General features: G+C 45.3%; 1 protein-coding gene across 3 annotated transcripts; it reads right to left on the bottom strand.

Moving 5' to 3' along the window:
- Positions 1-15,151: 15,151 nt before the first annotated feature.
- Positions 15,152-106,444, bottom strand: CNTFR (ciliary neurotrophic factor receptor). 3 transcript variants are annotated; one of them, XM_031945431.1, is made up of 10 exons: positions 106,246-106,444; positions 91,629-91,752; positions 63,573-63,654; positions 49,082-49,312; positions 30,559-30,676; positions 30,119-30,285; positions 27,641-27,804; positions 16,803-16,983; positions 15,839-16,007; positions 15,152-15,285 (listed from the first exon to the last, which is right to left on the bottom strand). In XM_031945431.1, coding segments are annotated over exons 3-10 (1,113 nt in total). In that variant the 5' UTR covers positions 91,629-91,752; positions 106,246-106,444; the 3' UTR covers positions 15,152-15,284. The 3 variants fall into 3 exon arrangements, with proteins under 3 accessions (XP_031801291.1, XP_031801292.1, XP_031801293.1); XM_031945432.1 differs by lacking the exon at positions 91,629-91,752; XM_031945433.1 differs by lacking the exons at positions 91,629-91,752; positions 106,246-106,444 and adding an exon at positions 86,132-86,242.
- Positions 106,445-133,267: the final 26,823 nt, after the last annotated feature.

Raw genomic sequence — 133,267 nt, 5'->3', positions numbered from 1 at the left:
GGTATATAGGGAGGAGTGCATTATTTTAGCAATAGACCTTTGGGTCTACCTTTTCTCTATCTTTCTCCCTCCCTTCTTCTCTTTCCTTCCTCTTTCCAACTATTCACTCACACATCTCCTCCTGGCTCCAGGTTAATGGATTTTAATTCTCACATAACCTCACTGTGCCTCAGTTTCCTCATCTATAAAATGCAGGAATTGAACTTAGTGGTCTCTAAGGTCTCTTCTAGCTCTAAATCTGAGATTCTGGGCCCCACTGTCCCTCGATATTTCAGGAGACCTTGGAGGCAATTGCTCAGTTTCCCTATTGTGACCCCCCTTCTCTGACATAGCTGGCTGGCTCATTATGGTTCATGTTTCATTAGAGTGGCATTGCATTGTATCTTGCATTAGATGATATCATATGAAGTAGGCAGTTCATGGCTTATTTAGTATGTATAATTATCACACACCCACACCACATGCGCGCGGGCACACGCACACACATACACACACACACACACACACACACACAGAATCCTCTCTGAAGAAGCTAGATAGAACTGTGGCTAGCATTGAGTCAGGAAGACCTGAGTTCAAATCCAGTTTCAACTACTTATATCATTCAGTCACAAACATTTATTAATCATCTACTATGTATCAGAATTATGCTGAGCACTGGGGAATACAAAGTATGAACCTGGGCAAGTCATTTGACTTGTCTGCCTCAGTTTCCTCATCTATGAAAGGGGAATAATAATAATAAGCAGCTACCTCACAGGATTGTTGTGAAAATCAAATGAAATAATATTTGTAAAAAGCTTAACTTGGATCCTGGCATAACGTGGGCACTTAATAAATGCTCGTTTCCTTGCTTTCTTCTTGGCGTTGACCTCACAAGCTTTCCTTCGTATCATTGATTTTTGATTACTCATCTATGCTTTCTGTTAGATGAAAATCTCCTTGAGAGCAGAATCCACATCATCCTCCCTTTGCAGTCACTCCCACAATCTAACACAGTGCTTAGCCCATGACTTATGGATGATTCCACTGGTATAAGAAACTGTCTGGAGTAAGCTCCTTCCAGATTGATATCAGTAACTGTTTTGCAACTTCTGGTCTTAGCGAGCTGCCTTGGGGGCACCGAGCAGTTGAGTATTGATCACACAGTCAATAGTTGTCAGAAGCAGGATTTGAGTCCAGCTCTCCCTGACTTGTAACCGGCAATCAGTCTGCTGTGCCAAGCTGCCTTGCACAGAATATTCAGTGGTTTTGAGATTGGGCTCCAAGGTCCTTTTTGTCTTTAATGTTCTCTCTGCGGGGACAGCTAGGTGGTGCAGTGGATAAAGCAGAAGCCCTGCAGTCCAAAGTTCAAATCCAGCTATTGGACACTTAACTAGTTGTGTGAACTTAGTCAAGTCTCTTAACCCTGATTGCTACACACACAAACACACATGTTCTGTCTGCCGTGACTGTCCAGGACGATCATCAGGACGTGAGAAACATGTATAGGGTTAGGGGTCTCATTTGGGGTTCAGGGTACATGTCCTGGATCCAATTCTATCCACTCCTCCCTCCAGGAGGCAGTGTGGGGTAGCAGATAAGGCACCGGACTTAGAATCCTGGAGACACGGTTCAAATCCTACATACCTGCTAGCTGTGTGATCCTAAACAACTCACATAACCTCACTGTGCTTCAGTTTCCTCCTCTATAAAATGCAGGGGTCGAACTTCTAGCTCTAAATCTGATGATCTGGGCTCCACCCCCCCGTCCCTTGTTTTAGGAAATCTTGGGGGCAGTTGCCCAGTTTCCCTATTGTGACCCCCTTCTCTGGGATAGCTGGCTGGCTCATCATGGCTCAGTGAATATGCTTCATTAGAGATTGGCGTTGCTCCCCATTCCCTACTTAAAGCCTCTGATACCCTAATTGCTTTCCCATGTCACACTAATTGAGGCCAGATTACTATTACCACTGAACTATGGGTGGGCTGGGGGACTGACCAGGAACTTCAGAACACCAAGGGGACAGACTCATATTCAGGGGAGATCCAGAGACTGTTCACCCAATGCAATCTTCCCTCCCTTCATCTTCCAGAAGATCAGAAAAGATAGAAAAGGAAAAAATTAAACTGATGGAAACAATAAGCTATGGACTCCATTAATACAAGTGCAGGGGCCAGAGTGAGGGAGATGATAATAAGGCTGGCCTCTCTCCTGCTCTGACTACATCTGGAGTATTGGGCTGAGAGTTCAGGGTGCTGTCTTTGAGGGCACCAACAAAGCACAAGGGAGCTAAGGGAAGGCAAAGGGATTGGTGAATCTATCTTGTAAGATGAGTAGCTGAGGGAACTGTGGATCTTCAAACTTCGAGAAGAGATTTCAGATTATTTTTTTATCCAGCCCAGCCACTCCATTTTTACAAAGGAAACTAAGGAGAAATGACTATCCTGGAAAGTATCGAAGTAAGGGACGCCAATTCAAGCCCTCTCACTTCATATTCAATGGATTTTCTACCGCATCCCAGCATCCCAGAGGATCACTAAGCAAAAGTGGTCTCCCCCATATACGGGAGGGTTTTTACCTTGATTTGTGTAACTCTGGTGCACTGAACCAGGACCAGAGGATGGAGGTCTTATGGATTTTAGCTCGATGTAAGAAAATACTTGCTAGCCATCCAAGGGACTGGGCTACTTTATGAGCAGCCACTAAGTTTCTTGTTATTAATAAGTGTATTTAAGCACAGGTTGGATGACTGCCTTTCAGGGATGATTCCTAGAGCATTCCTGCAAAGGGCAGGTGGGGTCACTAGAATTAAGCAACTATGGAGATGCCTTTTAACTCTAGGCTTCTCTGGTTTTAAAATGACCAAAAAGATGCCAACATTTTGAGAGATGTTAATTATCTGTTTGTTCCTTTTCACTTGTACACTGATGGGGGAGTAGGAGAATCAACATTTATTAAGCACTTGTTCCATGCCAGGCTTTATTAAACATCTACTATGTGCCAGGCACTGGACTATGTGCTTTATAAAGATTATCTTATTTGATTCTCATAACAACTCTGGAAAGTATGGGATTAAAACTATTTTTTACAATTATAATACACAATGTGTACATACTATATTAAATATAATATAGTTATATGCACATTATATAATTATATAATATGTGTTACATATAACATATATAATATAATTACAATAATACCAAGACATTTAAATTTCAAATATGGTAAACATCAATAGATATAACCCACATAAAGGTTCTTTGGTGAGTCCTTAATAGCTTAAGAGTATAATAAGCAGACTAAAATGTTTGAGATCATTGTTTTAAAACAAGGATTCCTAACCTAGAGTTCCATGAATTTAGAAGGGAAAAAATTTCAATCTTTATTTTTACTTACTTTCTGGCTTCTTTTCTAATCCTATGTATTTTATTTTATGCACTTAAATTATCGTGAGAAGGGGTCCAAATGCTTTGCCAGACTGCCTAAGGGGTCCATAACACAGAAAAGGTTAAGTGTGTCTGGCTTAGCAGTTCCCTGGAAATACTCTATTCCCACCCCCCACTCTCCTGGTCCCTGGGCCCATAAATCAGTTTTCCTGTTAGGGACTTTGAATCCCTAATTAGTGCATAATTAATTGCCAGATGTTCTCTATGGTAAAGGAACATTAATAAATGTCAGGGGCCTGCTGTCTGTGAGCAGGACACTTAGCCAGGGAAGGAGAGAGGTAGCAGGAAGTAGGTTTGAGGCACTTATTCATGAATAGATAGTGTTGGGTTCAGTCTTAGCCTGGCCCCCAAATTGGGCCTAAACAGTAACCCTAAACTTAAATCTACCCTTAAATGGAACCAGAGCCGGGTCCTGGCTTGTGTATCATGAGCAAAGTTGGAAAAATCAGGGCCCACCCAAGGTTCTGAGATTTCACTGGAAAACACATGACTTGACTTATCATAAAATAAATACCTATGTGGCTTTGAGAAGGGTATTTTCTAAAATTAAGGATATGCCTTGTAACTAGTGCCCATCTGTGCCCTCCTTATCTGTTCTTAATTATTATTTTACCTCAGGGCCTGGGGTGATGATAATTTGAGGACAGAGAGCAAAGGGACTGGCAGAGAGTTCTGACAGTGATTGTCATGTTCCCTCCCCAGCCCCAACCACACACACACTGGGAGCCAGGGAGCATATGCTTGCTCTGGGGCAGGAAACCTTTTTCTAAGAGGAGAGAGATGAGTTCTAAATGGGAGCATCCAATTCCTTTGCCCTTGGGAGAGATGGTGCCATTCGCCATTTTGCCCTTGGGATTGAGAACTTCCAGAAGAGCTCATCAGTGACAGAAATTACCCAGAGGCCTGTGCTGCCGTGGGGTACCAAACCAATCTCAAAACCAGAAACACAAGCAGCTGATGAGACAAGATCAGGGGGAGACTGGCTGCTGCTGTGATTCCTTCTGGTCAGGCAAGAACAGATCAATTCTTTGATCTGTCTCTATTTCTCCTTACTTACAGAGTTGACTTCGAGTGTGTCTCCTACATAAATACTCCTCCCCTTAATTTTCTGCATGACCAGGTAAGATGCAAATGCTTCGTAACCATGCCTCCAGCATTTCAAGTGTGGAGTCTGATAGGAGGAAACCTGAGAGACTGGGTGAATCACACTATGAGGTTCTTAAGGTGCAATTTTGCTAAACCTTTACTTTGAGTCTATCAATCTGGCAGCATGTAGACAATGGATTAGAGAAAGGAGAGAATTGAAGCAGGAAGACCCATCAGTTCAGGTGAGAGGGAATGAGACCATTTATATCCCTGACAGGTTATCATCTGACCTATGGTGACTTGGAACTCTTGAGGGTTTTCTTCACAATCCTGTTAAAGTTATACTTTAAGTCAATTTAACAGGATGGGGAGGACAGATTAGGGAGAGGAGAGAATTGAGGGAGGAAGACCAATCAGTCTAGATAAGAGGGAATGAGACCCTGAACCAGGGAGAGAAGGGAACCAATGTAAGATTAATCATAATCACCTCTAGAATCCATTTAACAAACCGTGTAGCTACAGAAAGTTGACTGCCTAAATATATAGGGTTGGATTGAGATTTCTCATTTGTAAGAATGTGAGATTCCTGGAACTCTAAGTTGCCTTTTCTTAAAATCTATAGAAACAATTTTGTATCATCTCTGAACTGGAATTCAGCACCTAGTCAATGAGAATTTCTTCCTTGACCATGTCATTTTGAAATTGTATGGTTAACTAGACTGATAATTTGCAGAGACATGTTGAGAGTACATGTGTCAGAGAGATAGTAGTAGGACCACTGGCCTGGTGTCAAACATAGCACCATCTGATCGGCAAATGGTCATATTAAACTCCCTTAATAATCATTGTAGAGGCTAATGATCTTGATGTGAGTTTAAGGGACCTAAGAGCTAAGTAGGTGTTGGGTACTACTGCTACATTAACTCCTAAGGGGTCATTTGAATACCCTCCATGTACACAACCAGATGCTTACATTAGAGTATACTAATTAAATTCATGGTAAGTGTTTATCACAGTTCCTGGAACGTTATGGGGACTTAATAAATGTTTATAGCTTGATTGATATGTTGCCCTTTTAGGTCTACCATCCCTATCCCTTAATCCAAGGTCAAACCCAAACTCTATCTCCAATTTCCGCCCATTCTCAAACCTTAACGGTCCAGAAATAGATTTAGAATTGGAAGAAGCCATCCAGTCCAACCTCATCCCCTCATTTTGCAGTGGAGAAAGCCGAGGTCCAGAAAAATTGTCAGGTGAAGATGACAGTGAGATTTGACTTATTATTCTCTGACTTCAGATTTTATATCCTTTCCTTTGTACCCAGTGTCTACACTTTCGTAAACTAATGCTGGTTGCTCACCTCCCCTCACCAGCTACCTTTATTCCTACTTGAAGATGAATGCCTTACTCTATTCTGATCCCCACTGGGCTTGCTTGTGGTAAAAAGAACACCACACTAAGAGTTAAAAGCCCAGACTTCTACTTTCAGTAGAAAGTTTTGCCACTTTCTGTTTTCTACTTTCAGTTTTGCCACTTACTGGCCGTACGTATGGTCTTAGACAAGTCACATAGAATTGGAATCAGAGTCACATGATTGGAATCATCTCCTTGATGATCTAGTCCAAATGGTAGCTGAACAAAAATCTCTTTTATATCCCTGATAGGTTATCATCTGACCTATAATGGCTTGTTATTCACTACTTCCAGTTCAGTCTATTTTCAACCTAATTAGTTTTAATTAGGATTAGACCCAAAGGATCATAGATTTAGAGCTGAAAGGACCCAACACTCTCATTTTAACAAAGAATAAACAGAGTTTCAGGGAAAAAAACCCAACTTCTCTTTCCTCCCCCTCCCAATCACACAGATAGTAAATGGCAGAGCTGGGACTAGAATTGACTTTTTTGTGTTGTTGTTATGTTTTTTACTTTAAATCCAATATTGTCTCTACTATATCATGTTTCCTCCCTAGAGGGGCATCTGGAGGCAAGGCTCAATCAGTCAGTCAGTAAACATTTGTTAAGTACCCACTATGTTCCAAGCACTAAGCTAAGCACTGAGTCGCTACATTTGTGTATTAGGGCTAGAATCTGTAGCTTTGTGGACTTCTGTATGTCGGCTCATTGGTGTAGTGAAGAGAGCACTGGGCCAGGAAGACTTGAGTTCAAATCCAGTCTTAGACATTAAGCTATGTCGTCCTCAGCAAGTCACTTAACCCTATTTGCCTCAGTTTCCTTATTTGTAAAATGAACTAGAGAAGGAAACAGATCAAACCACTCCAGTATCTTTGCCAAGAAAACTCTAAATAGGGTCATGATGAGTCAGACATCACTGAAAAAAATACTGAATGACAACGAAGTCTTGTATTCAGATGCATTTGTGTGGGTTTATGTCTTAGTCTGTGATTGCATGTTGATGTCAGCATGTACTTTCATGCTTATATTTCTTTTCACTCATTAAACAAATTTATGAAGCAGCACTGTCCTAAGGATAGACTGGGGATAGACCAAAATGAAAATGAAATAGCCCTTGTCTTTAAAGAGCTTGTGTTCTACTGGGGAAATAACAAATAGGTAGAAAAGAAGGAAAGTTAAATTTGATTATAGGTGAGGTGGTTGGGGGTAAGTCATGGAGAAGGAAGACATGAACAGTTAGGAGCATCAGGATAGACCTCCTGAAAGAAAAGTCCCTCTAACTGAACCTGGAAGGAGCTAAGACTTCTATAAGCAGAAGTGAAAAAGTGCATTCTAGACATGGGAGATAGCTTGTGTAAAAACAGTTAGAAATGGGATGCTATCTTTGGTTATATGTGGTTGATTATTTCTGCCCACTGTTGGTTATTTCCTATTTATTCTGTTGCTATTGTTTGATTTTCAGTCATGTCTCACTCTGTGTCCCCATTTGAGGTTTTCTTGGCAGAGATACTGGAACAGTTTGCCATTTTCTTCTCCAGCTCATTTTACAGATGAGGAAATTAAGGCAAGGTTGAGTGATTTTCCCAGTAAGTGTCCAGCCACATTTGACGTCAGGAAAATGAGTCTTCCTGATTCCAGGTCTGACACTTCATCCACTGTACCACCTACTTGACCTATTTATCCTATACATTTCTTTTTTGTATATGGTTTACTGTTACCTCCTTCATTGGATTGTGAGCTCCTAGAAGGCAGGAACTTGGGACTTGTCTTTTCTGCTTCTTTATATTCTCAGAGTTTAGCATAGTGCCAGGAACATAATAGGAGCTTAATATTTATTCATTTATTTATCATGAATAAATTTATTAATTATTAATAAGTATCTGTTTATTGACTGGTGGTCTAAATAAACAGAGACTATGAAGTAGGTAAGTTTAGCTAGAACATAAATAATAATGATCAATCAACAAATATTTGTTAAATGTCTATTAAATGCGCACTTAGGGTTACTAAGTACTGAGTACTGTACTAAGTGCTGAGGATTCAAAGGCAAAACAAAGACCTAGTTCCTGTTCCAAGGACTCACAATTTAATTGTGAAGGACAATAATGGGCAATGATCCTGGGAAGCTAGAAACCAGACTGAAAAGAGTTATCGGTGCCAAACAGAGAAATTGGCATTTTATCCTAAGAGCAAATGGGAGTCGCAGGAGCTTCCTGAACAAGGGAATGACATGGTCGGACCTGTGCTTTAGGGCTATAAATTTGGCAATTTGTGTTGAAGAATGGATTAGAGAGGAAGAAAATTGAGGCAGAGAGACCAATTAGCCCAAGTGAAAAGTGATAAGAAGCTGAACGAGGAGGGAGGAGGAAGTTGGCTATGTGAATAGAGAGGACACAGAGGTGAGATGTGGTGGAAATGGGGTTGGCAAGACTTGGAAACTGACCAGATGTATGTCAGGGGAGGGAGAGGGAAGAAGCAAAGATGACTTTATTTTGCAAGTCAGGGTGAGTGGGAAGAAAAAAGGGACAGAGGGAATTCTGTCCCTATTCCCTCGACAGAAATAAGGGAGATGGGAACAGAAGTAGAATGGCAGAGTTCTGTTTTTGAAATATCCAGATGAAGAAGCTCAGGAGACAGACTAGACAGGATACATGGATGAGGGAATCTTCAGCATGAACATCATAGCAGAACCCCATGAGAGCCCATGAAATCATTTGGGAAGAGAAGAGAGCCTGGGACATAATCCTGGGGGCTGACCTCGTTGATAATCCAATCAAGACATCTCGAGAGTGTCCGACAGGTAGGAGGAGAACAAGAAGAGATTAGTGTTATGAAAACCCAGGGAAGACGGGACATTTAGAAGAGGATGGATGGGGATGTCAAAAGGTGCAGAGAGAATAGGGATGAAGGAAAGGCTATTGGGTTTGGCAATTAGGCAGTCACCGGGTGACCTTGAGAGAGCATTTTCAGTTGAGTGATGAGATAGAGAGCCAAATTGCAAACCAGAAGTCAGTAAGTGGAGACAGTGAGTATAGGCAGCTTTTTGTGGAATGACAATTAAAGAAGATTGATAGGGTCAAGTGAAGCTTTTTAAAGATAGAGGACATTTGGGTATGTTTGTGGGTAAAAGAGGAGAAGTGGGTGGAAAATAAAAAGGTGGAAAATTTAGGAAGGATGGGATGAAGTAAGGGTCAAACTATTAGAGGAGATAGGAGGGTCAAGAGCTCAAGAAGAGCAGTTGGTATTGTCAAAAAAGACTATCTTATCCTCTGAAACTGGAGCAAAAGGGAAGATCTGAGAGTGATATAGAGAGTTCAAATTTGTTTTTTTTTTCAATGAAGTATAAAATGAAATCTTACTGAAGGGGATTGGGGAGGAATTGGTGAAAGTAACTAATTTTTTTTTTATTTATATCAATAGCGTTTAATACAGTACCTGGCATATAATAGGCATATAATAAATGCTTATTGACTGTCTAAAAGAAGAGAAAGTTGAATTTTTGAAAAGTCTGGGCAGTGGGATAGAAAATTTTTGGGGTACAGATATGAGGGTTCAGTTGAGATCACATGACTTAAATTTGTAGTAGACCCAACCAGCTCCATTTTGTAACTGTGTCCATTGCTGCTCAGCAGAGCACAAGTTTATGTGCCTATATGTGAGTGCAGGTGTCTGCCCTCGGGCCACCAGGCTGTTCTGATTGATGACTGCCTTTCCCAGACCATGTTTCCCAGAAAACTACCTTCATTACTTTTCATTTCACCCACCACTTTACAATCATTTTCTTTATAGCCTTGCCAACAGCCTTGGTATAGCATACACACCCTTTCCTTAAAGACCCCCAGTTCTGGAACCATTAATCTCTGAACAAATCTCTCTTGCCATTGTTCCTAGAGGAGGTATGTCAATCTAAATCCCTGATGGCCCCACTCACCATTCCTGTAGCTTTCTGCACCAATATGTCCTCCTTGACCATCTTTTCATGTTGTGTTACTTCTCCCACCAGAATGAAAGCTCCTTGAAAGAAGGGTGTGTTTGGCTTTGTATTTTTGTATCCCCCCACTTAGCATAATAATTAGTATCTGGTAGGCACTTAATAATTTCTAATCCATTCATTCATTCTGTGTCCATAGGCCCATCTGTGTCTGTGTCTCTTCCAAATTTAAAAAGCATCTAGGTAAATTAAGTAAAACTAAGTAAAAAGCCTCCAATGGCACAAAACAATTGGAAGCACATAGGTTTATGGACTGACTTGAAAACCCAAAAGTAGTTTGGAAATAATCTGCTAAATTGAATTTTCTGTATTCCCTCCACCCTATTTAACTACCTTGGGCTCATCAGATCTATTTTCCCCAGTGTTCCCCACTCACCTTGCTGTTGGGCAGTGCTTTTTGCTGCCAGTTTTCTCAAAGCTCCTTACCTTTCTTTTAAGTCAACAGTGAGAGATGAGCTGTGAAACACTGATCAATTATGGGGTTCCCAGGCCTGATGTTAAGCTGTCCAAACCTTTCTGAATTCCCCCACTCACCCCTGCACCCTAAACTATCATCTGGTCTGACCTTGCCTATAATCAGGCAGATTCTCCTTAGGCAATAGCAAAAACTCAATAGAAACAGAGACATAGCACATCTGAAATAAAGTTCTCACCTGAGTCTCCCAAATTGTACACAACTTCCTCTTCCAGCTGAGTTCCCTATTCCTACTGTCAACACCTTGGAATCATATTTAATTCTTCCCTCATCCTTGACTTTTCCCTTTCCTTTACCCCTCGATTTTATCAGGTACTAAGTCTTCTCTCAAGATCTACCTCTATTGTTCTCTATTCTCACTACTCTCACTCCAGTGTGGGCTCTCATTTCTTCCTGCCAGGACTATTGAACAGCTTCCTAACCAGTCTCCTTAACATATGACTACCAATTCAGTAAATGGCTGCTGATCTTCATAAAGCACACTTCTTCTTCTACTCAAAAGTCTTCCATGGCTCCCACTAACTATAGACTAAAGTCCAATTCCTTAGATTGACAAGACTTTCAACAATCTGGTTCCACCTTTCACTACTTATCTGCTCAGACCCTCAGACTAGACTCCTTACTGTCTTCCAAACAAAACCTAAACTTTACATTCCCACTGGAACATTTTGCCTCAGTTCTGTGACTTAGCACTCTGACCCATTCCCCAAATCCCGACCTATCCAAATCTCAAGTCCCAAAATGGAAACTTCCCCTGACTTTTCCTATCCACTGGTCTCTTTCAATCCTTAAAATACTAGCCTTGCACTTTTGTCCTAGGACTTCCTTCGTGTGTGTGTGTGATGAGAACTAGGCTATAAATTCTCCAAGAGCAAGGCTGCTCGGTGCCTTTTCCTTCTCTTCCTGCCATCCCATAAAGTTCAGCCGGCCATGGGACTGGACACAAGCCCAAAGGAATCTCTGGAAATAACCTAGGTGATTGGTACTGCTCCGTGTAGGGTATTGACTGAAAATACCCAGGATCAACTATATTTAGCTATGCTCTGTGACCTTAGAAAAATAACTTTCTCTCTAGAGTTTTGGCTTCCTTATCTGTTAAGTGGATCACAGGAACATAAAATGAGAGCTAAAAGGGGACTTCATGTATCCAATTCTCTCATTTTACTAAGGTTTTAGAGCCTTTTCCAAAGCCATATGGGTAGTATCAACAGTCAAATTTGAACCCATAACCTCTGAGATCTTAATGCTTTTACTATCTCCTTCTTGAGGTTGTTTTGAAATTCAAATGAAATATTTATGAAGGGTTTTGTAAATCTTAGAGTACTATATAAATGTAAGTCATTTTTATAGATTCATGGCAATATCCAGGATTTTTATTAGCATTCTGGCCACAGCAACTCATGGAGCCCATTTCTCCAGAGAACAGTCTATGTATGCTGCCCCTCCCCAACCCATCCCACTCCCACAACCCATCCAAGGCCTTGTCCTGGATTACAGAGCCTCTCAGAGTTGGAAGGGACCTCATGGACATCTAGGCCAATAATGTTAAATTCAAAATAGAAACAGGCTACTTATCCGTACAGATGGATCCCTACAGGCTACATATTGACTAAGCTTTAAAATGTAATGCTATCTATGTTTTATTGTATTTTTTATTTATTTTGTTAAATATTCCCCAATCACATTTTAATCTGGCTTAGGCCATAACTCAGGAGTGTTATGACTGGTCAGACACCTCTGATCTCATCCATCTTGTACCTGGGCAATAATTTTCTCCCTCAATTGTTTGATCATCCATGACCAGTTTTGGTCCTCCCATCCCAGGGAATTGGAATCCATTCCTCAATACCATCTGTCTATTTCACTTGGGGACAGCTAATTATCAGGAAGCCCTTCCTTATATTGAGCCTCAGTCTTGGAACATAACTGAATGCCTATCCTTCTATAAGAGAAATTTGTATTCATTTTTATCCACACTTGAGAGCATTGATTTTTGCCTTACTTTGTATCCCCATCACTTAGCACAGTGCCTGGCACATAGTAAGCACTTAATAAATCCTTATTGACGGACAAAATCTGCCATTTGTCTCCTTGTGTTAGCAGCAGCTCTTCCTGCAGTTTACACTGTCCCCTGGGTATTTCTCTCCCTGAAAAAGCTTCATGCCATATACCGACATGGAGAGGTCTGTCCCTACTTTCCTTCCTTCAGTCTTCCCTCTGAAGGGAAACAATTCAACAAGGCACTTTCCCCCCACCCCCAACCTTGAATCCCTCACTTACCCCTTTAACCATATGTATCTCCCAAGACTCTATCCTAAGTCCTCTTCTTTCTCCCTTGGTGATCTCATCAGCTTCAATGAGTTCAATTCACTCTCCACAGGGGACTCCAACATATATATATGTATATATGAAACTATAGATATATAGATATATATAAAACCCTTATATCTTGACACAAATCTAGTCCTCCACCACCAATAACTACCTGCTGGCTATCTCCCCCTTGACATCCCAAAGATTGGGCCATTGCCAGTCATTCTGGCCTATGTCGTGCCACTGTACTTCCAATGACTCTGGAGAAGAGGAAGGCTTTGCACAGCTCTGGCTCACTTAAACCTAATTCACTTCCAAATGAAGATCTCACTATCCTCTTTGAGAATGGAGGAATGATAACAATCCAAAAGGCACTTTAACACATCCAAAATCATTCATCATCTTCCCTAGATTTATCCTTTGACCAAACTTCCTTATTTTGTTGAGGACCTCACTATCTTGTCATTCAGCTTAGAAAATTTGGAATTATCTGACTCCTCTCTTCCTCACCTCCTCCATCCATTCAGTTGCCAAGGTCTGTCCACATTTCTTCCATCAGATTTTATCCCTCCACTCATACTGCCCTCATTCTCATTCAAGCCTCTACGACCTCGGGTCTTGATGGTAAAAATAATTGGTCTCCAATTTCACCTCTAATCCATTCTTCACAAACATCATTTTAAAATAATTTTCTAAAAATACCAGTCTTGTCAAGTCACTCCTTTGCTCAAAAAGCTTCCCTGGCTCTTTATTGACCCTGAGACAAAAAAGGCCCTTTACAGTCTAGTTCCCACCTTCCATTCCAGACTTATTTCACATGTCACAAGGGGAGCCTTACTCCAGTTCACTCTCAATTTCAGCCAAACTCCCTCTAAAAACTGTCTCTTTCCTCAGTGTAGTCATATTGGCTATGCCTAGAAAGGTGTTCCCCTCTCATTTCTGCCATTAAGAATTTTAATGTTTCATGGTTCAGCTCAGGGATCAGCTCCTCTATGAAGCCTACATACATCTCCTGAGCTTCAAAGATTTTCTCCAACAAATATTCCTACAGCACTTGTAGGATTTCTCCATTGCCTCCATCACTGATTGCCTTGAAATATATTCCTCTGTGTATATATATATATATATATATATATATATATATATATATATAATATCACTCCAGTGGAATGTTATAAGCTTTATGAGGGCAGAGACTACATCATTTTTGTCATTGTATTCCCAGGACCGAGTAGAGTGCTTCACACAGAGTAGAGACTTAATCCATATTGAATTTGTATCTGTAGCCACTCTTCCTTCAGGTTGCTGATAAGTTAAATATGGCCAATCTCATCACAGTCCCTGAGAGGAAACATTGTTTACAGTTGCCTCTCCAGAGAAATGGTACTGAGAAATTAATTATCCCTATGCTTATTTTTTTCCCATATGCCCATTTCCCTGTGACAAAAAAAAAAATTTCTAGCTGCACTCTCTGATTAAAACCCCCTACCCTCCCCCACTCCCCAATAACTGGTCTGCTCTCAGTAACTCATGAAATGGTGACGTTTAATGAGAACCCTTCTTCCCTTCCCCACCCCCCTCCCCTGTATATATACATCTATAAAAAATTCAAATACAGCAAGTTACCACTGGGTTTGACTAGGATGAATGGGGCATTAAATACTTTGGGAAGGGGCAAGGTGAGGGAGGGCCATACAAAACAGGAGTTGGGAAGCCCTGGGCCTGGGGAGACTGAAAAAGCATGTGGTGTGGGAATTTGTAACTGGAGGGAGAATGGACGAGTTCTTAGGAACTTCTAACCCAACCAGGGCAAATGCCCTGAAGGAGACAGTAGAAGAAACCCGAGCAAGAGGGGGCACTTGGGCCAGAGGTATGGGGAAAGTTGCTGGCATTAGGGGGTACTGAGGCCCCCTTACCCCCTACCCAAGTCCTCTGGGGCCCCCGGTGAGGAGGGGGCTGGAGGAGGTGGCCCAGATGAGGGAGAAGGGCTATGTCTTTGGTGGGTGGGTTAGCTGTATGGTTCTCTCTCTTGCCTACAGGGGAGGGAGGGGAGGTCTCCTCTTAAGTAGTTTATCCCCTCTCAGAGATGTGAAGGCCTCCCACAGAGGAAGGGGGAAGGCTGGGGAGAAAGGTTGGGAGGCCAGGGAGTGACCAGGAACTCAGGGACACAACCTGAGGGCTGGAGAGGAGGCAGAAAACCAGAGCTAGAGGGCTGCAGGGCCACAGGAGGGGAGAAAGGTATCAGGTAGCTGGGAGTAAGGACTGGGGACAGGAGGCTGGAGGAGGGGAGTCAGGGGCCAGGGTTGTCTCTACAAAGTGAAGCTGGAGACAATGTGAAACGTCCTCCTGACCGTGTGCAAAATAGAAAAACAAGAATCCCAACGGTATCTTTTTTTTGTTTGTTTTGGTTTTTTTTTTTTCCTGTTTTTTGTTTTTTGATTTTTGTTTTGGGGTGTGTGTGTGTGTGTGTGTGTGTGTGTGTGTGTGTGTGTGAGATTTTTTTTTGTGAGCCTTTTGTTGTTGTTGTTCATTTCCGTTTTCAACATTTTCTTCCACAGGAATGCAGAGGGACTCTGGGGAAAAAAAAAAAGAAGGGAGGTGGTTAGCATGGCTTAGTCCAGCTTTGCAGATCCCAACTTTCTCCCTGCTCTGCCTTGCCCTAGCCCCAAGGGCCTGTAGTCCTTCCTCAGGGAACTGAACTTCAGGATCTATGCCCAGCTCTTCAGGCTGCTCAGATCCTCAGCCCACGAGGTGGGTACATCTCTCTTTTCTACAGCCTCCTCCCCCTCCCCAGGACTGTTCCTTTGGGTGCTCAGCACAAGGCCCTAACTGTTAATTAAAAAGAGTAAAGTTTATTTGCATATGATCTTCGTGTAATATATTTTATTTTGAAAAGCATAGAAATAAGCTAAACAGCCTCTAATTCCCTGTGACCTGATCTGGCCCCTAGCTTCTCTCACTTCAGGATCCCAACTTCCCTCTCCACTAATATTTTCCTCGAGGAGAACTCTTACTGTATCCACCTGCGCCCCCACCCCGGGCCTGGTTTTACACAACTTGCTTCCCCTCTATTACCATGGTGCATTTCCCTCCAGTCCCCTGTGTGCTTCACCAATCCAGACTCACTAAATAAAGAGGCCAGTGGCTGCTATGGTGGTCAATGTCACAGTCACGGTCACGGTCACAGTCAGCAGGAGACCGGTTGAGGATCCCACACCATCCCCAACCTCTCCAGGATCACAGATCTTCGTGGTGGGAGGGGGGACGAAGGATGTGGTGGTGGTGGTGGTGGTCTCTGGGGGGAAGGGAAAAAACTCAGAGGGTCTGGGGGCTATATGAGGCTGGGGAGAGATCCCCATAAAATCTTCAGAATAGCCAGAGTAAGAAAAGAAGTGCAAAAGTCTATCTGTTTTTATAGTAAAGGCCGTTTTCCCTCATTCTCCCCACACCCTGATCTAGAAACCCTGGAGATCAGATCTCTCTCAGATACAGACAAGGCAGGATGGGGAGTAAGGCAGTTTACTGACAAAGGGTGTTGAATGAGATAAGCCCTATCAGGAGAAAATTGAGTTTTCACGCCAGTGATGTGTAGAGAAGGAACACAGGGACAGAGAGAACAGAAAGTGATGATAGCTTGTGTTTATATGATGCTTCAAATTTTACAAAAATAAAAGCACAGGAAGGTAAATGGTATATAATCCTCCCCATTTCACAGGTGAGATAATTGGGATTTAGACCAGAATGGTCCAGATGGTAACTAGTGGAATCAAACCTCAAATCCAAGAATTCTGATTCCAAGAGCAGTATATAGATTCTGAAGACAGGTAGAAGGCTGGATAGACAGAGACAAAGAAATCATAGATACTAAGAGCACCTAAGGGGACAATGAAAGAATGAGGTGTTTAGTGAGATAGATGGAGATGAGGGTATTTGGAGGAGAAGAGAAGGGAGGAGATTTTGCTGTTAAGTAGGAAAGAGGAAGGCAGACCAAAATGGATAGGACAGAGTTGGAGATGGGAGAGAGCCTCAGCCTGAGTACAGTGGGGACTGAGGATGGCACAGGGGTGGAGAACAACTCCAGGATTCTAACCTGGAGCCTGAGCCTCCGTAGTGAGGTATCTGGGCTCCTCAGTCCAAGGTGTGGCGTGGGCGGCCACACTCCAGTCACTCCACGTCCCAATCTCATTGTCCTTAGCAGCTACCTGAATGATGTACTCCTTCCCAGCATATGCATCAGTGATGGTGTGCGTGGTACCATCCGACAGCTCAACCTGAGGAAAGCAAGGGGAAGTATTCGTGACATCCCTGCTGGGTTCCAGGTTCTATTCTGCGCCATGAGACCACAGACTCATGAATAAAACAATCCCTGCTCTCAAGAAGAAGAAGAAAAAACAAATACCTATATGGAAAGGGAAGGGGTAAGGAGAAGGGAGGTCTAAGCTCAGGTAAACTGAGGGGTATTTTGAGTATTCTGAGGGTAGGGGCGTTCTCTAGTCACAGTCATCCACCAAATCCAACCACTTCATTTTGCAGATGTAGATTTTGGATTCAGAGTTAGTATATGTCTGTGGTGGGACTCTAACCCAAGTCTTCCTGAGCCCAGATCCCGCACACCAGGTGACATTTCATTTGTCCTTGTATCTGACTTTTCTAGATTAAATATATATATAAACTCCTGCCCCTGCCACAGATCCTTTTCCATTTCCCAACACTTTCCAATTCTTTATACTTTAGTCTTTCCAGAGCCACCCCACCCACCCAATCTCCTTTTATACCAGAGGACCCAGCTGATCCCCTCTCCATTTCGCCATAACAAACCCTCAATCCCAACCTATGACTTTCCCCCAATCTTTTTATCCTGGCTTTATGGAAAGGAAATGGAACCCTCCCCCTATGCCTCCATCTAATCCCAATAATAATGTGACTCCCAATCCCCCACTGTAAACCCCACTTGAGTCTCCCAAATGCTTTGAATCATAAAGGAGAATGAATGAGAGTCCCCACTACTGAAGGTACACAACTCAGAATCCTTGTTCTGGTTGGCCTCCAAGACCACCCTCTAAGGATCTGAACCAGGCACTCACTGGCTCCTCTGGGTCACCTTCTTATGGGACCTCCCAGGTGTTCCCCTCCATCGTCTCTCCATCCACTCCCCTCCCTGTCACCAGCTGCCTCCCTCTGTCTCCATGCCCTTTCCCTTTTTACAGCCTGTTAATTTTATGGCCTACTGTGCCCGGCCGGACGCCGGCCCTTACCAGAGTTTCCTCTCTGGCCACCCAAAGCCCCCATTGTCTCTCATTACAGACCTTTACAGCCATTAGCGCCACTGAGGGGGGCTGTTTACAAGGGAGCCTTTGGCGGGAGCAGAATCTGGCTGCTTTGTGGGGGAAGGGTTGGGCTACCACCACCCACTAACCATCCCCCCCCGCCCAGCCCCCACCCATCCCAGGTCCCTTTCTGCTTCATCTCAGCGCCACTTATTTCCTCATTAACCTGCCGAAGGGATGGCTATAAAGAGGCTCATAAACAAGAAGGGACAGAGGAAACTGGGTCCAAGTCCCTGCACTTGGCCAGCCACTGCCTTCCCTCCCCTTTCCCTGGCTGTAGCCCTGCTCCAGGAGTTTGGCTACACCAGCCAAGAAATCTTCAGAATAAGTTTACAGCAGTGCTTAGGAGGGCAGGCAAGGGAAGGAGGAAGATAAGGAGATTCCTTCCTCTGCCCTACCTCAGCTCACACACTTGACCCAATGTTTAGATTTCTGTACATGCTAGAATTCCACCAAAAAGGGAAAGGCTATGAACCTTCCTTCACACCTCCATCGCTTAACACAGTAAATAATGTTTCTTAACTGACTTTCTGATCAAACATCATTTGGGGCAGATCCCAAGAGAAATCAGCCTGTCTTGGTAGGACAGGTTGATGCTCAGCACTCAGGAGTGACTTCCTATCATTCCTGGTCCCTTTCTCTGGCTTTCATCAGAATCATCACCATCAACAAGCATTTCTTAAGTATTTACTGTATGTACCGGGTACTGGGCTAAACATTGGGAACACAAAGAACAGTCCCTCCCTGGCCTCAAAAAAGCTCACTCACTATCTATCTAATGGGGAATTCAACACAGAAACAACTATGCACATAGACGATACATACAGAATAAACAGAAGGCAATCTCAGAAGCAATGGTGGGAGGCGGGAAATGCCTTTACAAGGTGGGATTCGAGCTGAATTTTGCAGGCAATCAGGAGAATCAAGAGGTGACAAGAGAAAGCATGCTAGGCATGGGGGACAGCCAGGGAAAACAGCTGGAGTCAAAAGATAGTCTGTTGTGGAAGAGAAGGAGAAGAAAAAAGAGGAGCAGGAGGAAAAGGAGGAGTAGGAGATGACAAGGGCCAGTGTCACTGGATCATACATTACAAGGAGGGGTATAAAATGTAAGAAAGCCATAAAGATAGGAAAGTACCAGATTGTAAAGGGTGTTAAAGTGCAAATAGAGGTTTATATATTTGATCCTCAAGGCAATTGGGGGCAAACTGAGAGGGGCAGTGTGAGTGATGTGACACCAGATCTTTGTTTTAGAGAAATCTCTCTGGCAGCTGGGTAGAGCATGGACTGTAGTGGGGGAAGACTTAGAAATCAGGAAAAATACCTAAACTGAGCCTTGAAGGAAAACTAGAGGTTCTGAGGGATAGTGGTGGGCAATGAGATCATTCCATCCCCTGGGACAGACTATGAAAAAGCATAGGGTGGGTGTAGAGCCTTGGGCCCTACCTCTGACCCAGTCTTTTATCACACGGTCTGAGGAATGGTAAGGATCTACAGAGAATACCAAAGGCTCTGAGTTAGAAGGAACCTTGGTAGCCATCTAATTCAACTTATGCTCCCTCTTCTGGAGGAAAGTCCTTCAGTATACATTCCTCCCACCCTATGCTTTTTCATAGTCTGTCCCTGGGGATGGAATGATCTCATTGCCCACCTTTATCTCTCGGAACTCTAGTTTTCCTTCAAGGTTCAGCTTAGGTCTTTTTCCTGATTTCCTCACTTGTCAGTACTGTACTCTGTCTCACCTCAACTTAAAATTACTTTGTTATTCATTTATTTTGGTTTTGGCTGGCCTAAGCACATTTTATCACTTCCTCACCACGCCACAGGGAAAAGTGAGAATAAGCATATTTATAAGGCATCTATTCTGTGCCAGGCATTTTACAAATATTCACTTGATCTTCACAACAATTCTGGCAGATAGGAACTAATTCTTTTCCCTCTTTACAGTTGAGGAAATGGAGGCAAACAGAGATTAAGTGACTTGCCTGGGATCATACAGTTTGTGTCTGAGGCTAGAATTGAATTCAGGTCTTACTGACTCCAACCCTGGTACCACCTAACTGCCTAAGGAGAACAAAAACTCCTTGAGTGCAGGGGCTGTTTCATTTTAATCTTTGTCTGGCTAGCACCCAGTGCTTATACAATTGAAATGAGTTGCTTTAGTCACTGCAGGGCAGGGAGATTACTCTTTCACACAGACATTATTTTTTAAAAACCACTCTGATTGTTATATTGAGCTGAAACTTGCCTCTGTAATGTTCATTCATAGTTGATAATTTTGTCCTCTAGGGCCAAGCAAAAAAAAAAGAAAGAAAGGAAGGAAGGAAGGAAGAAAGAAAAAAGAAAAGAGAATTTGTATTTTTGTATGGTCAGCCCTTCAAATACTTGAACATAATTATTATTCCCCTCCCCAAATTGTCTTTCTTCTAGGGTAAAGATGCCAAATTTCCTCAACTGTTTCTCATACAATATGATTTTGGAGTCTAAGCATAATTGGATGAATTTCATGTTAATTTGGGGGAAGTGAGGACCTGTGTGTTTGTATCTGTGTGTGGATATAAGGGTGTGCTTGTGCACTCAAGCATGCATGAGACATATATCTCATTTGTAGTAAATGTGTGAGAATTTCTAATGTGTGCCTGTGTGGGATCATTGCCTGGCCCAAGGAATTCAGATGGTATAGCAAGACATCTCTCCCCCTTTTTGTCAAGAACTTAGAAATATCTCCCACCATATTTCTCTATTCACAGAAGTAAGTCCTAACCCTGAATTCAGAAAGATCAGTCACTCTTGAGACAATGTAACACAAGGGGGGAAAAAAAGCTCTCATTTTTGAGTTGGGGATTTCCTCTGAGCTCACAGAACCCTAGACTATCAGAAACATAAGGGGACTCAGAAATGGAGGCCATCTAGGTGGAATTTATTATATACTATTCTCAAAATATTCACCCATCCAACCTCCAGGAATACATTTTGCAATATTACAAAATCCACATTACAGAAGATGACTCTCAATCTCTAGTACTAGAAATGTGCCTTATTGACTCGAGAGGTAGCTCACTTGTTTCCCTCTCCTCCTTCTATTACTCCTACTTTAGATTTCTGGCTCTGACCCTTAAGCAAGTTCAATGTGCCCCAAACTAATCACATCACCTTTCTCTCCAAATCTGTTGAGAACTGCACATCTTTTTAAGCTCTCCAACCTCACTTCTACCATGTACTGGAGAAGCTGTAGAGATTTCACTGTAGAAAGGGCTGAAATCCCTTTTATTTCTAACATACCCTGAAATGTGTAAGAACCCAGAGTGGAATCCCAGTTCTATCACTTACCCCCATGGATAACCTTCACCCTGGCTGCAGATTTACATGATCTCTGAAAAATGAGGGGATTAGATCAGTGCTATCTAATCTCTTTTAGCTCTAAGAGTCTATGATCCTGTAATAGGGTTAAGTTTTCAAAACAGGTGTTATAATCCTATGACTAAGTGGAAGACTCTGGGAGTACTTCTCCAAACTCAAAAACTGCTGCACATCCAAGGGGTCTCTAATCATATATTCCTGATCATAGGGAAGGGATCAGAGTTATTAGTGAGGTGGCCAGTTATTCAGTTCCCTTTGCAGAAGGGGAGAGAAAGGAGGATGGTAAAACCAAAGGAAGGGGCTCCAACTTCCTGTTCATGTACAGCTTCCCTCACCCAAGAACATAACTGAGGACCAAAAAGATTAGTGTGCTGGGCAAGCACACTGGAAACACACCAGAAGTCTCCACTCTCCTGTCATCTTTAAAAGGCCTCTCTCTTCTGAGAGGTGCCCTCCCTTCAAAGCTTCATCTTTCCCTGCTCTCAGGGATGAAAGTGTCCGGGTGTCAGACCTGTTAGCAACATGAGCTCACTCTCCCTTTTAGAGTAGCAGGTGGAGCAGGATTGTTCTGGAGAGCTCTGATCATAGGAATGGGGACAGGAGATGTGAAGGGAGAGCTCTGGTTCAGTGCCCATTCCCTGCCACAATCCAAGGGACTTTCCCAAGAATAGGGCTGAGTTTTACCTTCAGTTCGGAGGCTATCCCTGCTGACTTTGTGTCCCTCTGCTTCCTCTTCCCTTCCTTTTTACACCTTACTCACTTCTTGATGCTTTCCCATAGGCCAATCAGAAATGGACCAGTGATCATCCAGAGAAGCAAGGGAGCATGTGAACACTGTATCCTGCCTATAGAGGCGGCTAGGTGATACAGTGGAGTTGGGAAGTTGAGCTCAAATGCTGCTGCAGACATTCATAACTGTGATCTTAAACAAATCATCTAATCTCTATCTGCAAATGTAAAATGAGAATAATAATAGCACCTATTCAAATGAGATATATAAATATTATCTTATATATAAATAATAAATATTAATAAAAAATTAAATAAATATAAATATTTATACAGCACAGCACAGAATATGGTGCATAGTAAGCCTTTAATAAAGGCTTTCTTCCTCCCTTTTTCTCTTCTTTCTCCATCCAGGTTCTAAGCAAGAATGGAAGAAGACCTAATTCTTGGAGAAAGGAATGAAAACAATCCTGGAGAGAACCCAATATGATAGAAAACCAGAGGCTGCAGTGGAGTTTGTGGGGGTCAGGAGATATATAGATTGAAGAGAAATAAAGAAAAAGAAAGCAAAACAGCTCAAGTTTGGGAAAAGGAGTTACTGAAAGTTAGGCTCAGTGGAAATTCTATTTGGAGACGTGCCATCTTGTCTGGGGGTGGGGAGCTGGATGGGGATCATTTAGGGACCACATGTGGGACAAAACTGATCTGGCATCTTTATTCTGGACGACAATGGAACACTCATCTCTTTGGAGAGACCTTTCTGTAAAATAAATCGGGCACATGCATGTAAGCATTAATCTGACTATCCCGTGTTCTTATCCATGTACGTCCACAGCTATGCGGCATTTAATGCTGTGTGAGCTGGTTCACATTTCCCGTGCAGACTTACTACCAGGGACATGCATGTGCACACAGCCGGTGAGATGCTCTGGGTATCTCTCGGACATCACTACACACTACACAGCTCTGTGCAGCGCGGGTGCGCACATGCGAGCCAGAGCCCCTCTGCTTGTGTGTGTGCAGCGCATGTGGACACCATTGAGTGTGTGCGTGTCCATTCCGTGTGCCTGCACTCGGTGGCCGCCCGTCTGTAGCTCGTTAACGGGTGGGGAGGTGGGGGGGGATCATGAAACCAGAACCAGATTATTAGCGATGCATTAGGGGACGGCGGCCTGCCAGGCGAGGACTCCATTAGGGGAACATCTGAGTGAGTTAGCCAGACTGGCCGTAAACCTGGGGGTGGGGGGACTGAGGAGGGCCCCAGGATCGAGTTACATACTTAAAAGCCAGAGGAGCGAGGGGATAGCCGGCGGGCGGTGCTCTCTGTTGAGGAGACAGAGCACAGGCCCCAGCCAAAGAAAAAGAAAAGGAAGGGCCCAGCTGGGATAGGGGTCCAGGTCTGAACACCCACGTTCTGGGGCATCAGGGGGAGTGAAGCCTGAGAGGGTGGGCCTTTTGGGGGGGCTTCAGGGAGCCATTAAAAGAGGAAAGGTAGGGGGTGAACCCCAACAAGTCCCTACCCCGAGTTATTTTGCATTATTTGTGAGCCTGATGCTTGTAGTGAATAGAATAGAATAAAAGCCTCTTGAGGGCAAGGAATTTTGGTTTGGGGTTTTGTAGCCTCATATCTAGCATAATGTCTGGCACAAGGAGGTACTTTATATTTGTTGAATTGATTTTAATGATCCTGCCCCACCTCTTATCAGTCTGCCATGACTAAAATGCTTCCAGCACCAACCAAGCCTTGGTTTCTTAATCTATAGAATAAAGAGGTTGGACTAGATGAGACTCAGAGATAGAATGGAATAAATTAAATTACAGTAAGGTTCCAGTGGGTGGGATACAAGCATCTCTGTAACTCAAGCCTTAGCCCGGACTTTGCATGAGCATAAATGACCCATTCAAGATGACTGTCCCCTAACTCTTATCCCAGACTAGCACTTGATCCCAGGCATAGACTAATCCCTATGACCACTGACTGACTGTCCTCAAGTCATAGTTGCAGAGTGAGTCCAAAACCTGCCCACAGCGAGATCATCAATCCTAGCTAGGGACTGACAGCTCCTCCCAGCCCCTCACCCCCGCTCAAGCCTGACCATAGATTGTCCCAGTTGTCACATAAGCTTCTACCACGAGTCTCAAAGGGGATCAGAAAGAAATGTGGGTGTCTCAGATGGATACAGTTCAGAAACCAGGGCCTGCCACTGACAAGTCAGGACCATTAATTTATCTGCACTCTTTCATGCGCTCACACAACAGTTATCCTAGTTACCTAGACGACTGCCACCGCCTCCTAACTATTTTCTCTCCATCACCACACAGCTGCCAGTTGGATGTGCCTAAGCCATAGGTGTAACTTTGTCACTCTCCTGCCCAAGGAATTTCAGCAATGCCCTCTGGTCTCTAGGATACAAATACAAAGTCATCTGCCCAGCATTGGGAACCCTTCCCAACCTGCCTCTGCTTTCACACCATTGCCCCTCACCAAATCCACATTCTGGACAAGCTACTCTCACTTTCACAGTACATGACATTCAAGCTCTCCATATCTTTGTACAAGCTGTTTCCCATTCTTGGAACGTTCCCCCTCTTTAGCTCAGTCTCTTAGAAAGCTTGTCCCTTTAAAGGCTCAACTCAATTTTCCACCTCTTAGAAGAGTCCATATCTAGTTACATACACATACAAACACACACACACACACACACACACACACACACACCATACTCCCCCAAAATAATTTTTTATTTGTATTTACTTATTTGTGTACATGTTGCTTTTACCCAGTAGAATTTATGATCCTTGTGGGCTAACATTTGGTTTTTGGTTTTATATTCCCAGAGCCTAGCATAGTATGTTGACACATAGTAGTTGTTTAATAAATAAATGTTAAATTGTCTTGAATGGTCCTGTCCCCTTCACAAGAGCCTACTATGACTACGGTCCTTCCAGCAGACACCCTGTGGCATGTTCACAGCCTTTCTCCATCACAGCTTCTTTATACATAACCCTTAATATATCTTTCATATCATGAGTAAATCTCATAGATAAACCATACCTGCTGTGTATGCTCCCCACTTGGGCTATCCCCATGCTTTGATCATATCTTATGGATCCTACACACACACACACACACACCCACTATACGTACTTGTATTCTGAACATACCAATGGGGATCCCAAATCTCAGCTAGAGATTTTGGTTGCCAAAGCAAGGGAAACCTGTTTCAGCAGCCTTTTCCCGTCCCTACCCTCCCAACAACTCTATCAATCCTGTACTGTTCTCCTTAGGAATATTTTTCCTAGGTCATCTATCTATATAAAGGCTTATATGGGGAACCAAAAGTACTTATTTCTTCGTCTCCACCACCTTGAAATCCTTTCATCTCTACCTCTGGCTGTTCTCATAGGCTCATCCTGCTCTCTTCCCTATACCACCAAGCATAGTTAGAAATTTCCTTTTCACAAAAGAACTCTCCAAATTCACCTGAACCTCCTCAGGTCACCCTATTACACATAGTCTAATTAATGCAACTATAAGTAAATTTGTCCCCATTTATATTTTCTAAGGATTTCTAAGTCTTAGTTCATAGATATCTTTTTTTTCCCTGTCAAATTGGGGTCCCTTGAACAGTAAGTCCACATCTAAACCTAGGGTTTGCAAGGCAGGACAACATGAGCCAGGGTTATTTCTCCTACTTCAGGATAGGATCTTCCCAAGTTGAGAACTGATTCTTCCCCTCAAAGGAAAGATTCCCAGAAGGTTGTAATCTTATCACTTCCTCCAGATAAGGAGCATCAGTCCCAAGAATAGGCTTTAGACCAGGGGTTCTCCAGACTAAAATTTGTCTTTTCCTTGAACTAAGGATTCTTCAAATAAAAGGATGTTTCTCCCTCAAATGGAGGATTCTATAAAAGTGGGGGCTAGGAAGGGAAAGCTGAATAGCCTAGAAATGTCGAGAGTAAAATTTGCACTCAGGATCTCAGAGTGTGATGATGGATCCTGTGCTCCAAGCCACTTAAATTCCTTTCCATCTGAGTGAGTGCTTCCCAGGACAAAAATATGGAAAAACGATTCCATTTTTCCCCAGGAATAGGGGATTAGGGAAGAACGTCTTTCTTCTCTCTTGTGTCGTGTGTGTGTGTGTGTGTGTGTGTGTGTGTGTGTGTGTGTTTTCTCTGTTCTCTGTTTCCTCAGGACTGGATATGATGTCAAAAGAAATACAGATGTGCATTTGCCCCGAAATGATGTGAATTGCAGGCTATATTCCTTGGGCTGGGGAAAAGGGGAGGGTGGCGCATTCAGCCTGGACACAGCAAGGCACGGCTGAGCGCACGTCCCAGCGGCCCGGATGGTAGCCAGAAAATTCAGAGCACAGCTGTCCTGCCTCCCCTTGACCCCCCCCCCGAGCCATTTCCCACCCCCACCACACATTTGAACACCCCTTCACCCCCCAACCAGATCTATCCCCACATACACACACCACTCTTGTTTTTGCTCACTCAGCTCCCTCTACCTAGGACCCCCATCTTCCTCATCTCTCTTCCTTCGATTAGAATTCTGCCAACTTTTCAGGTCTCAGCTCCTGTCTCACCTCCTTGACCTCAAGCAATTAACCTTCCTAAAGCCAAAGCTGCAGTTTCACCCATCTAGTTATCACATACTTTCTTGAGATGCCTTCTAATTGTCTCATGTGTGTAAGTCATCTCCCCAACCAGACAATGACCTCCTAAAGGCCTCCAAAAACTCCTGTCTCCTTCACAGCCCAGCCGGGCCCAGGGCTAGGCACACAGGAAGTACTCTGCAAATATTTGTTGATTGTTTTTGAGTCACTGAATGTATGATCTGGAAGGAACCTAAGAGATCACTTAAATTCAAGCTCTTCATTTTACAGATAAAAAAACAGAGGCCCAGGAAAAGGAAAGGTATCATTGAAGATCACACAGAGTTACTGATGGGACCAGGATTAGGACCCTGGGGTCCTGCATCCCAGTTCTACGGTGGTCTCCACTAACCCTGCTGCTCTCCCTTCCATGGCAACAAAAAGAAAGAAGCAAGTTAATACCTCTTCTCTTTTTTTTAAGAGAGTGAGGTTAAGATTGAAGAGAAAGAAGGTTAATCAGTTCCTAGTTCTCATCTTTTGTCCTATAAACTACTCACTCTGGGAAGGAGCAAGAAACGAGTTAAGTAATGGGCAACAGGGATCTGAGTTCTAGCCTTACTAGGAGCTTGACCTCCCTTCCTAGCACCTCAGTTTCTCTTCCTTTCAAAGGGATGTCTCTCCCCCTCCTCACATGTCTTTCCTATAGAAGGAGAGAAAAAAAGAAACCATAATAAAATTACAATGAAGGGGTTATGGGCTTAGGAAGACCCTGACAATATGGGCTCCTGAAAAGAAGCCATAGAAGCCTCTAGACCCCGTGAAGATTTGTCTTCTGAAGGCAGACAGTTCCTTCGGAGTAGCTGCCCTTTCACAAGCTGCCACCGAGCTGCCCCCCAGGGTAGAGCTAGACTTACATGTTGCCACTGGTCAAGGATCAGCGGCCGGTATCGGAGGAAGAACTTGAGAGGGAATGATTCTGGATCGGGCCAGGAAGAGGGCGTCTGCCAGGTCACCTCTAGTCGTCGAGGGCTGCTCGGTACAGGCCGGGCCACAACGTTCTCTGGAGGATCTGGTTTCACTGATTGGGGGAAAAAACTCCTGCTGACATCATCATCGACTTGGTCTGTCATCCCCATTCTCACTGTTACCGCCAGTTCCCACTCCAGGGGAGTTACTCAGCCCCACCGATCTTGACAGGTCCTACCCATTTGCCAGGCAGGACTTCTACTCTAAGGACTAAGTCGGCATCAGCTTTGGTGAGGGGAGACAATGGGGATTTTTACCCCCATCAGACCTTTGTAAAATAAGCCAGAGAATACCCCCTGTGGTCTTTAATCTCCTCCCCAGTCCCCCGAGTGACTGTCCGTCTGGCCTTGGACCATCAAGGTGGCCAAGGACCAAAGACTATTTTGCCTTAGAATGGGTTCTGACTCTAGGCCTGATGCCAGGATATGAGAGTTCAGGGGCTAAATCAGAGGGATCTCTGGTGTGGGGGGGGGAGGTAAAAGGATGGGAAGAGGCCGAGAGCAGATTGGGAAAGATCAGAGTGAGGAAGGTTGAAAAGAGAAAGGGTCTGAAGAGGGGAGGACCGGCCAGAAGAAGACCAAGAGGTAGTAAGAGGATAGGGATGGACAAAGGGAGCCTCGCAGAGCCTGGGAGGGGAAAAACAATCTGGGAGGAGGCTGAGGGAAAAGTGAAAGCCCTAGCATCCACAAGGAAGAAAGCAGAAGGATGGCTGGGAGAGACTGGTCTGAGTGTGGAGGGAAAGGGGACTGGGACAAAGGGAAGTATAGGAAGGGAAGACCTATGGAAGGATGGGACAGTTCAGAAGGGGGTGGGGGTGCATTAGGGTCAGGATAGGAGGAGGCTAAGGAGGGGGGATCTGGGAGGGACAAGACAGGATGGGGGAGGGGAGCCCAGGGGAGACAGAGGAGGTCTGGAGTGCGGAGGCCAGGGAGGGGTAGGAGAGGCGCCTATCCCAGCCCTGTCTCTTGCTCTGACACCTCATTCATCACCCGAAACTTAAGGAAGCCATTAAGTTGGGTGGAAGGGGCTGGGGTTGGGGGTGGGGGTTGCAGCTGTTCTGCATAATAGCCCTGGTCTCTGCCTTCATCCAGCACCTCCACTCTTCCTCCCACCCCAAATGCAGTCAGGTTCAGGATTCTCAGGGCCAGCTCGCACAGAAAGGATATAGCAGCAGATCCTTGAGGTCAGCAGAGGAGAGAGCATAAGACACAAGTGGAACAACATCTGTAGGAGTGAGAGCTTGAGAACTGGTCATCTTGATGAGGGCAACACACCCAAAAACCTTAATGGATCATCTGAATGAAGGTGTGGCTTTTACCTTCAAGGATCCCCCCAATTTGAGGGGAGACATGGCTTCTACCCTTCTGCCCAGTGACCTGCCACTCACCCAGTCTAAGAGGGGACGTGACTGGCATCTGTGGCAAGGTCAGTTTTCACTGGGTTACTGAGAAATCCAGACCAGGTAAATGAAGGCACAGTCCATCACCCCACGCCCCAGTCATATCCCTCCTTTGCCAAGGAGTATGGGGGAAACCTGTGAAAGAGCCCTTCAGTGGAGATCCTCGACCCTGGGAGTGGGAAACAGTCCCCAGAAAACTCTGGTGGAACCGGCTGACAAATCAAATAGAGGGACAATGAAAGAGTGTAATCTGGGTGCTCCTTGGGATGAGGACAAGTCCAGGGTTCTGAAGTTTAGAGAATCCCAAGGGAACACTGAGAGGGATCTTGTTAGTCAGGTTGGGTTCCTCTCACTGAGGACTTCCTGAAGTGCATCCTGGGAGGTTCCCCGGTGGAAGCCCTCCTTTAATGATATACGAGACACAAACAGAAGGAGGATTACTTTATGACAGGACCCAGATAGCCTCGTTTCCAAGCTTTATTCAACTGGTGCTTTCAGAGAGGGAGCTCAATCGTGGTCCTCTCTGTTCTCAAGACAAGCCTGGTGGGTGGCTGCTCCAGAGGGCACTGGTGTTTATTGAGTGTGTTGGAGCAGGAGGCTGTTAATGATGGAAGTAATGATTTCACCAGCTAAAGGAGATAATGGGCAGTTAATTACCTGCCTTTGGGAAATTAAGGCAGCTCAAACTGGGGAAGGCTAGAGAAGTCACCAGCTTCCCCACCATGGTCTCTAAGCACAGAAGGCACGTGTGTGCTCATGGTAAGACATACGTTTGTCTCAAATCAAACCAACACATTTCTCTATCCTGTCGAGCATCTGTCGCTCTCAGAAGCCAGTTCAAGACTCCCCTGCAGCAAGGACTCGATTCTGACCTATCCCGCCGCTCCTCTGCTTAGATCGTTACTGGGAACTCTTGGGAGCAGATTAATTTCCAGAGCGAGTCTTTGTCCCTGAACTCCCCCCTTACCTATAGTGAACTCATCGAAGATGATGGCTGTGGAGTTGTGGCCCAGGGCGTTGGTGACCGTCAGCGTGACTTTATATTTGACCGTGGAGAAGAGTTGTGTGTATCGGATGTGACACCGGTTCTTGGGGGCCGGGTCCTTCTCACAGCCTAACAGTTTGGAGCCGTGTCTAGCCAAGGAGAAGGGGGAGAAGGAGAAAAAGAGGTGGAAAAGTTACTCAGGGACCCTCAGGGCTCTCCCTCCTTCTTCTCAGGCAGAAACCCTTGAGGACAAAGGTTCTCTGTTTCTCAGGGACCCCCGTGTCTCTCCCTCCTTCTTCTCAGGCAGAAACCCTCCGCTTTCTCCTTCCCGGACAAACCCCCAGCTCCCAACCCTCAGGTACCACCCTTGCCCCCCTCATCCTCACGGGCAGCTCCCAGGAATGGGAGGCGTGGTGACTTACAGAACTGTCACGTTGAAGGTGTTGGGTATAAACGTGGGTGCGGGCAAGTGCCAGCTGCAGTAGAATCCCTTGGGGTAGTTGTTGGAGCGGCAGGTGAGAACAGGCTCTCGAGGAGGCACTGAGGGGAAGAGAAGGAAAGGGGGAGGGGACGGACCTTCAGCATCCACCTGAGGTAGCCGCTCATCCACCTACCTGAGAGGATGCTGGGACTTGTGGCCACGCCCCTACTCTATGGAGGCTTACAGCTATCCCGCACCCAGCACCCATTTCTCTATAGTGACCATACTCAAGTGGCCACAAGGTGGCAGCAGTGTCCGGACCCACAATAAAGTGGGGGGAGGAGGGGAGGGAAGAAACGGCAATCCCAAAGAAGACCCCATTTCACAGGGCTCCTTGGTCGCTGCCGCCTCCATCCAAACCTTCCTCCCTTCCTCAGTGCTTGCCTGTTTCCCAGTGGCCACCCTGCTTCCCCATGCATCGTCAATGATCTTGCCTCGCCTTTGGGGGGAACAAGGGACCACAGCCTCGCATCCACACTGTACTTTTCAGACTTTTCAATGCACCATCAAACACATGTTCTCCTTTGACCCTAACAACATCCCGTAAGATAAACAAGGCAGGTGTGGTTATTCTCCCCCTTTTACAGAGGAGGAAACTGAGACCCAATGAGGTCACACAGCTATTAAGTGACAGAACCAAGCACCAGAACCCCTAACTCCTGGTCCAATGCTCGCAGTCCCAGATGTTCGGTCAGAAGAGGTCACAGAGACTGTTCTATCCAACAGGAGCTTCTCTGAGAAAATCCCAGACAAGTAGCCCTCCAACTCCCCCCTGTAAACGTGTCGTCATGACAAACGAATGAAAACGCATTTTTAAAGCTCTCTTTGGGTGCCAAGCACTGTGCTACACGTCAAATCACAGGGTTGCCCACTGGCTTCCAGACTTTGTTGAAGGGGAGCTCAGAGGACATGGATCCAGCTTCCCCGGTTTCACTGATGAGGGAACCAAATTTCAGGAAGCTTCCGCTCAGAAGACAACCAAGATCATCGTACAGGCGAGTAGGAACCCTTGTACCTACTAAGATCCTCACTTCTTCAACCTTTCATTTCAGGACCTTGATTTCCCTACTGGAACATTCCAATTTGCCAATGTCCTTCCTAAAATATGGAACCAAATGTGTCTGACCTTATCCTAAACATCATGAGGGTATTATTGCATTTTCAGAGTGAATGAGCTTTTTTTGGCCACAGAATTGTCTTTTGTATGCCATTGTCTACCTCTCGTTTCCTTAATCCTTTATTAGTATGCTTTCTATCAAAAATAGAGGGAAGGGGCAGCCAGATGGCGCAATGGATAGAGCCCCAGCCTAAAGTCAGGAGGACCTGAGTTCAAATTTGGTCTCAGATACTTAACATTTCCTGGCTGTGTGACCTTGAGCAAGTCACTTAACCCCAATTGCCTCAGCAAGAGAGAGAGAGAGAGAGAAAAAAAAAAGGCGTCAAAAAGAGAGGTTGGATGGAGAGCCCTGAGTTTGAATTGTCTAATGCTTACCACTTATAACATCCTGGGCAAGGAATTTAATTTCTCTAAGCCTCATTTTCCTCATTAGTAAAATGGGGATAATAAAACTACTATAATACCTATCTCAAAGGGCTGTTGAGAATCAAATGAGCTAATTATGCAAAGAGCACTATATAAATGTCAGTTATCCTCATTATAAAGATGAAAGTGAGGGAGGGAAACTGAGACACAGAGCAAAGGTAGAAGTGAGGTGAGTGGGGAGGGGTGGGATGCTTTCTTTCTTCCTATCTATCCCTTGAATCAACAGCCACTGGACAAATCATGAGAGACAGTCAGCTGGTTGGAGATGATGTCTGATTCAGAGTCAGAAAAGAGAGAAAAGCAAGGAACTCCAAGAGAGCTTCTCTCCTCCAGCCCCTGACGAGCCAAGAGCTATCCCCAAACCCCTAGCCAAAATGAGTCTCAAAGGCACTCCTTCAGGCAGGGCACTGGTCTTCAAATGGCCATTAAGGGAACGCTGGGAGAACCAACAAGTGAACTGCTGATTTCTAAAGGGGAGGAGAAGTCACCTCCTTCACACTGCTCAGAAGTAGTGGGATAAATAGCTCATGTGGATCTTTCCAGATCCTAGAACCTTTCCAAAACCCAACCCTGACAAGTCTTATTTCTCTGCTCATTGTCCCTGTATCAAGATACATGCCCATGGTCATACATTCCTATCCCAATACACGTCTATTTCCAACACATACTTAAAATCTAGTCATAATAATGCAATGGGGTATGGTGGCTAGAGTACTGGGTATGAAATCAGAAAGATGCGTTCAAATCCTGACTCTGAAACTTACTAACTTTGTGATCCTGAACAAATCAACCCCCCCACCCGAGCCTCAGTCTGCACATCTGTAAAATAAATCGGCTGGACAAGTTAGCTTCTAACTAGGTTAGGTTCCTCTCAACTCTAAATTTATGACCCCATAGTGCTATCTCCCTAGCTACACAGATAGAGAGATCCACGCTAATCCTGCTGCACAGTTATTTTCAGTGTTCAGCTCTCTTGATGCATAACTGCTCCATGCTGGGAAGGGGAATGGGAACTTTCCTTACAGGAGGAACCAGGTACTCGGCTCATGGGGGGGGGGGGGTGCCCACCCACCCTGAGGCCAATTGGTTGTGCCTTTCCTCTGGTTCCATACACACCCCCTCTCCCCAGAGACAGCTCCACTATGCATGGGTAAAGCCGGAAAGGGAACCGGCTGTATCGATTGGGGAGAGGGGGGAGGGAATAGGGCAGAGGCCTCCTTAATGGGGTTACTGGAGTTTAGCCAAGCCCCCAGCTGTGGGGGAGGAAACAGTGACAGAGACAGCCAGAAAGACAGACGGAGGGACAGAAACAGAGCGAAGCCAGGACAGCCAAGGAGGGATGGGGACGAGAGTGCAGTCCCTTTCCTGCCCCCACTCCTCCTCACCCTCAGTCATAAGATTATGGGATTCGGAGGCGGAAGAAACCTTTGGAAATATCCAGTACAATTTCTCCGTAGGAAACTGAGGCTCAGAGCAAGGGAAAAACTTGCCAAGGTGACAGAGGTAGTTAGCAGCCAAGCTGCGATTAGGACATAGGTCCTTTGATTCCAAACTTGGGGGTATTGGCACTGTACCACACAGCCCTCACAGGAAATGCTGAAGAAGGTGACCTCTACGGAGCCTCTGCAGATCCATCTCCATCCCCCTCCACTCACCCTGTGAAGGCCTGGAGATTATTTATATGCACATCCTGACTACTACCCAGCCCAGATCTCCTCCCCACTCAAATTAAGGGCTCCTTAAGAGAGAGGAAACCAGATCTCTCCCCTAACACCTAAGGTTCCCCCAGGGTAAGGCTCTGTAGCTCCCTCAGACAACTCCCTCATGGAGAGAACCGTGTCTGCCTCCCAACCCCAAGATCTGGGGCTCTTTAAGAGAAGGAATGGTCCTCCTCTCCACCCCAGACCACAGGCTACTTGAAGTGGGGGGCATGAGTTTCCCAACTCCCCAAAATAGGGACTCCCCAAGGGCAGGAGTTAGATATTCCCTCCTCAGACCAAGGGCTCCCCCAGGGCAGAAAGGGAGGAGAGGAAGACCCTGTCTATAGGAGGGGAGTTCAGAGGGAGGGGGAACCTGTCAGCAAAGGGTCCATGAAGCATCCCAGAGCCTGGCCAGAAACTCCAGATGTTTAATTAAAGAAAAACAACAAACCCGGCACAGGGGAAGCTCCTCTCTGTTCACCTGCTAAATGAAACAACTGCGGCAGCTGCTAAGGGGTTGGGGTGGGTCCCTGGGGGGTGGGGGTGGATACCCTGGCCCCTCTACTCTTCCTACCAGTTAATCAATCATCAGGGGCTAGAAGTGGGGCCTGAAGCCAGAGGAGAGTCTTGGAAACAACCCAGGAGGGCTTCCTGGGGGAGGCAGGTCCAGGCAAGAATGTTGATTCTAAGTCTGCCTTGGTCTCCTGAAAAGGTCTTACATTTTCTGAGCCTCAGAGACAGAGACAGACAGAGATAGACAGAGAGAGAGAGACAAGTAGAGAGACAGAGACAGACAGAGAGAAAGAGGAGAGAGACGGAGAGGAAAAGAGAGAAACAGAGAAAGACAGAGATCAAGAGCAAAAGCCAAAGCCAAGCCCTACTGCTCTGATTTTTTTCTGCTTGCTATTTTCCGTGTTCCTTGGGGTTCCAGCCTACTCTACCTCCACCCCACCCCCAATTATTAGGATGATTCCCCACTATAATGCCCCTAACTCTACCATCACTTCCTCCTGGCTGCGGGGTGATGTAGAAATTCCATCTACAGCCTAGTTTTGCATGACTAAAATTCAGCAGTTTTGAATGACTTCTGGCAAGTTTCCCCCCGCCTCATTCTGGGCCTCAGTTTCCTACTGAGGGATTTGTACTGAAACCCTTGGGTTGGGCTCTGCTCATAGGGAAAAGAAAAAGCAGCCTCCATCCCTAACCCTGGGGAGCTCACAGTCTGAAGAGAAGGAGATTCAGGTGCAGGAAGTCATTAGAGAATAAAACAGGACAGTGTGTGATCAAGGACAGAGAGTGTGTGGCTCGGATGCTAAGTAACTGAGGAGGCCAGAGAAGGGAGAGAGCCATGCAGCTCCAGCAGTCGAGGAAGGCTTCCTGAAGGAGCTGGAATCTGAGCTGGACCTCAAAGAACCGGTAAGATTCAGAAAGGGGGATGGCTGGAAGAAAGGTAGGGAGAATCGTATGATGGAAAAAGACTACAGGAATCATGTCTTCTTTTCCCTGGGCAGATTCTGCCTAGGGGAAGGAAAGCCCATGAGAAAAAACAGAGATGGAGAAATTCAGAGGTAAGCAATGAGAAAGATACCCATCCGAGACTCAGAAAATGACAGGGAACTAGGAAGAGAAATAAGCAGATACTTGGAGAGAGAAACTGGAGCTACAAATAGACCAAAAAAAAAAAAAAAAAAAAAAAAAAAAAAAAAAAAAAAAACACAAGGGACAGAAACAAGGCAGAAAGAAGCAATGAGAGAGTGATCAAGAGAGACCCAGGCCAAAGGATATAAATAGGCAGAAACAGATTTGTACACATTAAAGAACCAAGAATGTGGGTGGGGGGGAAGGAGGAGGGGTGACTCAAAGTCAGTTATAGAGGAAGAGAGAAGAGGCAGAAATGGAAAAGAGACAGGGAGAGAGTAGGGTAAAAGGAGAAGGAAAGAAAGAGGGAGGAAGAAGAAGAGGGAAGGGAGGAGAGAGAGGAAGGGAGAGAGGGAAGGAGACAGAGGAATAGAAGGTGATAGGGAGAAAAGGGGAGAGAGGGAGACAAAAAGGGGGAGGAGAGAGGAAGAAAGGGAAGGAGGAAAAGATGGAGAGGGGGAGAATGGGGGAGGAGAGAGATAAAATTCTAACACCCAGGTTCCCTGACTTTCCAGACTTAGTCCCTAATTCTCTGCCCTGAATTCCTACCTTCCCCTCATTCTATAGGGTTTTTAAACATCCTAGATTAACAACCTGAGAAGAGACTAGTGTTAATCATGATGACACCATCAGAAGTGGCAATTCCTAGGAACTATCTCATCCATTATCTCAGGAGCCACCAGAGATCAGTCCATCCACCCCATATTTACCCTCCTTAGGTTCTCTTTGGGGCAGTTAGGTGGAACAGTGAATACGGGTTCCAAGTCAGAGTCAAGAAGATCAGTCTTCCTGAGTCCAAATCTGGCCAAAGACATTTAGTAGCTACATAACCCCAGGTAAGTCACTTTACCATGATTGCCTCAGTTTCCTCATCTGCCAAATGAGCAGCAGAAAGAAATGGCAAATCAGTCCTGTATCTCTGCCTAGAAAACCCCAAATGGGTTCATAAAAAGTCAGATATGACTGAATGACAATAAAAAAAAAAAAAGAAAGAAAAGAAATCCCTTTCTTGTAACTTAACTAATTCTTTTAGGTCAGCCTCTATTACCTGCAAAGGACACTTTCACAATCTAACCACAATCCCTCCTATAGCTGATGATTAAGTGTGACTAGACCAGACCAAGGGGTCTGAATCGGAACAGCAGTAGGTCTGACCAGTTGTAAACATCTGCTAGCCTACTGCACCCAGCTCAGCCACACCCCTCTCTCCCACTCCGCCCCTTCCAAAAGATTCATACCCTTCAAGATTAATTGGATTCCAGGGGCTAATAAACTTAACTCCTGCCTCCCCTGGGAACACGGGCCCCCTTGTTACCTCATTAGCCACCTCACAGGGAACCAGTGACCCCTGGCCTTTGATTCCTGGACAGGGAACAAACATCTGGCCTGGCTATAGGACTTGTGGTCTATCCCAAATCCCCCAAAGCCCAAGGCCACCATGGTTAAGCCCTAGAGGAGAGAGAAGATAGAAAACAGGGGCAGAAGGTAGTAGATTCCAGGGAATCTAAAAGAATAGGATCTGGTTGCTGGAAGGAGAAATCACAAGCAAATCAGGGGCACTGAGATTCAAGGGAAGATGGAGATGGTCAGTGAAGATGTTGGAATATGAGCTAGAATAGAACAGGTAAGGGGACCCAGGCACATCAGCCTAAAGAGTTTTTCTCTAGGAGGGCCCTAAAAAGGAAAAAGTGGTAGAGGGTTTCTGGGGGGCGACTTGTTTCTCTCTCTCTTTAATGGGTCTCATTTCCTCTGCCACCCCCACTATCACTGCCATGATCACCACCCTTCTGCACCAAGATGGGCAATATTAGCTCCCATTCACTCTAACTACAGTATATTAGTCCCTTATTCCTTCTGGACCTACAGGGAAAGAGTCCCCTCTTAGAATCCCAGACTGTCAGAGCTGGAAGGAACCTTTGATTTTTCTCAAGTGCAGGGGTTCTTAACCTACAGCCTATAAACATGATTTTATTGTATGTGTATGTCTGTATAGACACATATATAATGTGACATGTGAAAAATGTCTTGCAAATATAATGATATGTAGATATGTCTCCAATGTGCTAAATGAAGTTTACCTGTATCATGTACACTCATTCATTCAGCAAACATGTACTACACACCTGCTGTGCACCTGGAACTATAGATTTTCAGGGAGAAAGACAGTCCCTACTATCCCAATTACACACATGCATACACATATACATATTCATTTTTTCTCTCTCACTCTTGCTTTTTCTTTTAGGTTCTTCATCCAAAAGTTGTCCCTATGGTCAACTGACAATTTTGAGGGGTTGTTAGATATAAGAGTTCCAAAGGTCTTGATGGTAGTTCTAAAAAGCTCTTTTAAAAAAATAGAGAAGAGGAGATGGGGCACCAAAAACTCTTGATAATCACTATTATCCTTCTCCCCCCTTCCTAATATCTAGCCTCAAACCTTCATGCTTATTTCTTCCTAATCTCACCACAGCAGGAAGAAATAACGGTGTTAATAAAAGGGAAAGTCTATGTGCCCCTAATCTGTGAACTTTAGGGGGCAACTCTCCTTCCCTGTCCCTGGCCCCCATCGCTCCCCACCTCCTCCACCCAAGTCCCTGGGGCCGGGAATCGGTTACAAACGTCCGGCCACATGTGCTGTCTGTCAGCAACCCGGCCACATTTTCCAGAGCAAAGGAAAGATAGGGCTGCATGGAAAAGGGTTGTAAGCAAAGCCCTCTCAGCCCAGGCCCCCCCGCTCCACTGGGAGTCAGAGAAGGAAGGAATACAACCAGTGGAGAAGGGGGGGGGGGCTGAAAGGTCTTCCATCCATTCTCTTTAATCATACTAACCCAGTAGCAAAAGGGATATAGATTGGATGGCAAAAGGGACTTCCCAATCAAGGGGCTAGAGTTGGAGGTAGGGAGAGAGGAAGGATATACCCTGGGAAGATACCCATGTATATAGGGAGAAGACCTACAAAGGTGATAACAAGTGAAAAATGGTTCTATAAAACTGTTCCTACCATCCACATTTAGAGGAGCAAATTGAGAGGGATTTGGGTAAAGGCAAATTAAGAGCAGTAAGAACAAGTGTCCATGTCCCATCCAAGTTGGTAAGTGGTAAGGGCAGGGGAGCTGATTACAGACCAGAATATGAGATAGTGCTATTGGGGGTAGGAGCAGTCAGGAAGGGCTTCCAGAAAGAGAAGAAACCACTCCCTGCCCCTCCTCTCCTCTTCTCCTCCGCTCCATTACAAACACTGCCCAACCCCACCACATGTTGGGGCTCTGGTAGGAGAATGGAGGTCTGGTAGGGATTTATGGTTGAGGGATCCAGAGGGGGATCATCACTCTTGGAAAAACTCAGAAAAAAGGAAACAGGACAGACCACACCCTCCCATCATCCCCCAAATTCCCTAGGAAATCTCTCAGACTGGAAATTTATATCTGTTCCTCCTCCATCACACAGGGATGTTGCTCCGGGGTACTCTGAACCCCGTGTAACAGACTCTGTGTGTATTTGCATGAGTCCACATGTGTAGGAGCATTATTTGGACATTGCATGTGTATGGTCGTGTCTGTATATAATGGAACACCAAAGACATGCATTCATTTCCCTCCTCTTTCTCTTATTTTATATGCACACAAATGTACCAATGTAATATGCACGGAGTGAACCCAAAGTCTGAGGGAGTTTTAAAATTTTAATACCCTATTCTAAGACTTTGGGGATGCCCTTTACATGCAGGTACCTGCATGCTTCTATGTGTGTGTGCAATTAATATCACGGCATGACTAGGTGTGTATGAGCATGCACAGGTATAGCGGCACATGTTTCTCTCTGTGCAGGTCTATTATGCAGCACTGTCCTCAACATCAACAGGAAACATAGCTACCTGCAAAATATGACATGAAGAATGCCAGGAATATCTACTCCCAGCCTAAAAAGTCTCCCCTTCACTACCTGTTGAGGTGCCCAAAATTCTATTAAAGTTTCACTGTTTGGGGTTGAGGAATCACAAATGGTCAGGTGGAAGAAGACCCTCTGAAGCCCAGAGCTGACCATAGGGGGTTATTGACAGAGACAGGATGAGAGAGGATGAGTTCTCCTTTTCTGGTTATGCTGTGAGTGCATCCAGCAAAGCACTTTGCAAGCATCTCACAACCAACCTGGGAAATAGGGCTAGGAGAAAGGCTTCCAGATACTACTGAGGGGATGAGGAGGGGGACATGAGGGAATGCAGGGACCCCAGCCCTTTGGGGAAAGGAATATGGTAAGGAGGAAGGGAGGGAGAGAGGAAGGGAGAGAGGAAGGAGAGAGGGAAGAAGAGAGATGGTTGCAAGAGGCTATATCAGATGACCTGGCAGGGTGATGTACCTCACAAATATTCTAGGAGCTGAGGGTGTGAACTGGAGAATCAGAGAATTGAGGGATTAGTGGGAGGAGGGGGGCAGAGAATGATTGCTGACAGATGGAGTTAATTCTGGCCAGCTCCCCCAGCCCTCTCCTACCAGTCTGACTTTGAGAGTCCCAAAGAAGGACACCCTTGCCTCCCTAATTGCACTCTCCATTCTCCCCCTCCCTGACCCCACACATCTCTGAAGAATTCTTTCTTGCTTTCTAATCTTAGTTCCTCCTTCCTTAACTCTGGTCCACTCCAGATCTCCCCTCAGGGCCTCCTCCAGATTTATCTTCCAAGAGATCTTGCCTCCCCCACAGACAGGGGAGACGGGCTCCTAGAGACCAGACTATTTGGGTGCCTTGGGTGGAGGCGGCTCCGCTGATGTCTAAGGGTTATCTAGCCACTAGCCTGAGTCCCAGAACATCTCCAGAGGTACTACCTACCTAATAAACAGGAGTTGGGGAGGGGAAGTAATACTCTGAGCTGAGGCAAAGCGTGTATCTGTGTACCTGTGCATGTATCCAGATGTCTAAACATGTGTCTGTCCTTAGGAAGTAGGTGTGAATGTCTGTGTGCACATGAGTGTATGCAGAGGTCTAGGAGTCTGTCAGTATGTATGTGTGTATATATATTTATATATACATTTATAATACAGACACTCATACACACACACACACACACACACACACACACATATATATATATATATATATATATATGTGTGTGTGCACACATATAGGGTCCTCAAGTCTGACCCTGCAGCAGGAAAAATACAAAGTGGAAATCAAGAAAGATTTCCCAGAAACTATGAAATCTGGAGTCCTGGATCACCTGAGGGAGAATGACCCCCTCTGGGTAACTGAGGACAGTGGGCAGAAAAGGATGACCCATGGAGGTCACTCCAGGCCCTGAGATCCTGAGGGCATAGGGGGAGGGGTGTCACATCAGAGATGAGTTGGTGAGGCTGGGAGTTTTCCCTTTCATGTGGATGAAGGAATGCCAGGCCATGTGCCAGGGGTCAAGTTACCCATGGCAGGGACGCAAGGGGCGGAGGTAGGATGGGGGGTTGGCAGCCTGAGTCCCGGACACCCAAGCACTGGTGGAGGGGGGAGGGGATTCACATGAGTAGTTCACAGTGAACTGCGTTGTACAGTACCTAAACACCCAAGATTTTCTTCCAGGGACAACTTCTCATCCCATCTTCTTGGGACAAGAAATCCAGAAAGAGGAAATCACCCTGTAATAAGTCCAACTCCCCAAACGAGATGGGCTGTGGACTTATGCACCCTTTGCTCACCTGGGTCTCTTATATGAGAGAGAGAAATTAATAGGAGCTGTATTATTTCTTTTTGCTCCCCACCCATTTCACAGGACACCTAATGAAATGTGGCACAGACAGACAGAGTAGAGTGGGAGAGAGGAAGTGGGGAAGAAAATCTTCAGCAAGAACCAAAGACGCTCTGCTGACCAGCCTCAGATGTCCCGGATGATGGAAAGAATTCTGGGCTAGAATTGGGAGTCCTAGGTTTGAAACCCAGCTGTGGCTAGAGGCAAATCTCCTCCCTCAGACTCAGTTCCCTCTGCTGTCAAATGGAGGGAACAGAGTAAGTGATCTCTCAGTTTCTTCCAGCTCTAAGTCTGCAATTCTATGAGACTGAGATGACTCAGTCACAAAGCAGTTCAACATTGCCATTAGTCTCAAGAAAAAGTGACTATACAACTGTGCAATTCTCACCTCCTCCAGGAAGCCCTCAAAGACTTCAGAGGAAAGCTAGGAAGCTTCTAGTTCCATACTCTTTCCTTCCTGAATTTGGATTTCATGCAGTAAGACACCATTTGCTTGGTCAGGGAAAGAATAAATTATGAAGAATCTCAAGAAGACTTTGGGGGACACAGGGATAGGGTCAAGAAGACCTGGGGTGAGGAAGAGGGGGAGGGAGGACACAGGAAGTATGGTTATAAGAGCTTTGGGTGGGGCAGAAGGAGTGATTCCACATGTGAGGGCCTAGGGGAAGAGGACAAAGTGGCCAGCACTGGCAGGGGCCCCAGTCTGAAAGGAAATTCCTTCCGGGGAGGTTGGGATGAAGAGCCTAGCTTTGTACATCCCGGCAGGGGTAGGGAGGGAGGCGGAAAGGGAAGGGGGAGAAGCTTCGAAGAGGTTCCAAGACAGCAACAGCAAGGAGGACAAAAAAGGACATGGAGGGAGCAGGATCAGGGAGGCCTTCAGCCTCTCCCCAACTCCACCTAGGAGTCCGAACATCTCCATTTAAAGCCCATCAGAAGAGGGAGGGACCGTGGTCTATCCTTAAGGCCAATGGCTCTCCAAGGATAGGACTGTGATTTTACCTCGTATAATAATAACTGATGTGTCTAGTTTTTCAAAGTCTCCAAAGTACTTTACATACATCACTTCATTTCAGAATTGATAATAGCCCACTGAGACAGGTAGCAGTGTTATTATCCATATTTTATGGATATGGAAACTGAGGCTAAGAGGGATTAAATGACAGCCATACAGTTTGAAAAGCACAGGTCCAGTGCTCCATCCACCATTACAGCTCTTCCTGTACCCAAATCAAATATAATCTCCACTCTACCATACTGCCTCTCTCATAGACAGGGCTGCTGCACCCCAGGATGGGACTCTTCCCACCTCAGACAGAAGCTTCCCAAAGATTGGACTGTTCAAATCCTAGGGGACCCAGGAGATTCCCCATTTTTTCTCTGGCAGTTTTGGAGCAGCTAAGTCAACTGAGACTCCAGACTTTTCTTCCCAGATTTGTGTCAGTCTTTACCAACAGATGCTCTAGAAATAGTCTTTTTATACCAGGTCTCAGTTTCTCGACCTATTGAATAGCTGCGTGGGAAGGGGAGCTTAGACAGCCATAAGGTAGTGAGAATTAGTTCTGTAGTCTATACTTAAAGAAAAAAAAGAGTATGATCAAGGATTAAAAAACAAAAACAAAACAAAAACTTTCTTTTTTTAAAACCTGGAGGATCAAAATCATTATTATCTGGACAGGAGAGGAAGAACAGGATTTTCTGAGGGGATTGTAATCTCAGAAGGGTAGGTCTGAGGTGAGGTTGCTAATAGACCCTCAGAACATATGCTTATGGAACTGGAAGTTCAATCTGGACTGAGGGTAAAGTTCCAGGGAAAGACACCCTGAGGGAGTCCTTAACTCTTTTTTTATTCTCTGCCCCCCCCCCCCCGCTCCCCACCACACACTCATAATTCACAAAGCAGATAACAGAGGTGATTCCAAACACTCCTCTTGTATTACATAAAAGCACAATCCCCCATCCCCAAACACACACACACACTCTGTCTCTGTGGATTTCTCTTTGTCTCTGTCTTTCTGTGTGTGTGTGTGTGTGTTTGTTTGTCTATCTGTCTCTCTCTTTCTCTCTTCAGCTCTCATTCTCCAGCAACTCCCTTGGACCAGCCTCCACCAAGGTTCAATTGAAATTTAGTCTAAGATCAGGGGAAATGGAGCAAAGGAACCTAATCTTTAGGTCTCCAACATCAAGTCTCAGAATCCCCTCCCCATCTCTCAAAAAGAAGGGGGCTTGGAATAGAGGCTGGGTTCTGAGACCTTGGGGGTAGTGGAACACAGGGAAGCTTAGATAGTCTGAAGAGCTACCAGTATTCTTCCTTCCTCTTGTACTGGTCAGGGTTCGGGGGTCCTCAGTAGGCAACAGCTGTTTTTTGCTCAACTTCAGAGGTCATTTAGTTCACTTTCTACCCTTTCTACCCTCACTTCTGCTTAAAGTCTTCTGTCTCCCCTCACTTATCCCCCAAGGCAGCTCATTCTACTTGGGGACTCTGTCAGGAAGTTTTTCTTTATATAGAGCTAAATTCTATTTCTCTGAAACCTCTGCCTATTCTACTTTAGTTCTGCCCTGTGGAGTCAAGCAGAACAAGATTAATCTGTTCTCTGTGGCCCAGGCTGACCCAGAACTCTAGGCCAATGTTACGTGGGGTGAGGAGATTCACCAATTAGCGCAGCTTAGCTAGGAAAGACCCAAGACATCCAGGGTTGGGGGCTCACACCTTCCCTCTCAAACGGGGCTTCTTGAGGCTGGGGACAATGTGTCCATGGCCAAGCAGAGGAGGGTAGTGGGGAGAAAGGGTGGGCCTGCCACGGGGAGGAGGGGATGGCCGGCAAGCTGTCTGGCCCTGGGGCCCCAGGGCTGGGAACAGGGCTTGGGTTTCCTCTCTGACAGGGACCAGGTTTCTCCAAGGGAAAGGAGGAAAGAAAAACAAAGAAAGGGAAGAAAAGGAGCCACTCTTGTGCAGCTGGAGTCCAGCTGAGGAGTAGAGGCCCCCCTCCCAGGCGAGGGAGGGGGGAGTGATGGGGGAGGGAAGGCAAGCGTGAGAGTTGGAGAGTGTCAGTGTGGAAGGTTTGTGTGCAGTAGTGCAAATATGTGCAAGAAAGGCAGGACTGCGTGTGCCAGTTGTGAGACAGTGTATGACCCCAGAGATACATTCAGGGGTATGTCTGTCAGTACATGATGAGTCTGTCTGCCTGGGGCTGTGCGTGGGAGCATCCGTGCTCACACTTAGGCATACTTGTGTGGGGCCGTTAACACTCCCTGCTGTCTGTGTGTAAGTGTGGGTGCCCAGGCCTAGGTCCAGAGCCTACGTACGGGGCTGATACCTGTGTCAGTGTGGGATTCTTTCCATGAGCAAGTAACAAGGTCTGCTTGTGACCACATGTATGTGTGTGTGCATGTGTGCACTCGTGAGTGTGTGTGTGTGTGTAGCTCCCTGGAGGGGTTTGTTTGTTTTGCTCCTAATTCAGTTGTTTTTCCATGTCCTTTCCCACCAAACCGCATGTTTTTTCCTTTCATCTCGCCAGCAGGCCAGGGATGGGAGCCCACAGCACGAATGTCCTAGCGGGGAAGGGGTTGGGGGGGGAGTGTGAGGGAAAGCCCACAGCCACTAAAGCTCTCCAAACACCCACTGTTTCCAGCCTGGCCCCCAGGCAGAACAGCCCTGCCAGCTAAACACAACACTCCCCCCCCTCCACCTCCATCAAGGCCCCACTTCCCCAAACAAGCTTCTTCTCTGCACTCCCTGGCTCCAAGACCTGGCCCTGGGGATAAAGGCCAAAATCCTCAGCCTGGCATTCCAGGACTTCCATAAGTTGGCCCCAAGCTACCTCTGCAGTCTTATCTGCTGCTGTTTCCTAGTATCCACCATCCACTTGAACCGGTCAGACTCCCTCAATTCCCAACCTTTGTTCATGTCTCTCTTTAACCTTGAATATCGCACCTTCTCCCCTTGGATCCACCATGTCCATGCCCTCTCCTTCAAAGTGTGGTCTTTACCTCTTCCCAGAGAGCTTCCCTGATTGACCCCACTCAGCTGTTCCCAACATGGTTCCATGAGTGCTTAGTACAAAGCAAGTCTACTGTTTTTTTGTATCTCTATGTTCTTGTCCCAACCTATTCAAACTCTCCCTCTCTGTATATTAAAATCTCATCTACATATATGCTCAAGATCTTGCCTATCTGAAGCACCTTCCTTTAAAATAATATCCTCCCACTTCTAACTTTCCACAGAGATCTATATATTTCACTCCCCAATCTCCTACAGTCTGGCTCTGATCTTTGCAAAGTCATTCCTAGCAACCTTCTAATCATCAAATTCACCAGTCGATTTGGTCTGATCACAGCATTACTGAGGTTCCTTCCTCATCTTGACTCGGAACTCACCTGGCTCTCTTCCTACCTCTGCCTGCTCCATTTTCTGAAGTGAATGTATCCTGGGGAGCCAGTTTTAGCATAAACGTTTTTGCCTGCCTTGGCTTCTAGGAGCCTCTCCAAGAGCCTCCTCTTCCTCATCAAGCTCCCAAATGAAGGTTTCCTTCTCAGGTCCTGAATCACTGCTTCCCTCAGTGATCTCGTAGACTCACAGAATCTTAGGATTGGAAGGAACTCTGGAAGTCACTTCAAGCCATGCTTAAATAGGAATCTTCTCTGTGACATCCTCAGAAACAACAGCTTCATCTAACCTCTGCCTGGAGAACTCCGGTGCTGCACAAGTCAATAAACAATGATTTGCAAAAATCCAAATTACAGACATTATTCTCTCTCTCTAACACAATGTGGAGACAGCTGTTTCATAATGCCCAGAAATGGCCTTGAGCCAGAAATAGCTGAGTTCAAATCCTGCCTCTAATATCCTGCTAGTGTGACCTTGGACAGCTCACTTAACTTCTTAATACCTCAGGCAATGTACCAATGCTATAAGTTGAAGAGAAAGTGCCAACCTGAGTTGGTAAAATTAATTTCCTCAGCTGAGATTTCTCTGTTCCAATAAAGGCAGAGATTCCTGCTCAACTATCATTGCCAGATTTTCTAATGTAGTTCTTTGATCACTTTAAGATCCTGCCTATCATCTAACGAACAAAAGCCAAACTCTTCTGGTATTCAAGGGCTTCATAAATGGATCCAAATCTATCATCAGCTGTAGCTCCCATTGCTGGTAAATGGGATTGCTTGGTGTCCTGGATTCCTTTTCCTCCCCACCCTTATCCTGGGCACATTTCTCATCTATGCCTTCCCTCAGTCTATTTCCCCCACCAAAACACACACACACACATACACCCTTCCCAGTTTGTCTAAATCTTACTCATCCCTCATTCTTGGGCAGGTCCAACCTTCTTCAAAAAGTCCTCCCCAACTCTTCAGCTCACACTGACCTCCTCTCCGCCCCTTTTCAATTCATTATAGAACTAGAATTTAAGCCACCCACTCTGACTTTTGATCACCAAGTGCCATTCTCTGCTTTTTGTGTATATTTTATGTCTAACTAGATGATGAGATCAACAAAAGCAGGGACTATGTTTATTGTCTCTTTATTCTATGTAGCACAAAGCCTTCCAGAGAGGAGATGCTCAATAATGAGCCCCAGGCAATACTCAAGATTAGAAAGATGAGTGGCTAAATTATAGCTGAGAAGAGTTTCCATACTGGGAGTCCCTCCAGGAAGAAATTACAGGCTCTCCCACACTCTGTAGATATGATTTGAAAAAGAAAACTGATATCCCTGCCTCCAGGTGTCTTTCAGTACAGCAACTTTCTTTACTTTCTCTTCTTTGTACAAGCTCTTCAAAAAAGTTTTTTTTGGTTTTTGTTTTTTTTAGTTTTGCACTGGTCATATGTTTCACTTGTGTCATAAGTCAATAAACATTTATTAGCCTATTATGTGCCAGGTACTGTGCTAAGTGCTAAGGATGGGGGGGGAAAAAAAAAGACAGTTCTTACCCTCAAGGAATTCGCAATCGAATGGTATAGAAAGCTCCCAGTTTAAGAAAGAAAGAAAAAAAAGAAGGAAGGAAGGAAGGAAGGAAGGAAGGAAGGAAGGAAGGAAGGAAGGAAGAGAAAGAAAACAAAAACAACTTTCTATCAATGGAAAACAACACATTTTCTGCAACTTACCATCTTATCAAATTGCCTAAGGCAATAGACTTTAAATGTTAGTCAATAAACATTAAGTGACTACTATGTACTAGATAATATGCTATGCAAGGACTTAAGCATTTCATCCAGCTTTATAGTCAGTATTTATTAGAGATGAGCCTTGAACTAAAGTTTTTCTAGTGCCAGTTTTATCCTCTAGTCCATACTACCTCTCAGCGGTGAGGCAGGACTAGCTAACTGTCCAGTTCTCACTCATACATACACATATACTCCATTTCTCAGAAGAAAAATTCCACCTTCTCAGTTGGGGTTTGTGTGTGTGTCAGACAGGCAGACAAAGACAAAGACAGACTCAAAAGTCAAGAGCCCTAATTTTCCCACTCTCCTTCATTCAAACGCTCTTCTTTCTATCAATCCAATGGTTCCTAAGACATCAGGCATTCACCTGATCTCAAAATTCTCCTCAGTTTTTACCACACTCCACTAGCTTCTCAGAAAACTCACTTGATTGCCCACCCCTTCCAGCTGTTCTAATGCCAGCCTCTGGTGAGAAATGTGTCTGTTTTTCAGACAGGGACAGGACAAGGACTTGAGGCTGGAGTCAGTAACTTGAACAAGTATCTGCAGGGATAAGAGTCCCTAATTGAAGAAAGTAGGAAGGGGCAGCAGGGAAGGGATATAGACTCATGTTTCTCCCCTGGAAGCTGTAGCCAGTTATAACGGTGGGTGGGGGTGAAGGGGAAGCTTGACTCTGAATTACATTAAACTACAGGCAATTACATTTATTTCTGCTCCAATGCCCTTGTCTGATTAGGTCTGAGCAACCCCAGTCCCATTAGCTCAGCCTTTATCAGTGTATCTGTGTGGTCAATGGCCCTGCTGGCTTCCTAAGTCCTGTCTCCCACCTTTAAGCCTCTCCCTAGAGCTCCCTAGGTTTAAAGAATATAACCTACATGCTCACAATCACACAAAGACATAAACACAATCATCACACAGACATGATCGCACACAATCACACTCAGACAATCATACAGTTATATAATCACATCACATTCACACAAAGACATTCATAATCACACAGAAGAGCATACAATCCCCCTTTCCTACATATACACAGAAGGACCTCACCACTCCCACACTCTCACCCCAGGGAATATTTCTCAGATTACCTATGTTTCATCTTAATTACTGTTTATAGAAGCTGCTGCCAGGATTTTTCTCTCAAATCTCTGACACTCCTTCCACCATCTCCCTCAATCTCTCACACAAGAGTGTATTGCCCCCATTACCATGGGAAATCTAGAGAAATTCCTGCCCCCTTCATATTAGTGAGTCAACTCCCAATTATCTAAAGGCAGAGATCACTTATTTGGGAGTGACTGTCATATTGACTCAAGGGGAGAATTGGTGATCCCAAAATATCCCAGCGAAAGATATTTTTGTATTATGGTTGTTCTCCACTCTGACCTCTCTTACAGGAGAAAATCAAGAAGTCAATGAAGAAACAACCAGAGTTGAGGTAAAGATGACTGAATTCTGACAGACAGTTAGAAGGGATTTCAAATCACCTACTCCAGCTCCTTCATTTTAAGATCTTAGTCACTGCCCGTGTGAAACACAGTTAAGAGTAAAGGACACTGTCACCCTTCCAGAAGCCAGAAAATGGACTCAAGGAATGAGGAGATTGCCTGTCTCAGTCACTTCTTATTCTGTTCATTTGGATCATGGCTGACCATAGATCAGGGTCAGAATTAAAGGTCCGTGAACTCACTGCCGACATGTAGCAGGGCCTGATAGCGCAGGTGCCAGGAAGAACCCTGGTAGCAGGCGTAGTGACCACTGTGGCTAAGGTCCAGGCCTTCAAGGACCAACTGGGAGCCATTCAAGTGAGCAGCCTCCAGGTCTGTCCCGTTGACCCTCCAGGTGACTGCTGTGTCCCAGGCTGCTGTCCCACAGGGAAGGGTCACGTCTGAACCCAGGCGTTCGTACAGCACATGAGTATCTGGAAAGAGACAGGTAACAGGTCATCCCAGACATCTCAGCCTTGTGAAAGACAATTTTAAACCCACCCCCTCCCCCCACCCTGCCAACTGAGCCCTATTCTCTCTTAATCCTCCCATCTTTCATTATCTCCCTTGCCCTACCCCATGTCTGTGAAAATCTAGATGTTTGTTGTGTGTACAAGGCTTTGTGACTGTGTACCTTAGTCTCAGGAACAATCACTAATACACCAATAATTCAATTCCTTGGTTTAAAAGATTTTACCAACGGACCTCCTCCATTGTTCTCAGGGAACCTAGTGTCTGAGACCAGAAATGTAAACCTGAATTTTTCCTCCTTTGATCAATCCTGACCCTAATAATGACCCCAAACCAGACAGTGAAGTCAATTAACCCAGATGCTGTCCCTAGTCCCAGATGGATGGCACTTTGAGCCAACCCCAAACTTGTTATTGACTCTTACTAGGCTGTTAACAGTGACTGACTCTGATCCCAACTTCAAAATCAATGTGACAACTGCCTTTTATTTTCCAGCCTCCTGCTTTATAGAATTTATTTCAGGAAGACATCCAGGGACAGAACAACAAGAAAGTCCCAGAAATTCAAAGGCTGATAAGGAAGAAAGAGTTAAGTATATATTCTCGGACTCAGATACACATATACAAACACACACAACTGAAGCCCAGTTATTGTCTCTGGGACACAGGAGACTCCAGATAAGTTCTGGTTCTGACCCAGTCTCCAGTATGTGATTCCCTGTTATCCTCATGCCTGTGTCCCCAAAACTTCCATGTTCCCAGTATCCTGTGTTCTCAGCAGACTCATCGCCGTGCCCATTCTCCTTTCTATCAGCCTGCAAACTATTCTTCCATGTTCTAACCCCCTCCCCAACCTTGAACATGGAGAAAGGCCCAGACAGCAGCAGCAGCAGGCAGTACAATATGGGCAGAACAATTGGGGCCTAGAGACGGATTATTGTGCAGCTGTCACCTGGCGTTGGGAATCGAACCCTGGCCAGGCAGGGTTGAAGAGAAAAGAGAAGGCACTCGGGCCTGTCAGCTCACCTGCCCCAGGAGAGGGGCCTGTCAGAGCCAAAACCAACACCCTCCTCCTCTCCCAGCCCTCAGCAACCAAGGCGTGACTGAGCTGAAGGACGAGGGAGCACCTGTCAGAGAAAGAGGAAGGGGGGGGGGGGGGGGGGGGGAGAAAAGGGGGGGGGGGGGGGGGGGGGAGAGAACGGGGGGAGGAAGGGAAGAGAGAAAGAAGGGGGAGACAGTGGGAGGAAGAGAGACAGACTAACAAGGGAAATTGGGGAGTGCTGAAGAAAGGTGGAGAGACATCAGAGAGGGAGGTAGGAAGAAAACAAAGAAAAAGCAGAAAAGGTTAGAGAATGAGAAAGAATGTCATGGAGAGAGAGTAAAAGGGAGAGAGATACAGTTGAGAATAAGGGAGGGGAGGTCTTATGCCATCTGCCCGAGATCAAAGTATGACAACCTCTTCTTAAGAATCTAGCTTCTATCCACTTCTTCATAGTTCCTCTGATCTTATTTTTCAACAATAGATAATTGGGAAAGTGAACAAGTCTAAATTTCCTCAGCCCAAAGTGTCCCTATACCACATGCTTCCAAATGGCTCTCCCCAAATTAGGAGAATGGAATAAAAGTCACTAAGTGTGTTACTATGGGGTAAGTGTGCCTTGCCCCATGCTGGCTGCACTGTGGGAATAGGTGCCAGAGAAGAAACCAACATGAGTCGTGCCTTTGGAAAACTCAGAACCCGGTTAGAAAGATGAGACTCATGGAGATCCAAAACAATATGTGCTCAAAGATGAGTATGGCCCACTGGGAGGGGCACCAGAAATGGGGGAGATCAGCATAGGCTAGAGTGGTCCATGTCAGTGGCAAGTAAGCATTTCAACAGGTGGGTTTCAGACATCTGGGAGGTGGACTGTCACAGAGGAGGGTGGGGAGGGAACACACAGAGCCACAGGCAGGAGCAAGCGGAGACAGAATAGTGAGGGGCCTTGTTCCACTGCAACAAAAGTTCATAAATGGGAGGAAGGGAAGAAGTTAGACTGTTGAGGTTCTTCTATCTCTTCCCCATAGAAACCAAAACCCAGTACTCTGCTCATTGGAAAGGGTCAGGAAAGGGGTGGAGGAGTAATAATAACAGACACAAGCCAGTTTGTTTGGCTCTCCAGACATCTCTATCACCCTACTCTAAAGCCACAGAATAGGGGTGGGTGGTAGGTAGATAGGGAGGCACTAGCTGATCAAGCCAACATCCCTCCTGCGAGTCCCGTGCTAGGTAGTATCAAAGCATCCCAGTACATGCAACTCTGCTCAATGTGCTTTCCAGCATTCAATAAAATTCTTAATGTAAATCATTCCCTCACATTCATGTATCACACTTCCTCACATACTTGTGTATTCTGCAGCATTAACTCTCACAAAGAGCAGTCATCTTCCCGTCACTTGCACAAGGATGCCTATATGTACCCCTTTCCCAAAGAAATAATCTCGGGTCACAGCAGGAAAGATGGAAGTTAGACTGAGAAAGTTTTTCTGGTCTCAGAGAGGACAGCAGGACAGATGGGGGTGGTTGTTACTATTTGTATTTGACATAATCTCTCCAAATGAATGTGGATTGAAGCATAGTGTTTTTATCTTCTTGTTTGTTTGGTTTTTTCTTTCTTGTGCTTTTTTTCCTCCTTTTGGTCTGATTTTTCTTGCACAATATGACAAATAAGGAAACACGTTTTAAAACACATTGCATACATTTAACCTATATCAGATTGCTTGCTGTCTTGGAAAGGGGGGGAGGCAAGGGGAGGAGAGAAGGAGAAGAATTTAGAAACCAAAGTTTTTTTTTTTAAATGTACGTTAAAAACTATCTTTACATGCATTTAGAAAAATAAAGTACTATTAAAAAAAATGAAATAGTCTCTCCAGAGACTGAATTCCCAATTGCTCCTTCCTACACCTTGAGTTATCTATGCCACAGCAGGGAAGAGTAAATATATAGGGGATAGAAAAGAAGGCAAGAGACCAATTTAGCCAGAGAAAGTAACAAAAACCTTACCCTACCAAAAATTTCATCCACTCCTAGAGGAACCCAGAAATCCTGCCCAATAAGCTGAACAGATAAATAGATGGGGGAATGAACGGAGTATACACACACAAACACCACACACATACACACACACACACATCATCATCATCATCATCATCATCCTACCTTCACACAGAACTGACAGAAAAGACAGATGGACACCTCCCTCACAGAGACAGATGGATAAATAGCAAAATCACCCCAATCAATAGCTCTTGGGTGATTAGGTGGCTGTACCTAAAGCCTAAGCCTCTGAAGATTTCTTATTAACATTCCTGCTAATTATTTCTCCGTCAGGAGAGCAGACCTGCTGAGTCTGGGGGGGATTCCTGTTAACAAGCCAATTAAGGCCAGGCCTAGTCTATCCTCAAAGAGTCTTAATTACACTTGTTAATGAAGGGCCTCCCATCCTTCAGAGGATTGGAAGGCTGGGAACCCCATCCCTTCAGTCAGGTCACGGGACCTTGTATCTAAACTCTGATCACATTAACGAATCCTCTCTCCAATTATTACCCACTTCCCCCTCAGTTCCTCCCACTTAGAACTCAAAGAGAATGGGGTAGGAGGGAATGTGGTTCCCATACTTTGGTCTTTAAAAAGAGACTTTCATCTAACCTCCAGGGAAATTCTAGCTTGCTAAATTCCAACAAATTCCCCTATACTGTCCGCAGAACCTCAATGTGGGGAGCTGGGGATGTGGCTTGTGCCTCCCCCTGTTGTTGATAGGTCTGACTTTTGATATCAGACCTACACAGCTAGTAGCAAAGTAGATAGAGAGCATTAGGCCTGGAATCAGAAAGACCTGAATTCAAATTTGGACTTAGGCACTTATAGCTGTGTGACTCTGAGCAACCCCTACCCCAGTTTATTTCCTCAGCTGTAAAGTAGGGTAATAGCATCTACTTCCCAGAGTTGCTGTGAGGATCAAATGAGATAAAATGTATGAAGTACTTAGCACAATACTTGGCACATAGCAGGCATTTAATAAATACTTTCCCTTCTCTTCCATTCCCCCATGATGAGATAATATTTGCAAAGGGCTTAGGTACAGTGCCTGACACATAATAAACATTTAATAAATGCTTGTTCCTCTCCTCTTCTTCCCGTGCCTTTGGATTAATAAGACACTGATTTGACTACCTGGAAAGTAGGATAGGAAGGAGCAATAGAATTCAAAGTAAGAACCTCTTGTTTAAATTCTAGCACTGATATATCCTTGTGTGACCTTGAGAGAAAAAAAAAAAACTTTATATTTCTGAGCCTCCACATCTCATATATAAAAATCAGGAGTTGAGCTATATAGTACCTTTAAAATCCCTTCTAACACTACATTCTCTGATTTTGTGAGTCTGAGCTCCTATCTATGTAGCTAAAGAAAGAAAAAGTTTGGAGAGGGGGGAGAAGATATGGCCAGTGAGAAAGAGGAGTCTCCCCCATCTACCTATCGGTCTTTACACCCAAGGTTCAACCATTCTATTTCTCCCATCCCCCTCTGACCCCTTTCCCTGGGAGGTAGACAAGACAAATGAATGGCAGGGACAGGATGGATGGGGTGGAATAGGCCCCAGGAAGCCAGCCTGAAACACAGATGTGAAACTCTCCTTGGCCCCCACCATCTCTCCTCTCCTCTTCAGAGATCCAATGACGAGAGGCTTAGATCTCGGCTTCTCCCTCCCCAGTTCTGAATGCTGGCCCCACCTTGGATTCTCACCCTCTATCAGGGCTGGGCAGGAGACCCAACTCCAGCTCCTTGGAATTCTATTTCCAGAATCTGGAACTTTAAGGAAACGTTCCAAAGGACCCCCCTTCCCTGCCCCCCCAGAGACCTCTTGGGGCCCAGGCAGCATCTCCGGTCCATCCAGCTGCAAGAGAAGGAGATGTAAGAACTGACCGTCTAGTGAGACCACTGAGTCAGTAAGTCATTAAAAGAAAATCACAGTGAAATAATGCCATAACATTCAAACAGCACAGTCCAACAATGACCCAACAAGACAAAAACATAGAGGCAATGACAATGATGACACAGTAACACAGAGACAAAAGAGTAACTGTAACAAAAAATATTCACACCACAATGGCAGTGAGATTACACAATAACCATCAGAATGAAAATGATACAAAGTAAAGAAAAAGTATCAAAATTATATTTGGGAGGATAGATATCTTCTTTATCCAGTTCCTCAATATTTTCACCTACCCCTATCTTGTTCCCATATCTCTTTGCAAATTCTTTTCCATTTTTGAAATTAAATCAACATGGGAAAAGGTACACAATGCAGTGTGTGCACACACACAACACAAAGTTAAAGATGAGGGAATGAATTTGGAGGTAGAGGTTGGATGTTCGCAAGGGAGTCAAATTGTCACTGGGGACATTGAGGTTGAGATACAGCAAGGAAATAAGGAGAGTGGTGACAGTAGGAAATCATGGAATTGCCATAGGGGGGATAAGAGAAGCAAGGGAGAGAGCATTGGGGAATGAATGTAGGTTCAGAGCAGGGAGTCAGTGAAAATGACATCGGTGGGGAGACAATGAGGGCTAGGGGCACAGTGGATTAGAAAGGGTACAGAGTTCTTGGCCTTGACATTGTGACAAAGCCTTTAAAAGAATCATTTGTGAAAAGATTGATAGATGGGGAGGGGGGTGAGTGGGACAGAGAAGATGAGGTCATAAAAACAAAGGGAACAAGGAGAGAAAGGGGATGGTTGGAGGACAGCATACACAATTTCACTGGAAACAGCAGTGGCCACATACAATTATATGCAGTCACACACACAGCCTCCCATGGCTGTGGTCAGAACCACACTAATAGTCATACTATTCACGTAGTTACACCAGAGTCTACAGAGAGAACTACGGTGAGTCTCACCATGAAGACTAGCTCACACATCACTATATTACACATGGACTCAAATAGTCAAGATGACACTTGAATACAGATTGTGAATATGGAATACAGAGAGTCACATTCCAACCCATCAGGGAGGGGAGAACATCTCCAGAACAGCTGAGCTGGAATGAACACTCGGTTCCTAATCAATGTGGCTCTATGTACCTATTGGAAGGGAGAAGAAGAAAGAAAGGCAGAGCTATTCTCGTACTACCCAAGAGAGGGATCACTCTCGACTTTCCTGTCCAAGAAGTCCCTCTCTTTGTCTTCTGTTTCTTTTGGAAGGGGAAAAAACCTTACCCCTATCTACAAAGAACCTCCAATCTTTGGGGGAGAAGATGTGGCTCATTTCAGAATAGTCACTCTGAAGGGGGACTTCAGGGGAAGAGAATGCTTCAAGGAGAGATCTTAGTGACTTGGTCCCATTGTTCTTCAAAGAACATCTTCTGTGGGGTCAAAGAGTGTGTAAATTACTATATAAACAGAGTAAATAAGTGTGGCTTCTGTAGCTCTTCAGACTAGAACTTAAGGAGATCTATCCTGTAGATACTCAGCATCACCTCCTAGGATAATGCTAAAAACACCAATTCATCCAAGTTCATCATCCAAAGAATACACAGCGCCCATCAGAATCGCTCATCTATTCCGTCCCATTTCTAGCTCTATTCCCATACACTTTTCCACCCCTTGAACTATTCTTTAGAATATTCAGGTGAAGACAGGCTACACTCTACAAAGATGGGGAGAAGAGGGAAGAGATATCCTTATAGATCCTAGAAGAAGTTTAGCCCAACTCTGAGTTTAAGGATCTGGTTATAGGGAAATGGAATTCTAAAGAACTCCATTTGCTTTTGACACTATTCCACACTTTTTCCAAAAAAAAGCATGACTGGAAATCTGGAGATGTGGGCATCAGTTCTGGTTCTACCATGATTCACTGCCACCTTACACAAGTCTCTTCACCCCCTTATATCTCAGTTTCCTTATGTGTTAAAGAAAGGTAGAAGTCTAAGGAAAATGACTTTGTAGCGCTAGGATTCTATGTTCAAGACTGTCTTTGTGCCTAGTGGAGAGATGAAGAGATTGGCCCTTATTGGTTCTAACTCTTCTGCCTATGGGATTGGGTGAGGAAAACTGTGATGGGATTAGGGAGCTTGTGGATGGGATATCAGAGGGAGAGCCTAGGTGCCTGAGGCCCAAGCTTTGGGGGAGGAGGCTGGGCAGGCAGGCCAAGGAGTTTAAAGCACGGTGGAGGAGCAGAGAAGTTAGGGGGCCCAGGGTTCAAGCTGGATTTCTGATCCATCCCCTGGGCTGCCTGCGGAAATGAATTGAGGCCTCTGTGGGCTTCCCCAGCCACTGGCCGTCATCACTTTTCAGCAACAGCCTATCCATCTCACCTGACTCTCAGCACCACCTGCTACCCCCTCCTCAGGGTTCCATGCTATGGGAAAAAGGGGTTGGGGCAATATCTCAGAAAACCCCCTAATGAAGGGGGTTTTCAGATACAATCTCTGAGATAAATTCTGGTCTGAAAGGAAGAGCTAGCTGGTCACAATCCAGAAAATATACCCTCCATGTTAAGAAGGGAGTGACAGCCTTGAAAAAAATCCCCAGTTAAAAGACAAAATATCCTGGCCTTCAGATACAAAGAAATGCAAACACAAAATACAGCAGATCCAGGTTCACACACACCCCTGAAGCACACACAATTACCTGCCAGTTCCCTCCTTTGAAATCTCTCCCATCACCTATCCTCAGAAATGCATACACTTACACCCACAGTCATAGCATAGACCAACACAGCCACAAATACATTTACATAGCTACCAGTCAGCCCAGAAGCACAGGATATTTTTGGTAAATCAGCTGGAGCCCAGAAGGAGGAAGTGGGGAAGAGAAAACCAGACCTCTGCCCCACTAGCACAGGGTGAAGAGAAAGACCTCTCCATCTCCCTCTTAATCTGTCTCTTTTCTCTCTCTCTCCTCCCCAGCTTTCTCCCTTTCCAGAAAGCTCTCTTTTGTATCTCTGCCTTCTCTCATAGGCCTAAGAATTGGAATTACAAAAATTATCTAATTCCTTTCTTTGATATTATGAAAAGTTAAATGATTTACTCAAGGTTATACATAGCCAAGTACAAAATGAGAATTGAAGTTCAGGTGTTAAGACATATAACTAAAGGTAATCCAAAATCTTCACTTCACAGATAAAAAGCTAAGATTATCATTGAATCCAAATTTAATGATTTTTTTTTTCCGTACACCATTATGTTTGTCTCCCTCCTTTCTGCTTTTCCCCATCATTCACAAACAGCTCTTTCCCTCTGTCCCTCTTTTGTCCCACTCTCTGTTTTCAGAGCTGTCTCTCTCCCACTTCTCCCTGTACCTGCTTTGGTACAAAGAGCATCCCTGAGGACATCACTGGGGCAGCAAAACCAGAAGTCGGAGAAAAAAAAGTCATTACCTTGGGGACAGTGACTCACGTCATCAGTATTGAGCATCCAGGAGGGGAAGCAAAGAGGGCAGAATGAGGGCACACTGAGGTCCCTGGGGAGGGCAGGAAGTAAAAAGTGACTGAAGGAAAAGCTCCAGGAAATGGAGTAGTCATCCTCATCTCCTTCCACCTGCTTCATACAGGCTACTGCTTCACTCAAAACTCCCTGTCTGACATCACACTCACATCCCCTCTCTGGGTCTGGCCTCTAGAGCAGGGGGCCACAATTCCATTCAGCTGCACCTGGATCTATAACCATTCCTACATCTTTCTTCCCCAGCTATGTTCCCTCTCCTTTCTACTCAGATAGAGATTCATGAGAGACAGCAGAGTCTAAAGACCCAATGAAAAGAGCCCTGAATTTCAAAAACAACAGTCTGAATTTGAACTCTGGCTTTGCCATCCTACACTTTGCTTGTCACCTATAAAGTGAGAAAGATTGGTCTACATGATGGCTAAGGTTCCTTCCCTCCCTAAATTCTCCATCAAAAGCTGCAACTGTACAGTCACACAATCTTGGAAAGCTCCAAAGAATTCCACATGGAAGGAACCTTAGGAGACAATTTAGTTTTTTCCACTAATATCAGACTTCATAATAACTACCATTTATATAACACTTTAAGGTTTGCAAAGTACTTGCATATATTATCTCTTCTGAGTCTCACACCAACCCTATGAGCTAAGTGCTACCATGCTATATAGTTATATAATTAAGTGCAGCTATCTGCATTTAATCAAAGAGGAACTGAGTCTCAGGCAAGTTCAGCAACAGTGTCACACAGGAGTAATCATTTAATGAAGGATTCAAATCCAGAGTTCTGTGTACCATGTCAGCTAGCTAACCATCTCACCTGTGCCTTAAAATAATCATAAATTTCCTACACTCTCAATCTGGGATTAACATATTTTGATAAGAGCCAATTCTAATAGACTTGTAAGGGAAAGAACCATCCAAATCCAGAGAGAAGACTATGGAGATTGAACATGGATCACAGCATAGGATTTTTACCTTTTATTGTTTGTTTGCTTGTTTTTTTCTCTCAAGTTTTCCCCTTTTTGATCTGATTTTTCTTGTGCAGCATGATAAATGTGGTAATATGTTTACATGAACTGCACATGTTTGAACTATCTATACTGGATTACTTGCTATCTAGGTGAAGGGAGGGAGAAAAAATTGGAATATAAGATTTTTCAAGGGTGGATATTGAAAACTATCTGCATGTATTTTGCAAAACAAAAGCTAATATTATTAAATAAATAAATATTTTATATGTATTTGAATATAACTGATTCTCTTTGTAAACCCATGTAGTTTATTTTGTATATTTAAAGAAATTATTGTGAGAGGGAACCTTTAGGTTCAGGAGTCCAGGACACATAAAGGATTCAGAACCCCTGCTTTAATGCATCCCCATCAAGTACTTATCAGCTTTTGATTCTATAGAAAGAGTAAGTCAGTCAAGAAGCATTTATTAAGGGCTTGCTATGTGCCAAGTACTGGGCTCAGCACTGGGAAAAGAAAAAGAGGCAACAGATAGTCCCTGCCCTCAAGGAGATCACAGAGTAATGGAGGCAACAAAAAAAAATATGCAAACATGCCATACACAGGATAAATCGGAAATTAGAGAGGGAAGGCATTAGAATTAAGAAGAATTAGAAAGGACTTCTAATAGGGAATGGTATTTTAGTTGGGACTTGAAGGAAAGCAGGAAATCCAGGAAGCAGAGATGAGGAAGGGAGCATTCCAGGCATGAGGGAGAGTCAGAGAAAATGCCCAGAGATAGAGGCAGAGTGTCTCAATCGTGGCAAGGCAAGGAAGCCAGTGGCACTAGATCAAAGAATGTGTAGAAGGGAGTAAGGTGTAAGAAGACTAGAAAAGTGAAAGTAGGGGTAGGAACTAGGTTATTAAGGCTTTTTGAACACCAGAAGCTTTTCTGTTTGATCCTGCAAGTGATAAGAAGCCACTGAAGTTTACTGAATGGAGCAGGGATGGGAGTGGGGGGAGGCTCAAGGTGACTTGTACTTTAGGAAAAATGCCAAACGGAGGATGAATTGGAGTGAGAAGCAATTGAAGGACAGTAGACCCACTAGCAGCCAAGCTGTGAAGCAATGAGGTCCTGCACCGTGGTGGTGACAGAAGAGACAAGGGGGTATATTGGAAAGATGTTGCAAAGGTGAAATTTATAGACTACAGATTGGATATGAGGGGTGAGAGGTAGTGAGGTACTAAGGCTGACACCCAGATTGGGTGCCCTCTGAGTCATGGATCTAAAGTTAGAGGACCTAGGTTCAAATATCACCTCTACCACTTAGCACCTGGTAAGCTGCTTAACTTTCCTGGGTCTCAATTTCCTCATCTGCAAAATGAGGGGTAGAAGAGGGAGAGAAGTGTTGCTCTAGAGGGTCTCTGAGGTCTTTCCAGCCCTAAAGCTATGGTTGTGTGACTATGGGGTAGAGAAGTTCCTACTGCCTTGATATTTCTGCTGTCCTACTTTGGGAGAATCTACTTGTTAGGAGAGATCTATATTCTGAGTTCAAATTTGCATCCTAGGAACATCCCCCTGTGTCCCTAGTTCTGCCCTCCAGGACCAAGCAGAGCAAGTCTATTCCCTCTTCCTTCCCTCAGCACCTGGGGCTTCCTCTCCCCAGAACATCCTTCTGCCAAGTTGACTCCTTTCTCCCACTGGTGAGTTCCTCCCAGGGCTTCCATCTTGGTGAGGAGCCCAGGCTGGCCAACCTTCATTCCCCTCCTGGCTCTGTTTCTGACTTTCTGAACTCTGATACTCAGCCTCAGCTGCCATCTCACCCTGGAACTTCCCTGGGAATGGGCTCAAGCTGGCCATGCTTCACTCTAATCTCAGCTATGCTGCTACCACGATCTACCCCCAACCCTTCAGTTCCCTTTGATAGGCTGTCCTTCGTTTACCCATTTTGACTGTGAGTTCCTGTGAGAGTAGGACCTTTTTTTTTTTTGTTGTTGTTGCTTGTATTTACATCTCTACCCTGTAGCACTATGATTGGTACATAGCAAGAACTTAATGAATGCTTGTTGCCTTGCCTATTTCACATGACAAGGCATTTAAGGGCCCTTCAAGTATTTGAAGTCCTCCTGAAATTTCTGCTTTCCTTTCTAGGGAGATAGTTTTCCTTTCTGCTACTCCAAAGGGCTACTCTCTGCTAGAGGCACAATTTGTGGGATGTAAGGAGCCATGGCCAGATCAAGCTTCAATCACCAAACCTCCCTAGTCAGAGTGATCCCAGGAACAAGTTTATTGAGCAGAAAATGAAGGCAATGCTGCTCAGCCTGAAAAATCTAATTAACACTCTCATTCCCTCCATAGAAGCCACTATAGCAGGAACCTCCCCATGGACCAAGAGACCCTTGAAACACCTCTTCCATGGGTCCAAAGTGTTACTGACTGTCTTCTCATCTTCAAAAGATCATTATTAAATGGGGAAAGAGGTGGAAGGTGGTATAAACAGTTTGGTATTAGAGAAAGAAAACTGAATTTAAGTGAAGTCAGGAGACTTAGATTTGATTTGGAGTCCCAGGTTTGGTAATAAATACCCTCAGTTTCCTTAGCTGAAAAACAAAGGGGGAGGTGTTGAATTAATTTCCTATATATGGCATGAAGCAGGATTTCCACTGCCCAAGTTCTCTCATATTTTGATACATCTTTCTCTTTAACAAAATCTCCTTCCCCCACAGGAGTTTAGAACTCAGCCCCCCAGGTAAATGGTGTATGATATAATGGATAGTGCATCATGTTCAAACTTGGTCTCTAAAGGTCATGAAAGGAACAGAGATAGGGGGGAAAAAGATTCTAGCTGGGTCTAGTTGAGGAGATAATTTTCCCAGGGAGACTCCATGGGCCAGAAGGCCTCTGTATTTTCCCTGAAGCCAGCACATTCCTGGCCCCTCCTCCTACTCTAGGACCTTTCCCAGAGCTCCCCTGATCCCTAAAGAAACAGTTGAACATCTAATCTTAGAGGCTGAGCCTGCCCATAGCTTATCCATAACTTGATGAGAAGCAAAGATCCTATGATCCTCTAAAGATGAATTCTCAAATAGTCTTCTCTTTGCTGGGGGTTAGGAGAGGGGATGTCTTATGTGACAAAAGCAAGGATGCTATTGTCACCAAATCAAAAAGAATGGAATAATATAAAGCTAAGAATACTAGAAAGGTGGGAAAGGAGGACTAAATTAGGAAGGGCTTGGAATACCAAAGAATTTTGCATTTGATCCTGGATAAGGAGCCACTGGAATGTATTAAGTAAGGGGGGTAACGTGGTCTGGCCTGTGTTTTAGGAAAATCTCTTTGGGATTGGAGGATGGATGAGAGTGAGAAGAGACTTGAAGCAAGTGAATCCACCAGCATATGGTTCAAGCATGAGTGGTAAGAGCCTGCAGCAGGCTGGTGGCAATGTCAGAGAAGAGAAGGGGGTATATCAGAGATGTTGCAAAGGTGAAATCCACAGGCTTTGGATATGGCAGTCATGGAGTGTGGAAGATGACACCTAATTTTCCAGCCTGGGAGACTAGGAGGATGGTGGTACTCTATAATACAGGGAAGTTAGGAGGCAGAAACAGTTTAGGGGGAAAGATAACGAGTTTCTCTGTGAGAAAGAAAACTAGGCATCAAGCATAAGAAAAGCCAGGTAGTGGGGGAGAAGAAGTCTCTTCTATCATCCATTCTCTGTTCAATCCCAAAAAGGATTTTCCTAAAACACAGGCCAGACCACGTTACCCCACTTACTTAATACATTCCAGTTACTCCTTATTATTTGCAGGATCAAATGCAAAATTCTCCGTTTGGTGTTCTTAGCCCTTCCTAACTTAGCCTTCCCTTCCTACCTTTCTAGTCTTCTAGCACAAGGAGAAAACTAGCTAGAGGAAAAGATACCCAATAATAGAGAGAAAACATGTCTCCTGTCCCGATTCTTGCTATCAGCAAGCCTTTTTATAATCTAGCTTCACTCCTTCCTGCTGTAATGATTTCTTTTTATCTTTCTTTCCTCAGAAGCAGCTGCAAGAGTAAAAAAGAGGGAGGGAGTTAAAGGGTGGGGGGTTGTGAATTAGCAATTAGCATAGAACCAAGGAGAACACAAAGAGGAATTGGGAACAGGTGTTAGGAGAACATGAGGTATAGGGGAGAGGAAGCATGTCTTTGGTCCGAGCCAGGAGAGGGAGAGTTTGGGGAACTGAGGAGAGGAGGGAGCCTCAAGGACACCAGAATCAAATGGCATTTATACATTTGTTTGTTTATCTATTCGCTATGATGACAGGTGAAGCCAGTGTCACCATGGCAACGAGACACCAGCTATTCCCAAAATTAAGAGCACAGATTCTGTGAAAGAGGCTGAAGGCTATGTCTTTTCCACATAGCAAGGTCTCTAAGGGCAGAGAGCATGTCTTTTAAAGAGTGCCTAGGATGGAGCTAGGCACATAATTAGGCAATGATTCCTGGCTGGATGATGTCAAAGTAGGAGTCTGGATTATGCAAAATGTTGGCTGGACCATAAATCGGTTTTCTTGAAGTGATTCTCTCTTCCATTCCCTATCTGAGAGCACAGACTTGGGGGAATTGGGGCAAAGTCCTCCTCACAATCTAACCTGAGTCAATGCAGCTGACTCAGGCTTAGGAGATATCCTTCATTCTTCCCGAGCCAAAGCCAAGTTATCCCAACACAGATCCATGGAAAGCCAGAACCAGGGACGTACAGGAAGAAAGAGACATGATGTGTTCTTCTAAAATCTGAGTCACTCACCTTGCTGGCTGTGTCTCTGGGCATACGCCACGACCCCTGCGGCAAGAACCACGAAGCAGGCCCACAGAACAGGAGTGGCCATCTGGCAGGAGACAGGGAAGAGTGGGGAGAGGGAGGGGAGAGGGCAGGAAAGGGGGAACATCAATCCCAGAGAACTCATGAGAAGACCCCCTCACCCACAACCCAACTATTCCCAACGACACTCCCCTTCCTGATTCCAAACCATCCACCCCCAACAATTACTCCAGCCCCCCATCATCTCCAACACTTACCCCATCACCACCAATAACTCCCCCAGTCAAATACAAGGAAATATACAATATACATTTTCAGGCCAGCCTAGTAAAGCTAGCTGATTACCAAATCTGAGGCAGTTGTGAGGGACACTTGCGTCTTTTCACATACCAGCAGGAACCTTGATCACCCAAAGTCAGAACATGCAAGATGAGGCGGGGATGGAAGGCAATTAGCCTCTGTTTGTAGAACCGTGCTCATAACCTTGTTGTGTCACTAGTGATGACCTACTCAATTTCAAGCCCAAGAACTGGTCCCAGCTGATTTACAGAACACCCATTTTCTGCCTGTCCCTTCTTTGGCTGCTGCACTAGATGCTTGTCTGTTCTTTTTTTAACTATGTGGTATTTTCATCCCCTCTCTAGAATAAAATTTAACTTCTTTTCTCTGCATCAAACTCATGACCCATGACATCCACAAACCTCATTTGAATCACTATCCTGGCTCCTCCCACCCAGCCTGGCACATGGCCATAACCTGGCATTCCCCCCAGATATACATAGATACATGCAGACAAACGTAGCACCAGTGACACAATTCATGCTTATGGATAGATTAAGACTTAAGCACAAATACACCTACACACACACACACACACACACACACACACAGAGCTCTCTTTAGTAGGATGACCTCTAGGGTGTGGAGCTGCTTTCTCTCCCAACTTAGTGCTGCCCCCCCCCAACAAAACAGTTCCTGTCCCCCCCACACACCCCAACTCTGCCTGGCTGAAGCGTGCCGTGTCCTACGAGGGAAACTTTTACAAGCTGTAGTTGAAGAGATCCATGTGCTAGCCTTGGCCCTAGCCCTGAGCAGATAACTACACCCCCCAAAGTCAGTCTTTTCCCTTCCTCAATGCTTCTGCAGTCCCCTTACACTCTGCGCCAGCTCTTCTATGCTATCAGAGGCTTCCATGACCCCAAACTCTTCTGCCTCCCCACAAACATAAACCCCCTTCCCAAACTTCCAAGATTCCCACATTCTTCCATGAGATCAGCCTTACTCAGTTCCTCAAACCTCTTCTAGCTCTCCCCAGCCTCATTTGTACCTATCTTGGTCTTTATATGTACAGTCCCATTTTTCCCCAGGTTCACGTTTCCTCACTTGCTTCCTCACTTCCTATCTATCCTCCCCAGGCTCTAGCTTCCTACTCCATACCCAGTGAGATCTTGCTTTCCTTTCACAGAGGTACAAAGACTTTGCATGGGCTAGGCTGGAGATGGTAGGGCGGGATGATCTGGCTGGATTTAGAGAAGGAAAAATAACCTCACCCTCATCACTGACCAGATCTATCCCTTGTCTGATTCCCATCCAGCCAGGCTTCTTCCCAACCCTGCTATCTCATCAGGAAGACAGAGCTTAGGGGAGCTTAGGGGGGTGTGGGGTGTGGAGGGGACTGTTGGCCAAACTGACCAACACCCCCCATCACCAAACTGGGAGCTTTCCTCCAGCCATGATATCACTTGGAGATGACCGTGTTTGTTTAGACAAATCTGTTGCTATTCTTAGCAGCAATGGCCCTGGCTGTTTCCAAAAAATCGAAGATGCTGAAGAAAGGATGTCCTCTGAACTGGGGGGTGGGGGATTCCCAAGCAGTTCATAACAATGCTATTATCCAGTTCCAGACTGGCCCAAACTTCTCTCTAAATAATAGTGATAAGGGCAGCAACCAACCTCCATAAATTTTTTTTTAAAAACCTCACCCCTAGGGTTTGGGGTAAGGCAGGAGGAATAAAGGCTCAGGGGCCAGTAGTATTCGATGTTTGCTTCTGTTTTCATTCTAACTATACTTCCCCAACTCTACTTGCTCCCTTACAGTAACCAATTCAAAACCCAAATCCACTTCTCTGAACACCCCATCTATGTGCCCATGTGTGGGCACTGTAAGCAAAGAAAAAGAAAGAAACAGGGTAAGTCTTGAAAAATATCCTGCTGAATGTAAAGAAAGCATAGCCCCATGCTCAGGGATCCCTGAGAGTGAGGTGCTGAATGCACAGGGCATTGAGTGACAAAAGAAGAGAGCTTTAGATATCAGAAACTGAAAGATAGAGGAGTACAGAGTAGATGGAGGACAGAAGGCACAGGAGGAAGAGAAGGATTTGGAGAGAGGGTTTGAAGAAGTAATGAGGCAGCTGACAATACAGAAGAAAGCAAACTAATTCTGATTCCTCTATCCATTCCTACCTTCATAGTTTCCTTCCTCTCAGTCTTAGTTACCCCTCCACCACCCCTTCCCAATCACTCATTCTAACCTGTCAAGAAAAATTCCTTTAATCTCTTTTAAACACCCTGTCAACTTGATCACAGCAACCCCTAAGGGGGAATTTGGGGAGGAAGCAAGTAGGGTAAGATGATACCAGACAGGCTATGGTCACAATGTAATGATGTGTCTCTATCTCAGCTTCTTACTTTCATCTTTCCTTCTCTTTCTAGGTCTCCTCTCTTTTCTTTCTTCCTTCTCCCTTCTCCCTTTCTTTCACTCTCCCTTTCCCTTTCCTTTTCTTCCTGTTTTCTTTCTCTCTCCCTTCTTCCCCCTATCTCTCTCTCTCTCTCTCTCTCTCTCTCTCTCTCTCTCTCTCTCTCTCTCCCTCTCTCCCACCCCATTCCCCATGAGTCATAGAAGTGGAAGTAAGGATCAGCATCAGAGGAAGAGCCTTTAGAAAAGGGTTAAGATTGTCTACTTCAACCTCAACACTTTAGAGATGAGGGGCCTCATGACTTGAGGAAGGGAAATGACTTCCCATAAGGTCACATAGTTTGTTTCTGACTATTGGAACTGGAACACCGAGACATTCTAACTCTTCAGTTTTGTGACCTCTCCAGGTCACCATCCTCCTGCTTTTCTCTCATATGTTCCTCTCTGTATTTTTCCCCATCTTTCCCCTTCTGGCCATTCTCCAAGCTCAAGTTCTGTCCTTGAAGGATCCTCTGGAAAAGTTACATTTAGAGGCTTCTCAGTGCTCTCCTTTCTCCACTTTATCCCAATCTAATCCATTATGCCAACTCTCAAGGGAGGCAATACAGGATCAGATGCTCCTCTGGTCTTAGCTATTCCTCTAGCCTCAGCTACCCCAACACAAGCTGTTTCCCTAAGCCTTGCTATTCCTCTCGAACACCTTCAACTACTCCTCCTGATTCTGCTATTCCTTGGCCCTCAGCTACTCTTCTGTTCTAAGTGTTCCCCTTGGGAATCTCCTTTTACTTTCAGTCATCAATCTATGTCTCCACACCATCTCCTTATTTCACTCTCAGCCTCAGTAAAGGTGCGCATATTATTTAAAAGATATAGTCCCTGAATGGATTATTCCATTTTTTATTATCCATACCACTACACTTCCCCATGAATCTGGCTAACTGGGAGTCTTCTCTAGCCGAGTTCCTGTGGCCAGGGCCATCTGGTGTTGCTTCCACCCCATCATCCCTTTGATCCCTCCCCCCACCCTTGTTGTATGGGGGGCACAGATCACCTCCCCCTCCCAACATCTCCCAAGCCCAGAGCCATCTCCCAAGTCTAGGGCACTCAGCCAAGCAAAGCCATCTGTTCCAGGAATGATAGGGCTGAGGTGGGGTCTGCATGCTAATGGCATTGAATGGGGAGCTGGAGGGGAAGGAGAAGGGGGAGGGTCCTTGTTGACTGAGCTTGGCGCAAGAAGGCAGGAATAGCAACTTAGCTCTGACACCAAAATATGTCAGCAAATATCAGGAACCTGTCCCTCTTTCTAGGAATATTTGGGCACCAGGTCATGACAGCATTCCCCTGCCTCCAGTTTTTTCCATTAGCATGTCTATACCTCTCCAAATTTCCTTCCTCAATCTCAGAGTGTCCATTCAGAAGGTAAAGGCCCTTGTTTTTGTGGGAGCCCCATACTGAGGTAACTCAAAAAAAGTCATACTCATAAAAACAAGCCCAAATTACTCTGGTCTCTGCTGAGTCCTTCAGAAAACTAGGTGGTGCAGGAGATAGAGCGCTGGGCCTGAAGTTAGGAAGATTTGAATTCAAGTCCACCCTCAGACACTGAATATGTCCTGAAGAAGTCATTTCACTTATCTGCCTGCCTCCCAGGCTGAGGAATGGGGACACTAATAGCACCTACTTCACAGCGTTGTTAAGAGGGTCAAACAAGATAATATCTGTGAAGCACTTAATACTTTACTAATAGTACCTGATACACAGTAGGTACTTTAATACAATGCTTCTTCCCTTCCCCCCTTTTAGTGCTCATAGAACCCAAATCATGCAGTAAAATGAATGGGGCAGGATCAATATAAAATAACTTTCAAGAATATCCAGTCATGAGCTCACTCAAAAGAAGGAAAACTTCAGCGATGGAAAAAGGTGATAGCGTTGATCCCAGATAGAGTCCAAGAGGAACAGGAGAGGAGTAAAGGGAGGAGGAAGACAGGAATATGGGCATGTGGTACTTGAAAAATCTCAACATCTGTGGCTTGCCCACCCATTTCACAGTCCAAGAAATAGAGTCCAAAAAAAGGAGGGGAGATAGGATTGAAACTCAGAGCCAAGAACCCAACTTTCCTTGGAGCAGACAAGTAAAACCATGCCCCACCTCAAACTGGATATGCATTGGCAACTACTCTAAGAGGGAAACATGCTCTGTGATCAAGGGCTCAGGATATGAAGTCTGGAAAGACTATGGCACCTCCCCTCCCCCCACCCCCAGTGGCTCAGCCCTATTTATTCAAGTTTTCATATGGGCTTGGCTTTTTGCCAGGGGAGGAAAGGGTGGTCTCACAGACACAGTTAGAATGTTCTACTCTTGCCTGTGATACGAAAGCCACCTCCCCATTATTCCTAGTGAGGAAAGAGAAAAGAATAATCTGAATAAGTTGATTTCCCATTCTCCCTTAAAAAACATACTCATCAACAGAGAAATGCCCATACACAGGAAGAGAAGGACTAAAGATACTAAGACTGGGAGAGAAGGGAGACAGATACACAAAGATACATACGTTCCAACTTTTTCACTCCTACCTCCCCCCCAACCCTAACCAGTCTAGCCAGGTTCTGTCTATGCAGAGGTATGGAGACCCCAACAAGGTCAAAAGGACTGAAGAGGTGGTCTCTGGGAGGGGAACTTAGTTTTGGGCCCTTCCCCCTTCATCCCACCCCCCTCCACTGCCATTCCCATTGCCAGAGAGATGATCTGTCCCAGTGCCAGCCACTTGGCATGTTCCCCAGCTTGGCATAGAGCCCAAAAGGGTGGGAGGGGGTAGCCACAGAGCTGGGGTGGTGGGGCCTGAGGAGGAGAAGGCTGAGGGGGACAGCGTCACTGTCTGAAATTCTCTGTGGGGGTCACTGGATGGGGAGGGGGGGAATGCAGCTACAGTGTCCTCAGGGTAGATCTACAGGAACTGAGCTGATCTTTACTGGGAGGGAGGGATAAAAGAAGAATGGAAGGAAGCCCTGTCTGGACGTGGAAGCCTCCCCTGCCCACTCCCTTGCTGCCCATGCGGCTTCTTCTCCTTCTCTATGTATCTGTCTCTTCATCTCTGTCTCTCTTCCCATCCCCCCCCCATTTCTTCCCTTTCTCTCCCTCTTCATGTATTTGTCTCTTTCTGACAGCCCCATTAAAATCCTCAGGGAGGGGAGAAGTATTCCCTCCTTCACCCTCCCTCCCTCCCTCCATCAGGATCAGTCAGACCATCCATTAGTGTAGCCCTGGCACGCATTCACACATGCACACACAAGTTAAGGGGGGCTTTGGAGAAGGGTGGTGCTTCCATCAAAGTTGCCTCCATCACCCTGATTAGTTACTATAAGAGCACCTCCCCAAGCTTGGGGATGGGGGGGGGGGGAGAACCACAGACATAGGCAAATATAGAGACACAGAAATACTGTCTCTTCTCCCTGTCCCCAACTGATTTCAGAAGCTACAATTCCCCCCTCCTCCAAAAACAGAAGTCTTCTGCCAAGCCTGAGACTAGGTGGCCAACATGGGATCTCTGTCTTCCTCAATCTCACACCTTCCCAGACTCAGGCTCCTCTAATCAGGCAATGAAGTTAGTGAAGTCCTCCACATATCACTCTCATAACACATATGTACACTCATACACACTCACAAAACATATACTCACACACTTACACACATACACACTTGCTGCCTCAGTGCAGTGCAGAAGTAGGAAATGAGGGTTTCACACTAAGACTGACCGAAGGCTTTGAGATTCTGGTACCGAGGACCTGTAATAACAAGCTTCCTAGTCATCCCTTGCCAACACAGCTCTATCTAAGAAGCCTAAGCAAAGGAGAAGTGATGCTTACAGCATAAGGGATAGGGGTCAGACAGCCAAGAGAACTGCCAGTCTCAGGGAAATGGAAAGAAGAGGGAGTGCAGAAGGAGATCATTAATTTTTAATAGGTCAGAGGATCACCAGCCCCAGGGCTAGGAGGGGAGACAGAGATAGAGACATAGAGAGACACACAGAGAGACAGAGACAAATGAAGAAGGAGAAGGAGGAGAAAAAGGAAGAGGAGGATAAGGAGGAGATGGAGGAAGAAGAGGAAGAGGAAGAGGAGGAGGAAGCAGAAAGGGAAGGAGGGAGGGGGAAAAGGGAGGGAAGGAGGGAGACAGATACACACACACACACACACACACACACACACACAGATAACCAGAAAGAGAGAAACTGAGATAGAGATACTGAGGAAGGTAAGAGAAACAGAGCCTAACTACTTAAAGAAATAAGTAAATATATATATTTTTAAAGTAGCAACACAAACAGAAATAAAAAGAGATAGAGACTGAGGAGTGTGAAAGGAGAGGGGGAAAAAAGACAAAGAAATACTGAGGAGAAAGAGAATCTGAAAAAGAAAATGAAAAGTTCTAAAAGGAAATTATAGATTTATATAGGAGAGAGAAAGATTGAATATGGAAACAGAGATGGAGATGAAGACAGAGGAAGGAGGGGAAAGAAGGAAGCCAAAAGTAAGTCACCTGCTTCATAGGCTGCGTTGGTCCTCTGGTTCATTTTCTGCCTCTCAGAACAAGGAAGCTGGAGCAGATAGAAAGGGACCAAAGTTTGGCCTCTACTTACAACTTATTCACCTCAGACACCTTTCTTGCCTACCTCTGGAGTGGGGGTGACAGCTTCAAAGATATTTCAGGCCAGTCCTCACTCTCATACCTGCTCCATAAATCTCCTAACCAAATCTCCTGTCCCTTTTGAGAACTTCTGGAAAAGGGAATCCTGGTAGGAAGGCCGATTTAAGGCATATTCAGAAGAGACTATTAAGAATTATCTGGCTATCCCCTACATTCTACAGAAAGGGATTTCTCAGGCCAGGAAGTAAGTAGTCTTTCTGCTGCTCTGTCAGGCTGTCTCACTTCCCTATGGCTAAGACTAAAGATCAGGAAAGGCTGCCCTTTCCCAGCTACTGAACATGGATCAGCATCCCAGAACTCCATCCCCATTTCCTTCCCTAAAACCTGTTTCCTCACTCTCCCCTTCTTGCCCCATCATCTCAGTTCAGATGTTCCTAGTTTTAAAGAGGGAACACACATAGAGGACACTTTCACTTCTGACACAATTCCATTTCACTGTCAATGCACCAGGCATTGTGCTAGACCCTGGAGATTAAAAAATAAAAATAAAAAGCATTTAAATTCTAACAAGAGAAACAACAGTTACACAAAGAAAATTATACAAAATAAACACAGAGTAATATGAGGGAGAAATAATCTAGCAACTGGGGAGAATCAGGTAAAGCTTCATAGAGGAGGTATAATTGAAGATGAGACTTTAAGAAAATGAAGGTGGGGCACAGGTGAAGAGAGAGTATCTTCTAGGAGTGTAGGAAGAGGCATAGGGATATCCCCTGTAAGGAGCACCACTGAGGAAAATCAGGCTGAACCAGCACTTGAGAAAGGGAGTAATTTATAACAAGGTTGGGAAAACAGTCTGGTTATTAATAATGGGGGATAATTCAAACTAGTGCTTGATGCAAGTTGCTTAGCTAGTTGACAGCCACTACCAAGCCCTAAAAAAGAAGGTGTTCTCCAAGGCTGAGTTCAGAAAGCTGCTAAGGGCAAAACCCTCCCTCATTTCCAAAAAATGGAGTGGGGTGTAAAGAATTCCAAATTGTGTGTCAGAGGATCCAGGTTTCTTTGTCTGGAACCAGTCACTCTCCATTTCTGGCCCTCAGATTTCTCCTCTGTGATCTTTACACAGGGTCTCTTCCAGTGCTAAACCCTTATTTTTCCCCTGGAGCTAGAATATTTCTGAAGGTGTTTTTTGGAGCACTTCCTTCCCTACCCTTCCCCCTCACTGATTCTTTTTTGGCTGCAGTTGGGATTTCAGGAAGGCAGTAGGTACCATAGAAGGTGATGGGGGGAAACTGCTGAGATTCCTGGGGGAATGTGGATAATTCCCAAGAATGAAGAATTGGGGCTAGGTATGCTGGAGAAAGAGAATAGATTAGAAAGAACCCTGTGGCTGTGTCCTGAGGGACAACTCAGCTCTTTCTCCCTTCACTAGTCCCAGGTTCCACCTTCAGCTGTCTATCAATGATGCAGGAACATCACCTTCCTTCACATCAGACTGGATACAAATCAACATCCAGGGTGATGTCACACTTTCTGTTGTTGTTTAATTGTTTTAGTCATATCCAACTCCGTTTGGGGTTTTCTTGCAAAGATACTGAACAGATTTGCCATTTCCTTCTCCTATCTTACAGATGAGAAAACTGAGTCAGACAGAGTTGTGACTTGCCCAGGGTCACAGAGCTAGTAAATGTCTGAGGCCAGATTTGAACTCAAGTCTCTGTGACTGCAGGACCTAGGGCAGTTCATTGGTGAAATGGACAGAGTACCAGACAGAGTCAGGAAGACTCATCTTCCTAGATATTTTGGGGGAAGTGTTTCTGGATCTATGCATGTTATTCTGTCCTCTACATTCCCTACCTGCCCTACAGCCCAAAATCAGTAAGATCTGAGTTCAAATCCAGATTCAGACATTTATATGATCCTAGACAAGTCACTTAACCCTGTCTGCCTCAGTTTCGTCATCTGGAGAAGGAAATGGCAAATCTCTCCAGTATCTTTGCCAAGAAAACCCCAAATGAGATCACGAAGAATCAGATACAACTAAACAATTACAGCACAATCTAAGGGCATCAACTTTCCCACCTTCATTCCTTCCTCCCTTTGGTCAGTGTATACACTGCAGAGAGAGGACAAATGTATGCACTGCACATGAAGAAAAATATATTCAGAGACAATACAATTGCAAATGAATACATGAACTCCTTCCCTATAAACAGTCATATGTGGCTACATTACAGAGGACAGTTGGTGCAGTGAGGACCACAATAGTTCTTCCTTGCCCATACCCAAAAAGGAGCTGACCCCCTTCCTGGTCCAGAATATGGTAGTAAGGGATGGGGCAGGGGAACACTGAGGGGAGAGGTCCTCACTGCTTCCAGGATAACCTTAATGCACATCACTACCACCACCATGTCATTGTCCACCCCACCCCCCTCTCTGCCCCATGGAAAGGAGGGGAATGATGCAATGCCCTGGCTCCCTCCCCCATGCAATCCATCTCCGGCTCAGGCTGAAGCTGTCATATTCCAGGAGCCCAGACTACCCCCTCCTTCCTCAGGAGGGAGCAGAGGGAATATCGATGGCTGCTCCAGCCTAGAGCCAGGTCTAATAGGAGGGAGGAAAGGAAGGAGGGGAGAAGGGTACCTTCTGTGGGGCCCTGCTCCTCCACTTGTGCTTTCCTTCCCCTGGGATCCTCAGAGTACAATCATGCCAGGAGGTAGGAGGATGGGCCCAATGGTCTCTCAAGGTTTTTCCAGTGACACCAGTCAGAAGTCATAGGGGAACTGGAACTAAACAGTCAAATCCCTCTTCCTTCCTTTAAGTCCCACTCCAAGTTGAATTCCCCTTCCTTTGGTGCTATTTCTGAACTTGGGTAACTAAAAATGGAAGGGTTGCATGGTGGCAATCTCAGAGAAACTGAGGCCAGGAACTTCATGTTGTACCACATTCTAGGAGGTTTACAAAAGGCCACACTGCTCCATCCAAGAGGGCAGCCAAGGAAGAAGTTCATGATTGCTTATACAGGAGACAAGAATCCTACCATTTGTGGTGGGGTAAAAGGAAACGTTTCATCTGACCTAGAGGGGAGGGGGAGATCCACTCAGCAAAACTGGCATATTTCCCCAGACATTAAAGGGATAGGGGTTGGGAAACAGGGGGGAGAGACAGTTATAAGAGAAAGATGATAGCATTTGGATCTCAGTGCACTTCAGGAAAAAGAAGGCATTGCTAGCCCCTGCCCCTATCTCTCTGGGCTCTACCGTGGCCATTGACCACGAGGAAACTTCCTGAACCCAGAAACAATGCCCAAACTCATGCCAAGCTTCATCCTGCAGAAAGCTTTTAGGCTCCTCTCCTCTGCAGAAGCGAGGCTCTGGTTAAATATAAACTCCTTTGCTTGACATTTGCAGTTCTTCCCAAGCTGGCCTTGTCCTCCCTTTGCAGCTTTATTACCCATGGTCCAGCCTCCCTGACAGAACTGCCTGGTATCACATGGCTGAAAGGCTCCCCCTCCCCACGTTGGCCTCTTGGAATCCCTGCTTTCCTTCAAGAGTCACCTTCTGAATAGGACTTTCCTAGGTCCCCGTTTATTAATGTCTCCCACCCTACCTAATTACTTGGTGTCTATTTTGTACATAGGATCTGTACATAGGATCTATACATAGGCTGCTTGTTCTTGCAGGCAGGGATTGTCTTTCCTTTGACTTTGTGGCAGGGGCTTAGTTGATAGAGAGCTAGCATCTGAGCCAATAATAATTAATAATAATAATGCCTAGCATTTATATAGGACTTCAAGGTTTGCAAAGTACTTTATATAAGTTTTCTCATTTGATCCTCACAAGAACCCTGAGAGGAAAGTGCTGTTATTGTCACCATTTTGCAGATGATGAAACAGGTTAAGTGACTTGCCCAGGATTGTGCACAATACTAAACTAGGTCTTTCTGAGTCCAAGTCTAGCACTCTGCCCACTATGCATCCTAGTTGCCTATGAATCAAGGAAGACCTGGTTCAAGTCCCATCTATGACAAATACAAGCTGTGTGATCCTGGGCAGGTCATTTAGCTTCGGGATGCTCTGGTCAACCTTCTAAGAATAAGTTGAAGAGAAGGTGCCAACCTGCATTGGGAGAGAGAGAGTGTGTCTTCATACCAATGAAATAACAGTTTTTATCTTTATCACCATTCCTTTTATGGCTTCAGTCTAGCATAATGCCTAGCTCATAGTAGGCATTAAAGAAATGCTTGATTGACTGGAAAAGGGAGGGAGGGAAGGGGAGAGGGAAGAAGAGAGAGACGGAAAGACAAACAGACAGAGATAGAAAGAGACAGAGGAAGACAGAGTCAGAGATAGATAGAGAGACAGATAGACAGAGACAAACGGCAGAGATAAACAGAGAGAGACAAAGAGAGACAGAGAAAGAGACAGACATACAGAGAAAAAGAGAGAGGGAGGGAGGGAAGGAGGAAAGGAAGGAAGTAAGGAGAAGAAAAAGAAGAAAGGGAAGAAAAAAGGAAAGGGAGAGTAGAGAAAAAGAGACAATGACAAAAATGACAAAATCCTCAGTTCTTTCCTGCTCTTAGAAATAATTCCTGGGGCAGCTAGGTGACACAGTGGATAGAGCACTAGCCCTGAAGTCAGGAGGACCTGAGTTCAAATGTGGCCTGAGACACTTAACATGTTCTAGCTGTGTAAACCCTGGGCAAGTCACTTAACCCCAACTGCCTCAGCAGAAAAAAAAAAAAAAACAAGAAAGAAAGAATTTTCTTTTCTGCTTCTCTTTCAGTCTGATCTTCATTACAGAGCCCCCCTCTACCTAGCACCACCTTATTTATTCCACTTGTTTTTTAACCCATAGGTTCTCTATGAACACAGAATCTGAACCCATATCCTGCCCTTTCTTCTTCTGGCCAAGTCCACGGATCCTTCCAATTTGACCGACAGGCTAACCATTGAAGTATTTTTTCCAGGAATTTTCCAAGCCCATACCCCACCCATTCTATGATAAGGGGAGAAGATTCTCCACTAAGCAGGGCTGGGCTTGGCCACCCAGGCAAGGCACACCCAGGAGCAAAGAAATGAGAACCTATTTCTTTTCCCTGGGCCTGACCCCAACACATAGCTTTCCCAAGCCCCAGGAGAGTGGCTTAGTCCATAGAAATTAAAGCTAAAAGAGACCTGAGAGATCATCTGGTCCCACCCCCTCATTTTAAAGATGAGGAAACCCAAAGTTGTGATTAGCCTATGGTTACAAAGGCTATAAGTAGCAGGAAAAGGATTTGAATCCCTGCTCTCCTATTCCATTGACAGTGATCTTTTTATTAGGTCATATTACCTCCTTCTCTAGCCCATCCCAGGAATGAGGGTGTCCACTTCTGACCAGAGGAGTACTAGTAAGGTGAAAATGATTAGAGACTGGAAGTGTCTGTTAGTAGGAAATATTAGAAATAAAATTGTGGCCAGAACACTCACATAAATATGCATAGTGCTAACAGATCCAGAGAGTCTTCGTCTGTTTATCAGTCTGTCTGTCTATGCCATCCCATAGATGACATATCTATGGGATCATAGATTCCATATCTATGGGATAGATACACTATCCCATACACACTCATGATTAGGATTTCTTAATTCCAGTAGTTTAGGTTAAGGTCAAAGATCTGGGTAAATTCCCAACCTATCTCCAACCTCACCACCCCTGGAGCTCAGCACAGCACAAAGTGACTGACTGTGTGTGTGTGTGTGTGTGTGTGTGTGTGTGTGTGTGTATCTCTCTTTGTCTCTGTCTCTGTCTCCAATTCTCTTTTTCTGTCTCCCCCCACCCCTCTCTTTCTCTCTCTTTCTGTCTCTGTCTCTTTCTCTCTCACATTCATATCTTCCCAAATTTCAGCCTGACTGGAAGACAGAGAGACCAAAGAAAAGAGGGATAGCAAAGATGTCCCTATAACTGCCTGGCCCTCAGCACAGCCAAGAAGAGTTGATACTGCTCAGAGTGGGCCCTATTCCTCTCTCCAGAGGCAGAAGGAAAAAGGAGGCCAGGAAGAAGAAACCATAAGCAGGCTAAGCTGGGAAGTGACACAGGACCCCTAGGTGCCAGGACTATGTTTCTTAGAAGGGAAACAGGACACATGGAGGGACTAGCACAATAGACATAGTAATAAAAGCCAATGGTGTTATGGTGCTCAGGGTCAAGGAACAAGCACAGGGGTCAGTCTGGAGAGGCTTCCTAGAGGGAGAAGATTCTGAAAGGCCGTTGCGGGGATGGTGTGTGTGTGTGTGTGTGTGTGTGTGTGTGTGTGTGTAAGTGAAAAAGAGAGAGAGAGAGAGAGAGAGAGAGAGAGAGAGAGAGAAAGTTGTCCCTTTTCTAAAAGACTACAATGAAACTATTGGCTGCCAGCATTTCATGCTTGTTCACAGGAGGCAAGAACTTTGACAGATGGTGTAAGTGTGTCTAATGTCTCTTGGCTCCCACTGTCCCTTGCCTGGGGCTGCAATCATTCTGCCCAGAGAAGCAGTTTGAAGATGGGAGACCACTGACACAGAGAGGCAGGGAGTTTTACTTCCTTTGATTAGAAAAAGGGGAAGGGGGCCTGAGTGTGCTTCTGAAAGTATATGTTTATGTAAATAAAAGGCTATTAAATAAAAAAAAATAATAATAAAAAAAAAATGAAAGTATATGTTTATGTATGTGTGTTTTTTTCTTATGTGCCTGTGTGTGTTTACCTCTATGTGTCATTAGAACTATATTCTTTCTGACCTGGACAAAGGGCTAGGGCATACTTTGAGAATCACAACTTCTTTCTGGTCTGTTTGCCTCTCTCCTAATCTCTCTTCCTGACCTATTGCTCCCTAGTAATCTCTCAAAATTTCCCTTCCCATCTTTCTATCTTTCAGTCAATCTCCTGCTTCATCACCTATCTTTCTGCCATTCTTTCTACTCTTGAATTCTTATTTCCCCTCACTTTCTGTGTGGTCGGCTTTCCCCCTGCAAAGAAATAGAGCTGAGACCAGTGATAGGCAAGGTATACATCTAGCTAATGTACAGTATTCGGAGTAACAACTGAGGGACTTTATTTTTTAATACCAAAAAATTTCACTTTCTATGGCACATGGGAGATATAGGAGCACAATTTTGATTTAGAAAGATGCCTATAATCCTATCACTTTATAAATGAAGAAACTAAGATTTGTAGAGACTTGTTTAGAATCATATCACAGATTTAGAGTTGGGAGACCAAACCTACATTCCTTCAAAACCATTACAACATGCAGCCTCTTCTTTATCTTGCCTATACTCTGATTCTACTCCTAATATACCCTTTGACCTTGAGAGTCTATGCCTTCATTCAATCAGATCTTTGTGCCAAAAAGCATTTATCCTGGTAAACTCTTACCTGTTCTTTAAAGCCCATCTCAAGTGCCTATTTCTCCAAAAAGTCTTTCCTGCTTCCCTTATCACAAAACACTTATCTGTTATACTTATACTGTTGTTATCTGTATCTATCTCTTCTCCTCATCCTGCCAGGTCACTGGACTGTACCTCATGAAGAGAAGGACTGAGTTTTATTTGAAATTTCTATCTCCTTTAATCCTAGCACTGTGCCCTGCACAAAATAGGTACTTAATAAATTTTCTTAGATTCTTTTGGTCGTTGTTTAAGGATCAAGTCAAATCATACAAATTACAAGAAAAACATTGTTTCCAAATCTTTCCTATGGAACATAAAGACTGCATCATGCCTTTCAGGACAAACAGGTCAAAATTACAAAAGTTTTCCCATCAATATGCAACTCCATCTACCCTTGCTCTCCTCCTGCCTCCATTCTGGACTTTTAGGGGGTATTTCTTTCTCGAGCTATTTCCTGATCAAACTTACTGGAGAAAAGGGGACCCCCTGCCCTGCTTCAGGTAGTTGAGTTCAGTTACTCTGACCACTTTCTGTAGGAAGAAACTGTAGCTGCTTTGAAGGGAAAAAAGGTCCATGTTTATTCAGCAATCCCAAAGACAAAGCAACCCCACGTATTATATATGGTTAAGATAGATGAGAGATATATAGCCTGTGGATGAGGTGAAGGGAAGGGAGGGAGGGAAGGACAAAGGCATCGTGGATTCTTCTTACCCATTATTAAGTGCAAGGAACTAATTGAAGGAAGATCTGCTTCCAGAGCCAAGAGGATACATAAAATGACCTCTCCAGGGCCTGTCACCTCCCTCAATCCTTTCTTGGGCTGGAAAAGGGTAAAAGAGGCCAGGATGGGCTTCTAGGAAAGACTCCCTTTGTTTGAGAGAAATGACCCCCCACATCTGATGGTGGCCCCTGGCCCCTGGCCTTGAAGTTAACATTCAAAACAAACATAAGGAAACGATAGGACAGAGAGCACGGCGCGGTTTGTCCCAGGCATGACAACAGGTCCACAGGCTTGAAGCAAGACAGAAAAATAAGAGGACAGGGACCAAGAGAATGAGACTAGAAGAATGACAGGAAGCAAAGAGACAGAGGAAACTGGGACCCAGAAAGGTAGAAGTAGAGAGACACAGACAGAGAAAAAAAGCAAACACTCCAAAATGGAGACAGAGAAAGTCTGAGATAGAAGTTGAAAAATAGAGAAAGTAAGAAAGAGAAACAGAGGTGGAGACAGCTGGAAGGAAGGAAGGAAGGCAGGGAGGTGGTGGAGGCGGTAGAGAGGGAAGGCAGCAGGAGGACAAGGATGGGATCAGGAGGAGGGAGAGGGGGGCCCAGGGAGGCCCCCCAAATCCCGCCCACTGGCTCTGGACAGCGTGGGCGGTGGGGGGAGGGAAGCAAAGCAGGTCAGTGGGGGGGGGGGGGGGGGGGGGGGGGGGTCCAGCAAAGGGGAAGGAGACTTGGCCTGGCTGGCAGCTGGCCCCAGCCCGGCCCCCCACAGGGGAGAGGGGGGCGGACACGGGTCAGTGGTCCAATTCCTATCCAGGTCTCTGTCTTTTTCCCTGTGAATGTAGATCTGTGTGTGTGTGTGTGTGTGTGTGTGTGTGTGTCTGTCTCTGTATAACTTCCTTTCTTCATCTCTGCCTCTCAGTCCCTATCTTTAGCCCCTAGGTCTCTGTCTTTCTCCCTATCTCTGGAACCCTGAAAAGCCAGTTTAGGAACCTAACCTGCTGGGTCTTTTTATATTTTTACCCTCTCTTCTTCCCTCCAGCCTCCCTCTAAATGCTTTAATAAGGCAAGCAGAGCATCTAGTATAAGGTACAGAACATAGAGAAGTCTCCCACCCAGAAGTACCATTTCCAATAGGCTATTATAATGCCTCCCCCAAATTCTGCCATTAGAATTTTTTTCTTTTTGAGTAGAGGATTGCTCTTCTAGTACCTCAAAAAGATTCTTTATTCCATCTCACACCTCAGGATAAATAAATTTATTAGACTTTCCTCCAACTCCCAGGTCAGGCCCTAGGGCAGCATCCAGTGGTCTAAGTCAAGTCTACTTCCTCTCCCCTTTCCTTCCTGGCCCCCATTCCTCAGCCTTTTATTTCCCCTAGAGCTAAATGAGAGAGAAATGAAAAGAGAACCCAGAAGAGAAAAGGAGTCAGAGCAGGAGAAAAGAGGAGAAAGAAAAGGGGGAGAGAGTGTGAGAGAACAGGACAGATGGGGTTCCTGGGTTAAGGAACAAGGGATAAAGGGAGGAAAGGGAAAGAGCAGGTCCCAGGCCGAAGGTCTTTGGATGAAGCTGTGGAAAAAGAGGCCGGTGGGGGGAGATATCAGCACCTGCTGCTGTGACCTCCGGCTGGAGCAGGGGGGGGGGGGGGGGGGGGGGGGGGGAAGAGACAAGATTCCTCTAGATTTTGGCAGTAGCTGGGGCTCTGAGTGCTCAACGGCTCCCCCCCCCCCAGTCTCCTGCACTGTGGGAGCATGAGATCAGTGTGTGCATACCCTAGTGCACGTGTGGCGGGCGTGTTCTCTATATGTGTATGGGGGGCTCATATGACCAAGCATGGAAGGAAAAGAGATGTGGGGAGCATATGCATATGGTGAAACACACACGACCATTTCCACTATCTGCAAATGGAAGATATGGGAGGGGTGTGGGTCTGTCTCTTGCTGTGCCTATGTATGCATGAAAGCTACCTTACAGATTTTATTTCCCATTTTCTGTATTGACTGTCCCAGCTTCTTGAAGCTTGCAAGTAGATCTTGTATAAATATGGTCACATGTATATTTTAACATGTGTATACATGCCCTGCCCCGGTCTATAACATGCCATACATACCCCAAGTGCAGTGAGGGTTTTGCTTAGTTCACACTGATCACTTAGGGCCTTGATCCCTCAGCCTCTTTCAGCAGCACCCTGGATTCTTCACCTCAAGCCTTCATCCCCAAAACTTCCTAGAACAGTATGTCTAACCATATACCCATAAGGCAGCAGACTTGTCTCTGATCCCCCCACCCCTTGTGGGGTTCCTTTGGTCTGAGTTCACAGATTCTCAGGGAGGAAAGCTTCCTGCAGATAAGTAGATGGTATCAATATCTCATCTATTCTTCCTGTACCAAGAAATAGAAAGCATGTTCAGCAATCCCTGCCCTTGCCCCCACCTTCTCTCCTCACAAGGGCAGCTTACCCTTTTTTTCCCCAACCCGAGAAAACCCAACAGAGCCCTGATCCACCCATCTGGCTCCTCTGAACAAAAGCAACTTGCTCACTGTGTTAAAAGGGTTCTTTCTCATCATTTTACAGAACCCAGTCTAGAACTCCCCTGCTCCTGAAAATCTTCCCAAACTAATTAATCTGATACTCAATACTGCTTATTTGAAGTATTGTTAAGCAAGGTCTAGGGAATAGGTCCAATGTAAGCACATGGTGATCATGCTTTAGTGGAAGAGGCCAAAGGTTTTTTGAAGGATTTTTTGAAGATGGGAAAGGGTAACAGGAACGAGAAAGTGAGAGGAGGTTGTGTTTGTAGATGTGGGGGAGAAGTGGAGGAGGTAGTCTCTTTCTGTACAAGAGAGAACTCACCACTCCTACATGGTAGTTAGTAGAAAAGGTCCACCGGGACCAGATTAGATGCTCTTTCTAATTCCCTCTTAGGATTTTGAGTGATTCAGTGGCCCCAGTGTGATGGTACTCCTGTCATGTGTCTCCATGTACCTTTTGAGGAGTCCCTGGCCAGAGTCACCTAGATTACAGTACTATTAACCCTTGACATCACCTCTAAGAAATACAATAAGAAAGTGATATTGGTACACTTCCTCCCCATCCCCACAGCATCCATAATATCTAACTTCAGGAAAGTGGGGAGGGGGATTGTGAGGAATGTGCTTGTATCTATAGTGGGAAAGGCTAGAGTTAGACACAAAGAAGAACTTTGTGCAATGAGGGGCAAGACTAGAAGGTCCAGGCGATGGAATGATCGGGTCAGAATGGACCACTTGTCCTGATGCCCATCCCTTAACATACATGCATGACTCTCAGAGCTGTACATACACATGCCTCCAGTAAAAGCTAGAGCTGGGCTGGAGAGAGAATCATCCCTTATTCTCCTTCATTCTTCCTCCAAAAACAGCAGGGAATATAGAGCAATCTGTTCTTGTTGGGTAAACACTACGTTCACACAAATGCACAAGCTGGCCCAAGTGTGCACACAGAACAGTTACAAAGTAATAGCCTGACACACAGGCATACATACAGTAACACAAACACAGTCAGTCCCACAAAGATACACTGTCTCTCAAATACCATCTCATAATCTCTCAGGTGGTCTCTCTCATTCACAAATGCAGGTCATCTTGGTTTCTTCCTGGTGCCTCAGGGATTGAGGAGATGGAAAGAAACTTATCACTGCCTTATTAATCAAGCCCATGCTTATGCCATCCCAGATACCTTCAACTGCTCCTCCTGTCAAGTCAGACAGAACAAATTTAGATCTGAAAGGACCCCAGAAGCCATCGAGTCCAGCCCTTTCATAGATGAATAAACTAAGGCTCAGAGTTCTACAATTTGCCCAAGGTCACACAGGTAGCAATTAGTAGAGCTGTTCCCTGACTAAATCTAGTCCTTCTTCCACTGTGGGGGAAAGATGCACAGCAATGCCTCCAGACCCAAAGGGAAGCAGCCCCACAGTAATGGTTGGAATCTTTGTTGCCACAAAAATGGCTCAATTTAAGCCAGGGAGTTCTCAGTAGGGAACATGGACATAGTCGAGAGGGGGTGGGAGTCTCAAAATGAGGCTTCTGACTTGGGAGGGATCAATGAGAGAGAAAGGAGATGCCCTTGGAAAGGGGGCCTGTTCATCCAGTGGGTGTCCATGTGCGTGTTTAGGCTCCTGGTTTATAACACTAGGAGACAGAGGGTGGGGGAGAATATGGGGGGGTAAAACACTGAGAAGCACTGGGGGCCCCTTGGTCCTGGCACATCAGACAGGGGCTGGAAAGGGGGTGTGGCAGGGAAGGAAGCATGGTACCAGAGTCACTAGGGGGTGGAGCAGAGATAGGGGAGATGCAGTTTGAAAAATAACAACCATCCTCAAAAATCAAGACAGTCCCTACTTTAGTTCCCAAGTCCTCTACCTTCTCCCTGCTTGACAGCCTTTTGGCCATGGGGGTCTGCCACTGTGAACTGCAATAGAGAACTAGATCCGATTGCCAATCAGAGTTGTGATAGCTACCCCCATGCACACAGTCTCTGCAGCAGACAAGGGGGGTAGAGGACCTCCCCAGCTGGTCTGTGGTGAGAGTATCTCCCACTGAGATGCTTGTCACTGAGATCCAAGCAATAACAGGAGGGAACCACAGAGAACATGGAGGTGGGGGGGAGGGAAGGACTCTTGCTGTGAGGGGAACCAGGAGATGATGCTGACTACTCCAGGCTCTAGGATCTGAGAGCAGCAGGAGCTGTGAAATGACAAAATCATCTCCCCCTATTCCCCTTCACTAACCACATCCACACTCTCTCCAACCAACCCCACCCCTATCTCTCTCCTTCCGCCCCTTCCTCCCTTCCTCCTTCTCTCCCTTTCTCAATCCCTCTCTCTTCGCCCTCTTCCCCCCCGCCGTCTTTCTCTATGCATTTCTCTCTCTCTTCCTCTGTGTATGTCTCTCTCTTTCTCAGGCCCTCTCTCTCTCTCCTCCCCACCCCCTCCACAGTCAGAACTGGAAGGATTAGAGTCTTCCATACCTCTTCCTGCAAAAAAAAATCATTCATGATACCCCAGGGATAACAGGGTGATCAGTGAGCTGCTTCCAGCTCTGCCTGCTGTGTGACCTCAGGATATCTGCCGAACCTCTCTGTGCCCATGGTCTTCAGAAGAGTGTCCAGGAAGAATGGATTAGTTATTGAGAAGAGAGGGAATAAAAGAGGATGGAGAAAGGAAAAGAATAGAAAAGAAAGAAGTGAAAGAAGAAAAGAAAAGAGTAGAAGAAAGGGTAGGGGATCTTGAAAGAAAGAAAAGAAGAAGGAGGAGGGAGAGAAGCCAGAAGGGAGTAGGGGCACAGAGGAAGAGAAGGATGGGAGTGAAAAGGTAGTCAAAGAGTAAGGAGAGGGTAGGAAGGAAGAAGGAGGAAGGGAGGAGGAAAGGAAGAAGGGGGAAGACAAGCCTCAGAGCCTGCCCTGCTCCTGGAAGGAAGAGCTGATGTGGTGCCAAAGCATTGTCATCGCCTGTCAGAGAAAAGCCAATGTGGGGAGAGGCTCCCACCAACGTCAGCCTGAGCCTCAGGGGCCCCAAGGAGCTGCTGGGCAGAGCCCATTTGGGCGGGAAGCCTGGAGACAAGCTGGAGGTGGTGGGGAGGAGGAAGAGTACTTCTGCTTCTCCTAATTAATTTGCTGGCTAATAAGGAATTAGTGAGTAGAGTGGAAGGAGAGGGAAAAGAAGATAACCCCAGAGCACCTGGAAGGGCTTTCCCAGAGCCAGCTCCTCCAGGAAGTCCTCCAGGAGTGACTCATCAGTAAGAGATACAAGTCCTAATCATCTTCAGTCAGACATTTCTCCCCTCTCTGGGGGATCTAGGGATATGTGTCTCCATCTCAACTGGATTGGAATCCCGGCTTGGGGTACAGGAGCGACATTGCAAAAACTCAGAACAATTGGCCACACTGTTAGCACCCACAGAATCGCTTTTTCTTTGCAGGTGTCAAAGTTAATGCTATAAGTGAGAATTCCTTGATGCTCAATTTACCTGCCAAGGAAGCTGACCCTGGCTGTTATTAGCCAGTGAAAGCCAGGCATGGGGGACTGAAAAGAAACTAATTATCAGGACAGGAAACTAGGCAATGGGGGGGGGGGCAAGGGAAGTTGGGAAACAGGACCCAATAGAAACTGGGTATCAAGAACCAAGGCAAACCTAGACAGAAACAGCTCTGGGGATATCACTTTTTCTACCTGAAACTTCACTATCCACCTCCAAACAAAGCTTTCTCTTGGACATCATTCCCAAAAAGGGCCTCGAGCTTCTATGCCTCGAAAAACACAGAGAAACAGATATAACCCCTTCTATTCACAAAGACACACCCTTTCCTTCAAGGGTTTAGAGATACCCTCTTGTCATAAGAGATGGAAGACTTTCCCCTCAGAAAAGGGCAGACAGCCACCAACCCCAATCAGAGGGGCAGAACAGCCTACCTGGCCATTCAGAGATATGAGCATCCCCTCTTCTCTGAGACACTCTGTACCCTCATCAGGACCTAGCCTCTCCCCCACACCCCAACTTCTCTGTTTCTTTACAGAGAGAAAGAGAAATCCCCCTCCTTTCAGGAAAATAAATACATCCCATCCATGGGGAACCAATAGGCCCCGGGAATGATCAGATCCTAGGGTGTTTCCCCAACATAAGGCTGGGAATGCAAAGTAGAAGAGGAGAGAGCTTCAAAGTCATCCAGAGAGGCAGAGGAAGAGACAGTTTGAAACAGGAAGGGCAGAAGGACCTTAGAAAGGAGGTGGGCAGAGAAAAGAACAGAAAGAAGATGAAGGCGAAGGAGTCGGTCTGATAGCTGGGAAGAGAGTGGAGAGGAGTGGGAGGAGAAGTAGCAGGGGAGGTGGTGAATGGAATGGAGGGGGCCCCTTGGGGGGAGCCCCGACAGACACACGTGGGTCTGACAGGTCCTAGATCAGTAGCTCCAAAGCAGCCCCCACCGAATCAGGAAAGCAGAGACTCGGGACCCAGAGGCTGAGGCCTTTCCCCACCCCACCTCCAATCCCCACATCCCCAGACCACCATTCCTCATCCCCCTGCTTAAGCCACTGACCTGGGTCCCTGAGTAGATTCCCCCGTCTGTCGGCCTGGCCTCCCCAGTGCATCTGCCCCCTCTGACACTTGGGGAAGGGGGGAAGGGAAGGGGACGGGACAGGGAGACAGAGAGACAGGGAGAGGCACAGAGAGATAGGGAAGGAGAGAGACAGAGAGGAGGAGAGAGACGGAGGAGCGGGCTGGGGAGAGACGCTGTGCAGTGAGGTCATCATTTGAATCTAATTGTCTGAGTCAGGAGGAGATGTGGCACTTGATGCTGGGGGGGAGGGGGAGAGAGGATGGTGGGGGAGGTGGGAGAAGGAAGCCTAGAGAGACCCTATGGATCTCCTACCATCCTGCTGCTGAAGAGCTGGAGTGGGGGGAAAGAGGCGAGATCCAACAACTCCGGCCCAAACTAGGAATCTTATCCAGGGATAGGGAAGACCTTCTAAGATGGTTGTGTGCATCCCCTGCTTCTTTTATTGCTGTCCCCGGAGGCCACCACACAGAGGATCCGAATTTCTGCTTGCCTCGGTCCCCACTCCCCACCACAGGGGTTATGTGGGGGGGGGGAGAAGTGAGGGGACAATGTGACACATCTGAGATCTCCAACGATGTGGTGGTGGGCTAGGGACTGGGCGAGGAGAGGGGAGGGAGTAGGAGAAAACAGCAGTATCCTTCCCCCTCTATACATCTCAGCTGATCTCTTCTAATCACAGAACCAAAGAATATTAGAGCTGGAGAGGACAATTTTATTAAGGATAAAACTGTCCAACCTTCTCATTTTTTCAGGAAAGGAAACTGAGGCCTAAAGAGAGGAAGTGAATTTGTTCAAGGTCACAGTCAATTTATGGCTGAGCCAAAGCTAGAACCCACATCTCCTGGCTCCGGTTCCTGGTTCTTTCCACTCTATTCTGCATAGTTTTTTTTTTCCAAACTGTCTGGAGCAGCAGGGATTTCAGGGGGGAGGGGGAGATGGGGGGGGGGGTAAAAAGGGGACAGGAGGCAGGCCTGGTTTCTATCATCGCTGCCCAAGTGGGCCGGCACAGAGGGCGTGGGAAGTCAGAGACACTTACACATGTGCACTCACACATGTGTGCAAACACACAAGGGTACACACATGGGCAAAGACCAACAGTGAGTAGCATAGGGGCCCAGCCATTCTCCCCTATCCTGCCTCCTCCCCCTTTCCTCTATCCCTGGGGGGTGAGGGGGGCTTGAAGGGGAAGGGGCTGTTGTGGAAGGAGCTGAGGGGGGAGAGGACTGAGAGGGAGGGGGGATAAATATTTCAGGGGTTTTAGTGGTGAGGGGGGGCGGGGGGGGGGGGGGGGGGGGGGAGTTAAGCCCTGCCTGATTAATGGGGTTAAGACGCTCCCATTTGCGGCTCCGATCAATCCTGCTCCCGCTCCCGCTGAAGGTTTAATGCTCTCTATCAGGAGACGCTTTTCTGACTTGGCAGCCACGACAGGCGTTTTAAAGAGGCACTGCGAGGAGGGGGGGGGGGGGGGGGGTGACTAGGGGAGTATACAGGCAAGGGAAAGAGAAACAGAGATACTGGGAGAGTGACAAAGAGATGCAAGGAGACAGAGACAGAGGACAGAGAGACATGGAAAGGGAAAGACACAAAGACCAACAGACACAGGGGCTGACAGTGAGGGGGGAGAATCAGGGAAAGGGAGGGACAGAACAGAGACGAGAGGAAAGGCACAGAGAAGTTCAGCTAGAACGCCAGAAGCAGAGACAAGAAATCTTTTTTTTTCCAAAAACAGTTTTTCATCCACTTTGTTAAATTAAAAAGATTAAAAAAAAAAGCGGGGGAGGTAGTGGGCTGTAGCCAAGTCTCTTGCTCCAGGACAGAGGTTCCTCTGCTTCCCCCCCCCCCCCCAACTCCCTCTTGGCAGGATGGCCAAGAGATGGCCAAGACTAAGAAGAGAGATCAGATCTCGTGTCCCCTCACCCCCCTCCCAGAAGGAAGGAACAGAAGCTACTTCATTTGTTAGCTCTTTAGAACTGACAATCTCCAAAGAGTTCCCCACCCCCCTTCTCCCATCTAGTTTGAAGTTCATGACTAGGGGTGGGGGGACTAAGAAGTGGGTATAATTTAGGTCAGCCAAGCTCCCCCATGTCCCTGCCTTCAGGCATCGCTACATCCAGGTTCTCTCCCCCATTTTGAAATCCCTAGGGGAAAAGTCTTTCTTCTTCTATTCTTTACTCTTTTTCTATAGTGAAGCCCAATCTGTTTTCTGCCCCCTCAGTTTTCCACTCTTCTCTAGGCCACCTCCCAGTCCCCCTGGCTTTCTTCTGACAACAGAGGTCCCTCACCCCTGGGAGGATGGGGAATTGTGCCAGGAGTGGAGGAAGGGGATCCGAGCCTTAGAGAGGCTTCCTCCTTCTTTACTAGGTTAGCTTCCCTTCCACTTCAAAGCCCTGGCCATCTCACAAACCCACCCACACCCATAGCTCTTCTGCCCAGGTCCACATGTCATCTAACTCACATTTACTATCTAGCCTTCCTGGATTACTCAAAATAAAAGGCAAAGATTTACTGTCCAGCCTAAACAGTTAACTCCTCTAACTCCCCCCTTTTCCATTCTTCACCCCTCCCACCCACTAACCCACAAATGCACTTCCCTCTCCCCCCTAGTCAATGTAAATATTTATTCTTTTATGTCCATGTATTTGTTTTAGGGTCATTCCTCAGCTGTCTTATATGTCCTCTCCCCTTCCATCAACATGTCTGTCTCAGTGAGAACACCCCCAGGGCAGAGGCCCTGTCTCCCTCTTCAGACCCAGAACCCCAACTTGCCTCCTCCTTTCCTTATCTCCTCATCAGATCTTGACTGCTCTATCCCCAGCTTCCCCTTTCTGTCACTCTAGGCTTCCATCCCTCACACTCCTGAGCTCAATATCCTGTCATTTATGATATTTTGTGGCATTAAAGTGTCCAGGCAGAAGAAAAATATGATGACTATACTCCCTCCCAGTAAATCTTCCTCCCGTGTCTCTCCATGTCTTTCCCTATCCCTTCCATCTGTCTGTCTGCCTGCCTCTACCTATCCCTCTTTCTCTCAGCTAATGCATTTGAAGAAGACAAGGAATTGGAACTCCTCTCCCTTTCCATTCCCTCCTCCTCCCCAGGGCCTGAGGCGGTGTCCAGTTCAGAAGGCATGGTCCAAAGGCATAGTCAGAGCCAGGGTTTTCCCAACTGTCTATAATATGGCTTTCTACCCCAATCATTCCACCCATCCCAGGATCCTCAGCACAAGTCCACCATGGATTCTCATATTCTGTTTGCCTGACTCAGTTCTTGCTAAATTTACTTAAACCAAAAAATCCCCAGGAGGATCCTACACCAGGAAGCCCTCCTAAATTCAACATGGCAAAACCACACACATCATCTATTATCTCATCATTTTTTCAAACTAGTTTGGGCACTGAGCATATCAAAAGTAAGAAGGAGAACAAAGGAAGCAATGGGTATAGAAATGGGGGTGGGGTGGGGAAAGGAGAGGAGAGGAGATTTTCCTAATTAGAATTCAGAAAGAATAAAAAAAAATCCTGCTAGCCCATAGTATTAGTCTTTTCCTATGTCTACTGTGTCCCTAGGGAACAGTAGGGACCACCTGCTGACCCTCTGGGAAATCTGAAGTCATCCCAAACCCTCTAGCTTACGACCAGCTGGTCCCACCCTGCTATCAACCAATTTTTTTTTATTATACTCTTCTATTCTAAGCTCTCCAGAGAAGATCTTACCCTATGCTATTGGTTACCTAAACTCTGTCCATCTTGCTACAATGCCAGCTAGCTCCCTTTAGATCTGTTTTTGGGTTAGAAGACTTGCTGGTACCTCTAGAGATCTTTCAGAAATTTCTGCATAATTATATTGTCCCTCTCAGCCTTTTAGGTCCCACAAATTTTCATCCATAAGCCCTGAACCTGGCTCCCAAGTAGTTTATCCCTACAGGCATTGCCTAAGTGCCTCCCCCTCAGATCTCTCTATGTCCATACTCAACACCCCCTCCCCTCCACACACACAGAGCCTTTACTGTTTTCATTCCCCCAGGCACCTTCAGTCCTCAGGCCTCACAGATTGAGGACTACCATCACTCCCCCCTCTACCCCCATCCCTGACAGCTAACCCCTCCACTAAAGGGTAGGAGACCCTGTAGCTTACCCCATCCAACCCCCACCCCCTGAGTAAAAGAAAATGCCAAGTCTGTTTGGGATTTGAGATGAAAAGCACTGGACCTGGCCCCTGGCCTGGCCCCCAGGCCCCCGCCCTGGCCTGGCCCCCAGTCCTTTGTGGGAGCCAAGAAAAAAAGACCAAGTGGAGACTGGATTCCCTGGACAATAGGCCGTTCCGCTCCATCAGCTCAGGACTCTGAAATAAGACAAGCTCCCACAGCCTCCCAGGACCAGAGAGGGGGCATGTGTCAATCAAGAGAGCAAGCCCCACCCCTTCCTAGGTGTTTACTGGAGGGTGAGGGGAGAGGGAGGGTGATGAAGAGATGGGGGTAATTTGTCAGAGATAGCTACTGTTGTCCCTCCTCCAGGAAGTCAAACATGATTACGGCATGGGCAGGGAAATGTTATAGCCCAGCCTTCTCCCCCCCAAACAAACACACACACATACATACACACACACACACACACACACACACACGGTCACTTTCTGTCCAAACTACACCCAAACATCTATCTGCCTTCCCCTTCCTCCAGGAAGTCTTCCCAAATTTTATTGTCAGATATTATGTCATTCATTTACCCAAAATATGACAGCCAGCTACTGCCTCGGCCCCAACAACCCCAAAACATTCCAAATAGACAGCGTCCTTAGCTCCCATCCTCTCTGCTATCTAAAAAACTGTATGTGGTCATAGGACAAGGAAGTTACTTAACTACCAATGACCAGCCCCGACGGCTAGGCGGCGCAGGAGTTAGCGCTCTGGAACAAAAGTCAGAAGAACTCAATTCAAATCCTGTCTCAGACACCAAAAAGCTGTGTGGCTCTGGGAAAGGCATCTGTGGGCTTCAGCTTCCCCATTTGTAAAAGGGGGGTATTAATGACACCTATTTCCCAGGACTGTTGAGAGGATAATAATAGATGACGTTTCTATGGTGTTTTAAGGTTACAAAGTAAATATATATATTTTCCCCCATTTGAGCCTCATTACATTCTTTCAAGATACATAGAACAGTTGTTATCATTCTCATTTTACTGATAAGGAAAGCGAAGCTCAGAATTTGAACGGTTCACCCAAGGTAATACAGCTAATGAGGAAGCAAGGCTTGATCGCAGCTCTTTCTCCTTCCTTTTGTCGGGGAGCAAACCAAAACTGGAAACTGTCAGCTCCCACCCACAGGGTCCAGACATCCAAGCAGCCACCCCTCACTGTGTTCACTCCACAAAGGAATGGGCGATGTCCCTGAGAAAAGATTTTCTCTTCCTTAATTATAGGTATGCTTGCCCTCCTGTGGGTGCCCACCCTAGTCCCCAGAGCAGTTGCTTCCCCTACCTCTCTGCCACTGCTGATACACGGAGGATCATCAACTTCCTGGGGATCCCTGCACCTCTGGACTCCAAGCTTCTCTCTTCCCACCTCCAGGATCCTCAAGGCTGAGGAAAAACGGTGACGGATTCTGAAAGTGCAGAGGGCACAGGTGAGAGTCTGTGGAGCACTCTCCTCACAGTGGTCCTTTAAAGTAGGTGATATAAATAGTGCTATTTCCATCTTAAATCGGAGGAACCAGGTTTGGAGAATGGAAGGGATTTTGTTCTTGGTCATTTTGTCCAAGGGAGTTTATCCATACCTCAGCTAGGATGGAAACCCAGGTCTGAGTTTTCTAAATTAGGTACCTTCCACTCCAGGGGGCTATCAGCAGGAGGCAACACCTCATCAAGAGATAAGAACCATTTTCCATTCACTCATTCAGCTCAGGAGACTCAACACTTTTTAAAGATGCAAGGAGATAAAGTAAAGCCTGGGACAGAAAAGGGACTGCAATGTGGATTTCTGGAGCTCACACTATAGCTTCTCCCAGCTGTACAGAAGTGCAGCATGGATAAAAGTCAATCTATCTAACCTCTTCCACACACAAAATCACACATGAGACATGCATTTATGAAGAACTCTTAGAAGACTGCCCGCCCAGTTCATGTTGGCAGTCAGATTATCCATAGAGATAATGAGAAAACTGTATGCATCAATGCTGGGGGTGGGAATTGGGATAAGGATGTGGGAGGGGATCACTATGGAAGACTGCCTGGAAGAGGAGGGCATGAAGCAAGACTGGGAGCCAGGGTCGGGGTAAGGAGGATCAGGACAAGACAAAGAAGAGTTAGAGATGGTTCTCTGATTGACTTCTTTCATGGAAAAACATGAAATTTCTACCTGCCTCTTTTGAGAGCTTTCAAGTATTTGTGTTTGTGTTATTCTGTATTTATCTGTCTTTCCAGAATCTCATTGTTAATGCTTCCTGGAGAGAGAGAGAGAGAGAGAGAGAGAGAGAGAGAGAGAGAGAGAGTGTGTGTGTGTGTGTGTGTGTGTGTGTGTGTGTGTGTGTGTGTGCCTGTGCCCCTCTTTTCATTTGCAAAGTGATGGGGAACAATGACAGACCTAGAGTGCTATGGAGATCTCATCTATCCCAGTGGCAGGTGTCAGAGCCTGAAATATGGGACCAGACCTATGGGGGCTGTCTGTCACTGTTCCCCCATCACATCAACCAAAGCTCTCTTCTCCTACTGAACTGGAAATGAAAGGAGGCCCAAGGAACTCCTCAAACTACTTCTGTCTCTTGATGACTGTATTCTTTGCCCTGGATCTCCCCCTTCTAAGACCATTAGGAATGTGGCTTTTCTGGGAAGTTCTTCTAGTCTTAAAGAACAGCCACCAATCACCTTCAAAATCTAGCTTGGCAGAAGGTGAATTCTCAATTGTAAAAATTCACTAAGGATGGAGTATGGAGCAGGGCAGATGCATCCTAGGATGGGAGGGGAGAAGGAGAGGTATTATTTGTGCATGAGGGAAGGGAGAAAATTGTTCCCTATACCTGGTATCTAATGATAGGCTATATGGGAAAGACCAAGATGTAATAGGAAGATAGAGAACATCAGAGAGGGAAGGGAGGTAAAAAAGTAGGATGGGGAGGGGCTTGGAGCCCCTGGAGCTGTTTGCTGATTCCCCCCCCCCAACTTGGATGAGATGGGGGATGGGGAGTCTGGCCTCCATTACCCTGATTAGCCAAGAGCTGCTCATTCACACTTCCCAGGTCCTGCTACACTCCCTTGGATTGATTTCTAGGTCTAAGTGATTGTTTGGCAGATTTAACAAAAGGACTCTTTCCCCTCCCTTCCCTGCAGAGGTGGGAGAAGCAGCAGCCAGTGAATGAGAATCAGGGGTTGGCTTACAGAAGGTCATCCCCTCTGGTACCGGCCTCAGCTCACTCCTCCCCGGTGGCTCTAGGCCAATCAGAAGTGGGTTTAGTCTTATCCAGTGTTATTATAAGGTATCTTCACCTCCAGATATAGAATCCACTCACTAGGCACTTACCATATGAGGCCTTGGAGTGTTTTACATACTACAATATTCCCCTTGCACTCTCATAGAGCTTTACAGCTCTGAAAGCCTTTTTTTTTTTTTTTAACTTCGCAGCCTCATTCCATCTTAACAACAATGTGAAGAAGAGTTAGTCTTTTGAATCCCCATTTTACAGAGGAGACAACTGAGGCTCAGACAGGTAAAGCAACATGCCTAAGTTCACAGTGTTAGTTAATAATAACAACAGGGATGTAAGGTTCCTGACTTCCCAACTCAGAAGTCTCCACTGCCTCTCTTGCTTCTGCTATCTGGACCAAGGTGGGATTTGTTTTCCTAAGCAGACCTTCTCCTGTCTCTCTTCCCACAGTTCATCCCACACTGGGTACTTGGTAGCTCTCAAAATAAACTTTAATTGACTGAGTGAATGAATGATGTGTGTTCCAATCCTAAGAAAAACCTGTGTAGACTAATGCAAACTAACTCCTCTGAGGGGTGAGGGAGGGCAGGTGGGCTCCCATCAAATGAAGTCTCCCCTTTAAATAATAATTCCCATGAGCCACTAACCACTGGATTCCAGGGACACATACTTTTCAGGAATTCGGGCAATTGGGTAAATTTAGGTTCTCTCAGTCTGGGCATATTGATTTCATGAACACAGCGTGAGTCAACACTGATGCAGTTATCTCAATTTTTCTCCAGAGTCTGATGCCTCATGCCACATTTACCCCCTCTTTCAGACCAGGGCCACCCCCAGAGCAGAGGATGAATATCGTTTATTAACCTGGGGTCTCCCTAATGGCCAGAGCCAACTCTCCCCTTTCCCATTAAAAGAGGAAGGCTGTCTCTAGCCCCCCTCCCCTCATCAGATTAAGTGTCCCTTTCAGTCTTTCTTGTCAGTCAGTCAGTCCATCATGGTCCATTTGTCCTGGATTCGTGCCAGCACAGTCTGAGACCTAATCTGATGCCAGAGCCCTGGCTACAACTCAAATCCAGATGTGACCCTGAGAACCAGGAAAGGGATAGGAGTGCCTGACTCAGCTCTGAGCCAGTCAGCTCGAGGGGAAAAGTAAGAGAGAGACCAGCACCCAGAGACAAACTCAGAAGCAAAACAGAGACAGAGGAAAGTACAAACTCACATGTCAACACTGACATACAAGCAATAAGACACATTCAAAAGGGCACATGGCCCTGAAGAGAAACCCAGAAGTGAAGATATATATGGTCAGGTACACAGACCTGGATCCATCCTTTGCAGGAGATAAAAGAACAAGAGAGGCTCAACAGTGTTCCGGGGAGGGTGAGGGGGGATTAGGAAGAAGATGAGGAGGAGGGGAAAGAGTATGAGGAGGGGGACTAGGGCCTAGAGCCCACAGAAGCCTCCATCAGTATGCACATTACACCAGCTGCTTCCAGCAATTTCATCTGATTAATAATAAATGCTCCATAATTACAGGCAGCTTCCACAGCCCTCCTTCCTGTTTGCTGTCAGACACTGCCTAACCATACCCCCTATACCCCCTTGGATGCCCCAAACCTCCCAAATGAGCCTCTGCCAAGTGTCCTTCAGAAACCTCTCTCCTAACACTCACAACCATTAGGATTCAGTGAGTCCCTGTGTTTTAGAGAAGAAATATGGCCCTGAATCCCAAGCTCTCAAGACGGTACTTCCCAGGCCACTTCCTCCGTTGAGGGAATAGAGGCATAGACTCTGTCCTTGGAAAACCTTAGAAGAACCTAAGGGGAGAGACATGACCACTGCATTCTGTCTAAATTGAGTCCTACATTTGGCAATAGGTGGAGAGGGGATTGGGGGAGTGAGATTGTAGTCTTTGTACATTTTTATATCTTCAATCCGCTAAACTTTGAAATCAGTGCTCTAGAGATCACGCCCCAGGATCAATTATAACCACTAACAGGCAGCTCTGTTACTGACCACTGGGGACAGAATGAGTTAGGAGAGGAGGAGCCAAGGATCTGATGGGATAACAAGGGTCTTGAATCCAAGGAAAGACATGGTACCTTTTTTGATGGACAGCTGAGGTCATTGCTATATCCCCTCAAGCACACTCCTCAAAGGAATACAAGAAAAGGCCCTTTAGAAGTCAAGCTGCCCATACTACTGTCTTACTCTACCATCCTTTCCTTGTTAAATGGAAGGAGATGGAGAGTCTAGGGGATTCCCTGGAGAGCCTGAGGAGTAATTCACACCGCATTGGCCATTTATCTCTGGCTAACAAGGCTAAGCTCCCTTAGGAAGAACTACAGAAGACTGTCTATTTTATGCAACTGAGAAACCAGGACCACTGGAGCCAGGCCCCAGCCCTCTTCCTCTGGCCCATTTTCCACCCTATGTCTCTGTTGCCTACTCCCAGTACTGTTGAGATGTGGCTTCCGCTGTCTATTTTCAGTTGCCCATTTAAAAGAAACATGAGAGATAAAAGTCCCACTTGAAAAATGTAACACAGCAGATAAGTGTAAGAAGCAGGATCGAATCTTGGTCCTGCTTACAGCACAGCACTTTATAACACATACTCCCACTCCAACCCCTGCACCTGGGGTTGTGGATGATTTTATCAGCCCTGAGACCTTTAAAAAGATCTTCACCCAATAATTTCTGGAAACCCATCACCCTAATCCAAAGAAGTGCTTCCAATTCCCTGTATTTCCTGTATATAAACTCCATTGCACAGAGAGTTAAATTAATCCACAGAGGAGGTCAGCAATTGACTTATTCCTTTCCATTCTGGGGTCTATGCAGTTTTGTCCTTCAGGAATTCCTAAGAGCAATACCAGGGGGAGAGATACAAGAAAAAAGAACTCCTGAAAAGAAGAATCCATATGAGAAATTCAGGGCATCACACCCCTTTTCCAGAAAGATTCCCTCTACTGACCTCATTCCCCTCTCTACTCTGAATCTACTTAGGATCATAGAATGAATCTAAAATGAACTACTTCTATTGACAGTTGGAGAAACTGAGACCCAGGAAGGTCCAGTGACTGGCCCCAAGTCATATGGTTACTAAGTGCAGAACTAAAATTTGAACTCAGGTCCTATTACTACAAGTTCAATGTTGTACACACCCTTTCCCCCTCCCCCTCTCCCCGTGCCTCAAGTAACTCCCCACTCAATCTCAAAGTTCCCTAAGAGAGAAGACTCTCTCTCCCTTACTCAAATAAGGGTATTGGTCATTTTTTTTCTACTAGATGAAAGAACTCCAAGAGAGGAAGTCATGGACCCTCTTAGACAATGAACCAATCATCTCCCCATCTCTTTATTTCTACTACAAGCCCCAGAAGAGTCTGCATTCTCAAAAGCAGAGAAATATACACATATAGACAGGAACACATAGAGAGGGCTAACTAATCCAACCAGAGATATCCCCCCACTCCTACGGTTTCTCCTCTGTCTCTGGATACCACCTCCCCCCATCTGCCCTCACCCCTCCTCATTTTTCAAGTAAAATGTGGGATTCCTCCATCCCCCACAACAGCCCCCCAAGGCTCCAACCCTCTTACCCTTCAACCACTGCCACTGCTTCCCCAGTCCTTGGAGAATCTATCAGAATCAGCTGTGGGGGCTGCAGCCTGATCTGTTTCTAATCGCTGTGGCCTGGCTGGCGGCTTGGCCCCCCCCCCACCTCCCCTCCCCAATATTGATTCCATTATTTGGAAAACCATTGACGTCAGAGCCTGGGGAGCAATGCCAGTAAGTCTTTTCCCAAACTCCTGGCCCCACATCTCTCCCCAATCCCAACCCCCTATTCTCAATACTCAGCCCCAACTTTTTCCTCAGTTCTCTAGGTCAATTCTGGTCTCATCTAGGTTATCTCTCCCATCCTTCTCATTCCTATCTTTTTCCTATATCCTACCTTACCAATTAGATAGACAGGACTCAGATAAGGGAAGCTCTTCTTAAACTTGTAGTCAGGAAGTACAAGTTAGACTGCTGACACTAACTAGTTATGTGAGCCTGGACAAGATATTTAATCTCTTCAAGCCTCAGTTTCTTCAGTCGTAGCACAAAGATAATATTTTCACTATCCATACACCTCACAAGGTTTTTGTTGTCAAGAAGAACCTGTCAAAATTTAAAGCATTATATAAATATGATGTCAATATTACTGTCGAATATTATTCACTCAAGGTCACAGAGGGATGATTTGCAGGGCCTATTGAGACTTCAGGTTTTTTTTCAATGCAACCTCTTTCCTCCAGGCTGGGTGGCCTCTTAACCACTTCAATCCATTGGAAGTGGAGTTGTGGGTGTTATTTTTCAAAGCATTTAGCCTCCCCAATCCCTAGGGATGGTCAAAAAAATACAATCCAGAAAAAAAATCTAAAAGTTTCTGAAGAGATGCTTAGCATCTGAGTGACCAGGCTATATTGGAGTCAAGCAGAGATTTCTTGGTGTTTGAGAGTGGGAGAAGAGCAAAGCCAAGTCATGTATGAGGTGAGGGACATAGGTTGGTAGAGAATGATAGAGGGTATCCGAGGACAGAGAGGAAGGAAAGGGGCACAAATACATCCCACTAAGCAGTTTATCTCAAATGTAGCTCAAGGCAAAGACGTGTAATCTGCTAGGGCTGAGGTAAACAGGGAAATGGATAGTATTACCCCCATAAAGACAAGGGGCAGGAACTAGTGGTTCATCATGAGGGAATCTAAATAGGGAAGGGTGTGAGCAAAAAGGATGTGAATACTAACGGGAATATCTAGGGGAACCTGAGAAAGGGTTCTTGGATAGCAATTGTATAGTTATACACAGAGATGGGGTATAAGAAAAAGGGGTTGGAGGGGTCAGGATAGAAGGAAATTAGAAAATATTTCATCCATCCAAAATGGATATCCTTATGAGAATATCCTCTCTCTATCAAACAGGACTTTAGGGCCAGGGAAATCAGGTAGTCTCATGGCTATAGGGGGCCAGGCCAAACCGGGTATTTTAGAATTAAAAAAAAAAAATCTTTCTCAGTCAGATATTAATAACCACAACACACAGGCAGAGCAACAGACCAATGGGGAGCTCCTAAGAGACGATGGGAAACAAAACAGACATGGACACAGACACATAGACAAACACAAAAGTACAGATAGTGCCATAGCCAGAGCCATATAGAAATGCATAGAAATACACATAAAACAGAGAACCAAAGCGACACAGACACAGACAGAAAGTAAAAAGACAAACAGAGAAATAGACACAGACACAGACAAGCACAAATAAAGACAGCCGGGTCATAGAGAGGTAGATACAGCCAGACCCAGGAGTATGTGCCTTGGTACACATAGACATACCAAGTTAAAGGCACAGAAAAAAAAAAAATGAAGACTTGGACAGACACAGACAGATAAAACACCTAGACAGGAAAAGAGCCAGATAGACACAGACACAGACTTAAAGACACAATCACAGAGAAAAGCAGACACACTGAGAAACAGGAGCGGGGACACAGGCAGTTACAGTCAGATATGAATAGACAGACAGACAGAAAAGAGGAAACAAAAACACAGAAAAAAATAGAGACCCAGACACATGAAAAGACACAGAGACACATATAAATGGCATAGGACCTACAGAAAAGAAGGCAGAGATTGAGCCACTCACAGATATAAATAGCCACATTATCACCCAGATGGAACCAGCTAAAGACACAGACAGATACAGGCACACAGGCAAAACACAGACAGACACATATAGAGAGAAGACAGCCAGAAAGACAGTTACAGACAGAACCAGACACTGGTCTATACACAGACACACTGACAGACACAAATCAAGACAGAGAGACCCACAGACAAAGCCCTCAGGGGACACAGACATAGATACAGAGACAGGAACAAACACAAAGACCAAGACACTGATAGACAGAATCAGGCAGATGCACAGTCACACAGAGACAAGGATAGACACGGAGAAAGACAGACAGCCCCAGAAATCCAGACACAGACAAGGGGACAGAGTCAGATGAAGACATATCTATACAGAGACATAGGCAAAGAAATAGATATAGAGACAGAGCTATCCCAAAGATAGTGATAGAAAAGGATACTTAGACACAGTCAGATGGAGATACACATAGACATCAATACAGAGAAAAACAGAAACAGTCAAAGATAAGATCACAAACAGAAAGCGACAAAGAGACAAAACCAAAGATAGACCCACATAGAGAAAGACTCGGGCAGATGCTGATATAGTCACAAACATTAACACAGTTTCAGGAATGTACACAGACCCAGAGACAGATGAGCAGAGAGACAGAAACACAGACACAAAGACAAATATAGACAGAAACACAGACAAGTGTAGACAGACATACAGATATGGACAAAGAGCCAGAGGAACAGAGATAGAGACAGATATAGATATCGATATAGATACAGATACAGTTACAGTTATAGATATAGATATGAATATAGATACAGATACAGATATAGTTACAGAGACAGATATACAGAGAAAAAGAAAGTCACAAGCGCAGGCATAGAGAGACACACATACATAAAGAGACCTACTTAGAGATAAAGTCACAAAATACTAGACCAACAAAAAATTCTCTTTATCAAATAAGATAATCTTTTTAGCACAGTGAGTGGCACACAATAGGTACTATATAAATGTTTATTCCCTTTTCTCTGTCCCTCACCCCCACTGATACAAGAATTGATAGATGGAAAACCACAAAGAGATAGAAAAACAAAGACAAAGAAATGGACACAGTTATAAAGTTATAAATATAGATATAACAATCTCTGCCCTTGAGGAGTTTGTGGCCTTGTAGGAACATAGAGACAAACATAGACACATACTAAGAAAAAAGAGATGGGGAGAAACCACCATACTCGAAAAATACCCAGAGATGAGACACAAGGACAAAAAGAAAGTCTCACTAAAGTGCTGAAAGAGACACAGAAACAGGAAAAAAAAGGGGGGGGGGGGGTATAGTGTGGAAGAAATGGGACAGGTGATCTATGATCTTTGAATGGCCTCTGAGGAATGGGCCCAGGACTGATAGTAATTTCCTCCAGAATGAATGAGGACAAGCCCGGACTAGGCTTCTTTACTTTCTCCCATCCCTGTTTCCTCCACCTTGTCACTAAGAACTCTAGCCCAATCTTTATCTCATCTAGACCAGAACAGATTCAGAAGCTGAGAGTCCTTTCCCCAGACCACCTAATTCTGTATAAGTAATGATCATGATCATGATGGATAACAATCACATTTTTCCCCAAAAATATCCAGACAGGATATTAACTCATAAAAAATTAAGAATGTTTTTATTTGATGTTCCCATTCCAAATATGATGGCAGAGACCTAGTCAAAGACATTGGGTGAAGGGTGGGGGTGGGGAATGAAGCACACATCATGCTTATAATTCAGTTTTCATCTGAACTTGTCCTGAATAGGCTTTGCATAAGCCGACAGAAGATGAGTTTATAGCTCAATACTTCTACTTCATTACATTTTTCTGTTTGCCCGTTTCAATTGTGTCTAAAGTAGTTTGCAATCTCCTTCTCCACCTCACTTTACAGATAAGGAAACTGAGGCAAACAGGGTTAAAGTGACTTCTGCAGTGTCACACTGCTACTAAGGGTCTGAGGCCAGTTTGGAACTCAGGAAAATGAGTATTCCTCACTCCAGGCCAGGCATTCTATTGGCTGTACCCACTTAGCTGCTCATTTAGCTAAAAGAAGCAACTATTTTATTCAACATGCATTAGTCTTAAAAACATTAAATATAGGAGAATAATAGCAAGATAGAGACTCGAGGCCATTTTCATCTGTACTCCATCAAAAAGATGAGAATTATTTTTCTAAAATAACAAGGAAAAACAATTTACAATTCTATAGCACTTTATCAAATAATTGATATTTCATTTGAGGCTTACAATAGCCTTGTGAGACAGTTAATATAACAATTATCCCTATTTTACAGAAGAGGAAATCAAGAATCTGAAAGGTCACATATCTAGTAAGTGGCAGAACTAAAATTCAATCTAGGTTTTATAACTTCAAATTCCATGTTCTTTTATACCACAAGCAGATTCCATCATTTTGCTTACCTCACAATGCAAATCCATCTTAAAAATAGTCTAGAGATCATAGGATTTAGAATAAGAAAGAACCTAGGCCAACCCTCTTAAACCTGAGGAAATGGAGGCCCAAACAAGCTAAGTGGCAAAACCCAAAACATAGGTAGTAAATGGCACAGTCAGGAAACAGATCCAGGGCTTCTGACTCCAAAGCTAGTACTATTTCCCCAGAACACCCTGCTTTTCCAGGGCACTTCAGGAAGATATTCCTGAAATAAAAGAGATCTTCTCAAACCACACTACACCAGCACCCCAAGTTAGCTTTCTGGCATCTCTAGCCAGAACTAGCTATCTTTTCTCTTTGAAGGTTACCTGAGCCTTTACAGAAGAAAACTTGCTCCTCCCTTCCAATCCTCCTCAAATTCAGCCCCCCATATATACACTATGCAAAGAAAACTGCATTCAAAACCTCCAGCCTAAAGCCCCAACAAGCTTACTAGTGCAGAGCTGAGAGAGCTAGGGGAGTTGCTGGCATCTGGGCTATGCCCTTTCTCCCTATTTTTCACTTTGGGAAATTTTTAACTCAGATCAGACATTGTTTATCCTCATATTTTTTTTCTCTTTATCCCACTTGGGTTTGACATCATTGTATAATGGTCATTCCTTATCTCTTCCTCCCCGCTCCCAGAAACACAAGTAAGATTCCTCATATAATATCTCTTCTATCTTCAAAACTTTAATATATCCCACTTTTCTCCCAAAGTATGTAGTCCCCTCTACAGCATCACATACATATACATGCATAATTATACACATACAATACATATAGATGTGCATGCACAAGCACACATGCGCACACACAAACATACACACACTCTTTCTTCCTAAAAGTTCAACTCTATATCCCATACTCCAGAGCCCCATTTCATTTTATATCCCCAGGATTTCCCCTTACCTTCCTTCAGCAATACTAGATATTTTTCGTAGGAGAAAAAGAAAAGTCATCTTAAACTGTCTCCCTAATCTGTATGATGGCCCTAAAACAGGGGGGTCAGAGGGATGGCATGTCTGAGTGGAACTTCACCCACAAATTTGTAAATTTTCTAGACAAGACAAAAACACAAGACTCTCCCCCCCCCCCCCTTCTGCCAGAATCATCACTGGACTGACTTCTGCATTCACTTCCCACATTCTGATATTAGTGCTCAATAATAACTCATCCCTTGAAAACTAGCCTTTCTGAAGTCATGGTCACTCTAGAACTAACCCTGGGTTCTAAGGCTCCTGATTCCTGACATCTGTACCTAAACAAATGAGCTGAGTTGCCTTGCCCTACCCTCTACATCTGCTCTCTTCTTAAATTCTCCCACTTAAAAACTCCCCTATCACTGGAAGGTGAGAAGCTAAAGGGTTGAGGAGTATGCACTGGGGCTTTAAGTATAATATTTACACAGCTAACACACTCAGTCACCCAACACTCACACACACACACACACACATACACACACACACATATGAGACATAGAAACAGGAGAGGTCAGAGGTAAAGAAACCTAAGAATTAGAAAAGGTGAAATTCATTCACTTCCCCCTCCCCCCTCCAAGCCTTTCAGCTGGAGGGGGCAATATTAGCCCCCTTCTCCGAGATTCCCCCCAACCAGGCACACATGGTCCATCCCCATCCTCCCCCAGCCCCATCTGCATTTCAAAGAAAATATGATCCATATGTTTCCGATTCATTTACACTTCAACTCTCAATGGGGAGGGGGGGCCTGGGAGCTGGGACGACATAACAGTCAAGATGGACTGGGAGATGGGCAGAGACTTGAGTTTCTTTCCCCTCCTCAGCCCGCAGACCCTGTTCCTAGGAAGGGATGGATAAGTGGAGGCAGTGAGAAAAATCTCATGTATAAATAAAGCATATTTCACCCTATGGCCAGCCATCACTGGATTCACTAGATATTGGTTATATTCAGGAGACCAATGGTTTATTCTATTCAATAACAGAATTATCACATACAAGCCAGCAGTATCACAATGAGAATAACAAAATAGTCCTATTAAAATTAGGCACAATGTTCACAATCCATCATCCTCTGCCACCCAAACCATGTTACCTACCTACATATAAGGGTCCTCACAACTGGAGAACAGAGATATTCTTTAAGGACTCATAGGAGTCAGAACAAATGCAGTGTTGGTGAGTGACAAAATTTTTCCTTTGCAGAAATTGAGGCTTACCTTCAAGAAGAGATTCTGTGCAATGGGGACAGACACACTGACCAGAACCAGAGAAAGATAAAGAAAAGAGGTCTCTCCCTGGAAAGGTAGTAGGAAAGATGAACATACTTCCCTTCCAAAACCCTTTCCAGAAGCAGAAGAAAAGTTGGAGTTAAAGATATCCTAAATATCTCCTCTCCTGAGAGAGTTGGGACCCAGGAATCCTGGCTTCTAGTCAAGAGTATAGCAGCCCACAGACCAAATTGCTCTTGACAAGCTTGTAGGAAATCTGATTGTATTTCCCAAATAAGCTTAAATCCTCTGGTTTCAATTCCCCCCAACACCTCTCCCCGGGTCCATCCCAGTCTGTTTCCCACCTCCATCATGAGAAATGTTTTTTTGGAAAAGAAACTCTGAGTAACAGAAGTTAGTCCTGTATATGAGGTCACTCCTCCCAAGACTCAAATGTGTTAAAACTTCCCAGGCCATATTGCCATTTCCCCATTCTCAATCTGACACCCTCCCCAAATGAGAGGGGAGTCAGAACTGGGGGGAAAACCACACATGTATGTACAAATAAATCTGAATGTTTGCTTCCCAAGAGTCCAGAAACTTCTCCAAAGGGAAAAATCAAAAAGGTCAGAGATCCTTCTGTGTTCTCCCTCATAGATTAGATTCCAAATGAGAAGGTGAAAACTGAATTACCCAGCTAGAAGGAAAGTGATGGTGGGGTTCTCAAATATTCCTATTCCCACTCCTATCTTACCATTCCCCTGGAGGGCACTGGGCCCTGAATCTCAACAGCAGAAAGTGAGTATCTAAGTGTCCAACTGTAAGTGTGAGTTCTAGTGTCCAAATACATGACTGTATCCAAGTGTGAGCTCCAGCATCCAAGCTCTAATGTCTGAGTGTTTCCAAGTGTGAGTGCTATCGCTCAGTCATGTAAGCGTGAGCCGCCGCCCCCCCCCCCCCCCAATTTCATGGTAAGTGTAAGAAGTTCCTACCATTGCCAGGATCTCTAGGCTTGGGGGTTAGGGGTGTAGGGGGCTGAGGTGGGGCAATCGTTTCCCATACCCAATTCTAGATGGAGAGAGTAGAAGATTCCTGAATTTTTCATCCCCTACCTTGGCCTTCCCCGAGAATAAAGTATAGGATTTGCAGGGAGGGAGGGGTCGATTGCATATTAAGCCCCATCCCCCTCACACAGACAACATTCTCTTATAAAATGGGAGAGAAAAAGACCGAGACAGAGACGGAAACAGAAAGAGAAAGAAATCCTGAATCTTCAACAAGGCGTGAAACAGCCCGCCCGGAGCTACTGGGGGGAGAGACCGAGGGAGCTAAGAGGAGCGAGACACAGAGAGAGCTGTCCGTCCTCTGACCTCCCCTCTGCCACACACACACACACACACACACACACACACACACACACGGAGATATAGACATAGGCAAGCACAAAAACATACCGAGACTCCTCACCCCCCGAGGACTTTGATGTCCCGATTTAAATCTTCCCGAGGGGCAAGAAGCCCTCCCCCTGCCCACTAACCCGCCCCTCCCCCTCCCCGCCTTGGGCCGGGGTCACAGCGACCCTCTGCCCGCTTCACTTCTTGGCCCCCTCAGCATACATTCTCCCCCATCCTCAGAGATTTTCCCAAATCCTAGGGCTCAGCTAACTGGAAGGGGGGTTAGGGGTGGGGAGCAGCGGAGGGAGAAGAGAAGGCGCGGGGTTGGGAGAGAGGGAAAGCGGAGGGGAGGGGAGGTACCCGTGGGTATCCTACAAGTCTAGCGCCTGAAATGGGGGGGGGGGGGAAGGGAGTGAAGGGGGGAAGGGAGGATGAGAGAACAGCTCTGATTGCTGGTCCCGTCCCATCCCCGTTCCCCTTACCCCAAACCCCCAGGCCAATTGTCCGGCGCTGCTCGGCCCGGCCACCACACCCTGGCTAGCTCGCTAGCTCGCTCTCTTTCCCCCTCCCTCTCGCTCCCGCTCCCGCTCTGGGGGCCATGGTTTGGGGGGCACAGGAGGGGTTTCTCCTCTTGAGCCCCCCCAATCCGTCCACTCGGCCCCCCGTCGGAGTTTTCGAGCAAAGTTTCCCTTGAACTTTCCTCGCCCCTCCCGCCCTTGTCATGCCGAGGGGCTCAGATCCCCCCCTTCGGGGGGCCCGGAACCCCACGCGTGCCCGACAGCCCCCAGCGCCCCGGGCCGCACCCAACCAGCTCTGCGATGAAGGGTTGCCAGCCGTCAGCCAGTCTGGCCGCCAGCCGCCCGGCTGCCTGCGAATCCCACCCACCCCTGAGCCAGGGGCCCGGGCCGGGCGGGGGCCACACGGTCCGACACTCACCGCGCTCCGAGCTCTGCGTCGCCGCCGCTGCAGCCGCCGCCTCCCTTGGCTGCTCTCCGCCCCAGAGCCGGGCACTGGGGCTGCCCTCGCCGCCCGCTCCCGAGCGCGCTCCTCCCTGGATCCCGTTCCCCGGAGCCCGGCTCCTCGCGCGCCGCCACTGGGGCTGCTGCCGCTGCTGCCAGCACCGCCGCCGCCCTCCCGCCCGCTCTGCACCGGCTCCTCGGGTTTTAAGCTTCTTTAAACTCCCCCCGCCCGGCCCCCCTCCCTCCCCTCGCCCATGTGACCAGGGAGCGCTCGCCGCCCGCCCGCCCGCTCCGCCAGGGCCCGCGCGCCAGCTATTAGCTCAGCCGGCCGCGCGCCGGGCCCCCCCTGCAAGTGTTTCCAGAAATGCGGCTCCGGGACCGCCGTCGCCGCTGCCGCCGCAGCCGAAGGTGCTGGGGCTCAGGCCCCGAGCACCCGAGCACCCACGCGCGGGCACACACGGTCACGCACACCCGCGCACTCCCAGACTGGCTCGTGATTTCTCTGTCCCGTTTGCTTGTTCTTCCTAACACACACACACACACACACACGCACACATACACTCCCTGGCCCCTTCTAGTGCTCTCGCGCTGTCTCTCATACACACATACACACACACTCACACACGCTCCCTGGCTCTCTCCGACACACACTCACACATGCTCTCCCTGGCGCGCTCTCTCATACACTCACACAGGCTCCCTGGCTCTCGCACACACTCACACACTCTCTCTGGCTCTCGCTCTCTCTCCTGTTCTCTCTCACTGTCAGCACTCATGCTCCCTGTCTCTAGCACACACTCAATATATGTATTAAGCACCTACTATGTGCAAGTACCGGCTTCCAGGCTTTCTCTCACACAGTGTGTCTCTCACACTGTATACACTCAGAAAAGGAGGATTAGGCAACTTAGATAGATACCTCGAGCACAACACTCAAAAGATGGAAAAGGTGGTCATTTTGAAATTTTTATTTTCAAATGGAAGCACATTTTAATGGTAACATTTAATAATAACGTTCTCCGTGGAAAGTAATTTGTCAAGTTACATCTGCTACAGTGAAGAGAATGGGGGGAGAGACTAACATAAAGGTCATTCAAATTTCAAACCTTGCATGTGGTGCAGAAAAATTTTTGCTCATACTGGTTCTGAAACGAGACTCCTTATGCACACACAGCTCCCTCCCTTACACATACACACACACGGTCTCACAGTCACAAGTTCCTTTCTAACAGGAACGTCCATGTCACATACACAGACGCCAACAGGGCTGCGGACCTTAAGCTGCCTTCGCTGGAAAACGAGACACTTGAAGCAGAAGATCACGAAGGCTCCTTAAGCCCTTTCACCCTCCCGTTCTGCTGCGCTCCCAGGCGCCCCCTCTAAGCACCCGGCTGGCTCGGCATCGGGACACCTGGACCACGTGCTCGCACTGGGCTTCATGCTTCTTTCCCTTCTCCCGGGTTCCTGGACCCACCCTGATGACCGTGGGGCTGGAGCTTCGGGACAGAATCTGGAAAAAGGAAATGAGGTTTTCGCCCCGTTTGCTACCGGCTCCTAGGATTGTCTGGGGAAAAGAGATCGGAGCAGGAATTGGCTGGCTTCATGGAGCTGGGTTGGGACGTGGACCGGGGAGTGCCAGGGTGCGGTGTGCTAGGCCCGGCCGAGAGCCCTCCCCAGTCGGGACAGAGCTTTCCGACAGCTTCCTTTCTTATTCAAACGCGACTGCCCAACGCCAGACTCTTAGCTGGAAAGCAAGTATTTGCATATCAATGCCAGGACAAGGGGGAGCTCCTTTTTGGACCAGATTGGGGATAGGGGTGAGCTGAGAACGCCTAAACTAAAGCTCCCACCCCCTCCTTTGGTCTCCTCCTTATTGCCTTTCTTCTTCCTCTTCCATCCCTTCTCCCCTCCCCCCTTTATCAAGAGAATTTATGAAGAAAAAGATTGTACCCATTGCTCCTTCTTAGTATCCTCGGATCACTTCAAACTCTCTCGATTGTACCCATTGCTCCTTCTTAGTATCCTCCGATCACTACAAACTCTCTCGATTATACCCATTGTTCCTTCTTAGTATCCTCGGATCACTTCAAACTCTCTCGTCTCTATCCCCTCCCTCATCCCCCTAAATCTCCCGTTTTTCCATCTACCCATTCCATTATTCCATTTCACAGTCCCCACCGCCACTTCCTCATCTCCATCTCCTACATACCTCATGTGTCTTCATCAGTGCCAGAACTTTGGCAAAGTAGGCAGTCTCTTAGGGTGCAATGAGGGACACATTTAGCATAATTTTTAAAATACAAATTTAATGCTAGAAAATCCTGCTTGGTAAGTCAAGTTGCATGCATTCCAAAGAAGGTTCATCCCCATCTATAGGTAGTGAGTGTTTAAAACATTACTTTGCCTCAGTATTTTCAGGACCTGTAACAATTTCCACCACTTAAGCAGAAGGCAACTCTTCTACATCTGATTAGCTCTTCTCTTTAATTTGCTATGACTGAAAATTTTACTCCCTTTTGGGCAACCTGGTGAATAGTATCTCCAGATTCAGCTAGATTAATATGCACATAATAGACACACAGTCCATAAATGCAGCATTTGGGTATATTCAGAGGTTATATTCTGCTAGCTGAATCTTTGAGGACATGGAAGCATGGGATCTGGGTTTTAATGAAGAAAAATCTTGATTGCCTTGGATCTAATCCCTATTGATCATATTCTCCCATCTCTTTGTCTTTTCCTTTCGTATTCTCATCTTTGCAAGCCACATCCTCCAGATCTCCACTCCTCCATCTCCCCATCTATTCTCATTTTCAAATCTTTTCATTCTCTTCCCTTAATTCTCTCTTCCATCTCTTCGAACACCCATGCCTGCATCATTCCATATCTACCTATAATCTCCCTCTTTCGCCTTCCTCCTCACAATTATATTCTTACCTGCCAAGTAGAGATGAAAAAGAAGCAGCCTCAGAGGACTTTAGCGTTTCCCACCCTCATCCAGAGAGTTGCTCCTCCTCCTTCCCCAGTGGTTTGGAAGGAGTTGGAGCAGGGATGGGGACTTCATGTCCTCACCAGTATTTCTGGGAACAAACTTCCAGGACATGAGGCTGTTTTTAACTTTCTCTGTGTTCCATGTGCCAGACTTGATTCCCATCCTGCTGAAAGCAGGAACCTTCAGCCAATGCTTTGTCACAGCTCCTGACCTCGGTTTCTCCTTCTGTATTCTAGGCAGAGTTATCTAGAGAGCAATAAGAAAATGCATAGTGCATGTGAGAAGATTATAGTATACTTATCAACAAAGAATTGCACCAAAGGAAATAGTCTAAAATAGGATATTAGCAAAGAAATGTGTGACCAGGAAAAGAGGTAAGCTGGGCCATGTACCAATAAGCATTCTCTGAGTTCTATTGTTACCTTCACAATTTCAAGAGATCTAGAGAAAAACCCTCAACACATTAGATGGAGCACCAGGTAGAATTTTTCCTTGAAAACTTGGGCAGGAGTTGTGCACGTTAGATGAAAGTGCAAATGAGTTTTTAGCTGAACTTTTCGGGAATGAAGGGTAGGAGTGCCCTTTTAAACACTTAGATGTGAATACAGAACCATCTAAGTATCTCTACCAAAAATCCTGGGTAGATGAAACCTATCCCTCACTCTCCAACCCCCAGGACTCCACACAGACATTGCAAAATGATGTCAGATTATACCACAGGACCAAATTTGGGATAGATGGGGAAGAAGTTTGCATTTTTTTTTACCCCAATCCTTCTCTTATTGCAGGAGCTATAAAATGAGTGGTTCCTTTATAATAGTTTCTTCTCAAACCTCTACTTTACTAGAAACCTGGATTTTGATGGGAGAGGTCAGCTGGGGGAGGGGAGAGAGAGAGAGAGAAAGAAGGAGAGAGAGAGAGAGAGGAGGAAGGGAGGGAGGGGGAGGAGCAAGAAGAGGAGGAGGTGAAGGGGAGAGAAGGAAGGAAGGAAGGAAGGAAGGAAGGAAGGAAGGAAGGAAGGAAGGAAGGAAGGAAGGAAGGAAGGAAGGAAGGAAGGATGGAAGGGGAAAAAAGAAACAGACTTGGTGCTATCTTAGGAAGCCCCTAGTCTGAGGGGAGACACTTTCATGGATATTTCACATCTATTTTCTCTTGTTATTCTCCCAAGTATATATAGGGATGGTCAAGACATAAAGCCCAGAAATAAGCGGTTTTCTAGACAACTAGCTAATGTATATCCTCTTCGTGAAAAAGTTTCTGACACCACTCACCTCCAGGTCTCTGGTGACAAAATGTTGGGAAATACCTGGGTTATATAAGAATGTGGGGGAGGGGGTGGAGAAAGGGGAAGGAGAACAAGCATAAAAGGTCATAGTAGTTTGGATGAGCCCTTGATTCTCCTGAGCCCATCAATGATTTTAGTGGTGGGAAAGTGGGAATAATGATTGTCCCTCATTCGCAGATAAGGAAATTGAGTGTTCAGAAAGACTGTCAAAAAGTCTCTAAGGTTCTTTCCATTTTAACTGTCTCTATGTGCTCAATGGAACACAATATATACTTAATATCTGTTTAATTAAACCAGGGGTCCTCAAACTTTGGCCCTCGGGCCTGATGCAGCAGCTGAGGACGTTTATCCCCTCACCCAGGGCTATGAAGTTTCTTTATTTAAAGGCTCACAAAACAAAGTTTTTGTTTTTACTGTAGTCTTGCCCTCCAACAGTCTGAGGGACAGTGAACTGGCCCCCTATTTAAAAAGTTTGAGGACCTCTGATATTAAACTAAACTAACGCACTAATTTGTTGGAAAACACTATAGTCCCACAGAAAGAGAACTGACCTGGGAGTCAAGAGACCTGAGTTGTAGTCCTATTTGTTCTAATAGCTAGCAATGTAACTTTGGGCAAGATCATCTGTCTGTAAACTGAAAAGGATAGACTAATTTCCAAGGTTCCCATGAATTCAGAAATTCTATGATCAAACATTTCCAATCATTCCTTAACTTTATATTCACTTATGTCCAAACTCCCTAAATGAGCATTAAAGGCTTTCTGTGAATATTCAAAGTTTATCCAACCACTGCCATCCAACATAAACCCTGAAATGTATCCAGAAGGCTCCAAGCTTAATCCTTTCCATGGGTCCCTCTTTTTTGGCCTCATCCATCCTTCAAGCCCCAATTCATCCTGCTTCCTCCATGAAGCTTTCCCAGACTACTTCAACCCTATGAAGTAACTATTGGCAAATTTAGCCTTAGACACTTACTAACTTTGTGACCCAGAACAAGTGACTTGCCTCTTTGTCTCCATTTCTTCATCTGTAAAATAGGAATAATAATAGCACCTACCTTCCAGGGTTGTTAAAAGGATCAAATGACATAATACTCATAAAGTACTCATCACAGTGGTAGCATCTTATTATTACCACATACAGCTTAACACATAATTTCCCTTTAATTGTCTCCTGGGTAGAAATTGTGCCTCCTTAACTAGATCTTAAGCAGAAACAAAAGAACCTAAGGGACTTTGGCAAATACTGTACTGTTGCCTCACTGGCTTGGCTAAGATGACCCAAAGTTTCATTGGCAGAGCTAGATTAAAACCCAGGTGTCCTTACTATAAGATAAGAAGTGAACAAGGTGGGGGTAAAAAGGAAAGAGGGATGGGGGTGAGGAAGGAGGTAAAAAGAGAGAGTATGGGGGATGCTGCTCACAGACATTCCAGAGAAGGGTTTCTCAGCACAGGAAATGTGGGAGGAAGGGGGGTGGGTGGACATGAAAGGGTCTGAGGGGTAGGAATTTGCACTAGAGCTGGCCCCACACACAGCTTCTCAGAGATTCCGAAGGAGGGAGGAGTGTGTATGCTGTGTGTGTGTGTGTGTGTGTGTGTGTGTGTTTCTCTGATTGTGTGCATGTGTATCTCAGTGCCTTAGGTCTGAGTGTTATGTGCATGTCCACAGTCTGTGTCAAGAAGCAATAATTCAAAAGGAATCTTGAGGGTTTCTCAGACTACAGACCAAGGCCGATACCCCCAAACTTTCTATGTCTACATATGTATACATAATTATGTATACATATGTATTAGCATTGTGTCTTCGGTGTTCATATATGTGAGTTAGCTTTAGGGCATCCTTAGGGATAAATGAGCTGTGATTGTGGATTTAGGAGCATACTCGTTTGTAAAACATTCCAGGAAGCATAGGTCAGTGTATAAGTATAGGCCAGAAGGAATATCCATGAATATTCCTATGGAAGTGAGAGAGAAATGCACAGAGTGGAAAACTGTGTGTAAGTCAACAAAGCAATATTTATTAAGCTCCTTCTGTGTGCAGAACACCATGCTAGGCACTGGAAGAGAGAAGTTTACAGAAAACACTGTTCCCTGCCTTCCTGAAGTTTACAGCTTAGAAGGAGGATAAGACAGAAAAGCAGGATGGATAAGATTCTATCTATGAATCCTGAGTATCCATACTCTTTTTTCCTTTCTTTCCTGTGGAGTTCAAAATGTCTTTCAGGTGCAGTCCACTCTCTAGTGTACCCATGGGTGGTGTATCTGGTTTGTAGGTTATACCTTATGAAATCATCAGATTTGGGTTTTAGTCAGGGGACCTAGGACCTTTACTTTCACAAGGTCGGAAAAAACCTGGCGAGTGAAAGAAAAGAACCCAATTTCTATCTCCAATTTCCTACCGGAAAATCAATCACATCTCTTCTTTCCCCACTACTAAGAGTAAAGACGCTGGCGGCTGCCGCCTGGAAAGACTCTGCCACCTTATGTCCCGCGGTCTTTCCCAGCACCTACTCCCTGCCTGCCCATCCTCTTTAAATACAGTGGTGGGGGGGACACGAGGCTAAACCCCAATCTGCGTGTGGCAGAGGAAGGAGTTGCCATAGAGACCGAACCAGGAGAATGTACAGTGTTGTCCGTGTGTCCATGTGAGCCTATAAGGGAAAGGGCTGCTGTCTGTGAACGTGTGTCCGTAACTATCTTTATGTCCGTTTGTGTCTGTGATAGGATCGACTGACATAGGATAGTGGGGGTGGAGATGGGGGTCAGTATCTGTCTGAATGTACCACTGGAAGTGTCTCAGTGTCCCTGTGTCTGTTGCTGTGATTCCCTGGGCGGGGATGGAAGGCGGAGGAAGCCTTCACGTGTCCTTCACGGCCCCGAGGATACTCCACCTGGATGGAGACCAGTTAACCGGGGGAGTCTGACGTCCCCTTGCCATCCGTCCCTGGTCTTTCCCTAACTCCTCTCATTATCGCCTCCAGTCTTCTCGGCAGGCCCGGCTTTTCTGGCTCCCGGGGACTCTCTCCTCACAAATGCACACACACACACGCACACGCATTCATATGTACACATGCACAGGCAGGTCCCCAGCCCCAATCCCCGCGGGAAGGGCAGAAGCGGCAGACCTGGGGCCGTAAGGAGAGCCCCGTCGCGATCCCAGGCTCCGGGATGATCTAGACTAAATGGCTGGGGAGAGAAATCCTTATTCCCCTGGACCGGCTCGGGTCCGACCCAGCTCAGCCCAAGCCTGAGGGCGGAGCCAGAACTCGGTCCGCCAGACCCCATTCCTTCCCTTCTTCTCCAGCTGGAGCCTGGATGGGCATTCTCCGGGCCACAGCGACACCTGCGGGCCTATGCTGGGACAGCGTCCGGCCAGAGCTGCTGTTGGGGAGGACTGTTTGGGGGGGAGGGAGATGAGAAAGGGCGGGTGGGAGTCCCAACAGGAGAGGCCCTTAAGAAGGGTTCTACCTCCGGAGCTTCACTGAAGGGGTGTTTGTGTGTGTGCGCATGTGTGTGGAGGGGCGGGGGAGATGGGGTAAGGGTGTCTCTTACGGAAGAAGAGATAAAATTAGGCAGACCTAGAAATCAAATAATCAGACACAGACAGAAATAGACACAGGGACTTAAGCACCCCTGTACTCAAGTCACCTCATTCTGGGCTTTTGTTCTGGTGGCCGCCCAGAGAATAGGCTCTGTCTCCTCCCTCAGACAGAAGATTCCCCAGACTTGGAGCTTTTTCTTCCCCATGAGACTGGAGCTCCCCAAGGAATGGGTTATGTCTCCCTCTCCAATCTTTCCAAGGACGGGGAAAAGGACACAGTTTCCTCTGATTCCTCCCATGTGCCCAAGTCAGAATAGACTCTGAGAGTGACTTTTGTGTGTGTGTGTGTGTGTGTGTGTGTGATATGTGTCTGTGTTTAGGAGGACCAGCCAAGCTTTATGTGAGAAAACAAGCCCTGTAGGTTTCAGAAGGAATTATTTTACATTTAATTTCCCTGAGTGAGCTTTAAACCTTATGAATTAAAGAGTGCAGAGAGAAGTATTAATAGACAACCTTGAATTCTCTGGCTGAAACTGCCACTGGGGTTGCCTCAGCACACTGCCATCATTGCAACCTTTCCCATGGTTCAAATGAACCAAACATAGAAAATCTGGGCAGAATGGTGAAGAGGACAGAAGCAGGACTCATTCCATCCTTGCCCTTTCACCTACCCTGCAGGCCTGGAGCTAGTTCCCAGATCAAGACTGGCAGGGCATATTCTTGGATGAAAATACAGAAAGTTCCCTGAAATTGCCTTTGTAAGCACTCATAGAAAGAGAAAGGAAAAGATAAAAGCTCCACTAATTTGTGATTCAAAGATCTTCACCCCACATCACATTCAGGGTTCTACCTTTGGGTAGCATAGCCCCTTCCCCAGGCCATAAAAGGAGCCCCTTTACTTTCCAGAGAATCCCCTGATGATGACAAACAGCACTGTATACTGGAAAGAGGGCTATACCAAATAAAGCAAGCAAGCAAAAACATTTGACTACCATGTGCCAGGGAAACTTTCTAGGCTCAGAATCTATTGATGACCTAGTGTGGGTTTGCACAGGTCATTTCAGCATTCCAGGCCTCAGTTCCCCCAGCTGTAAAGTGGTGAAGTGAATCAAATGGTTTCTAAGCTTCCTTTAAAGTACCTAAGTGTCATATTTCATAAGGCCTGCTAGTCTTCCTTTCTGGGCCTGTTCCGTCCCTCACTGTTTTGAAGTCTAATCTCAGTCTCTCCTGCTAATATGTCAGTTATTTTTCTCCTGTTCTGCTCTTTATTGGTCTAACTAATCCTTATCCCCAGTATCTTCCCAGAAATTTTCAGAGGTTGACGTTTCAGTTCAGTCTTCTCTTTTGATAGAAGGGGAAAGAGGAAAAGTAGATGTACCAATCACAATTTCTTTTGTTCTTTAATTCAACTGTTGACATCAGGTGCTGAAAATTGGTCAGACTTGGCCCTGATTTCTCATAGTCCATTAGTGAACACTGTTACACACATATACAGGACAAATACATACACAGATAGACAAATATATACTAAATAACTTTACGGGTTAAAAACCTCTAGTCAATGAACATAGTAACATAGTTAACACAGAGAGATACAAACACATACAATCTTACAAGAGGCAAAAGTGAAAAAAGCACAGGAGCAAAGCCCCTGCAGAAAGCCACTCTCACATTCACTGACACAACTCGGTATACGTTGTAGCCCCCAAGCAATCTCACCCGCAAACATTCACACATTCACACACTAGCAGTCACACACATACACAGCAGGGTCCAGGCCGGCGGGCAGGCGCCTGGAGCTCAGCTAGTTACATAAACGGCCTCTTACAGTGCCAGGGCCTGGGGCAGCTTGGACTCCATCAGGGAACAGGATGGCCTCTTCGAGCCTCCAGGCGCCGAGAAACTCGATCCGATTCAGCCCTAGAGCCCAAGCCAAAAGTGGATGTCCCACCCCTTTGGGATTCTCCCCTGTCCAGGGTCCTCCTGTCCCTAGCTTTGACCCCAAACTCCAACTGGGACTTTTTCTACAGCTTTTCACCCTCTGCTCTCAACAATAAATCTTTCTCCAAAACTCTGGAGTTCTTCTTAACCATACCAGAATATCTTCCTATTCCTGGTCCCTTTATCCAGAATACTTTCCAATCAAGGCTTCCCCAGTATTTATAATTTTCCACCTAACATTCCCCACTCCATTCAATCTCAACTCTATTCTCTCTACTCACTGATGCCCCATGGCAAAATCAATTCAGCAAATATGTAAGTGCCCTACTGTGTGCAGGTCACTCTGCTAGAGGAAGTACAAAGAGTAATAATAATAATATTAATTTCAATAATAATAACACAGCAACAACAACCACCATATCCTGGTGGCATTTCATAGTCCTCTGCCCCAATCAAATCACTCAAGGTCATGGAGTCTCTTGGGAAGGGATGGGAAATACAGTTCAAGGAGTTCTGGGGAAGGGCCTTTACTGAGAGCATTTTCCCTTTTCTTCCCTGAGGGCTGGGTGCTACCATTGTCATTCTCTGGGATATACTGCTGTCAATCTGACCATAGACTAGGTCCTTTAGGATTGAATGACAGGGACCACTGGGTCCCTTACCAAATCAACTGGTTAACAGTCCAGGGTGGTTCTTATGTGGGAAGTGGGAGAATAGGGATCAAAAGGCTTTTGACTAGGAGTTTAGACACAAGATCATTAATTTAGATTTGGAAGTGATATTAGAAACTATTAATCTAACTCCATTTTATCAGAGTAAAAAGACTGTAACTTTCCCAATGTCATACAGGTAGTAACAGTGAGGAAGTCCTGATTTCAAAGCCTGTGCTCTTTGTAAGAGTTGAGGGAGGAAAGACCCTTCTGGGAGATATCATTGCCTTAGTTCTTGAAGCTAGCTTCTTGACTCTGTCTCCACATCCTCCTCTCTTCATCCTCATTATCCCAGCTGAAGCTCAATTTTTTACAACAAACTTCAGTACTCTGGGTTGAAGCTGTTTCTGGGCCAGGGAGAAGGGAAATTTCTTTCCCTTGCTTTTCCTTTTAATGAACAAAACATTTCAATTTGAACCTAATCCTTCCCTATCCCCACCCCTGTCCCATCTACTCTCCAAGCTCTTCTACAGGCTAAGAAATGTTGGGGGGACAGTTAATGGAACACCCTCCCCTCTGTTCTCCTCCCCTTCCACTCAGGGGAAATAAATATGATTGGGGATTTTTTTTCTTTTTCCATAAATGATTATTTGAGGGGGGGGGGGGGGGTTTTTTTGTTTTTTTTTTTTTTTTTTTTTTTAACTTTTTTGTTTTGTTTTGTTTTTTGCTTTTGGCTAAAAATACCCACTAGTGTAGCTGATTCCCAGAAAGGGCCAGAGAAGCCCTGGCTCTGGGCACATACTCTCCTCTCCAGACAAGGATCCCATCTCCTTGTTGTTGTTTTCCTGATTTTTTTCCCCTTGGATGTTGTTTTAATTATTAATCACATTTTCCACATTCTCTGGCCAAGCCTTGACCCTCCCCCATACCTTCTCTCCCCACCCTTCCCCCGACCCCACCCTAGGGCTGAGGATCAGGGACATGGAACTCAAGTGCTGAGCTGGAAGGGACCTTGAGAGATCAGCTAATCTGATCCTTTAGTTTTCCAGATGAAACAACTGAGGCTCCAAGGGGCAAAGGTCACTTGCCAGAGATCATGCAAGATTTTGGTGACAGTTAAGATCATAGACCTATAAAGAACCTTAGTGATCATGTTCCAGCTCTGTCCTTTTACATATGAGGAAGGCAAGGTTCAGAGAATTTAGGTAACTTGTCTAAAGTCATAAAGGTAGCAGAACTGAACCCACACTAGAATTTCTCTGAGCCTCAGTTTCTTCATCAGTAAAATAAGAAGGTTGGATGAAGTGACCTTGAAGGTGCTTTTCAATTTTAAATCCAGTATCCTGTGGTTCCTCAGCAAAGGCCTAGTTAACCCTGTGAGTGCTGGACTAGTCAAAGGAGAAGGATTTTGAGAGGGTACAAGGAGAGCTGACCTCAAGGTCTCACAACACCTCAAGAAAGGAATGGACATGGCTGCAGGTTCTCTACCAGAGGCCAAGACCTTAATCACTAAATAGGGTCAGTGATTATTCATAATTCAAATAAAGGTGTATGTACACCATCAATATCTCCTCCAGAGTCTATCCTGATGGCTCAAGAAGCCTTCCCTTCAGATCCAGATATTGCCCATGAGAGCCCTGTGCTTTTTCCTTGGGGTCTCAAGTTATGGACTTACACTAAAATAATTAAAATAATTTAATGAACAATGAGCCTGCACCAGTCAGGGATTTCCTGGCCTGGACAACAGGGATGAACGTTGGAGATCATTTAGTCCAACTCCCTCATTTTCCAGATGAGAAAACCAAACTCTCAGAGAAGTGAGCTCAGATTGGCATCGAAAGTCCTTTACAGGCTGGTTCCAGCCTAACTTTCCAGGTTTACTTCACTTCATCATCCTTAACTCAAGCTGTATTCCAGCCAAACTAGTCTGCTTGCTTTTCTCTAAACTTGGCAATTCATTTTCCCTCTCTGTGTTTTTGTAGAGGCTGCCCCTGTGCCTAGAACACATTCTTCCACATTTCAACCTGTGAAAATCCCTGGCTTCCTTCAAGGTGCAGCTCATAGACCAACTCCTACAGGAAACCTTCCTGGGTGACAGTACTTTCTCCCTTCCCAAATAATCTTGTATGTACAAATATACTAGGGAGATTTTGTATTTTTCTCGGAGAATGGAAGTTCTTTGAAGACAGAAAGTTCTTTGTTTTATCTTTCTTATCACCAGAGTCTAGAATTAAGTTTTGCATGTGGACATTTAATAAATGCAGAATGATTTGGATTGGTTTGCAACTGAAGTCCATATTCACACCAGAATCAAGACAATATGGTACAATGCCTAGAGCACCAAATTTAACATGAATAAAATGTAGGTTCAAACCCTACCTCTGATTATTACTAGCTGTATGACCATGGCCAAGTCAATGAATGTCTCTGATTCTGTTTCCTTATTTACAAAATGGATTGAAAATGGTAACATCAGCCTCACAAGATTATCATAAGGCATCAAATAAAAACACATACAAAGTAACTGACATCCTTAAGATACTTTAATGTCAGTTATTACTCAGTAGCTAAAATGGAATTTGATTTGTTCCATCATGAAACATTGAAGTTTGTCACATTCACCATTCCAAAAAAAAAGGGGGGGGAGGGAAATAATGGGGATTGTGGAACACAAAGTCCCCACTTTCACATCCCAGGTAGATAGATAGATTCCTTTTGTAGATTGAGTTGTTATTCAGTCATTTCATTTGGGTCCTACTTTTTGTGACCCCATTTGGGAAATAGATTGCCATTTCTTTCTTCAGTTCATTTCACAGATGAAGAAACTGAAGTAAGCAGAGCTAAGTGACTTGTCCAAGGTCACACAGATAATGCCTTAGGCCAGATTTGAATTTAGGGAAATAAGTATTCCAGACTCTAGGACTATCTGAGGCACTATCTAGCTGCCTTTGTTGCATAGGGTGACCTCAACACAAAGGGGAGAGGATACAAAGGAAGAGGTTTTCCAGGGTTTCAAACAGGATACCGAAAGACCCCAGTGCTTGTCTCAAAAATCACAGAAGAAAATTTCATACTGTAGAACATAAACACTATAGGAGATAGAAAGAAGAGGAGAGAGAAGGAGGAGGAGAGACATCTTCTGTCTTCAATATCTGGTTTGCCCCTAATTTTTAGGTACTCTTCTTAGGGGTAATCAGAGGTCAAAGAGCACTAGAATCAGAGAATGTAGGTTCAGTCTTAGCTTTTCAACTTACTGGTTTGTGACCTTGGGAAAAAAAATAACTTTTCTACTCTAAACTTCAATTTCTTCACCTGTTTTAAAAAAAGTGATATTTGATCAGGATCATGTCTAAATATTTAATTATATAAATGTGAAGGATTTCTAAAAGACAGCATGAGACTAGGAAACCGAGCATAGGAAGATCCTTTAGTGTCTAGGTCAAAGTCATACAAATGGCTAGGATGGAATTTGAAGCAGGAATGAATCATGGATCGAGATCTCACTACCTGTACAACGTGGTCAATTTAATTCAATTTAATGTAATACATGTTTATTAAAGGCCTAACATGGGTAAAGCTAAACTGTGCTAGGTACCTGAAACACAAAGTCAGAAATGAACAATAGTTATTGCCCTCAGAGAATTTACATTTTATTAGAGGAGGGAAATACAAAGAAATAAATATATAAAGATAATTTCAGGAGGGAGACAGTGCTACTAACGAGGAAAATCAAGAAAGATTTCCTGTGGAAAGCAGATACCATTTTATCTGTGGGAGTCTCCATTTCCTCACCTGGTATATGAATGGTCTAAATTATATAATCTTGATTCTCCTTTCTCCCACCTTGACACTCTTGGATCCTAATAAACATAGGTGATGACTGGGTCAGGAATCATCCAGAAGGATGCTCCCCTCCTCTTCAATGTTGGCAGGAAGTTCTCATGTCTTCTGCTGCTTCTTACACTTCTTTCCCTCCCACAATACATTTGTGTTGGTGGGGGAGGCCTGATTAGGGGAAGAAAGCAAGAATGGCCTGAGTCCCCAGGGATTCTGTATTTCTACTGCAAGTAGAGAAGACCTAGGGCTCAGAAGAAGGAGTTCAGTTAGTAGTAGAGTGGAAGCGTTTGCATGGGATGAAAGAGGCCTGGAGTCAGAAGAGCTGGGATCTAAAAATCTGATTCTGACGTTAGTTCTGTGACTTTGGGAAAATCCCTTGCACTTACCAACCCTACCAGCCTGAGTTTCCTCATGTGGCAAGAATAGAGGCGTGATTATGAATCTCCAAGTTCCTCTGTGACTTTGAGTCTGCAGCAGACAAAGAACAGTCTCCAGGACTGAGGCCTAGAGAGCTGGAGTGGAGGAGAGGAGGACGCTCCCTCCCCGTTCCAAACCACGTCTCTTCAGAGCTGACACTCGAGCTTCCCCGGGAAGCGAAGCTGCGACCTTCCCTCGCCCTTCACCCGAAGCGGTTCCCGCGCTCCCCAAGCCAGCCTCGTGCTGACGCCTCCTCCAGGGAGGCAGAAAGGGACAGTGATGGGGAGGAGGGCGGTGAGGGGGAAGTCGGAGAGCGGGAGCCGGCCGCCGGCCCGGACAAAGGAAGCCGAGGTTGGCTGGAGATCCAGGCGCAGATTAGCACGTGAACAATTGGCCCTGCGCTCTTTCCTCATCGACTAGCCTGGATTCTCCTGGGAACAGCCTCGTCAACGTTCCCGAGACAGGGGAGGGGGAAGGGGGCTGAGGGGAATACAGAACAGGCAGGCAGAGCCACCCACCCATCCAAAAAGAAGAGGTTCAGAAGAAGAGAGAAGGAAGAAGAGGAGAGGAAGGGGAGAAAAGAAAGTGAGAGGGGGAAGGGGGAGGAGGGAGGGAAGAAGGAAAGAGGGGAAAAGACTGAAGAGGAAAGGAAGTAAAGGAAAAGGACTACAGCTGAATGAAGCAGAAAAAGACTAGGAAAGGGAGGGATAGCCAGATACAGGTAGATATTTAATCTTTTATATAGACTTTAAAAAAATCTAATCCAACTAAAAATTCCAATCTCTACAAGAAATCTTTTCCCATCCTCCTTAATTCTAGTATCTTCCCTTTGTGGGTTATCTCAAATTCAGCTTGTACACAACTTGTTTGTACTTAATTATTTTCAGTCTCCCCCATTAGGACTGCCAAATCCTTCAGAGCAGGAGCTGTCTTGTCTTCTCCCTCTTTTCCTCTAATCTCTAGGATTTAGCACAGCATCTCAGCACACTGTAGGGGCTTAATAAATGCTTACTGACTGACTGAATCTAGATCTCTAGTTTCTTCACTGTTAGGAATGATTATAAAGAACTCCTTCCACCAATACAAAAAGCTCCCTTATAACTAGAACCCTTAGCCAGTTGCCCGGGATCTTGAGAGATTAAGTGACTTGCCTCCCCAATCACACCACTAGTATGTGTCAAAGACATCTCAGGTCTTACTGACTCCAAGAGTAGCCCCCTGTCAGATAAGGGCAGATTGCTTCTCTCATAAAACTAAAACCATATTGATAGAATTTCAGACCTAGAAGGGACTTTAGATCATAAAATCCAACCCCCTCATTTAACAGATTAAAAAACTGAAGGCAGAGAGATTATAACTTCATGCAATAACTTCACATGGGACTTCTTTATGGGAGGGAGGAAGAAAAGGGAAAGAGAATCTGGAACTCAAAGTTTTAAAAACAAATGCTAAAAAATTGTTTTACATGAAACTGAGAAAAATAAAATATTAGATGAATGAGTAACTCATTTCCTTAAACATATAACTTCATGCAAGTGGTAAGAGCATAAACTCAAACCCAGGTCTTCTGCCTAGAAAGAAACCCAATGTGTTTTTTATTTAACACCACATTGTAATAAGTTCTCTGCCTTCCCCACATAATAAGAGCTTAATAAATGTCTTATTTTTTCATCTCTTTCAGTTCTTTTTCTTTTTCTTCTGGCTCATCCCAAGAAGCATAGAATGTGAGAACTGGGAGGAAACTACAAGTCATTTTCTTAGGTGAGGATGAAGATGATCAGAGAGGAGGAGTGAATTAGGCATTGACCCCATGCCTCCTGACTCCAGGCCAACTCCTTCTACTGTTCTATACTTTCTTAACTAGGTTTTTGGACCTCCTGAAGTGTTCCAAGGCCTGTGTGGGCCAGTAGTGGGAGAGGCTGAGAAGCAAGCCCTGTCCCTGCCCTCAGGCAGATCACAATCTGGCTGGGAAGACAAAACTCCAGTGAAAGAAAAGATAACAAGGCCCCTGTGCTTGCTCAGTGCCAAATGTTCAGCATCTTGGTATCAGTGTGTAGGAGGAGAGACTCTTCCATTATGGAGTCAGGGGTACCAATTAGGAGGATAAAGTCATAGTTCAGGGCAGAAGTAATGAGGCTCTGAACCACTGATCTAAGTAGGAATGTTTTCAAGTAGGGCAAAACCAGCTGGGGGTGGGGATAGGAAGGTATAAACTTTACCCTGTAGAATGGCAGAGATTATCAGGAAAGACCAATATAGGGTCTTCCAAGAGAAGGCATACAAGATCTGAAAAGTATAAATGGAAGGTACCCTCAGTGGGAAGACACTGGGAGCAGAGGGGACTAGAAAAGATCTACAGAGGCTGGGGTCTGAACTGAATCTTGAGTGGAAACCAAGAAGATAAGGACTTGGAGAGGAGGAGGGAGAATATTCCAGCAATGGGAGAAATAGACAGGGTAAGTGGGAGATAGGATATCATGGGTGAGGAACAGAAATAAATTGCAAAGTGCATGGAGGGGAAAGAAGTGTTAAGAAAACTGGAAAGGAAAGAGAGTCCAGAATCTGAAGTTTAAAATGTCAAACAAAAGATTTTCTATTTGATTATGAATGTAATAGGGAGCCATTAAAGTTTATTGCAGTGGTGGTGGGGAGATGTTACAAAGTTAAGCAAGTGCTCTAGGTAAATAATTTTCTTTCTGAGTGGAGAATGGATTAGAATGAAGAGGAAGAAAAAAAGCAGGTGAGGTAGGTGTCATGGAAACTGAGGAAGAAAAGATGGTATCCAGAAGGAGAAGATGGATAACAGTGTCAATATGAAAGAAGAATGAAGATTGAGTGCCTGGCATTGGTCATTAAGCCATCATTGGTGACCCTAGATGATAATTTCATTAGCAGACAGATTGCAAAGGTTTGAGGGGTGAATAATAATGAGAAAGCAAAGGCAGCAAGTGAAAACTTTTGAGAGTTTTGGAGGCTCCGAAGGAAATACTATCCCTTCTCTTTCCCCCTTCCTTTTTTCCTTTTCTTTCTGTTCTTCTTACCTCTTTCCATCTCTCTGTCTTACCCTATCTTAATGAACTATGCTTAAAAAAAAGTCAAACAATCAAAACTACACTAAGTTCCCTATAAATAACATAGCCCTCATTTCAACAAGGCAGTCTTTTTATCCCTCCCTAAATGGTTCTCTTATTCCTCACAGCCACAGTTCTATTCTAAACATCATTCCACCCTCTCAGCAGAGGATCTCTACTGAAAACAAAGAAGCTATTTGCTGTAAACTCCATCTTTTCCCCTTCTCTATCTACCCAAATCCTTTGATATCATCCCCCCACCCCCACCCCTGCACCATTCCCTTTTGATTTCCTCAGGGATCTGATGAAGTGGTCCTTCTCAACAAGCCCAATCCAGAGGGCTGTAACTTGGATTCTATTCTTTTCAAGTTTCCTCCAGCAGATTGTCCCCAAAATCATTTCTCCCTTTTCTCTAACCTTTCATTTTTCATTCCTAGTGGCTCTTTCCTGATACCTAAAAACATGTCCAAAAAATTCCTACCTTTAAAAAAAAATCATTTGACCCTGCCATTCTCTCAAGACTCTTCTCTTCACAGTCAAGCCCAGAGAGAAGTTCAATCTCCTTGCCTTTGCTCCCTTTCCTGTCATTCTCTGCTTTGAGAGTAAAAGACAAAAGAGTCCCTGAGTTCCTCTCTGTCATTAGAGTTATAATCATATGACCCTATGATCATTTTAGAAACTCTTTTACCTCTAATAATCAGATGAAGCTACTTTCTCCAAAGTTACCAATGATTCTTTGTTGCCAAATCCAATAGCACTTTCTCAATACCCATCTCTCTTAAACTCTCTGCAGCATTTGATACTGGGGACTCATTTTCTCTTCTTGGATATTCTTTCCATTCTCTTGCTTCTCCTCCTAGGGGAAAGGGAAAAGTTACTAAGTATTTATATAGTGCCTACTACATGCCAGACACTGAATTAAGCACTTTATAAATATTATTTCATTTCACATCACAACAACCCTGCAAAGTAGGTGCTGTTGTTATCTCCATTATACAGTTGAGGAAACTGAGACAAATAGAAAGGATTTTGCCCAGGATCACATGGCTAGTATTTGGGGCTAGATTTGAACTCACCTTTTCCCAATTACAGGCCCAGTACTCTTATCTACCTACCACTTAACTGCCTAATGGTTTCATCTTAGTCCCCTTCAATTAACAGGCATTTGTCACATGCATTTTATGAGCCAGCTACTGTACTGTTTTTTGATGACTCTTTATTCATACTTGAGTTCCTACCTGTGACTATCACTGTTCTGGATCTCATTTCTTTTCTCTCTATACTGTCTTAGTGATGTCATCAATTTACATGTATATAATCATCATCTTTACACAAATGGTACCTGGTTCTTATATAACTAGTCTCTCTCCTAAGTTTTGATCTGGAAATTCCAATTGTCAGTTGAATATTTTGAGCTATATGTTCTGGAAGCATCTCTGACTCAACAAGTCCAAAGAACTCATTTTTTTCTTTCAAAAATCTGGTCCTCTCCAAACTTTCCTATATCTGTTAAGGGTACAACAATCCTTCTGGTCACCCTAGTTCCAAACTTCAGTTTCATTCTCACTCTCACTTACCTTACACTCAATTGCCAAGTGTTGTCAGTTCTATCTATAAAACATCGCACATCTGTCACTTTTTCTTTTTTCACATGGCCTGATTCAGAATGTCCTCACTTCTTGCCTAGACTATTCTGAATTCTTGCAATAGCTTCATAATTAGTTTCTCTGCTTCCAGTCTTCCTCTTCTCCATTCCTTCTTTCACACAGCTGTACATATGCCAAAAGCACAGCTCTGACCAAGTCATTCCCTTTTACAAAGAATTTCAATGGTTCCCTATAATTCCAGAATCCAATATAGACTTTTCTGTTTCCCATAGAAATCTCTTTGTAACCTTGTTCTAACCTATCTTTTCAGTTTTATACATTATTTCTTTCCATGAACTCTTTGGTCCAACCCAACTAGTGTTATTATTATTCACACACAAAACTCTCTCTTGTCCATGTCTTTGTATAGAATACCTCCCATCCTGGGTTCTACTGTCTCTTCACCTCTGCCTTTTACAAATCCTATTTTTCTTCAAAGCATAGCTTGTGACATGTTCTACAAGAGGCTTCTCCTACACCTCCAAGCTCCTAGTGCTTCCCTCCCAAAATTATCTTAAATCATTTTGATTTTTAAGTTTGTTATTGACACTTTTCATTTTTAAAGCACTTTCAATTCTCAATATATCCCTCCCCTCTCCCTGCCAAGTAGTCATTACTTGTAAAAGAGAAAAAAAAAAAAAAAGAAAAGCAACCAATTCAGCAAAACTAAACAATACATAAACCAATTCAAGTCAATAAGCATTAATTAAATGTCTAACATGTGTCAGCCACAGTGCAATACAAATAAGAAAATGATTGAAAATCTCTGCCCTCAGGGAGTTTACAACCCAATGGGGGAAAATAACATATAACCGGAAGCTGAAGAGGAGGTCAGGATGCCCTGGGGAGCAAGATGTACCCTGCAGTCAAAAACAAGCAAAGCTGCTGATAGAAAATGAAATTACCTAAAAAGTTTTCAAAACTTTTACACTGTCTAGCATTTTCATTCCTTTACAAAGAAGGATAGGGAGGTGAATTCACATATCCCTTCACTGGGGCCCAGCCATTATAATTTTAATTGTTCATTGTGAATTTCATTTCATGTACTTAATAATAATAGATGTTATTTGTGTAGTGCCTTAAGATTTTGCAAAGTTCTTTGCATGTCATCTTGTTCTATCCTCTCAAGCATCCAGGGAAGCAGGCACTATTATCATTCCTATTTTACATATAACAAAACTGAGACTGAGAGAGATGGAGTGACATGCCCAGAATCACACAGCTATTAAGTTTTTGAGATGTAATTTGAACTCAGGTCTTCCTCCCTCCAGGCCCAATGCTCTATGCTCTGTGTCATCAAACACCTTATTTATTTTGTAGGTAATTTCCTCTTGCAGAAAGTAAACCCCTTGAAGTCATGTTTGCCTTTGAATGACCTAGCACAGTGCTTGGAATACAGAAAGTGATTAATAAATACTTGTTAATTGATTGTTGATCTGAGAGTAGGATATGTTGGGTAGACCTTGGCCCAACTACTCAGTTCTGCACTCATTTTCAGAGAGCACTGAGTTAACACTTAATAACAATATCGTCCCAACTTCCTACTTCTCTTCTCAACAACCTTGATCTTAAGGTACTGAACCTCTCTCCAATGCTGTTCACTCCATTAATCTGTGGTTCAGCTGCAGGGCCTTTCATTGGGTCCTCCCAGCTCTATATCTATAACCCTGTATCCTAGAAGCAGATTAGACCCTCTCATAGATAGGGGTCTCTCATGGACTAAATGTCTCTTTTTCACTCCCCCCTCACAAGCCAGAGAAAGGAAGATAATGTCCTAATTTCTATTCCTAGCATTCTCCTCCAAAACTATTCTTTCTTGTTGCCAATTTAAATCCTTCTTGCTGCATCTTGAAAGAAGATGGGAGACATCATCTCATCCTGTCTCTATAATGAGGATGTCTAAAAATCATTGAGACCAATCCTGAAGTTCTTCAGTTCTTTCCTCCTAAAAGAGTTCAGGCTATGGGCTTATTGGAAACCAAGCAGTAGGTACAATGTTGACATTTTCCTCCCACCCCAGCACACTCATACCCATGGTGTGTCCTTGGGGCAGGGAGATGAAGGGTAGAAGTGAGGATGTTCTGGTAGCCTAGAAATCTGGAGAAAGGAGAAAGGGAATAGGGTAGAGCCAAGAACAGTCAATATGCACTGGATTCATTTTCTGGAAGAATTTCTCCATTCTCTCCATAATTCTTGAAATTTCCCCAGATTCCCAATGAACTCTGTTCTCCAGCCCCCAGCTGACAAGGCTCATAGAGGGCCCTGTGAAGTCAACTATAAGAGATTAGTAGCCAAATGAATCTTTCATTGCACGTCTTCCCACCCTTTCCTCAATCCCCTTTTTTCTTCCCTTCATTCTCTTCCTCCTCCTCCTTTCTGCTTTCTTCAAATTTCCCCCTTTACCCACATGCTCATAATAGAAAAGATAAAGGTTAGACTATAGGAAATACTTACATGAAGAAAGAGAAGGGAAGGGAAAAGTGTCGGAGAATGAGGGAGCCTCCTCTTCTTGGAGATCTCAAAGCACCGGAGAAAGAACCTCCATCTGCCTGAGATGGGGGAGGGGCTAGATGAGGGGGATCCAGAGGGAGATTTGGGGGGAATAATTGAAACCAGGAGTGAGACATTAGAAACCATAACCCTGGCTCCTGGCCGGCCCCCCTCACTCCCCCTGTCCTCAAGGGACTGGCTCCTGGTTTTCCTCTCCCTCCCATCCTCCCTATTGCTGACAGCTCTTTTACCCCCACACACACTCCAATCCTTCATCAGTCCAAGGTTGCTTGCCCCTTTAGACACCCCCTTTCTTTCTCTTCCCCCAGGAGGGACTAAGAACCAACAGCACCCCCAGTTCTTCTTCCTCCCTTGCCAAAAATCTCTTGTGCCTTTAGATCCCCAGAAAACTACCTTTCCAATTTTTTCAAACAATTCTCTGTACCAGCAGCACCCACCCCCCACCAAACTAATGGTTGGTAATTTGTTCCTAAAATCTAAACTCAGTCCCTCCTGCTGTACTGTGAGCTGGGCCTCAAGATTAGAAAGGAAGAAAGTCTTCTTGACAAGGTCAAGAGAAGGCACTAGATCTAGGATAGTGATGGAGGCTAGGAAATTGCCTTCCCCTAGGTCTGAAAGCATACAATAGTGTATGTGTGATTGAGGGGGGAGGGGATGGAATGTACAGAGAGACACACAGCTGGTTATTTCAGAACAGGGGAATGAATGGGATGTACTCGAGGTCCCTGGGAGAGAAGAATGCCTTGATGCCCCAAGTTTTCCTCCTTTCGCCAGCCAAGATACCTCTGTTTCGGTCTTGATTTCTTTTAGTCTTCCTTGTGCCTGTGTCTATTTCCATCTCAATCTGGGACCCTCAGCTCAGTCTGACACTGGGGCAGAGCCAAACAAAGTTTGGGGGATGGGGGGGGGTCCCTGACTGTAGCTGTAGGGAAGAGTGGGGGAGGAAAGCAGGAGGGAGAAGAATCCATTCTCTGGAGTCCAGGGAAGTTTTTAATTAAAAATCAAAAGCACAAAAGGCAGGAGATAAGGCTGGGGCTGGGAGAGTATATTAATCACAATCCTGAAGGGAGGAATTTCCATTTCTATGGCCCCTTCCTGGGGCAGCTGGGATTGAGGGGGAGGGGCTAGAGGAAGGGCTGGAAGGGGACTGGTGACTGGGGGAAAGAAGGACATAATAGGGACTCCTGGGATTGAGAGGACAGAGTCCCTGGTGAGACCCCAGACTTGTCACAGTGTGTGTGTGTGGGGGGGGAGAGCAGGGAAGGGCAGGAAAGAAAAGATCCTCCCTCAGCCTTCTCTGCTCCTGGAAGGTCTTCTCTTTCCCCTCTTACCCCAGTAAATACTATCTATTAATTCTTCAAGCATTTAAGTGCCTACTGTGTGCCATGGAGAATTGACTTCAGGGTCAGAAACACCTGGGTTCAGATCATTACTCTGAAACACACAAATCACCTCTTGGTGTCCCAGGTAACCCTCTAAGACTAGAACAATTGCTGATTTGTATTGCTAGAAGGGTATCTCTTCTTACCTGAGACCTCCCTATACCCATGAAATTATAAATCTAGATTTTTAAAAAGAAGTGCTAGACATTAGGAATGCAAAGACAAAACCCAAGGATGGGGAGGCATAAACAAGGCGGGGAGCCTTTATATGACTAAGTCAATAGAAAATACAAAGTAATTTGAGGGAGGGAAGGAAGGTCATTGGTAACTGAAAACATCAGAAAGACCTGAGGTAGGAAGTGGCACTAGGGCTGAACTTTGAAGATGCGGGAAAGCTCTACAGACATGGGGCACAGCTTGTACAAAGGCAGAGCTGAAATGTGCTATACAAGTGACATCATAGAAGGCCCCAGACTTCAAGGTCCAAACAGGCCTGTTCACTAGTCATTCTCTGCTGCCAGTACTGGTGGGCTTCACGGAGGCGGTGTCAGATCTAGAACCTCACAGTGACATTTCTCCTCAAAACCGCTGGGCTGACAGATAACCCATCAACTCTACCTCCTGTCCCTAGTGTCCTTTAAATTACCCCAGCACAATTCAGAAAACTTGGGAGATCCTTCCTCCCTCCTTCAGTCCTTTATGCCACAATTTCTGATGTTGAACAATACCATCAATCACTGGAACACTTCTCTCACTCTCACCATCATCCCAGCAAGAAAACAGATCTTGGAATTTAGGGACTGATTTAGTAAGTCATTAAATCCATTTCCATCCCTTGAGACAGGAAGTTTGGAGATTCCTCTTGAAGGCATTTTTCACTTAAACTAGATAAAGAATTGGGGAGAATGAACTGCTATAGGAGGAGGGACAGAGGTTAAGCATAAGGAAGAACTTAGTGGCAGAATGTGAAGGGACTCAGCCAGACTGCTCCGTAATATGGTCTCCTTTTCTTCTTCCCCTCCCACACACATACACTCCCAGTTATGAAGTTTGTTCTGCTGGGACCACCTGGCAAGGAGACAAACCAGCTGGACAGGTTCTTTTCCTGAGGCCCCCGATCTCTGGGCACGAGCCAGACCCCAAGTCTGGTCTGAGCTTGAGCCTGGGCCTGGGCATGAGCGGGAGCCTGAGTCTTATCAACAATCTGAGTCTGAGTCTAAACGTGAGCAGCAGTATGATATGGGGAGCAGGAGTGGGGGAGTGGAAGCACCACTATGGGGTTAGAGAAAACGGGTTCAGATGCTGGCTCTGACACTCACCACCTGTGCTAGGTCCGGTTTTCTGATCGTTAAAATGAGGGGAGGCACTCATCCAAACCTCTTCTCTTTGGTAGAAAAAATGATCTCACAGGCCAGTTCTCTCTTTCACCCCTTTCACTTAAAGAAGATACCCCAGACTGTGTGACCCTGGGCAAGTCACTTAACCCCAATTGTCTCAGCAAAAAAAAAAAAAAAAAAGAAGGTACACCAGAGTGTAGCATGACAGCTTGTGCCAAAGGAAGAGCTGGGGAGACTGTGCTCACAACAGCTTCTGCCTTCCAGGAACAGCTGGGGGACTTTCAGCAGAAACACATGGCAGAGATAGACTGGGACTTTCCCAGCAGAAACATGAGAAATGCAGACATCCATGTCAAAGAAGGAGTGTGTGAACAATGTTCATGAACCCCAAATCCCATATGGCACAATGACCCCAGAGTCTAGCCTTCTCGCCCAAGAAGGGAGATGTCTCATGGGTAAAACTAAATTTGGGCACATCTAAGTTTGAGAATCTGAGGCCTTCTAGAGAGAGATTTCCTGCCGGGGCATACTCCTTGGGGGAAAAAGAAACAACAGAACAAAGCCAGTAAGCTACAAATGGAGGGATAGCTCTTGTTCAGCAGTCCCCCAAATGAAACTTGTCTTCTAGGGAGAATGTTTATTTATTTAGTCTTTTTTTTTTTTTTTTTTTTTTTTTTTTTTTTGTGACTAGGTGAAAGAGGAGATTCTCTGCTTCATTCCTTACCTAGCCTTAATCACTGAATGGGTGCAGCCTCAGTCAAACTGAGACCTGATAAAGACTTCAGCTTAAAAAGGTCAGGACCATCTCCACTTGTCCTGATCTCTATCTGACCTTTAGACCCAGAAAGCTCTAGAGGAGTGAGGCAGGTGACCTTGCCCAGCCCTTCCTCACTTAAATCCAACTCACTTGCAAGTCATGGCATCCCCTCCCTGAAATCATGATCCTCTTCATGAACAAAGAATAAACAACAACAAACCACAGTGTAGTTCTATGCATCTTGGGGAGATTCTGTAGAACTCCAGGGAAAAGGGATCTCCCAGAATGTAGCTGGGTTATCCCAATAGCAAGCCCAGGGATTCTGAGGGGAATTGGTGGACTGTCTGAATGTTTTGTGTCTCCATATCTTCTCTGGCCTCTTGTGAGTCCATGTGTTTTATGTGTATTGACTATTTTCTCTAGGATGACAAGGAGACTGTCCCACACTTGATTTGCATGCAATATTTTGAATACTGAGATGGGAATTTGGGACCCCTTTTACCCAGACATGATGAACCCAGACACAAGTTTTACTACAACTATATTAGGAGATTTTTTTCCTTGGGGGAAATTTCTTGTGGAAATAATGAGCCAAAGAGAAAAAATGATCCTCTGGGTATTAGCCCCCAAGATTACACCCAATCCATGGAAGGCCTGCACCATGGGAAGCCCTGGGCTATGGCAATGATGTTTAAAAAAAAAAGACTATTCAAATGAGTCCAAACAAATGTGATAACCAATCCTCATGCTGGGAAGAGATGAGGAACTAACTGCTTCCTTTCAGGAAAGAAATAGGTGATTATAGTTGCAAGCAATGTATATGCTGTCAAATGTGATCCCTCTGGCAGCTAGTTTAACTTAATTATTTTTCTTTGTCACAAGGGAGTCTTCATTGGGGGGATGGGTATATCTGGAAATAACAGATACATAATGTGTTATAAAAACAAACAAAAAAATAAATCTTTTTCCCCCCCTTTTAAGGAACAGAAAAACTTAATTTGTTTTTTTGACTGCCACTCCTAAACTGGAGTTTTAGGCATTACAGAGCAATGCTGTAAAAAAACAATTTATCCAGGTTTTAGCACATGATTTGATAACATTTATCATACGATTAATGTAGACAAGATGGAGTAAAATGGTCTGGGCAATGGCACAATTAGGTGGAAATAGAAATGGGTGAATGCTCTGGACATTCCACTTCTCACCCCCAACTAAAGTCATTAATGATTCCATGTCAGTTTGGAAAGAGATCTCCAGTAAAATGTACTCCATATCAGTGCAGATATCAGCATTCTTTCTCTGATGCTCATCTCACAGAACTCCCAAAATGACTTGCTCAGAATCACACATGTGTGTCAGAGTCAGACCCTGAACCTGGATCTTCCTGACTCTGAGACTAGCTTTCTATCTACCATGCCAGACTACCTTTAGTTGTTTTTAACATCATTAACAATGACTAAAGGGAGAGATAACATGCTTATTAAAATTGCAGTTGCCAAAATGTTGGGCTGAATCTAGCAAGATGAGATGTAAGCGATATAATCTCATGCTTGAGTTAAAAAAAAAAAAAAGTCAGTTTCACAATTATAAAATGAGAAAGGTGTGGCTGGACAGGCATTTGTCTGAAAAGGC

This window comes from Sarcophilus harrisii, chromosome 1 (genome assembly GCF_902635505.1).
Source record: "Sarcophilus harrisii chromosome 1, mSarHar1.11, whole genome shotgun sequence".
Taxonomy (NCBI): domain Eukaryota; kingdom Metazoa; phylum Chordata; class Mammalia; order Dasyuromorphia; family Dasyuridae; genus Sarcophilus; species Sarcophilus harrisii.
Note: the sequence above shows the minus strand (reverse complement) of the source record. Positions and strands in the feature narration are given on the sequence as shown.

Bases quoted from the DNA above. Each gene is read 5' to 3' on its own strand.
- CNTFR (XM_031945431.1), bottom strand. From the start codon at position 63,654: ATGGCCACTCCTGTTCTGTGGGCCTGCTTCGTGGTTCTTGCCGCAGGG. The intron at 30,286-30,558 runs GTAAGTCACCAC...CTCCTTGGCTAG, and splicing joins ACCTTCAACGTGACAGTTCT to ACACGGCTCCAAACTGTTAG. The intron at 27,805-30,118 runs GTAAGGGGGGAG...TCCCCCAATCAG, and splicing joins CTTCGATGAGTTCACTATAG to TGAAACCAGATCCTCCAGAG.